Here is a 144,179-nt window from a genome sequence, read left to right on the forward strand (position 1 = left end):
ACCATCAACTTATGCCTTGATTACAACATGCAAGAGATACATTTCCTGGACACTACAGTACTAATCAAGGATGGCCTGATCAGTACCACACTGTACCAAAAACCTACTGATTGTTATACTTACCTACACCCTTCTAGCTTCCATCCTGCACACGTGACTAGATCCATTGTTTACAGTCAAGCTCTTAGATACAATTGTATTTGCTCTGATCCAATTGACAGAGACCAAAAACTACAAGATCTTTACCAAATATTCATAAACCTGAATTACCCACCAGGAGAAGTAAAAAAAAACAAATCGACAGGGCCAGACGCATACCCAGAGACCAGCTACTCCAAGATCGGCCCAAAAAAGCCAAGAACAGAACATCACTGGTCATCACCTACAGCCCCCAACTCAGACCACTGCAACGAATTATTAAAGACCTACAACCTATCCTTAATCAGGATGCCACACTCCAGAAGGCCCTGGGTGACAGGCCTGTTCTCTCCTACAAACGACCCCCCAACCTTATGAGGATCCTCACAAATAGCCACAGTCTATACCCCAGGAATACCAGTCCTGGAACCTTTCCTTGCAACAAAGCCTGCTGCCAGCTTTGTCCACATATCTTCTCTGGAAATACCATCACTGGACCTAACCAGGTTACTCACAGAATCACGGGCACTTTCTTATGCTCCTCTACCAACACCATATATGCCATCATGTGCCAACAATGCCCAGATGAAGTGATTTGCCAAAGATCAGTAGAAATAACAAATAAAACCCTAGAGAACAACAAGAAGTCCTGTGGCACCTTATAGACTAACAGATATTTTGGAGCAGAAGCTTTCGTGGGCAAAGACCCACTTCGTCAGATGCGTGGGATCTCATGCATCTGATGAAGCAGGTCTTTGCCCAGAAAAGCTTACGCTTCAAAATCTTTGTTAGTCTATAAGGTGCCACAGGACTTCTTGTCGTTCTCGAAGACACAGAGTAACACGGCTCCCTCTCTGATACATAAAACCCTATTCACTAGACGTGGCTAGATCCAAGCTCTGCCAGTCCTGCGGGTTCATTGGCAGAGCCCAGCACACATTAACATTGGTGTCCACAGCCAGGAAAAAGACCTGCAGAAGTCCACATCTCTGGATGTGGCTAGTGGCGGATGTAATGAGCAGGGTGGCAGTTGAATCTCTCCTGGGCGGCCGCCCAAACGCTCAGCTTACAGGGGACCCTGGTTCTAGATACAACCTTTGCATCTGCATCTGTGTCACCAAAAATGAGCTGCAGATATTCTTCAGGGATCTCAGGGCACAGGCTCATCCCTACGCAACTTGGATCCCCCCCGGAGGATGGAATGGGGGCACGCTCATGGCTCCTCCCTGGCTCTGGGTGGAGATACTATGAGGGTGAGGATCTGCAGTGAATCCGGGCTGCAGAGACAGCCTTGTGGCCGGTTGCCGCATGGAGGTCACTTGGAATCTTCTGGGAGATAAGACAGACCTCTTAAGAACATAAGAACGGCCATAGTGGGTCAGACCAAAGGTCCATCCAGCCCAGTATCCTGTCTGCTGACAGTGGCCAGTGCCAGGTGACCCAGGGGGGGGGACTGAACACAATGATCAAGCAATTTGTCTCCTGCCATCCATCTCCAGCGTCTGACAATCAGAGGCCAAGGACACCATTCCTACCCTTGGCTAATAGCCTTTTATGGACCTAACCCCCATGAATTTATCCAGCTCTTTCTTAAATTCTGTTACAGTCCTAGCCTTCACAGTCTCCTTGGCAAGGAGTTCCACAGGTTAACTATGCACTGAGTGAAGAAGAATGTTCTTTTATTAGTTTTAAACCTGCTACCCATTAATTTCATTTGGGCTACGTCTACACGTGCAGCCAACATCGAAATAGCTTATTTTGATGTTGCGACATCGAAATAGTCTATTTCGATGAATAACGTCTACACGTCCTCCAGGGCCGGCAACGTCGATGTTCAACTTCGACGTTGCTCAGCCCAACATCGAAATAGGCGCAGCGAGGGAACGTCTACACGTCAAAGTAGCACACATCGAAATAGGGATGCCAGGCACAGCTGCAGACAGGGTCACAGGGCGGACTCAACAGCCAGCCGCTCCCTTAAAGGGCCCCTCCCAGACACAGTTGCACTAAACAACACAAGATACACAGAGCTGACAACTGGTTGCAGACCCTGTGCCTGCAGCATAGATCCCCAGCTGCCGCAGAAGCAGCCAGAAGCCCTGGGCTAAGGGCTGCTGCCCACGGTGACCATAGAGCCCCGCAGGGGCTGGAGAGAGAGCATCTCTCAACCCCCCAGCTGATGGCCGCCATGGAGGACCCGGCAATTTTGACGTTGCGGGATGCGGATCGTCTACACGGTCCCTACTTCGACGTTGAACGTCGAAGTAGGGCGCTATTCCGATCCCCTCATGAGGTTAGCGACTTCGACGTCTCGCCGCCTAACGTCGAAGTTGGTGCCGCTACTTCGAAGTAGCGTGCACGTGTAGACGCAGCTTTGGTGTCCTTGTATTATGGGCACAAGTAAATAACTTCTCCTTATTCATCCTCTCCACACCTGTCATAATTTTATAGACCTCTATCATGTCCCCCCTCAGCCTCCACTTTTCTAAACTGAAAAGTCCCAATCTTTTTAGCCTCTCCTCATACAGGACCTGTTCCAAGCCCCTCATCATTTTAGTTGCCCTTTTCTGAACCTTTTCCAGTGCCAGGAAATCTTTCTTCTGTCCCAGCAAACTCTGCTGGTAGTGGAAATGCACTCAAGTCCCTTAAGAGCCATGTGGAATGAAGGGTTTTCCCTGCCTCCTCCTGCCCTTTCTTTGACTTTAAGCACTTGCTGAGGGTAGCCGCCTGTCCATGTGGGGACCTCAGTCCTCCATAGACAGGGGAGGTCCAGAAGGAAGAGGGAGGGGCCAGCCCTCACTGGGAGACAGTCGGTCTCTTTCCACCCCTGCTCAGTCCTTGAGACTGCCGGGGATGGTGCTGTCGGAGGGGAATTGTGGCTCCCCTGGCTTGGGAGTCGAGATGCAGATTCACTCGTTTGCCACGGAGCTGCTTTGTTACCTGGGACAAGTTTCCTCCGTGCCCTGTGCGTCAGTTTCCTGTCCCTACACTGGGGCAGACAGGAGGTCTGTGCCTCCCAAGGGTGTTATGGGAGACAGTGCACTCCCGTATGTGTGCTGCGGAAGTGGTTGAAGATGGGAGCAGGGAAGGGCGCAGGACCCAAGGGGGGTGGCATCTCCCCTTCTGCACACTACATCCGCATGCCTGCGGCGACGCTAGCCTCTTCCTGAATGCCTTTCCCGCCCCGGCTAACCATCACCAACCCCACGTGAGCTAAAGCCCTAGCCCCCTCCCTGCCCAGCAGGGGAAGCCAAAGACAAACGCTTGCCCAGCATAGAGACCATCCTGGCCACGTGGCGAGCTCCAAGCCTGGGGAGCGTGGAAGGTGAGAAGCATGAGGGGTGACCAGACATGCACTGGTTAAGGGGTATTTCTGCTCCTTTGGCAAGCAGCCCTTGGAGACCCTTGCTTGGCAGAGGCGCTGTGGGTGCAATCTATTGCTATATATTTTCACCAGCAAGGACATCAGCCACATTATTCAGCAACGAGAAGGGTTCACTCTGCCAGCCTTTTATTTTGCTTAATTCAGGGCACAGGGGAGGGGATCTTTGGGCTCCTCTTCCATTCCCTCCATGCATTCATTCAAGGGCAGCTCCGTTCAGCCCCAGCTGGAGCCTGTCAGTATTGCTTTATGCACTGCATGCACAAGGGGTCCTGCAAGCTGTTTGCATTGGACCCACAGGCCTATCATCCTGCCACGGGGCTGAGAATGACATAAGAAAGAAACTAACTACAGACAAAATGAGCGGGGGGGGCCTCCAAAATTATACGATTCAGCATTGGGCTGTCTGAAAAGAGCAACCTGTTTGTGTGGTAGGGTTTTGGGCTCTCCCTAGGGGAATGGCCCGTACAAGTGGGCCAGAGAGCTAGGCATGACGGGGTTCAGCTTTTGCTCCTAACAGAAGCTCCCTCAGCCATGTCACACTGCAGCCAGATTTTCAGAATGGGCCTCCTGCTGCAGATTTTCCAAAGTGTTGAGCATCCACTGATCCCAGATGTCAGTGGGGAGCATATGGCCCAAGCAGCCTTCCCCAGTCTCAGAAGCACCTCCATGGGATTTCTGTGAGGGTGTGGCCCTTTAAGGTAGAGACTCCCCACTGATTTTAAGTAGAAAAGGACTCTCCACCCCAGAGAACTCTTGATACTTAAGAGGCTTGAGCCTCCAGGCTGAAATATTTGCGTTTTATTTTCATTATCTTACAATGCAGGAGAGAACAACTGTGCTCCATCCCTGGACTGGCAACAGAAAGAAGAGGCCTGGCCTGGCCCTCCTGTGCTCCGTTGTAAATCAGAAACAGGTCAGGTGAGGTCGGTGAAATTCCTGCAGGAGTGAGTAAAGGAAATACACTAGGTACTGGTAGCCTGGGGAATGAATTGCCACAGGATATTATGGGCATCTGAATCTTTAAAAAAAGCCTGGATATTTATATGGATAACAAGAACATCCAGAGTTATAAGGGTAAGAATTAAAAATAATAGGCCAGAGGCTTGGTATGGGTACAAACTCTCATGCTCCAAGGCCTGGACCAACCTCTAAATAAGGGTGGTCAGGAAGACCCATCCCTGGGGCATTTATACCAGAACTGCTCAGTAGGGGGAGGCTAGAACCTACCTCTGAAACAGCTGGTGTTATTTACTGCTGGAGACAGCGTGCCAGACCTGACCCACCGTGGCAACTGTTATGTTCCTATGAATTACAGCAGTGCGGAGCTGTCGTTATCCTGAAGAGAATCGGAGTGTTTCGTGACTGAGTGCTGCTGTCCGTGACTCGCCTAGTAGAGCTAACGCACAGCCCCTGCCTGTCCTTCTCACTCCCCTGCAGAAGTCAAGGCCCTTCTGCTGGTGCCGGCTGATGCAGGTTGTAAGCCTCTGAGCGTTCCTGCCGTCCGGGTACAGAACATTCTGGCTGGGGGAGGGGGCGGAGAGGGGAACCTGGCACAGCTGCTTTCTGCTGTTACCTTGAGCTCTCGGGAACTTAAAAAAATATTTTGGATGCAGTCAGCTTGTTTTGTGTCTGAGACACACAGGAGTGTGCCAAGCGGGGAGGGCCCAGGAGCAGGATCAGATGGAAGAATTTGTCAGTAACACCCCACGCAGATGGGTCCATCCCAGGTCCTTCACCTTGCATGTTTGCTAGCAAAGATCACTCTGATTTCTTCCATATCCGTTTGCCGGTTGCTTCCCAGGTGAAAGGTAACCCACAGCACCGGGAGAGTTGCAGGCCCCCATTTATGACCTGATTCTGCACTCCTATTGGGGTAAGCTAGGAGGCGCTCCAGAGACGGGTCACATCGGCACACAGGACAGCAGAATTATGCCATTAGCCTCCAACAGGGAGCTTTATTTTATTGATGATACTGCAGAGGCTGTGATCAGATATGCTGGATGTCTACACAGAGGCAAAGGGGCTTGTCTTAGGTCCTAAAGCAGAGTTTGGAATAGCACCCAGGTTACCTGAGCCCCACTCAAGAGTGCTGTTCACTAACCACGCTTCTCTTGTGTCCAGTCACCGGGGTTCCCTATAATTTTTCCCTTTGACGAGTGGAATAAATTTTATTAAGTACACCAAGGCATGTGCAGATGTACACCAACTATAGAAATACATGTTGCCGGCTGTGGGTGCTCTGCTGGTCAGCTGGGCAGTACCAGAATCGCTCCTGGGCAGCTGCCCAGCCACTTAGCTTACAGGGAACACAGCTAGCCACCACCAAGGGCAGAAAAGCCTGCAGCATCATCCCCGCTTGCTCCCCAGTGAGCCCACGGGAATGAAGGCTGCTCAGCCGTGCTGAGAATCAGGCCTGGAGTTACTGCACCAGAGACTGTGCTGTGAGCATCATGCAATAACCTTTTAGTGTCTGGAGCATTCTCATATCGCCCCGCAGGTGGTCCTTGTCTCCTTCGCTCACAGCTAGCAAGCCAGAACTAGGCACAGGAGTCACTCCATGGTAACCCCCACAGCTTGTTGCTTTCTTATGGCGCAACACTGCTGGTTTTCCCTGCGCTCTGCAGTGCAGGGACAGGGGCTGTGGTCATCCACCCAGGGCCAACAGGACAGGCTGAGGGACCAAGGAAAGGCAGCTGGCAGAGAGAGTCTGCGAGGTCAAGAGCACAGAGCCCAGCCTTGTTCAGAGTTTGTTCCAAGGCTCATTTCTCTTGGGTGGTCACTGGATAACCAGGAGGAGCTCTTCCTGTCGCCCTCCTATTTGTGAGTTTGTTGATGGCTGATCAGCCCAGTTCTGGAGCCGCAGGACTTAGCACAGACGGGGCGGGGTTGGTAGCTGTTGGAGGGGCGCAGGGCAGTTTTTGCTGCTTTTTTCTTCTTCTCCACCTGTCCTCATCCGCACCGCGGTGGGACCTTGCAAAGTTTGCCAACCCCTCACGGACCACCGCTCTCCGCTGGGGACGGTCTTGGGCAAGGTTTTCCCAAGTGTCGACGCCGATGCTGCATTTTGTCATGTGCAGACTAACAGATATTTTGGAGCAGAAGCTTTCGGGGGCAAAGATCTGCTTCCTCAGATGCAACATCTGACAAAGTTCCATCTAACAAAGCAGGTCTTTGCCCACGAACGCTGATGCTCCAAAATATCTGTTAGTCTATAAGGTACCACAGGACTTCTTGTTGTTCTCGAAGATACAGACTAACACGGCTCCCTCTCTGGTACTTTCTCACGTGTGCCTTCAGCATGTCCTTATATCACTGCCACTGGCCCCCAACGCTTCTCTGCCCTTCCTCCAACTCAGAAAACAGAACCTGGGTTGCGAGGCGCTGCTCAAACATCCAAACCACATGGCCAGTCCAACAAAGTTGTTGGTGAATGATAATGGCTTCAATGCTTGTCCTGTTTGACTCTTCCAGGAAGCGAGTGTTTGTGCGTGTATCCTCCCCAGAGATATTAAGGACTCTTCTGAGGCAACATGGATGATGTTGTTCAAGAGCCTTTAAATGATGCTTCTACACTGTCCAGGTTTCACACGCGTACAGTAACGTCGGAACACCCACTGTGCAGTATACTAGGAGCTAGATGTCCCGGTTCTCAAAGACCCCTTGTCTCAGTCAGGCAAACGCAGAGCTCACACAGCTCAGACGATGCTGGATTTCCACACCAATGTCCGCTTTAGCAGAAAGATGACTTGGAAGGTATGGAAACTGCTCCACATTTTCCAGCAGTTCTCCATTGACTTCAGTAGAAAGTACATGACATTGTCCCGCCAGTGGGGTTGTGTAACTGATGCACGTTTGGCTTGGGGTCAGAGCTTGACGCCATGGGCAGCCAAGGAACCAGCGTTTTACCCCCTAAGCTACCAGCTGCCTCATTAACTGCTCACCCTCCCAGGCTGGGGGGTCAGAGGAGGGAAGATCTGTGCTCAGGTGTGATCACGCCACCGAAGACTGAGTGGTAACCCTCTGCCTTGCAGCTGCCCTGTTCTTTTTAAGGGGGTGATTTGTCAGCCGTGTGTGCATCAAATGTGTGCTTGAGACCCCCTGTCCCATGCACATGCGTGTGCATGTACAAAGGCACACAGGGCGTTTTTCATTATCTCAGATCACCCCACTTCCACAGCCCTGCCATCTGAGCGGCGGGGCAATGCCGGAGGAGCATGGAGAATGCTGGAAATCTTTGCCTGGCGGGCTCGTCTCAGGAACTGATATCAGGGATATGCTAAAGGGGGTCGTGAACTATGCACCGAGGACACTGTCACCCAGAGCCTGGTGTTTACACGCCGCTGCCAGTTTACTGAAGATCAGAGCGTAACTAACCCTGAACATAGCTACTCCTGGAGTGGGGCACTTCTAGGCTGGGTGATACATGCTCAGTTGCTGACCTGAAGCTGACCTCGGAGACCCCAGAGTTATCAGGGGGAAACAGCCCTGCGGTGGGGCTGAGGACCACCTAGCCAGCAACCTGAAAGGTGCAATGATTGAATGCAACTTAGCAAAGAAGATACCGACTGGGGACAGGGCCTTATCTGTGGGCCGTACTCTGGTGTCAATCAGCTCTGTAGCCTGGAGCAGAGTTTTGTGGCCCTGTCTGTGGAGTTGTGCTGTTTGAGACACAGTGAGCCCTATCCTGCCCTGGCGTCAGAGACCACAAGTGCCGGTGGCTTTAGGGTGAGTTGGCTTCAGTTCAGCCAGGGCAGAATTTGGTTTACGGATCCCCCAAAGCTTCATTAGCCAAGCCAGCTGCAATTTCAGGGCTTCAGGGCTGCTCCTCAGGAAGCATTAATGCCACCGAGAGCCTCAGAGTCAAAGGTCACCAGGTGAGAGGGCCTGGCAGTGAGAGTACAGGGGCTGGACTCTGCAGAGGAAGCTCTGGCTGCAGGTTGGAGCTCACAGGCTTCTGGATTTCCAGGCCAACAGGGAAAGTCATGAAAGGGAGCCTCGTTTTCTCTGATATCCGTCCCCGCCCCTGCTAATTCGCCCCCACCCCCACCAACTTGCCTTCCCCCCACCCCTACCAATTCACCCTGCTCCTGCTAATTCATCCCCCACCCCCACCAACTTGCCTTCCCCCCCGCCCCTACCAATTCACCCTGCTCCTGATAATTCATCCCCCACCCCCTCCAATTTGCCCCACCAATTCGTCTTTCACCCCCACCCCTCCTAATTCACCCCCACCCCTGCTAATTTCCCCTGCCCATTCAGTGACAAAAAAACCATACAAATCCTGTTTGTGCTGAGAGTCAAGGAAATGCTGAATTTCCTAGTCCCAAAGTATTATATATAGAGCTTGTCAGGGAGTGGCGGGGGGAGGTCACCGGGCCCTGCACCCCCCACCTGCAGCCCGCTGAGGCTCTCATTTCATTGAGGCTAGGCCCATCAATTTGGTTTTTTTTGGCCTCAAAAGAGGAGCCAGTCCTCAGCCGGCTCCCTGCCCCCAGCCAGTCCTGCGGCTGGGGCTGCCGAGGTGCCAGTACTCAGTACTGGCAAGTACCAGCACACCAAAAAGGCCCTGGCTGTTAACCAGGGTGGGTGAGAAGGGTGTCGCCAGTCTCTGTGGGTCAGAGGCTGGAAATGGGTGACAGGGGAGGGATCGCTTGGATTCCCCGTTCATTTCACTCCCTCTGGGGCACCCGACATTGGCCCCTGCCAGCAGACAGGACACAGGGCTGGATGGACCTTTGGTCTGACCCAGTGTGGCCGTTCTCTGCTGCTGAAATGCCCATGATCCCCGTCTGACAACCACACAAAAAAAGAGCCAGTCTGCTCACTCCCACCATACACCAGCCCCAGACCCCGGGGGCCGGGGGAGCTAGGATATTTCGTGGGCTCCTATAGTCTCTGGGCTGGGCTGAAAAATGAGTGGGTCAGTGTGGGAGGGGGCGGGCAGGAAGTGGGCTTGGGGTGTGAGGTCTGGGTGGGAGGGGGGTGCAGTAGCAGGCTGGGGGTGGGCGATCGGGGCGGGGGGGTGCATGAGTGTGCTGGGAGGCAGGGAGGGGTTGCAGGAGGAGGGGGTGGGGATGGGAGTGTGACCAGGAGCGAGGTGGGGAGTCTGGGTGGAGGGGTGGGCGCAGGAGTGTTTGGGGTCTGGAAAGGGGGAGTCGGGGTGGGGGTGAGGAGGGGTCTGAGAGGGAGGGCGCAGGAACATGGTGGGCAATCAGGGTCAGCATCACTGGCAGCACCCCCCCGGGGGCATATGGCTCTGCGCCCTCCCACCGCTGCCCCCAGGCACCGCCCTCCGCTGCTCTGATTGGCCAGAATTCTGGGGCCTCCAGAGCGCTGCAGCTGCTCCTCCCCCTCCCCTTTCCCCAGTGGGTGCAACGCTGGGCAGGTCGCTTGTGCCCTGTGCCATCCCCAGCGCTGTATCCAGCCTCAGTTTGCCATACTCCTGCCCATGAGCCTTGGGGCTCCCCACCCCACTCCCTGCCACTGGCTGGATGCTGGGGAAGGGAGCCCTGAGCCTTGGGGTCTGGATCCTGGCAAACTATAGCACAGGTCCAGGCTGCGGGCCGGGGGGCGGGGGGGGCCCACCCCCTGGACTGCACATACTGTGCCATCGCCAGTCCCAGGATGAGTTGGCCCAGGTGGCTGGTGTTCACATTCACACACGCGGTGCGGGTGTAGCTGCAGGCAAACTAACAGCCTGTTGCTGCACTAGCACATCAGCCACACAGGTACAGCATTTCCCGTGTCGGCACAGCCGGTGTCACACGACATTGCTTCTGTTCTTGTAGGGAGGGTGACCCCCAATGAGCAGTGCTGAAGCCCAGCCCCACACTGTTTTAGCCAATGTCAGTTTTCCAGACTTCAGCCACTTTGGGTCACCAGCAGTGTTTCCTGTAAGCTGAACACTTGGGCGGCCTCCCGGGGGAGATTCCAATGCCCCCAAGCTGATTAGCAGAGCTTCCGCAGCCGCTCACAACTGGCAGTGTGTGTTTCTACTGGTGGTGTACATGCGCACATGCCTTGACAAAATTTATTCCGCCCATGAATGGAAAGAAAAATTGAAGGGAAGATTGGTTTCGAGTGAGGAAACTGGTGTGCTGTGCAGGTGTATACATACTTCTGACATGCAGTTTGCACCAGTGTTTGTGTAAAGTAAATAAAAAAGCTGCACAGGCCAGTGCAGGGAACTGGTCGTGAACACTCGGAAGGTCACTCACGACTCCTGTTTATTGCATTCACCCAGCAATAGAAATGTGCTCACTGATCATAACATCCTCCAGCTGCTCTCTAAGTCTCACTGCAATAGCTCGACTCTTCTTTGTTCCAGCACAAAGGATTCACATTTTTCTCTTCAAGCAAATGCAAACAATGTGGCATGAATATGTTAAGGGCGGCTCTGCAGGATAGTGGTAGGTGTCGTGCATCAGCCATCCACCAGGTGGCTCTGCGCGCGTTGTAGAATGAGACTCGTTGGACCTTGAGAGATCATTAAGCCCAGTCCCCTGCACTCAGGGCAAGACCAAGCACCATCTAGATCATCCCTGACAGATGTTTGTCTAACCCGCTCTTAAGTATCTCCAGTGATGGACAGTCTACGACCTCCCTAGGCAATTTATTCCAGTGCTTAACCACCCTGACAGTTAGGAAGTTTTTCCTCATGTCCAGCCTAAACCTCCCTTGCTGCACTTTAAGGCCATTATTTCTTGTCCTATCCTGGGCGGTTAAGAAGAATAATTTTTCTCCTTCCTAGGAACTATCTTTCTGTACTTCAAAGCTGTTATCATGCTGCTTCTCAGACTTGTTTTCCAGACTAAATAATTCCCATTCTTTCAATCGTCCCTTGTCGGTCAAGATTTCTCGAGGTGTAATTACTTCTGCAGCTCTTCTCTGGCCTGTCTCTAATTTGACCCTATATTTCCTGAAATGTGGCATCCAGAGCTGGCACAGTGCTCCGCTAATCGAGATGAAGATTAGTGACTTCTCGGGTCTTGCTCACAACACTCTTGTCAATGCACCCCACAATGTTTGGGTTTTTTTTCAACGGTTTCCCACTGTTGACTCATATTAGTTCATGCTCTGCTGTGACTGAGGTAGAGAGACACTAAGACCTACATGCTACTGAAATCAGTAAGAGTTAGATGCATAACTACCACGGCCAATGGGGTTGTAAGTGACTTGCCCAAGGTCACAGAGGTAGCCTGTGGCAAAGTCCACATGTCCCAAGTCCTAGGCTCAGGCTCTAACCACTGGATCTCCCTGCCTACCTCCTATAGTGCCTATTGTTGGGCCCTGAGCTCTGAGGCTATCGAATAAAATGAGATGACTCTGAACTTTAGCTTCTGGCTTTTCTTTGGACGGCCTCCCTGCCTCTGTCTGGCCTGTGAGAACTGCGAGAGGGGACTGAGGGCGTGACCCCTTACCAGGGCAAAAATTTATTTTTGTAGTCTATAACCAGTAGCTTCAGGAGCAGCCAATCAAACACAGGCCTGTTTGGGTTGGACGGGTCCTTGGAGCCTGTGTCAGGGAAGGCAAACAGCACCACCTGTGAGGCTAAAAGAGCGGCAGGGAAGATAGTCACAGACGGCAACTGCTCCTTTCTACCCTGGCTGTTCTTATAGACCCATAGACTCCCAGGGCTGGAAGGGACCTCATGAGGTCATCCAAGTCCATCCCTTTTCTCAAAGCAGGACCAACCTCAACGAAATCCTCCCAGCCGGGGCTTTGTCAAGCTGGGACTTAGAGACCTCGAGGGTGGAGAATCCACCACCTCTCTAGGCAACGCATTCCAGTGCTTCACCACCCTCCCGGGGAAGTAGTTTTTCCTAATATCCAACCTAGGCCTCCCCCTTGGTAACTTGGGACCATTGCTCCTTCTTCTGCCGTCCCTCGCTACTGAGAACAGCCTCTTTCTAACCTCTTTAGAGCCCCCTTTAGGAAGTTGAAGGCTGCCATCAAATTGCCCCTCACTCTTCTCTTCTGCAAGCTAAATAAGCACAACTCTCAGCTTCCCCTCATGCCCTCTCCAGCCCCTTAATCACTTTGGTTGCCCTCCGCTGGACCCTCTCCAATGCATCCACCTCCTTTCCATACAGGAGCAGGCGGGGAGTCAGAAGTAGATGCAGCACTCCAGTTATGCCCTCGGGGAATAATAGCTTCTTGAGATCTGCTGGAAATGCTCCTCCAAATGCACCCCAATATGCCATTAGCCATTCTTCGCAGCTGTTCTCCTTGCACAATGTTGACTTTGTACAAATTAAAACAGAGACTCAGCACCGAGACCTCACGGCCAATGTCCCTCCTCGCATGGAGTGAATCACAACGTGGCCGGCTAGCATTTTTTATTGCCGGAATACCTAACAGCCTCCGCCACGGACCCAGAGCTTTTGTGCTAGGTGCTGTACCCACACAGACCAAATGCCTGTCCCTGCTCCAAAGAGCTCATAGCCTAATGAGGTGGATCCGACAAGCTAAGTTGCATTGACTCAAGCAGGGAACTCCCTTTGCCAGGTACCAATGTGCTCCACACAGTGCCTGCAGGGCTGGCTTTGCTTCCCCTGTGGCTACTCAGCCTGGGATTTGTGAGCAGGGAGAGACACCTGGTGGGAACACAGAGAAATAGCAACTTTGGCAAAGCTTGTAGGTAAATGTCTGTCTGCTTTAGCATGCCCCTTGGACATTCAGAACCTCGCTGCGCTGCAGGACTGGAGCAGCTGCTGGAGAGCGACCTTATGCATTTAATGTGGGTAAGTGTAAGGTAATGCACATTGGGAAAAATAACCTCAATTATACATACAATATGATGGGGGCAAATTTAGCTACAACAGATCAGGAAAGGGATCTTGGAATTATAGTGGATAGTTCTCTGAAAACATCCATGCAGTGTGCAGCAGCAGTCAGTAAAGCAAATAGGATGTTAGGAATAATTAAAAAGGGGATAGAAAATAAGACAAAGAATATCTTACTTCCCCTATATAAAACTATGGTACGTCCACATCTTGAGTACTGTGTGCAGATGTGGTCTCCTCACCTCAGAAAAGATATATTGGCATTAGAAAAGGTTCAGAAAAGGGCAACTAAAATGATTAAGGGTTTGGAAGGGGTCCCATATGAGGAGAGGCTAGAGAGACTGGGACTTTTCAGTCTAGAAAAGAGGAGACTGAGGGGCGATATGATAGAGGTATATAAAATCATGAATGGTGTGGAGAAAGTGAATACAGAAAAGTTATTTACTTGTTCCCATAATATAAGAACTAGAGGACACCAAATGAAATTACTGGTTAGCAGGTTCAAAACTAATAAAAGCACGTTTTTCTTCACACAGCGCACAGTCAACCTGTGGAACTCCCTACCAGAGGATGCTGTGAAGGCCAGGACTCTAACAGAGTTTAAAAAAGAGCTCGATAAATGTTTGGAGGTTAGGTCCATAGATGGCTATTAGCAAGGGGTAAGGTATGGTGCCCCTAGCCTTTTGTCGAAGGCAGGAGATGGATGGCAGGAGAAAAATCGCTTGATCATTGTCTTCGGTTCACCTCCTCTGGGGCACCTGGCACTAGCTACTGTCGGCAGACAGGATACTGGGCTAGATGGACCTTTGGTCTGACCCAGTGTGGCCGTTCTTATGGTCTTATGCATCCCCCATAACACATCAGATCTTTGCTTGGGGTTGGTGATGTATGCTGAAGGAAGAAAGAAAGGGAAAAGAGTGGTTTGCAGACACCAGGTGGGACAAATTAAACCAGGAGAGCTGGAACGGTGGCTTTCCCCCAGCCTTGCCAGTTCTGAGGTGGAGGGTAGTGTCTTTATTTGGAATCCCCTCAGCATCTGTGGACATCCTGGTGAGATGAGATCATCTGAGGATGTTCCCGGCTCTCCCCAGCAATGGTGCTTGGGGCTGCTTTAGTTATTCATTCACAGCACCTTTCTGCTTGCCAAGCCACTGGGCCGTGTGGAACCAGTTGTGAAGCAGGGTAAGCATGTTTACACTAGCCTAAGTGAGCCTACAAGGTGCTCTGGTGATCCTTTCTAGCCTGCAACATGATGGCTACGTCTACACTAGCACACTACGTTGAAGTAGCCTGTTTTGAAGCAAGAACATCGAAATAGGCTACTTCGATGCGTATCGTCTACACGTCCTCCAGGGCTGGTGCCATCGACGTTCAACGTCCAAGTAGCAATGGGGAACATCAAAAGGAGCCACCCGGAAAGAAATGTGGCGTGTCCACACACACAAGCGCTCCCAGTTGAAATAAGGGGCCAGCAAAGCCCCAAGCTGCTCCCTTAATGGGCCCCTCCCAGACATACTTGCCCTGAACAGCACAAGATCCACAGAGCTGACAACTGGTTGCAGACCCTGTGCACGCAGCATGGACCCCCAGCTGCAGCAGCATCAGCAGCCAGAAGCCCTGGGCTAAGGGCTGCTGCACGTGGTGACCACAGAGCCCTGCAGGGGCTGGACAGAGTGTCTCTCTACCCCTCAGCTGATGGCCACCATGGAGGACCCTGCTATTTCAAAGTAGCAGGACGCGGATTGTCTACACATGCCCTACTTCGACGTTGAACGTCGAAGTAGGGTGCTATTCCCATCCGAAGATGGGAATAGCGATTTCGATGTCTCACCGCCTAACTTCGATTTCATCATCGAAATAGCACACGGCGTGTGTAGACACGATGCGTGGTATTTCGACGTTGTGCCAGCTACTTCAAAATAGCTGGCTAGTGTAGACGCACCCTATGAGTCTGACAGCGATGGGCAACTGGTGACCTGAAGGTTCACCACTGGCCACATGCAGGGTTGCTGGGTTCTACTGGTTTCTGGCCATGTAGTTTTTTTCCTTGCGATATTCCTAGAGTAACAGGCATGTAAAGAGAGGGGTGTACTGATGGCACACAACATCGTTATGTTATTTCGCCTGCAGGGTGGTGAAGCACTGGCACGTGTTACCTGGAGAGGTGGTAGAATCTCCATCCCTAGAGGTTTTTGAGTCCCAGCTTAAAAAAGCCCTGGCTGGGGTGATTTATTCGAGGTTGGTTCTGCTTTGGGCAGGGTGCTGGACTCAATGACCTCCAGAGGTCTCTTCCAGCCCTAGGATCTTACTGTAACACTAAAGCTGCGTCTACACGTGCCGGCTACTTCGAAGTAGCCGTGCCAACTTCAAAATAGCGCCCACCACGGCTACATGTGGCGAGTGCTATTTCGAAGTTGAAATCGACATAAGGCGGCGAGACGTCGAAGTCACTATCCTCATGAGGAGATGGGAATAGCGCCCTACTTCAACGTTGAACGTCGAAGTAGGGCACGTGTAGCTGATCCGCATCCCGCAACATCGAAATAGCAGGGTCCGCCATGGCGGCCATCAGCTGAGGGGTTGAGAGATGCTCTGTCCACCCCCTGCAGGGCTCTATGGTCACTGTGTGCAGCAGCCCTTAGTCCAGGGCTTCTGGCTGCTGCTGCGGCAGCCGGGGATCCATGCTGCATGCACATGGTCTGCAACCAGTTGTCGGCTCTGTGGATCTTGTGTTGTTTAGTGCAAGTGTGTCTGGGAGGGGCCCTTTAAGGGAGCGGCTTGCTGTTGAATCCGCCCTGTGACCCTGCCTGCAGCTGTTCCTGGCACCCTTATTTTGATGTGGGCTGCTTTGGTGTGCAGACGCTCCCCTGCAGCACCTACTTCGATGTAGTGCTGCCCAACGTCGACGCTGAACATCGACGGCACCAGCCCTGGAGGACGTGTAGACATTATTCATTGAAATAGCTTATTTTGATGTCACTACATCGAAATAAGCTATTTCGATGTCGTATTCACGTGTAGACGTAGCTTAACGGACCCAAGTCACCAGCACCAGGCATTGAACCTGTGATTGTAGGGTTTGAAGCCCAGTGCTCTACCACTTGAGCTAAAAGCCAGCTGGTGCTCAGCTGAGGTTGTAGAGCAGAGACTTCACTCACCCTAGTAGGTGGTATTGTGCCTCTGGGTACTACACTATGGTTCTATGAACATTGCTTGTGAGAGCCACGTGCTTGCTCAGCATCCAATCAAAATGCTGCGAGGGTTCTGTTGGCGTAGGGTTCTGTCGGCGCATCCCATGCATTGTAGGTTCACCCGCGCAGTTAGCAAAACTACCGTAGCCCAAGAGATCATCTTGGTTGCGACAATCTTGTGGCCCGCTGAGATGAAGGAGGGCCACTCCTGCGACCGCTCACTAGCTTAGGTTGTCCCTCGCTGTTCAAAGAACTAGCCGCCTTCCAGTAAGCCGTGCGCAAACAGTGGCAGATTAACCACTGGGCCAACAGAACTCATGACTGAGGCCCTCACCAGCTGGGGGTACCCCTGGAAAAATGGACATCCCTGTGACCCAAGCCACTCCCCACACCTGGCGTTCATCCAGAGGAGCTGGGGAAGTCCCTGGTCCTCGATCCCATTGTCGCAGCATGAGCGCTGGGGGTAAGAGGCTGGGAGGGCAGAGTACATTGTGGCAGAAGAGGTGGTAGAGGGACCCCACTGGCCCTGGCCAAAGGTGACACAAACCCCTAATCTGCCACTGCGTGCAAAGCAGACAGAGCCCCAGTGAGCAGAGAGTCAGCTCAGGGAGGAAGATAAAGAGTTCAGTTTCATAAGAGTGGCTGCGTGAGTCTATTTCAGCAAAAACACGCGGCATTCTGCGGCACCCTAAAAGATGAACACATTTATTGGGGTTATCGGCTTCGTGGGCTGGGTCTCACGTCGTCAGGCATCTGATGAAGTGGGCTCCGGCTCACCAAAGCCTATGTCCAAAGAATAAAGTGTTAATTCTTCGCTTCGTTCTTCCTTTCTCACTATTGTTCAGTGCCCTGCCAGTGATCTTATATTACCCTCATTGCCATGTCATCTCAATACATCACAGTCATGCATGGATTGGTATCATCCCTAGTTCGAAGAAGAGAAGCTGAGGCACGGTGTTGCCAAAGTGACTTGCCCAAGGTCACACGGGAAGCTTGTGTCTGAGCTGGGAGCTGATCCCATGGCTTCTGAGTCCCAGCCTAATGCTCTAGGCACTGGTTGTCCTTCCTGGCCATGTCATGGCTTCCCTGGGTCTGAGACTGGGAGCTCTTTGGGATAAGGAAAAACTATTGTGGGGATCAGATTCACCCCTAGGCGTCAGGTCAATACCAGTCCCCATGCTTGTTGCTATGATCCATGTAAGTGGGAATGGGCCTTTCCCTTTGAAATCAGGCAAAGCTGCTCAAATCAGGCTGAAAATAATCTACAACTTTCTATAGTTTCTCCTGGAAAAAAGTCAAAACGCTGCATTTTTGAAAACTGTCTGTGCGTTCACCGGCTAGGCATGAGCAGAGGGCCTGACCTAGCTGACACGGACACACACAAGCTTTGATTTTTTGGGTTGGCTTTGAAACCAAGAATCCGAGGTTGCACAGTCTTAGTCCCGGGCATCAATCCTTCACACATCCTCACAGCATGCCTGGGTGGGAAACGAGTAAATTAGTCCCACCGCTCTGACAGGTGGGGAAACTAAAGACCAGTGCGCCAGGCAAATATGAAATTACAGTACTATGGGTCTTTGCCCACGAAAGCTTCTGCTCCGAAATATCTGTTGGTCTATAAGGTGCCACAGGACTTCTTGTTGTATCTGAAGATACAGACTAACTCGGCTACCCCTCTGATACCAGCTGGTGTGTAAGCAATCACTTAAATCAGAACCCAATGGCTGAAACTAATTGGGAGCAAGTTGAAACCAAACAAAAGGACGTACTTCTTCAGACGATGCACAGTTAACCTGTGGAACTCTTTGGCAGGAGGCTGTTGTGAAGGATGAGGGCTTTTTTAAAGAAATTAGATCAGTTCCTGGAGGGTAGGGCCATCAATGGCTAATTAGCCAACGTCATCAGGGATGTAACCCCATGTTCCCACTGTCCCTGAGCATCTGACTGTCAGAAGCTGGGAGTGGGCGACAGGTGATGTATCACTTGATGATTCCCTGGTCTCTTCATTACCTCTGCAACACCTGGCATTGGCCACTGTTGGAAGGCTAAATGGACCACTGGGCTGAGCCACTGTGGCTGTTCTTGCACTCTGATGTTCCAAGGTGATTATGGTGCCAAACGAGGGTTTAATAACGAAGGCGGAAGTATGCTCGGGTGACAAAGTTCTTTATTTGTTGGCCAGCGTGAGGTGCAGCATTGACATGCAGCCGTGGCTACCGAAGGCCCTGGCCAGAGCAGTGCAGCCCTGACAGAGACCAGGCCCGCTTACACCTCGAAGCCCTGCCGAACCCCTGACAGGAAGGACCCAGCTGCAGGGGCGGGGAGTACGTCCACCCTCGGCTTCCCATGCCCCACAGGGGATCTAATGGCCTCTGTTGTGGTGCCACTGACTGTGATGTGGAGACAGGCCCCGGGACTGGGACTCCCACACAAGGGGTGAATAAGCTCTGCCAACTTGTGATTTCACTTCCTTTGGGTCTCCACAGACATCACCAGCGCTTGCAGAGTCTCTGCTCCCCACCTCACCCCCACGAAGCCTCTGAAGTGCCTCACTTCCTAGCACAATCCAGAGCGGATCTGCATATGCAGGAGAAGCGGGAAGGAAGCTCCGGTACTAGAGGTCCAAGGGGCACCCAAGCAAAGGGGCTGGGGAAGGTCGGTGGAGGATCTCCCAGCCAGGTCTTCTCCTCCAAGGCTGTCCCACATGGGGGGAGGTGAGGCTCCCGGCTAGGGCACAGGCTCTGGCTCGTACTGCTTCTCTGTGGCCGTGTAAAAGTCCTCGAGGACGGACTGCAGGTACTCGAAGGTGGGCCGCTCCTCCGGCTTGTCCCGCCAGCACCTCAGCATGACGCTATAGAACTCGGCAGGGCAACCGTCCGGGCAGGGCATGCGATAGCCCCGCTCCAGGTTCCGAATGACCTCGGGGTTGGTCATGCCTAGGAAGAAGCACACGCCCTGAGCGGGGGTTCAGAGGCCCACGCGCGCACCGCTGATGCTTGGGGCTCCCCTGCATGCCATGGGCTGGAGGGCCACAGTGTCCGAGCATCTGGGTGGCCTCAGGAACCAGTGGGGGCGGCTAATCCCTGCGCCTGACACCAGACCTCCCCGCTTGTCCCTGGGTCTGCGTCACTTGGGGAGGGAGCCTGGGCGAAGAGGCAGGAGGAGGTGGGGTGGGCCTGGGGGCAGAAGAGTCATTGTCCTGGCCTGCCCCAATGGCCTGGGAAGGAGTCACATAGGGTGGTCACTTGGCTGGTGTTCCTCCACCTGGTCCTTCCTAACCAGTCGCCCCTGCTTGGCCAGGAGTCTGTGAGGGGGGACAGGAGAGGGCTGTTTAAACCTGCAGGACACCACGTCATGCTCCAACCCACGTTCCAGCCTAGAACTCATGGCAGTAGCTCCTAGAAACCCCAGCCAAAACCAGGCCCTCGTTGGGTCAGGCGCAGGAGTTCCCACAGGAGGCCACAGGCTCCTGGGGTGGCTACACTGCTGTGGGGTGTGGCTGTCACTCATCGTGGAGCACCCAAGTGAGCTTCAGACTGGATAGCTCGGGAACTGGAGCAGTGTGAGCACAGCAGGGTCAGCTGAGTTGTGGGCTGCACCCCCCTCCCCCCCCCGGTATACAGCCCAGGCTGCTGCAGCGTCTCTGCTCCCGGACCCAAACTAGTGGGGTTAAATCTCAGAATCCAGCGTCCTCCTCCTGGCCTGACCCTGGCCTCTGCAGGTCCTGCGTGCCAGGTCGATGACCCAGAGGGCGGTCTGCTTACAGAACCAATACAGAACTCCCCTGGGTAGAGGGGCGGTGTCAAAAGAACCCAGGGATCGACTGACTGGCATGAGCCAATCAAATAGTCAAATCCGGTCGGGGAGGGAGTGAAAGGGTCAGAACAGGGGCTCCTGAGGGAGGCGCTGAGCAGAGAAGCCCAGACAGTGTCCCGGGATGCAAGGGGGCAGAGGGAGCTGGTAGAACTGCCCGGATGCAGGGAAGAGCGAGGAAATGGGCCCCGTGGTCCTCAAAAAGCCCACCTTGCTTCCTGCTCTGGGAGCAATGTCCGACAGACAGCCTGAGAGAAGACCACCCTCTGCAGCTGCACAACAAACCCAGCATGGGAGGGCCTCCGAGCCGTCCCAGGCTGCGATCTGCATTCCAGAGCCTGGCCCAGCCCTTGAATGCCCTACAGATAGCCGACCAGGATGACCCAAAGGGGGCTGGTTTTGCCCCACAGAGCGCCACCCACTGGGAACTGGATCACAACCACCAAACACATTCCACATAGGCCACCACACAGCCGACACTCTGCGATGGCTTTGTGGCCCTGATTCATCCAAGCACTCGTGTGCAGGAGTAGTCCCATAAGGACTAAACTACAGGCACCTGCTTAAGTGCTGTCCTGACTTGGGGCCTTGGCAGGAGTCAAGCAAGTAGCCTACTAGAGAGAGAAAAGGCTCCATGACTCACGCTCTCCCGAGCTAGGGTCCCTGTAAGGCTTGGAGGAGCAATTTCAGCAGGAACGCTGCTGCACTCAAGTCAAATGGGAGGGAAGTGGATATTCCCAAAGGCTCATACCTGGGTAAGGGATCCTGCCGTAGGTTATAACTTCTGTCAGAAGGATCCCAAAGGACCAGACGTCAGATTTGATCGTGAAAACCCCATAGTTAATGGCCTCCGGCGCTGTCCATTTAATAGGGAATTTGGCACCTGTTGGGAAGAAATACAGTTTAAAAGGGCATTAATGTGGGGCAGCTTCCTGCAGTCACACCTGACGCAGACTGCTCAAGTATCTTGGTTTCCAAAAGGGTAGTGGGCACTGATAAGTGCCCGCTGAGGCTGACAGAAATACAATGCCAGTGATTGGTAGCGAATGCAACAGGAGATGGACGGCTTGCTGTCATTTTCCTTCATTAGAAGGCACCCTTGCCTGGTAATTTTTCTTTGCTTTCACTGGTTGTACTTGACAAGACAATGCAGGCCCCTTGAAAAGCAGTGCAAATAAATCTAAAAAGGTCATCAAATAAATCATAAATCACATATGGCATGCACACCACAAATACAGGATACGAGCACTGCAGAAAACGAGTAATAGCCTGCAGAAGAAAGGAACAGCTTGTAATTACACCAATAAAGTGAAAACTTAAAAAGATCAAAAGGTGTTGACCATGATTTGCATAACTCACACATTTAACAGCTGCTGGTTTTCAATAAGTTTTACCTCCTACACTATATTTTAGAGATAGAATCCAGGATTTTCAGAACAAAAGCAAATGCTAAAACCACTTGTGCTAAAGGAGAAATGTTATAAACTGACAGCATTTGCAGCTTTTTTACCTTGTATGTGGCCTGGCCATTAGTGGAGGGCATAGTGCATTCAGGCAATGATTAACACCTTTTTAATGATTTCCTTATCATGAGTAATCAGTGGGGCTAGAATCCAAGACCTTTAGAATGAAAATAGCAACCTCTGCCACTTAAGAGAAAGCCTGTACTTAAGGTAAAGGAGTGGCTAGTAATAGTGGGATTTTATCTTTTATGCAGATCACCTACTAGCAAGGGGCACACTGTAGGGGCTCGTCTCTATACTTGGCTCAGTCTAATTCTTGACCTTCCCCCCACCCCTCCACTCTCTGATTTGCTCACCTTGATTATCTTTTTCTGATTTGCCCTCCTTGCTTACTGTTTTTGGTTCTCTGTGCCTTAAATATTGAGTCTGTTCTGGTCTGGCTATGGTCTGAAGAAGTGGGTCTGTCCCACAGAAGCTCACCTAATAAACCATTTTGCTAGTCTTTAAAGTGCTACTTGACTGCTTTTTGTTTTGACAGTGTTAAACCAGTTTGCTATGGAGGGTGCGGAGAAATGCATATACATGTACATTTAAAAATATATATTTGAAAATCTGTCCAACTTTTAATTACCAACAAAAAACAGAGTTCAGGGATCTGTGCTTCCCTAGCATTAGTAAGTCCACAGTTTAGGGGATTTTTTTTATTAAGAACAAAGCAACCCTAACATAAACTAAACACGAGCTGAACCTCTCTAGTCCAGCACCCAGGGAATTTGTCAGACTAGCGGAGGTCAATGTTGTCTAGTAGTATTACCAATGCTTATACTGCTTGCTGGGTTCTCAGAAGATATTTATTTAAGGGTAAATTGCAGTGAAATAACAGCACAGAACACTGAGAGCTAGGACTGTGGGCTGGGAACAAACTTTATGGGATCCTGGGAAACTTGGCCACAGCCCTGATAAGTGGTCATCTGGCTAACTAAAATCACTCCGGATTACAGATGTTGCTGGACGAGAGATGTTCCGCCTGTATTTAATGATTTGGATGAAAACAGCACTTTTTAATTCAAATGCTGCACTGAAATCCTGGAAACCTAAACACAGTGAGCCCAATTTAAAAAAAAAACTAACACAAAACGTTTAAATGGAAACAGAACATTTTTTTTGCAGGGGAGACGTGTGCCTGTGTGTTTCTGCCCAGATCATTTTGAAATGTTCGTGTTTCTCTGTGAATCAGAACCTAGTCCTATTTTGAACTCTCAAAATCCTTTGCCGAATGGAACTGTCACCCTCCAAACAGCTCTTCAAGAGGCATCATGTAGCTTTAAAAATGTCCGTTTGGTTTGCCTTTTACTTTATGAAGCCTTGCAATGAGCTGAATGAATCTCCTATTAAAAAAACAACAGCATTTCAGTCGCTGAAGAATCCTGTAGCAGAACAGACAGGGGGATGACAGTGTTCCCGCTAATATTTTCCACTTGTGGGTGGAATAAATTTTGTTATGTGCACCAAGGCACATGCAGGTGTGCACCACCAATAGAAACACATGTTGCCCACTGGGGGTGGCTGTGGGCACTCTAGTAATCAGTCCATGGCACCTGAATCTCCGCTGGGTGGCTGCCTAGGTGCTCAGCTTACAGGGAACACTGGTCAAACAGTATTACCAGGCTCCACACTCCTGGAAGGATTGGGGCTTCAGGCAGAAGGGTGGGGCTGGGGCTCCCACCAGCTCTACAGCACCACCCGGAGCACAGGGCTAGGGGCTTTGGTGGCCAATTAAGGAGCTGAGGCTCTGGCTGCTGCTGCAGAAGTGGTGGCAGCTGGCAGCCTTGGGCCCTTTTGAATTTCTGGGCTGGGGGCAGTTGCCATCACTGCATGTGTGTACACTGAGCCATGGAGCTGAACGCCCGTCTGGAGCCCACATTCTGTTAGTCCCATGTATCACCCTAACAGAGCCCCAAACTGGGAGCTTCAGAGGGCAAGAAAAATGATTAAGGGGCTGGAGCACAAGACCTATGAGGAGAGGCTGAGGGATTTGGGCTTGTTTAGTTTACAGAAGAGAAGACCGAGGAGGGATTTAATAGCAGCCTTCAACTTCCTGAAGGGGAGCTCTAAAGAGGCTGGAGAGAGGCTGTTCTCAGTGGTGACAGGTGGCAGAACAAGGAGCAATGGTCTTAGGTTACTGAAGGAGAGGAGTAGGTTGGATATTAGGGAACACCACTTCCCCAGGAGGGAGGTGAAGCATTAGAATATGTTGCCTAGACAGGTGGTGGATTCTCCATCCCTCGAGGTTTTTAAGTCTCAGCTTGACAAGGTCCTGGCTGGGATGACTTAATTGGGGTTGATCTTGCCTGAAGCAGGAGGCTGGACTAGATGACCTCCTGAGGTCCCCTCCAGCCCTAGGATTTTACAGTTCTGTGTGAGGGTAAAGGTGCCATCAGTTGACTCAAAATTCAGCTTCTGATGTGCTGAACCAGCTAGAAGTTGCTCCTTGTCTATCTTTTTACAGAGGTCCACAGGAGAACCACGACCAGGGCCACAGCTGTAGCCAGAAATGGCTCCAAACTTTGCAGGGAGTGGTGTGTGTGTGGGCGGCTGCGCATTACAAAATCCAAATTTTGTTACTTGTTCTTGGCTCTTGCACCTGACCACACCAAAATCTGGGATCAGACTGGAAGCCATGCTCAAACTTTCCCTCCACACCCCAAATGTTCAGTTCAAGCTCATTTCTTATTGTTTCACTGCAGATCACGCCCCTGCTGTGCGCAGACATAGATAAAGGGTTCATTTCCCTGCAAACGCTTCCATTGAGGGGCTGGTATTTCCCCGAGTCTCAGTGAGGCGGTTTATTCAGTACCAGGGCCAGAGAGTTCAGCATGAATCCATAGGACTCCAAAGTTAGGCTCACTCAGCTTGGTTGCAGAATTGCAAGGAGGAGAAATGAAAACAGTAAATATTAACAGGACTCCTTCAGCTAAGTTCTCCCCTCCAGCACAGGAGCGAAACCTACCTTCCTGGGCCAGGTACTCATTTTCGATTATCCTGGCCAAGCCAAAATCTGCAATTTTACAGCAGAGTGTCTCTGAGACGAGGATGTTGGCAGCTCTCAGGTCTCGGTGGATGGAGTTCATTCTCTCAATGTACGCCATCCCTTCTGCAACCTAGGACAGCAAAAATGGCCACCGTGTTTACGTTCAAATAACCCTGCTGGTCCCTAGACATTAGAGATGGAACAGATTTTGTTCGTCTCCTCCATTCCAGAAGAGCATGCATCCATTCCATGTATTATGGCAGCACCTACCAGCTCCAATTAAAATTAGGGCCGGATTGTGCTCGGTGCTGTACGCACACATTGTAAGATACAATCCCAACCTCAAAGAGTTTAGACCAGAGAAACAAAGCACGGCAGAAAGGAAGGCTTGTTTTTGCCATCTTACTGATGGGGAAATGAGACACAGATATATCAAGAGCGTCGTCCACAGGAGATCTGTGGTAGAAACAGAGACTAAATTTATATCTGATTCCAAGGCTCATTGACAGGACAATCTTTCATCCCCTACTTCTTAGTGGAAAATACCGCAGATTAAAGAACAAACTCTTCCAGTGTTTCGGTCAGTCAGAGTATTTTAAATGTAAGATGACCAACAGGAAATGACTATTAATACGCCCGCCATTCGCCTCTTCTGCACAGCGTTTTAGGTTTTGCTTGTGCCTGGCACAGAATACGTCTGAGGAAGCGCTGCGATCCTGCGCAGACTGCCATGCAGTTTGGGCAAGCATAAAGCCTGTCACTCGATGGGAGACCTCATGGACATTCTATGCTACAGCATGAAAAGGTAGAGCCTCGTGCAGATAAAAAACTGGTCCCTGTAGCTGAAAATAGGAGCCGCCAATATCTGCATCCCTACCAGTGGGTGCGGATGCCCATGGACAAGCCTGCCAAGGGGAGGAAGACTAAAGGGAGCTCTTGCCCCCAGGCCCAACGTTTCAAAGGGGCCTGGAGATTTGCCCATTGCTGGGGCTCTGGGCCCTTTTGAATTTCCACAGTCAGGGCAGCACTGAAGGCCGAACGCCATAGGCTCCGCCCACTCTGCTCTTGGCCCCGGCTGTTCTGGGGCACAGAGCCGAGCCCCGCTTCTACCTTGCCCCAGGGCCTGTGGCACCTCTTGGCACTGCTGCCCATGGATAGAAAGCAGATATCTGCAAATTTGAAGAACGAGAAGACCTGCGGCACCTTATCGATTAACAGATATTTTGGAGCATAAGCTTTCGTGGGCAAAGACCCACTTCGTTGTCTGTGCCCACGAAAGCTTATGCTCCAAAAAATCTGTTAGTCTATTAGGTGCTGCAGGACTTCTCGTGGTTTATGCAGACACAGATTAACACAGCTACCACCCGGTGCAAATTTGACAGTTTCTGGACACAAAATATGTTTCTGCATCTGTACCTACAAAAATGATCCACAGATACTTGCATCCATATGCGTGGATGTGTATATTCACGGATATAAAGTGGATAGCCATGAGTTTGCATGCTGTGTTAATAGGATGGGAGCGTATTAGCATCCTGAGCCAAACCCTCAGCACACCCTCTTGGAAATACTGTGACCTGAGCTGTCTTGTGTATAATTTGCTTATTATGGCTTTTGCTCCCTTGTCTCTGACAGCTGGTCTCTGTACCTGCCGAGCTCCTCAGAGACAGGGTCCAGTGCTTGGAAAGCACTGAACACATCGTAAGCTCTCCTGTACATAAGAGCAATGGTAAGGTTTAGCATTTGGGGGCTTTGAAGGGGAATTTGAAAAGCAGCAAGTTCCGACGTGACCCAGACTTGGCTCAGGACACTGGATACACAAGCCCTGGCACGAATGGCTAGCACCCATTTGGCTTTTCACACACCCTGCGGTGAGGGCATTACAATTTTCCACCCATTAAGATTCTCATCAGTTTCTTGCTTACATGTGGTTTTACACAGGATACTAAGATGTACTTTCCAAATATGTCTTTCACCCTCTATCAACACCCTTCAAGCTTGAGCACGGCTTGCTTCAGTGGAAAATGGAAGAACTGATGTCACTTCCTGTCCTGATGTTAATGAGATAGCAATAGACGGACGGTTTCTTTTCAGCATGTGTGTGCGTGTGAGTGTGTGTGTCTCAGACTGACCACAAGATGAATTTGGTACACCCAGCACTTGCTAATTTTAACTACAACTGATGCTATTGGCTGCAAGTGCGTTCAAATGGTCAAGTTCCCTTGCAGCATGATGCATTCAAAACACCATGAATAAACACGTTGTGAACCAGAGTGACACCAATGCCACCCAGCTGCAACTCGAGATTAGCTCAAGCCTAGTACCTGGAGTTCAGGCAGCTCAGGGACTGCACCAAGCTTGCAACGGTCCCAGGCATGCCCAGTGAGAAAGGAGGCAAAGAGTCCCAGAGCAGCCCCTGTGGTGGCTGTGCTAGCTGGTACCACCTCATCCCTTTGTTGCCTTCACGCCCAATGTTCTGTGCCCTGTGCTGAAATCCTGGCCTGTGCTAGGCAGGAGGTCAAATTAGATGATCTCAGTGATCCCTTCTGGATTTTAACTCTACCAGCCTGCGCTATGCTGGACACAGTGGATAGAAATACAAGTCCAGCAACTGGAATGTGTATTGTCAGCCCTTGGGACATTCTCCACCCTGTATCTGGGCCATAGGAGACACCAAACTGTAAGGACTTTAATGGAGATTTATTAGGCTATCCTTACGTACCCCCTAATTCCCTCTATTTGGAAATTACACCAAAGGTTCAGTAGCTTGACACACAGAGATAGGGATTCCTCTCCTTAGCAGACAACAAAGGCTGTGAATAGAAACAGAGGTGCCCACTAGGGGGTGGGATTTTCATAGGTGGCTACCTAAGGTAGGACAATGAGCCCCCTGGAAATCAGTGGGATAGACCTGGGTAGGAAGCAGATTTCCCATCCTGCAGATACTTTCCAAGAGTTTGAATTTTTTGCCTTGTCTCACATCAGGGTGAAGAATATCAAGATCTTGAAAAACATTCACAGCCCCCAAACCTGGGATTTCCTTCAGCTCGGGGCAGTGAAAACATTTTGTTTTCAAATTTTTGACTTTTTTTTTTTTAATTTTAACCCTGTTTTTTCAAAAAAAAAACCTACTGACCTTAAATTTCAATGCAAAAAAGTTCTTCACACTTGGAAGCCTGGGATTGTCCATTAGGCCAACAACCAGCTCTCTAGCCTATGTTACGCAGGAGGTCAGACTGGATGACCACAAAGGGCCCCTCTAGCCTTGGGAGGACAAGAGGGGGAATTGCACAGGGCCCAGCACTTCAAAGGGGTCCAGACCTCTTAGCTGCTACTGTGGCAGCAGTGATGGCAGAGCCCCAGCCCCCTTCAAATTGCTGCCGGAGCACCACTCCATGTGCCTCTGAGGGCTGGGAGGAGATGCGCCTCGGTCTGGGGAGTGCTAAGGGCTGGTTGTCTAAGGCCCCTCCCCTTCCACCCAAAGCCACGCCCCTTCCCATGGCGGGAAGCCAGTCCCCGCCCACGCCTGGCTCCAGGGTCTGTCCACCCCACTGAGGCTCTTCCCAGTATCCCAAATTCAAGTGTAAGGTGGGGGACTCCGAAACGAAAATGGTGACTACAGTAGACCCGCCCCAACTTACAGGATTTTGACTTAAGCGTTACTTGCAATAACATGAGTCAACATCGTGAGTGCAGGGAGCCAGGAACCCAGCAGCAGCCTGGCTCCTGGTTCCCCTCCACTTGCAGGAGTCAGGAAACTACCAGCACTGTTGTACTGGTCCATGTCTCAGCTCCCACAAGCAGAGGGGAGCCAGGAGCCAGGTGCAGCCAAGACTAGGGGCCCCTCCCACCTGGACCCGACTTGCACGAAATTCGACTTGTGCGTGGTTGCCCAGGAACACAACCTATGCGTAAGTCAGGGGTTTTCTGTGCTTATCTATATAAGCTGCACATCCGCCTGAAGCGACCCTAAGTGCTGTCGCTGCACAAGCCTGTGAAATGAGGAGTATTCACCACTCTGTGCTTTTGGGCAGCAAGGAAAGGGTTAAGGCAGACCCAGCTGGGCTGAATGCTGCTTTGCTCCAGAGAGGTGTGAGCTCAGAGCGCTGGGCGGTGGGGGGCGTGTGCAGCCAGAGCGATGCTCTACCTGCAGGAAAAGGCGCCCGACTCCCAAGCTAAGTGGCCAGGCCAGGAGGAGATGCTCAGCCTGCATGTGCTGATTTGCAAGCGGTTTGTTTCTTTGCAAGGCATGGGCCGGAACAAGCCACCCTCGTATTCCTTTAGGCTGGGCTTCCAAGAGCCCCAGTGGTCTCTTGTTAAACGGATTCCCTGCACTACAGGGCGGGTTTCAGCTGACTGGGCCTCTTACTACTTGAGATTCCGTCTTCGAATTCCAAGGTGAGATTCTTAAGATGGGAGAAGCTGGCTGGGGAACTCCACAAGTTGCATTCACTGCACACCCCCGGTGTCCCCAGATATTTCGTTTCAGTGGCTGACCTGAAGAAAACCAGTTATTTGCTCAGCTCTGCTCCTGTTCTGACTTTTTCCCTTCTCTCTTCCATACAAACTCATTGGGCCATATTCCCGGGTGGAGCCCTATGCCAAAGCAAGTGGTGTTAACTCAGGGATATGGGCAGGCTGTTAAAAACAACAAGAAGTCATGGTATTTTATAAACTAACAGATATTTTGGAGCATAAGCTTTCGTGGGCAAAGACCCGCTTTGTCAGATGCATGAGTGGAAGATTTCAGAGGAGGATTTAAAGAAGGGGTCTCAGTAAAGGGGAGGGCCAGAGCTGACAAGGTCTATTTAGTCAGGGTGGAAATGGCCCATCATTGGCAGTTAATGTGGAGTAGTGAACATCAAGAGAGGAGAAAAGTCAGTTCATCCGGGGGGATGTGGCCCATTGTCAGATGCTAATGTGGAGTTATGAACATCAAAAGCAGAGAAACTGCTTTTGTAAGGGGCCAACCACTCCCAGTCTCTGTTCAATCCTTGGTTGCTGGAGTCAAATTTGCAAATGAATCGCAGCTCAGAGATTTCTCTGTCCATTTAATTTTTGAATTTTATTTGCTGTAGGACGGCGACTTTTCAATCTGTAACTGAGTGCCCAGGGAGACTGAAGTGCTCTCCTATAGGCTTTTGTAGGTTAGTGTAGTCTGTTGTGTTTCTCTTCGGGAATTCAAAACTACGAGAATTCAAAACTACTTCGGGAATTCAAACCACGGTTTATTTCCTCCAAGCTATAAAAGACAGAAATAACTTCTAACCTTCAAGCCTGCAGCTGCTCCCTTTACCATCTCTCAGGGATGTAAAGTGAAAGCTGCAGACTAGATTTTATCAACAGAGAACAGGAAGAACTGCCATACTATTCACTGGTGGGATAAAAATAGCTAATGGGGTGGCTTCTTAAACAGATTTCTGTATTTTTGCATCTGGGTAACGTGAGAAGCAGACACATCTGCCGTGTCAGAAGCGACCTCCTCTGAAATACCTATAGCCTGATATTTCATTCATTTGAAAAGAGATAGGAACTGCAGCAGCATTCTGTAGCACCTTGGAAATGAGACTTGCTACCTGCGGCACAGCATGCTACTTGACTGCTTTTTGTTTTGATAGCGTATACACTAGCATGGCTTCCTCTCTGTATGGCTAAGTGGCTGCCTCGGATTCTAGGTTCTGATCTCAGTCTTGTCCCTGCCTGGATGCTGAGAGAGGGTTTTTAAAAAGCTCTGCCTCAGCCTAGCTCTTCTGGGGATGAAATCAATGACACAGCTGCTACTGGTTCCACAGGTGCAGTGTGGCCAGCATTGGGTGCTTTGGCAAATCCAAGCTTTTGTGGGTGAACGTGGGCGCTCAGTTTTCTCTGCCTGTAAAGAGTGGATAATATGTATGTACCTCCCAAGAGGCTGGGAAGCTACCTGGGTTAATGTTTGCAAAACCTTTAAGATCCTCAGATGGAGGACACAACGATAAGCAACATTGCCAAATGTGATTGACTAACGTTTGGCATCTCAGTGCCTATAACCCCTCTAGCTATGCTGCTTCATCATCAGGGGGACTCAGCGTCCCTTCAACATCGACGTTGCGCAGCACCACATCGAAATAGGCGCAGCGAGGGAACGTCTACACGCCAAAGTAGCACACATCGAAATAAGGGTGCCAGGCACAGCTGCAGACAGGGTCACAGGGCAGACTCAACAGCCAGCCGCTCCCTTAAAGGGCCCCTCCCAGACACACTTGCACTAAACAGCACAAGATACACAGAGCCGACAACGAGTTGCAGACCCTGTGCATGCAGCATGAATCCCCCGCTGCAGCAGCAGCAGCAGCAGCAGCAGCAGCCAGAAGCCCTGGGCTAAGGGCTGCTGCACACGGTGACCATAGAGCCCCGCACGGGCTGGAGAGACAGCGTCTCTCAACCCCCCAGCTGATGGCTGCCATGGAGGACCCCACAATTTCGACGTTGCGGGATGTGGATCGTCTACACGGTCCCTACTTCGACGTTGAACATCGAAGTAGGGCGCTATTCCGATCCCCTCATGAGGTTAGTGACTTCGACGTCTCGCTGCCTAACGTCGAAGGTAAATTCGAAATAGCGCCCGACGCGTGTAGCCGCGATGGGCGCTATTTCGATGTTAGTGCCGCTACTTCGAAGTCGCGTGCACGTGTAGACACAGCTATAGACTGTGATAAGCCTTCTATTGGATCCACGAACAAAATTTGCTCCTTGACTGCCCTAAGCCCCACCCCTTCTGGCCTTGGCCCCTCCCCTTGCCCTGGGACCTGTTGGTGGCCTTGAGTCCACCACTACAAGGAATATTTTCCAAACTTCTAATCGTTTTCCTTGCTCTTCTCTGACTTTCTTCACTAACAGCGTCCGCACGCATGTCATCTCAGATAACATTGCCCTGTCTTTCGAACATTCATCCCAAACTCGCCGTCCACAGACCTGGGCTGACATGTCAATGAGTTTCGGGAGGGTTAGTTGACATCCATCCTCGGCCTTCAAGAAATCTAGCAAGCACCCTGTGAACGAGAAGAAGCACAGTGTTCCCTGGGTGATGCAGCCTGAGGGGAAGGGACTCATTATGTCCATGTCTTTCCCATGCTGCTTTGCCCCTGGCGGTTTTATCCAACCTGCCCACAGCTTGTGTACTTCTGGGAATGCCACTGCCTCTCTTGGGCACACCAGAGTCAGAGCAGGACCACCCAAAATGTAACCCATGTCCCATCATGTTTTGTACAGGCCTCTTGGCAACGCCCAGGGCATTCTTTAATCAAAGATCACAGACACCAGAGACAGAAAAGACCTTCTAGGTCATCTCCTCTCCTCTCTGCTGATTGTCCGTCGGCGCCGATTCCTGAGGGGCTCCGGGGCTGGGGCACCCACAGAAAAAACAGGGAGCACCCACTGATCACCTGTTGGGTGGTGGGTGGGGAAACCTGGGGGTAGAGCAAAGGTGGGGTGTGTTTCATGGAGGGGGGACGTGGGACAGGAAGAGGGGAGCGAGGCTTTGGCCTCAAGGGATGGGTTTAGGGTTGGTTGGGGCATTTCCTTGGGGCAGAGTGGAGATGAAGCAACCACCGAGGAATTTGAAAGTCAGTGCCTGTGGGATTGCCCCAAATTACCTGCTGCTGATGTCCAGGGCTCTTCTCACATCCTGAACACCAGCCGAGCCTTTGAAACTCAGCCAAAAATGTCTAAAGCACAAAGCCGGGGCAGGCTCCTTACCGTTGGCCATGTACTCCGTCACAATGTAAATTGGCTGCTTGGTGACAACAGCGTGGAGCCGCACCAACTTGTCATGCTGGAGCATCTTCATCAAGTTTGCCTCGGCCAGGAAGGCGTCTGGAGCCATGGAGCCCTCTTTTAGGGTCTTCACAGCCACCTTCACATTGTTCTTGTAATAGCCTGCAGCCAAGGCGAAAGAAGGATGTGGTCGTTAAGGTGCTGGCCGGCGTCTTGAATAACACAGGTTCAAGGCCTTGCCCAGTTACAGCCCTCCTGGGTGAGGAGCAAGTCAAAGATGAAGGGCCTCCACCCATCTGAAGCTGTGTACCTCAGCTGCCCCCTGCCGTAAGAGCCCTTCCCTACCTTATGATTATGAGATGCTCGGCCATGTCCAAGAGTTCAAGGGGCCCTCACGACCACCCAGGTTGATTGCCCGCGTATTGCAAGCTGTGGAACCTCATTATCCACTCCTCTAACAGACCCCTGACCTCCGGCTGAGTTACTGAAGTCCTCAAACTATGGTTTAAAGCCAGGCTGAGCAAAATCAGCCCTGGGGGGGACAGATTCAGCCAGCCAAGCTTTCCTATCCGGCCCGCCCAGGCGATGAGCAGGGCGTGAACGCTCACAAGCAGCAGCAGGTTTCTGCTGCCCCGCCCCCACCTTATTCCATCTGCAGCCCAGAGAGGACAGGAAAGGGTAGTGCTGACATCAGGGTGTTCCCCTGCCCCGCACCCCATCTCTGCAGAGCAGGGATTGGGGAAAGGGAGACACCAGGGAAGCTGCTCCAGTCTGAAGCATAGATTGCCAGTGACTCAGGAATGCAGAGCCGCGGGCAGGGAAGACCTCAGATCAGGAAAGTTTTCCTCTAAAGAGACAGAGGGTGGCTTCTCTTACCCAGCAGCAGCCAACACACAAACGCCGTGTGTCATTGTCACACACACTCAGTCTGTGCCGCACACACCCCGTCACTGTCACGCACACACTGCTGCGCACACTCGATCTGTGGCACAAAGTCTGTCTCGCACACACACAGTTTCTCTTTCCCGCTCGCACGCTCCATTCGTCTCTTTCTGCAACCCTCAGCCCCCTGCTTCTGCCTGAGGCCCTGACCCTTCCAAAGGTCCCAGAGCTGGCCCAGGACCAGGACCAAAATTTGTGGAGTGGCCCCTCTGCGAAAATTATTGCCCACCCCTGGTTTAAAGACTCAAGTTACAGAGAATCTACCATTTATACTGGGTCAAGCCTGCAAGTGCCCTGGTCCCCATGCAGCAGAGAAGGTAACTCCTCCCCCGCAGGGTCTCTGCCTAGGGTAAAATTCGTTCCCAACCTACATACGATAATCAGTTAGATCCTGAGTGTGTGGGCAAAGCCACAAGGTAGACATTTGGGAAGGAATTCTCTGTAGTAACTCAGAGCCTGTCCCATCTCTGGTTTTGGGGTTGTTTTTTGCTTTGGTTTGGTTTTTGATTATTTTTAGACCTCTTGGTCCTGCCATGAGGGCAGGGACTGGACTTGATGACCTCCCAAGGACTCCTTCAGTTCTTTGAGAGGTGATGTGTAAAACTGACAGCAAGAAGCCCTCTGATGTGACCGTCTGGTTTCCCTTTGACTAAGGATGGTCGAGATGGTTCTTGGGCCTGCTCTGAGGGCAGGGGACTGAACTCAATGATCTTTTGTGATCCCTTCCAGTTCTAGGGCTCTGTGGTTCAATGTGAAATAACGAGTCATGCCAATCAACATCCTAAGCACTAGGGTATCTACCATAGGAAACAATCCTGAGAGAGGGTAGGTCTCCACAGCACTGTTATTTTGAAATAACAGCTCTTATTTTGCAAAAACCATCCGAGCGCCTACACCTCATTCTAAGAGGAATAGCTCCTATTTCATAAAAAAATTGGGAAGACGGGTACTTTCGAAATCATGGGTCCTTTCAAAGGAACCTCGTCTACTTGGCTGGTTTTCAGTTCAAAAGCAGCACTTTCAAAGCCGCAGGTGGCCGGCCTTGTGCAAATGAGGTGCTGAATATTCACATCAGTGCCTCATTACCATTTCCGATCCCCGGGATTTACATATCCCTTCTGAAAGGGAGGGGTAGTGTAGACACAGCCATAGGGAATACTGAACTCAATGGGATGACTGAGTGAGAGCCTTCCCAGATGGCAACAGCCTCAGATAGAAGGGAAGAAGTCTTGTCTCCTTGGAGAGCTTCTCTGAATGGAGGTTCTCAGAAGGTGTGGTGGGGTGTGGAGGCAGCTGGGTACGCTCTAGGAACTGGTGATGGATTGGGAAGCAAACTGTCACCTACTGGAGGGTTGTGCTGGAGTGGAGAAGGGGATGGCCCATGTATAAGCATTGTTTTCACCCCGTTGGTAAGAAATGATGGGCCTTCGTGCCTCTGGGGGAGTCGGTACCCACGGAAAGAGTTTGGAGGCTGTAGCAGCGGGTGGTGTCGTCAGAACAGCAGTTAGAGGCCAAGATCCCAGGTGACATGTGTGTGCTCCCTGTTCCATGCTGGGGATGGAGAGGGAAGAGGTCTGGCCCTGGAGGGTCAAGCATGGGGCGGTGTGAGTGACTGAATTCCTGGCGTGAGGAAGAAGTGGGAAGCCGAGGGCAGACAGCCATCAAGTGCCTGACACCACGCAGGGCCCAGCAGGCTGCTCAGTGGCTGAGAAGGGATGGCAGGGGTGTCACCACCACCCCTGGATAACAGGGCTTCTTACCGAATCACAAGTGTCCCAGGTGAAGGAGACAGACCAGGGCCTCCAGCCCACAAGCCTCCTGCTAGCAGTGCGGGCTCATACCTTGTCATCTCAGGATCTTCCTGAATAGTGTGACTTCTACCACATCCCTTGAGGGCTGGTGTAGCCTGCCCACCTAGGGGTGTGGGTCACTGGCCCATGTAAGTGCCACTTACCAAGTGAAAGGACAAGCCTCCTCTCCATCCTTAACTTAGAGCTAGCTGGCTTTTAGCTCAAGCCATAGAGGCTCATGCATTAAGCTCCAGAGGTCCCAGGTTGGAGTCTGCCTGTGAGTGGTTACAACTGCTCCCCTTCCTTAGCAAACTTTCCCTGCTAGGGAACCTCCTCCTCCTATACTGCCTCCATCTCCTTTGCCACTCAACCCATTTCTTAGCTACCTCACTATGCCCAGACCCCTTGTACCTGAACCCATAGCTAAAGGAGCTGGGTCTTTTCACAGGCAGCCAAATCTTCTGCATTGAGATATCCAGAATGGCAGTCCCTGCACACTGCTGGGGGCAAACAGCCACCAAGGGGCAGAAGAGGAGTTAAACCCTGGTTCCTCCCCATGTAGACCAACCACGGGTACGAACACATGTTGCATCCTCTGAAGGAGGCTGCATGGCCCTTGTGTCTTAGGTAGGCAGAGTGTCCTCAAGGCTCACAGTCTCCTGCTACTCACACACCTCAAGCTGGGCGCTAAACCATGACAACTTCCTGCACTATCTAGAATGAACTTTACTGAAGCAGGCTTAACTTTATTGAAATAGGTTTCCTCCCTTTGGAGCCCATCATATTAAAATGCAATGGTTGGCATGTTACTGTAGGGTGGTGATGCAAATGTTAGGAACTCCCAAGAACTGTCTGAGATGGTACAAGTGTCAGAGGGGTAGCTGAGTTAGTCTGTATCTTAAAAAACAACAAGAAGTCTTGTGGCACCTCATGGACTAACAGATATTTTGGAGCATCAACTTTCATGGGCAAAGACCTGCTTCATCAGATGCCCAGGTCTTTGCCCACGAAAGCTTATGCTCCAAAATATCTGTTAGTCCATAAGGTACCACAGGACTTCTTGCTGTTTTTGAGATGGTACAGGGGAAGTAGCATTCCTAGGGGGGGGACATGGGAAGCCTTTTGAAACTACACCTTTAGGAGAAAAACAGCCTGTTAGGAACTTGTTTTCTGTGGGGTCATGGGATGTAGGTTCAGAAGGATTCTCCTGCCAGAATACACGCTGGCGACTTTTGGGGCAGTGGGGAGGGATCTCTGTGAACTTCTCAGCATGCATGTAGGTTCTTTGTGAGTTCTCAGGAATGGTTTTACCTTAAGACTACGATAGGCTTGCACAGGAGGTGCTGCGTGGGAACTTACAAGTGTTGGCCACCCCAGTTATTTGTCTCTGAAAAGCCACCCTGCAGGCCTGCTTCGGCTGCCTGTCTTTTGCGGAAATAACGTGGGGAAGGCAGGGAGCTCTTCTGAGCAGATATTTCCCATTCAGCGGGGAGAGAGATGTGGCTCCCCACCCAGAAAAGGCAACCGCTGAGAGCCCAGAAGCTTGGGAGAGAGTGCCCTTGCTGAAACACTAAGGGAAACCACAGGTGCAGTGGGCTGACCCTGCAACAGGAGCTGAGCTTCAAAGCCCCAGTAAAGTCCTACAGAAGCTCAGTTGAATGGGCTGAGTAATCCCACCCCATAAACTGTGGGCGGGGTCCTTGCAACGGACCTGCACTTGTGACAGCTCTAAGCAAACCAGGTTCCCCTTTCTCTGCAGCCCACGTGGAGCCATGGGAGCCAGCCCTGCAGGGAGCGCTGCACTTACCCATCCACACTTCTCCAAACTGTCCCGCACCAAGTTTCTTCACAAGCTTCAGAGACTCCCGTGGGATTTCCCATTCGTCCCGTGCCCAGGGCCGCTGGGGAACCAGGGAGAAGCAGGGAGCCGTCAGCTTCTGGCACAGACCGTCCCCTTTGTCTGTATGTTGAGAGACCATCTGTCAGCTGGTCGGCCAGGACCAGAACCTCCATCCAGCCTCCAGCCTGAATCACCGGGCTGGAGATATGTGCAGAAGGTCCTTATCCTCCTCAACTTGTGAAGCAGCTGATCCACACAAGCTGTTTCAGCCCCAGCCTTCTGAGTATCCCAGGAGAAATACCCTGGAGGACCCATTCCATGGCAGATCCTCTTGCCCAGCCAAAGCTGGATTTACACATAAGACAAATGAGCTACAGTTTAGGGCCTTGGATTATGAGGGGCCTCTGAAAACAAAATAATGACTAACTTTTAGTTACATCCTGGCTTACGTACCAGGATATATGCAAACATAAAATGCTATTGTTGCTCTTGCCACTGTCCTTTCTGCTAGAGTAAGACCCATTTTTATGGTAATGCTTTTGGGCCTCTTAATCTAGACATAGCTTAGGGCCGCAGCGTGTCTTCATCTGGCCCCGCAGCAGCCCAGCCTGTTCCCCAGATATCACACAGCTCACGTCCCAGCCCCTGCACAGAACTCCTTTGGATCACAGTGGTGGCACTGTCTCCCTCCCCTGAATGCTTCTGTCCAGAATCCAGCCCCTTCCCTCCTGTAGCAGCTCTGCCCACCCGTTGCCATGGCTTCTGCAGCTCCTTGTGGAGCTTGCAGAGCCCTGGAAGGGGCGGTTTGGCTGCGGTGAACATCCGATATGAGACGCTGACTGTGCTTATGGTGTGGGTGCAGTAACCAGCGGGGGCTGCCTGCCCCAGTCTGTTGGCCTGAGTTGCACGGCGGTCCCACCTGGCGCATGCTGCAGCAGGCATTTCCTGTCCACCCTGGATTCACTTCCCCCCCCTGCTTTGCTCCTGCCTCTTACAGTCATTGCCGCACACGCAGGCTCTGCTCCATGGGACGGCTACTGACGGACAACCCACAGGCACCAGGTCATGCAGCCCCCTTATACCAGCCAGGTGTACACATGCACTGCTATGACAGATAGCACCAGTATGAGGTCATGGGCAACTTACGGCTGTAATGCTGGACGAGTTGCTGCAGGGAGGCGAAGGTGATCCTGGGGGAGATGTAATACCCGCCGCCGTCTAAGGACCGGATCCTGTAGTGTTTGATGATTTCGCCCTGAGCAGAGGTGCCGTCTCTCACCGACAGGGAAAAGGCATCTAGAAAACAAGCAGATGAAACCAGACTTACTGGCAGGAGTGGCACCGTCTGAGACAGACCCCGTGGCGTTGCTCTTCCTTGGAGAGATGGGATACAGTCCATCCCACAGATGGGCGAGTCTGCGCTAAGATGCTCAGGGGCAGGACACGCAATGTGGCTGCCTCCCATCCTTCCTCCGTCTTGGTGAAACCCAGGCACCTGGCCTTTCAGCCACACCGCATTGCCTAGGTCGCAAGGTTTACCTGATTGAATCTAGCACAGAATCACAGACTATTAGAACTGGAAGGGACATCAAGATGTCACCAAGTCCAGTCCCCTGCCCCCATGGCAGGGCCAAGCACTGTCGAGACCATCCCTGTTAAATATTTATTCAACCTGCTCTTAAATATATCCAGTGATGGAGATTCACAGCCTCCCTAGACAATTTGTTCCAGTGCTTTACTAAGGTCTGTTAGGAAATGTTTCTTAATGTCCAACCTAAACCTCCCTTGCTGCAGTTTAAGCCTCTGGCTTCTTATCCTACCCTCAGAGTACCAGAGAGGGAGCCGTGCTAGTCTTTATACTACCAAAACAAACAAGCAGTCCAGTAGCAATTTAAAGACTAACAAAATAATTTATTAGGTGATGAGCTTTCATGGGACAGACCCATTTCTTCAGATCATAGTCCTACCAGGAGAGATTCAACATTTAAGGCACAGAGAACCAAAAACAGTAATCAAGGTGGACAAATCAGAAAAATATTATCAAGCTGAGCAAATCAGAGAGCAGAGGGGCAGAAAGTGTGTGGGGGGGGGGGCGGGGGAGTCAAGAATTAGATAAAGCCAAGTATGCATAACGGCCACTATAATGACCTATAAAATTCCCATCCCGGTTCAAACCACGTGTTAATGTGTTGAATTCGAATATAAAAGAGAGTTCAGCAGCTTCTCTTTCCAAACTGTCGTGAAAATTCCTCTTTAGTAAGATGCAGACTTTCAGGTCATTAACAGAATGGTCCATTCCATTAAAGTGCTGGCTGACAGATTTGTGAATCCTGAGTGTTTTCATGTCTGTTTTATGCCCATTAATTCTTTGTCTAAGAGAGTTTGAAGTCTGTCCAATATACAAAGCATCTGGGCATTGTTGGCACATGGGCAACGAACACTACGGAACTCTTCTCCACCCTCCACGACCGATCAGCCTAGACTAAGGAAAATGCTATTTCATGACCATCAGGGCCTTTAGCTTGCACTGCTCAGGGCCCAGCTCTCTTTGCAGTCCCACCAGAAAGATTAGCTTTGTCACTATGGCATTGGAGGGATGCTCAGGAGAATGGGTTTCATGCTCCGTTCTATCACATGCTCCCTTCATGATCTTGGACAAATCACTTGGTCTGTCTCTGTGCCTCAGTTCCCCATCTATAAAATGGCTCTCTTCCCACCATTGTCAATCTGTGTACAATGTGGTGCTTCTTGTGAATATCTACATGACCATCTGAGGGGTGACTGCAGCAGGGGTGGAAATACTCAACGTAGCTTCGATACAGCTAGCTCGAACACTTGTAGCAATGGAAAGGACCCTTAACAAGCCTGCCTGGGAGCTGCGTATGTACACAGGCAACCTGACTAGCCCATGTTGCTGTCATATCTCTGGTGGCAGTGGTGAGTTAACCTTTGGAGCTGAGACGTTCCTGTCCGATAGAGTTGAAACATAATAATGAGTAAGTGACATGAGCCCCTCTGAGATCTCATGGATCAGCAGAGTGTCTTCAGCTTCTCCCAGCCGGCAGCGTGTTTATTTCTATTTGGTGGTGCACACGACAAAATTTATTCTGCACACAGACGTTAAAAATTAGAGGGAATGCTGGTGACTACCACCTCAGTATCTGGCTAAGTCCCTCAGTCCTGACATGCAGCACCACCCCCATCCAGGGTTTCCTACTGGTCTGAAAATGCACCTCTAGTCCAGTCCAATATTGGTCAGCCAGCTGCGGATGCATGTATAGCGTGATAGTTTAAAATGCACATCGGTAAAAAGCACAAGACAGCATAGACATTATTTTCCTTGTCTGAAGTATGTTTCTGAACTAGGAGTAGGACAGATGAATGTGGATTTCTGTGCTATTTTTTTGTGTTTGAAATACCGGATTCCATAAAAGAAAATCTGTCATATAAGACCATAAACAGAAGTTGTGCACATCCGAAATGGCTTTGAACTCCTAGTATTCCAGGCATGGGCATATTATAAAAATGCATAATACCTATCTATTGGCCTTTCTTGCAAATCATATTGTGTCAGTAAAAAAAATGTAGAGGGTCAGGATGAATAGGGCTGGAAAGTGTTAGCAGTCTGTGTAAGTACTCCTGCTTCACTTCCCCTCCTCCCAGCATTGCTGTTCCAGACATGAGCCCCACACCTCTGTGCCTGTCCCTTCAGTCCTGGGCTGCGCTTACCTCTTACTAGTCCAGTCTTGCTTTGTACACATTGAACCTCTCTAATCTGGCACCTGTGGCACCTGACAAGAGAATTTGCCAAACTACAGGAGGTCAATATTGTCTAGCACATCACCAACACTTCCATTGCTTAGGAGACAATTGGGGTAAATTGCAGCTCAATAACAGTACAGAACACTGAGAGCCAGGACTGGTGGCTGGCGACAAACTTTATGGGACTATGGGAAATTCAGCCACACCCATGATAAGTGCTTGTCTGGTTAACTAACCAGATTACAGAGGTAGCTGGACAAGAGAGCTCCAGATTAGAGGCTCAATTTGTAGTGCTGGTCAGAGCCCTGACTCATGACACTCCCCACTGTTCCAGTCCTGACTGTTGGGCCAGCAATACTCTGTCCTGCTACAGCCCAGAGTCTCTTCTAACCCACAGCTGGCAATTATGCCGATTGCTCTTGTCTTTAAGAATAATTCTTCTGGATATATTCACCCACATGCAGGCCCAGTTTCTGGAGAATCAGGATTTGGGAGGTCTTTGAGCTTGTGCTTTCAAAAGTGGCCAGTAATTCTCGGATGTCTCAGTTTTCAGGTTACCTGCCTGAGACACCTTGGGTCTGTCTACAGTTGCATTCCTCTTTTGAAAGAGGCATGCAAATGAGGAAATCGAAAATGCAAATGCGGCTCAGATTTACATATCTGGTGACTCATTTGTATATTCTTCTTTCGAAAGAAGAAAAGCAGTGTAGTTGTGGCTCTTTCGAAAGTAAACCTCATCTTTGAAACAACCCCTCTTCCCTTTTTCATGGGAAGAAGAGTTCTTTTGAAGATGGGGGTTTACTTTCAAAAGAGCAGCGTCTACACTGGTTTTCTTCTTTCGAAAGAAGCTATTTTGAAATAAGAATACGCAAATAAGGTGCCAGATATGCAAATCAACACCCCATTTGCATTTTCAATTTCCCTCATTTGCATACCTCTTTCAAAAGAGGAATGCAAGTGTAGACACAGCCAAAGAGATGTTTGAGAGCTGGTGAAATCCTCTGGCCTGTGCTACCCAGGAGATCAGACTTAGCTGATCTGATGGGCCCTTGTAGCCTTAAAGCGAATGACTCAGTTATGCTCAGCACCTCTGGAACTCAACCTTGATGGGCCTCAAGATGGCCAGTGGGGATGGCCCAGTGGAAATGTTAAAACTAGAAGGCACCTGGTGGAAAGCCAGATCCTGATTAGCAAAGTGGCCTCTTCTCTAACACATGTGTTTGCTTCAGATTCGATTGTTTTTCTCAGGGAACCGGTGCTCCCTCTCATTCTTCACCCCTGGGTGGAATAAATTTTATTATGGGCACTGAGGCACATGCAGATGCGCCCCACCTGCAGAAGCACACGCTGCCAGCTGTGGGCCCTCTGCTAATCAGCTGGGTGGCAACTGAATCGCTCCTGGGCTGTCATCTAAACGCTCAGCTCACAGGGAATGCTGGAAGTGACCCACTGTAAGAAGAGCTCTGCCTGCCAATTAGAATCCAGAAGTCCTACAAGCAAATCCATCAGCTGTCTAATGCTCGCCTTAATATTTACCCTGTCCTTGATGTTAAAGAATGGCTGTAGTGTTCCTGGCTGTGAAGAATGCACTTCAACTGCTATGGGAGTTTAGTCTGTTTGCTGAAGTTTGTCATGTCACTTCTTTCTGGCTACCCAGCTCCAGTTTATTTCAGGAACATGGAAAAAGAGATTCTTAGCAGTGGTTTCCATGGCTGTCCACCTGAAATGTGAGTCTGGCTCATTTCAAAGTCATTACCCAGCGGGGGTTCAGAGCCTGACGTCTGCTGCTAGTGGAAAGGGCAAATGCCAAGGCTGGAAGGCTTCAATTCTCTCATAATATCAGCAAAGGATTCCAACAAAATGAACATGAGTAGCTTCAGTCACTTCCATGCTTATAAAGCTGCATGCATAGCTCCAATAATGAGTGAAGCTAACCAGGTGTCCTACCATAATCAGGATGAACATCCCAGCACACAGATGCAGCCTTGCAGTGAGCCCTGGTGGGTTCTTGATGTTACTGTCATGAAAAGCATGAGCTCAGTGGCTAAACAAACAGGCACATTTTACCCTTCCAAAGAGTAATGATTACATCTGTGTGGGGGCTACTGCTCGTTAGATTAGCCAAGAACATAAGATCCTCTCACTATTATTTGGTTCTACCCACCTGTCACTCTTCCTCATAGGATATGAAGGTGCACTCTTTGGCCATGTTTATACAGCAGGGTTAGACCTGAACAGGCTATTCCTGAAGAGCAGAATTGCTTATTCTGAAGTAGCGCAGGTACATACAAAGGCCACATCCACACTTACTAAAATCTTCAAAAGGGCCATGCTAATGGCCAAATCCTATGAGCTCATAGGAATAAGGGGATTTCGAGGTTGGTGGGGTCTTTTAGAAAAGGACCCTGATGTAGACGAGCCACAGGTGAGCGAACTGCAGCATTTTTGAAGTGCCGTGGCCAGTGGCATGCTAATAAGGCACTGAATATGCATTTCAGCACCTCAATCGTATTCTTCAATTTGGCCATTAGCATGGCCATTTCAAAGTTTTTAGTAAGTGTAGACACAGCGGAAGGCTGTGACTACGCTTGCATTCCTCTTTCGAAAGAGGCATGCAAATGAGGGAAATTAAAAATGCAAACGAGGTGCAGATTTATATATCTGGTACCTTATTTGCATATTCTCCTTTCTAAAGAGTTTCTTTCGAAAGAAGACAAGCAGTGTAGATGCGGCTCTTTCGAAAATAAACCCTGCCTTCGAAGGAACCCATATTCCTATTTTCTTTTGAAAGCGTGCGTCCATGCACAAAAAAGAGGATCAAAAGAGTCATCTGCTTGCTCTTTCCAAAGAGAACGTCCACACAGCCCCCACGCTTTCAAAAGAACAATCCAGGGATTGAAAATGAAGACTGTTCTTTTCAAAAGAAGGGTCCTGTGGAGCATCCACATGTTTTCTTTTGAAAGATGCTTTCAAAAGGGGGGCTCTCTTCCTGAAAATAGGGTAGGAAGAGAGATTTTGAAAGGAGCCCCACAAGCCAAAGGGGAAGAAGGGGCTTTTGAAATCAGGGGGTCCTTTTGTAAGGCCCCCATCTACACAGGTGGTGTGTTTTTTGAAAGCGGCACTTTCAAATTGAGTGCAGCCACCATTATGCTAATGAGGTGCTGCATATTCATGTCAGTGCCTCAATAGCATCTTCCAGACTGGCTCATTTTGGGAGCAGGGACCGTCTTTTTGGCCTGTGGGCGTGTAGGAAGCAGTACTGAACCACCCACAGCCCTGACTCCAGTTCCCTGAGTGCAACCACAAGGCAAACACACGCCATTTCAGCGAGCAAGCAAACGAGGGCAAGTTGACTGGGCAAAGTCAGGCAGATGACCTGGAAACAAGGGACTTGTCTGAGGGGACTGTCAGTTCTGTCCGCTACATGGATGTTTTGCTAGATGGCTCAAATCTATCGTGCAGAATTCTGATCTCAGGGACGCAGCCCCCAGCCCAGCCCAGTACTATCAAAACCAGCATATTAACCGTCTATGGAGGTACGTCTACATAATGCCACGTGGCTGCCCCAAGAGCGCCCTCTCATGGCCAGTGGCGCCTCTGCAGTGCCCCGCTCTGCCCTTTAGGAACTCACGCTGTTCGAAAGGTATTTAAAATAAACCCACTTCTGAGGTCCAATTTACTGCATCCCCTGGGATACTGTGAGGCTTCAAGCCCAGTGCAGTGCCCCTCCCCTGATTAATCCAGACGAATACACAACACAAATTCACACAACCGCCACCTAGCTTCTGACTGGTCTCTCCCAGGCCTCCTGGACTGCAGAGACTTTTTCCCCACTCAGGGCCAGCCCTACACCCAACGTTCTGCAAGAAGAACAACAAGAAGTCCTGCAGCACCTTAGAGACTAACAGATATTTCGGAGCATGAGCTTTCGTGGGCGAAGACCCGCTTCAGCAGATGCCCAGGTCTTTGCCCACGAAAGCTGATGCTCCAAAATATCTGTTAGTCTCCAAGGTGCCGCAGGACTTCTTGTTGTTCTCGAAGATACAGACTAACACAGCTGCCTCTCTGATAGTTGTACAAGAAGCACCTTTGGCAACTCTCCTTCCATTTGCTAAAGGGTTGAATGTCTTATTTTATCCCTGCAATGAACCCCGTTGCCAACGCTGTCCACACATCTCTACAAGCAACACCAGAACAGGGCCTAACCGCATCATCTACCGCATGGGAGGCTCATCCACCTGGATATCCGTGACCGTGATCTATGCCTGCATGTGCCAGCAATGCCCCGCTGCCACGTACATTGGACAAACTGGACAGTCTCTTCACCAAAGGATGAATGGACACAAATCCGACAACAGGAATGGTCACACACGCAAACCTGTAAGTGATCATTTTAACCTCCCTCGACATTCAGTCATGGATTTAAAAGTAGTTAGTATTCTACATACATATTTTACCACGAGAGTACAGAGGGAGACATCTGAATGGCAATTCATTTGCAAGTTTAACACCTTTAACCTTTGTTTGAATAGAGATCTTAACTGGCTTATGAATGACAAGGGCAATTTCCCTACCTTTGATATTCACAGGAAAGAGACACATCCAACTTAATTTGCCTCATTAACTGGTCCTACTAGTGACAGGTAACTTCCTTTTTTCCCCTGCTCAGAAGTGGGTCTGTCCCACGAAAGCTCATCACCTAATACGTTATTTTGTTAGTTTTTAAAGTGCTACTGGGCCTCTTTTTTGTTTTGTGAAGCTACAGACTAACACAGCTACTTCTCTGTGACTTTTCCACTCCAGTGAGTCTCTGGAAAGAGCTGGGAATTTAACCCTGACACCCGAATTCTACCCCAGTGCTTTGCCCATGGAGTTACATCAGAGTAACGGAGATCAGAATTTGGCCCACGGAGTCTGCAAAATTAGCCTGAAAATTCCTGATTCTCTTATGGGATTTTTTTTCCTTTCTACCTGGAATGGTCCTGCCATGAAAAAAAACCCTTAACCCAGGAGTGTCTCCCCACAGCGTGGGTGCGCCCATCCTTAGCACAAGTTATTACTGATGCTTTAAGGAAGACCCAAACCCCAGAAAGACTCCATCACTTCAGTGGAATCAGTAACTGCTGTGTAATAGTCTCAGAGGGGGAGCCATGTTAGTTTGTACCTTCACAAAAAACCAAGCAGTCCTGTAGCACCTTAAGGACTAAGAAATTTATTTCCAGTAAACTCTTTTCATATCCAGCATTCTATTAACCGGAACTCTCAAATAATTGGCATTTTAACCATAAATAAATTTTAGTTACATTTTCCATAAGTACAGTCTAGTGAAAGTAAATACAAATAAATACAAAAATACAGTATAAGTTTACAGTGTACAATAGTACCATTGTCAGGAAATAAAGTACTCTGCATAGATTTTTTTTGTTTGCTTCTTAATATCTAATATAGTTTTTCTTTACTGTTATCCACTGCTAGGTATACTTCTCTATTATCCAGAATATTTGAATATCCAGCAACCTCCTGGTCCTGCAGCTGCCGAATATGAAAGAGTTTACTATGTTAGGTAATGAGCTTTCATGGGTAAGAACCACTTCTTCAATCTGAAGTGGGTCTTACCTACAAATGCTCATTACCTTATAAATAAATTTGTTAGTCTTTAAGGTGCTGCAGGACTGCTTGGTTTTTGCCTGGGTAATAATTTCTTATCTCTTCCTACATATATATATAGTGTCAGTGATCTGAAGAAAAAAATACTAGATACTGTGGGTAAACTCTGCCTTCCCTCCCATACCTCAGAGCTGTTCATTTTCTGCAAGCCTGAGGTTAGTGAGATCACAGCTGTTCCCACAAGTTTCAAAACATTTTTAGAAGGCCTGTTTATTTCCTCCAGATTAAGCAGATTTGCTCCCTGGTATCTGTTTCGTTAGTGACCTATTTATCAGGTCATCTTGACAAATGCCCCACCTTACTGTGCTGTTGAAAGTACCCCTAGCGTCTTCCATGCAACTGAAACGTAAAGGGAAATTGCCTATACTGCCGTACGTTAGAAAACTGATCACAGAGAAGATTAGATGACTGGGACTTTAAGTACCTGCTTCACGACAATGGTGAGGATGAATTCTGAACACGTGATACGCTAGCAAAGTGTGCTGCCTCCTCATTTAGTGGCTGCACCAATCACAGTAAACAACCTACTACTGTTACCAGCAAATGGAGCTGCGGCTTTAGCTCCAAAGATAGCAATATTGAAGGCTGGGAGTACAAATTTTGCTGGCGGTATGCACAATGGAAGGTGGATGTAAATGCTCAACATTAAGAACAATAAACCTTTAAGATTCGAAGAGCAACGTGAATTCAATCACACTACGCAGCATGTGTTAACTCACAGCTTTAACAATACTTTGCAATTTTGTGGATCCCAAGGTGCTGTTATGTTGGTGAATTCATCCTCACAACACACTTTGAGGGACAGCTTTTCACATTTTTCAGATGGGGAAAGATTAAGAGAGATTGAGAGAGATTAGGCACTTTGACCAAGGTGGTTCAGGAAACCTGTGGCAGAGTCAGCAGTCAACCAGAAGTCGAGAATTTAGCAAGTTTAAAAGAAGGATTGATTGCTTCTTTGGGTCAAAACAGCCAGAGGTGGAATGATAGAGTGTGTCAGAATGGAGATAGCAGCTCACACTTTCAGGCATGAGATAACCACTGACTATTACGATTTACAAGAAAACTGGCCTGGAGCAGATTATGCACATGTACCTCTTTCAGGCATCTCACACTTCCCCCCGCAGCCTCTTCTGATCCTGGTCAGAGCCACGATGCTGCAGATGATGGATCTCAGCTTTAATCCAGCCTTGCCATGCCTAGGTTCGTATGTTTGATTTTTGCTGAGTCCACACAGTATATTTTATTCCATCCCTACTATCAGTCTCATCAGGAATAGAAAATAGGGTGCACAGTAGATTCACTCCTTCCCCACAGCACTGACAAAAATGGAGTTTATTCATGATGACTATTTATGTGCCACAGGTCTCAGTCAGGATCAGAACCTCACTGAGCCAGAGACAGTACAGCTATGTGGAAAGAAAGACTCACTGCTGCCAAGTGTTTACAAGGGAGGTCATACATATCATAGTGACTTGGAACAGGTGTGGGTAAAGGGCCTTACTCCCTTTCCAGCCCTGCATTTGAGAGCACAAGGTGGCTAGCTGGGCCTGCATGCAATTCTCCTCGCTGAAAGGGATGCTCACAGCATCTCCAGAGCCCCACAAAGGGCAGTTACCCAGGCAACTGAACTACTTAAAGCAAGGCGTAAGCTTGGAAACCATTCCCGACAAGCAGTTGTCAGCGGTTCACGGACAAGGTTCCAGGAGGACGATTGGCCCGCCTTCGGCGAGTTTGTGAGGACTGCATCAAAGAGGTCTACTAAATGGCTCCTTGTGGCCTTCCTCATTGTGGAATATTGGGGGTATTCACTGACGTCTGTGGCACATTGGTTGTCTCTAAGTTTGAGCCGAAAAGACATGAGATAGTCATTGAACCCCTTGGGTAGCCCTGAAAGCTGACTAGTGATCTGATTTTTGATGGCAAAGCCAATCCTGCAAATGCTTCTCTCTTCAGGTGGCCTCCCTTGCCAAAAGAAGGAGTAGGCACCTCCACCCTCTTTTAATGGGCCCTCGTTGGCCTGGCGGATGTCACTAAGAGCTGCAATGTCTGTGCTGAGTCTCGCCAGTTCTCTGGCAGTTATGGCAGTTCTTTCTGTGCTCAGGTCTGTAAGGGCACAGATATTCCAGGTGCCACAATCCACTGAGTTATAGCTCTTGTTTAGGCTGTGGAGATGAGCGATCCCACCCATTTTGGCCATCCAGTCAGAAGACTATGAGGCTACATTTACCCTGAGGGGCAGATCAACCCACTGGTGGTGGATCTTCTGGGGCTTGATTTAGCCTGCCTGTGGGGACATGCTAAAAGGAACCGTCATTGAAGCCAGCACTCCTGGTGGTCATGAGGAGTAAGGAAAACATAAGATAAGCATAAGATAACAGAGATCTCTGTTAAGACCTTATTTAAATATGTCAGATTTGCAAATGAATTCTAATTTAGATGTCTTCCTCCATAATTTTGTGGTAAAATTCTTTTGAAGAGGAATGGTTCCTTTTAAATCCATTATTGAACGTCTGAGGAGGCTGAAGTGTTCCCCTCTAGGTTTATGTGTATTCCAATTCCTGATGTTGAATTTATGGCCATTCATCTTTGGGTGCAGAGACTGTCCAGTTTGTTCAATGTACATGGCAGAGAGGCACAGCTGGCACATGGTGGCATAGATCACAGTAGTGAATGTGCAGGTGGATGACCGCTGGTGGTGTGGCTGATATGGTTAGGTCCTGTGATGGCGTCACCAGTATAGGGATGTAGACAGAGCTGGCAATGGAGTTTGCTGCAGGGATAGGTTCCCGGGTCAGTATTTCTGCGGTGTGGCTACTAGTGAGCATTTTCTTGAGATGGGGTGGCTGTTGGAGAGGACAGACCCATCACCCGAGGCCTGTGAGAGTGTGGGATTGTGTCCCAGTATAGGTTGCAGGTTGTCAATGATGCAGTGGATGGGTTTAAGCTGGGGGTTATAGGTGATGACAAGTGGTGTTTTGCTATTTCCCCTATTGTTTCCTTAGCCGTGTCTACACGTGCCGGCTACTTCGAAGTAGCGGCACTAACTTCGAAATAGCGCCCGTCATGGCTACACATGTCGGGCGCTATTTCGAAGTTAACATCAACGTTAGGCGGTGAGACGTCAAAGTCGCTAAGCCCATGAGGGGATGGGAATAGCGCCCTACTTCGACGTTCAACGTCGAAGTAGGGACCGTGTAGTCGTTGCGCGTCCCGCAACATCGAAATTGCGGGGTCCGCCATGGCGGCCATCAGCTGAGGGGTTGAGAGACGCTCTCTCTCCAGCCCCTGCAGGGCTCTATGGTCACCGTGGGCAGCAGCCCTTAGCCCAGGGCTTCTGGCTGCTTCTGCGGCAGCTGGGGATCTATGCTGCAGGCACAGGGTCTGCAACCAGTTGTCGGCTCTGTGGATCTTGTGTTGTTTAGTGCAACTGTGTCTGGGAGGGGCCCTTTAAGGGAGCGGCTTGCTGTTGAGTCCGCCCTGTGACCCTGTCTGCAGCTGTGCCTGGCACCCTTATTTTGATGTGTGCTACTGTGGCGTGTAGACGTTCCCTCGCTGCGCCTATTTCAATGTGGTGCTGCGCAACGTCGAAGTTGAACATCGACGTTGCCAGCCCTGGAGGACATGTAGACGTTATTCATCGAAATAGGCTATTTCGATGTCGCTACATCGAAATAAGCTACTTCGAAGTAGGCTTCACGTGTAGACGTAGCCCTTGTCTTCAATGATAAGGATCTATCAACAGGTCCCAAGAGCTCAGTTTAAATCAAGCATGTGTTCTCTGCCATGGGTGTTACATCTCCACATAACATCTCCACACCTCCCTCCCTCTTACTGCGACCCCACTCTTTAAATACCCCTCTGAAACCCTCCCCCCGCAACTCATGCATCTGCTGAAGCGGCTGTTTGCCCACGAAAGCTTCTGCTCCAAAATATCTGTTAGTCTATAAGGTGCCACAAAACTTCTTGTTGTTCTCGAAGCTACAGACTAACACGGCTCCCTCTGCGATACTTATCTCCACATTAGACTCTGACAATGGGCCACATCCCCCTGACTTATCTGACTTTGTTTTTCCTCTTCTGATACATACTCCTGATAATGGACCATTTCCACCTTGACTGAATAGACTTTGTCAGCTCTGGCCCTCCCTTTCACTGGGACCCCACTCTTTAAATACCCCTCTGAAACGCTCCCCCACCACTCATGCATCTGATGAAGCAGGTCTGTGCCCACAAAAGCTTACGCTCCAAAATATCTGTAAGTCTATAAGGTGCCACAGGACTTCTTGTTGTTCCCCATGTCAAACATGTGGCCCAGGGGTTGCATGTGGCCCAATCATTTTTTTTGTGGCCTGCACTCTGTGCTGATAAAGTATAGGGGGAGGGATAGCTCTGTGGTGTGTGCACCGGCCTGCTAAACCCAGGGTTGCGAGCTCAACCCTGGAGGGGGGCTACTGGGGAACCGGGGCAAATAAAAAAGGCAGGGGAGGGGGAAGAGAAGGGGATGGTTCTCGAGCCTGCCAAGAGGTCAGGGGCCTGGATGCGATGACCTCCCCAGGTCCCTTCCAGCTCTATGAGATGTGTGTGTCTAAGGGCGCCCACCCGGTTGCATTGTTCCACCTAGACAAGGAAGATGCCCCCAAAGGAGCCAGAGGCTGTGGCCAGGAGAACTCGCTGCTGCTGCTGCTGAATGCACCAGGCAGCCCCAAGGCAAGACCCTGGCGGGCCGGGCTAGGCAAGTGTGGGGCTTGGCGGAGCTGGCACCAACCACAGCACCACTGCTGCCAGGGTGAGTGGAGCGAGGCCACATCCAAGGGGAGCCATGGCAAGAGGCTGCTCAAGGAGCGAGCTCCTGAGGAGCCCCCAGCCTGCCTGAGGCAAAGCCTGACCCCGAGCCGTCCCACCATGGCCTGGGGCAAAGCCTTCTCCCCACCAGACCCACCTAAGCTGAGCCCCACGTGAGCCTGGTGCAGCTGCTGAGTCCCTCCTGTTTTGGCACCTTGCAGATTCTGCCAGTGCCAGGGCCTGGCTGGCCACTGCCAGCAGTGCTGAGTCAGCAGTGGGGGCAGCTTGTGGGAAACCCCCACATGCCCTGCACAGAGCGAGTCTAGGGTCACACCCACCCACTCTGCCTTTCCCTTCCCTGCCCAGGCTGGCAAGGGGCCAGGGCTTGGCTGCACCTTGGCCTGGGCATGCCCCCCATCCCCTGCAGCTGCATGAAGCCCCCTCTGGATCTCAAAGCACCCCTCTGGCAGGTGCCCGGCTCTGGCCGCCCCAGGGGGTTTCACACGAGCCAGACTCAGCACCTTCTAGTGACATTCCCTAGTGCAGCCCAGCCAAGCCAAGGAAGGGCCAATAGCAGGAGGCTCAAAACCCAACACTTCCTCTGGCTTATTTCACCTCGCCTCACAGAGCACCTAGGAGCCCAGGCCTAGACCAAGTTCCCCTTGGGCTAGCCACTGCACAAAACGCGCTTGACAAGCTGGTCCCCTCAGCAGCTTTCCTAAACATAAGTGAGAACAGCTTTGTCCACATATCTATTCTGGAGATACCATCACTGGACGTAACCAGGTTAGTCACGGAATCACGGGCACATTCTCATGTTCCCCAACTAACATCATATATGCCATCATGTGCCAACAGTGCCCAGATGCTTTCTACATTGGACAGATATCAAACTCCCTTAGACAAAGAGTTAATGGGCACAAAACAGACATAAAAACACTCCAGATCCCCAAACTGGTTAGTCAACATTTTAATGGAGTTTGCCATTCTGTTAATGACTTAAGAGTTTGCGTCTTACTGAAGAAAAATTTTCACACCCCTCTTGAAAGGGGAACCGCCCAACGGTCTTTTATATTCAAATTCATCACATGAACATGTGGTTTGAACTGGGATGGGAATTTTCTGAGTCACTATAGGGGCTCATTTGCATACTTGGCTAAATCTAATTCTTAAACTCCACCCCCCTTCCACTCCTCTACTCTCTGATTTGCTCACCTTGATCATTTTTTTTCTGATTTGTACACCTTGATTACTGCTTTTGGTTCTCTGTGCCTTAAATATTGAGTCTGTTCTGGTATGGCTATGGGCTGAAGAAGTGGGTCTGTCCCACGAAAGCTCACCTAATAAATTAGTTTGTTAGTCTTTAAAGTGCTACTTGACTGCTTTTTTTTGTTTTGATAGTATATAGACTATCGTGGCTCCCTGTCTGTTACTGAGAACAGGAGGTGTATCCTGAGTTAACAAAACGTTACAGCCTTCCCACGCTTGCTCAGATGCATTTACTTATGTCAGCCAATATTTTTTTAAAATCTGTTCCTAAAAATGGGTTCATAAATCCATATTCAGTAACTGGTTGAGGTAAAAAGTCATTAATACAGCTTTAAGGTTGCTGGTGGTATCATGCACCTTCAACAACATTAAGTTGAGCAAAAACTCAAACGTTTGACAAGCAAATATGGAGTTCACATATATGCCTACTGACCACAAAACGGGTGATGTGGTGAGAATATGGCCACTGAAATTCATTGTTGGTAACACCAAAGTACTGCACACCAGATAATGTAATCCCAAGTCTACATACAAAATGATGGAGTCTAAATTAAGTCGGAGAGCTTGGAGTTATGCAAGCATGTCAAACTTGTGGCCCACAGGCCACATGCAGCCTGATTGAATTTTAAAACAATCCCACAATAAAATTAGTATTAAGTATAAAATGCTCAATTAAAATTATTGTATTATATTCAAACAAGACCTGAAAAATATTATAAAATGTATGTAAAACATAAGCTATAACAATAAATAATTATGACTTTCTGAAAAAAGTACATTTTCTTTGTCAGCCCTGAAAGCAATCAGTTTCCATTTGTGCGACCCCCAGTAGGCTTTGAGTTTGACATGCCTTGTTCACATGCAGTTATATCATAGAATCATAGAATGATAGGGCTGGAAGGGACTTCAGGAGGTCATCTAGTCCAGCCCCACACTTCGAGCAGGATCCATCCCCACTAAGTCATCCCAGCCAGGATTTTGTCAAGCTGAGACTTAAAAACCTTGAGGGATGGAGAATCCACCACCTCTCTGGGCAACACATTCCAGTGCTTCACCACCCTCCTGGTGAAGTTGTTTTTCCTAATATCCAACCTACACCTCCCCCTCTGTAACTTCAGGCCCTTGCTCCTTGTTCTGCCGTCTGTCGCCACTGAGACCAGTTTCTCACCCTCCTCTTTAGTGCTTCCCTTCAGGAAGTTGAAGGCTGCTATTAAATCACCCCTCAGTCTTCTGCAAACTAAACAAGCCCAAATCCCTCAGCCTATTCTCATCGGTCTTGTGCTCCAGCCCCTTAATCATTTTTGTTGCCCTTCACTGAACCTGCCGCAGCAAATCCACATCCTTTTTATACTGGGGGGCCCAAAACTGGACACAGTGTTCCAGATGTGGCCTCACCAGTGCCGAATAGGGGGGAACAGCCACTTCTCTAGGTCTGCTTGAAATGCTCCTCCGAACGCACCCCAACATGCCGTTAGCCTTCCTGGCTACAAGGGCACATTGTTTACTCATATCCAGCCTTTCATCCACCATAACCCCTCGGTCCCTTTCCACTGTACTGCTGCTTAGCCAGTCAGTCCCCAGCCTGTAGCAATGTTTGGGATTCTTCCACCCCAGGTGCAGGACTCTACACTTCTCCTTGTTGAATTGCATAAGATATATTTTGGTCCAGTCCTCCAATTTACCCAGGTCACTCTGGATTCTCTCACTACCCTCCAACGTATCTACCTCTCCCCCTAGTTTTTAACATCTGCAAACTTGCTGAGGGTGCAATCCAGTCCCTCATCCAGGTCATTGATAAAGACGTTGAACGACACCAGCCCCAGAACCAAGCCTTGCGGCCCTCCACTTGAAACCGACCACCATCCAGATATTGAGCTATTGACCACTAATACTGAGCCACTGACCACTGAATTGTCATTCCCCGCTCCCGCCCTACACTTCTCTAGGGGTGTGAGATCCAGGTCACCTACAGACAATATTTTAGGTGACTGGAGTTGCTCCAGCAGCACTGTCTCAGGAAGATTCTCAGGGTCAGCTGGGAAGACCAACGCACTAACAATAGCATGGTCTTTGCAGCCAACACCAGTAGTAGTGAAGCACAGGTCAGGAAATGTCCACTCTTCCGGGCCAGCCATTTTGCATGGATGCCTGCTAGTCGCTTCCCAAAACAAATCCTTTTTGCACATTTAAGTCAGGGAAGAAGAGCTCGCGGAGGGCAGCAGAACTGTTTCAAAGATATACAGTTAGTACCCCTTAAAAAGGAAAGAGTTGATTCAACAAACTGGCAGGAGGTGGCACAGAACTGAATGCATTGGTATCCCACCGCATACCAAGCCGATGAGAATAGACATGCTTGTGAGACACAGACATGGCGAAGGAGGAAAGGGAGGGCTCGGCATTCAAGCCGGCAACAATCTTTCCTCCAAAATTATACTTCTCACTTCCAGGGGGAAATATGCAGGTCAGGAATTGGGCTTGTTGGCCCCTTAAAAACTCACCAGTGAACCCCCTTGGCCCACATCATCCTTGCATTGAGGGACAGCCGAAAAAGAAAAGCGTCAAGCTGGAAGGGCGTACCATGTGGGGACCCACCGGGAGTAGTTTGGGGCTGCTTTTGTTCAGTGATTTAGAGGACATGCACACTGTTTGAAGATCATAGAATCATTGAAGCGCAGGGCTGGAAAGGACCTCAAGAGCTCATTGAGTCCAGACCTCTGCCCCAAGCTGGATCAACCCCAACTAAGTCACACCAGCCAGGACTTTGTCAAACCAGGACTTAAAAAGTTCTAGGGATGGAGATTCCACCACCTCTCTAGGCAACGCATTCCAGTGCTTCACCACCCGCCTGGTGAGGTAGTTTTTCCCTAATATCCAACCTATACCTCTCCTCCTGCAACTTCAGACCATTGCTCCTTGTTCTGCCATCTGTCACCACTGAGAACAGTTTCTCACCATCCTCTTTAGAGCTTCCCTTCAGGAAGTGATTCAATCACCCCTCAGTCTTCTCTTCTGTAAACTAAACAAGCCCAAATCCCTCAGCCTCTCCTCATAGGTCTTGTGCTCCAGACTCTTAATCATTTTTGTTGCCCTTCGCTGAACCTGCTCCAGCAAATCCACATCCTTTTTATACCAGGGGCCCAAAACTGGACACAATGTTCCAGATGTGGCCTCACCAGTGCCGAATAGAGGGGAACAACCACTTCTCTAGATCTGCTCAGAGATGATACCTCGTTGCGAGGGGTTACAAGCAGTTTAGAGGATAGGATTGAAATTTAAAATTATCTGCACAAACTAGAGAAATGGTATGAGGTAAACAGGAGGAAATTCAATAAAGACAAAGGCAAAATAGGAAATGGCTGCCTGGGAAGGAATGCTGCAGAAAAGGTTAGCTAAAAAAAGAGCTAAATAAAACTCAATAGTGTGACACTGTTGCAAAAAAAAAGAAAAAGAGTGGCAATTTGGGATGTCTTCTAACAGGACCACTGTAAGCAAGAGACGAAAAGTAATTTTTCCGCTCTGAGCTGATTAGGCCTCCAATGGAGTCTTCTGTCCAGTTCTGGACAATAGACCAGATGTGGACAAATGAGAGGAAGTCCAGAGAAGCGCAACAAAAATGATTCAAGGTTTAGAAAATGAGCTAAGAGGGAAGAGGGGAAGAACTGGGTTTGTTTACTCTGTAAAACAGAAGACTGGGACAGGACATGAAAACAGCTCTAAATGCATAAAAGGTTATTTCAAAGAGGAGGGAGAAAATTTATTCTCCATAAACTCTGATCACAGGACCAGAAGCAATGGGCTTAAATTGCAGCAAGGGAGGTTAAGGTTGAATATAGAAAAAACTTCCTGATGGTCAGTGTGGTTAATAACTTGAATAACTTGCCAAGGAGATTGCGGAATCTCTATCATCACACAATTTTAAGGGCTGGTTAGAAAAATGCCTTTCAGGAAAGCTGGACATTGGAGTGGCCAACCCCATGGCTCTTGAGCCGCATGCGCCCCTTTGAGCAAAGAAATGTGTCTCCTGCTCAGAGCTGCATACTGGGAGGGGTGTCTGCTGCTCTGCCCATGAGCCCCAGCGCTTGGAGGGAGAAACGCATGGCAGTGGCAGTTGTAGTGGCTCTGGTGAGCTGCCAGCACTGGGTTAGAGCAGGGAGGCTGAGGGTGCCTGGCTCAGACGGAGGGAATTTAGCCATCTATCTATCTATCTATCTATCTATCCCCATATGCCCCATCTATCTACCTATCTATCCCCATACGCCCCATCTATCTATCTATCTATCTATCCCCATACGCCCCATCTATCTATCTATCTATCTATCTATCCCCATATGCCCCATCTATCTATCTATCCCCATACGCCCCATCTATCTATCTATCTATCCCCATATGCCCCATCTATCTATCCCCATATGCCCCAGCTATCTATCCCCATATGCCCCATCTATCTATCTATCCCCATCTATCTATCTATCCCCATATGTCCCATCTACCTATCTATCCCCATACGCCCCATCTATCTATCTATCCCCATACGCCCCATCTATCTATCTATCCCCATATGCCCCAGCTATCTATCTATCTATCCCCATATGCCCCAGCTATCTATCTATCTATCCCCATATGCCCCATCTATCCCCATATTCCCCAGCTATCTATCTATCCCCATACGTCCCATCTATCTATCTATCCCCATATGCCCCATCTATCTATCTATCTATAATACATGGCTTTTTGCACTTTATCTACAGCTATTTTTGGCTCTTAGTCCCTTACTGGTTGATGGCCCCTGCTCTAGATTACCCTTAGCCGTCTTATGAGTGCAGGGGGCTGGACTAAATTACCTCTTGAGGTGCCTTACAGACTTACATTTCTGTGTTTCTATAAAAACTGGTGTGAAAACCAAAAGGAAAGAGTGGGCAAGGGAGGACGGAAGTCACTGAGATCAAGGCATGTGGCTACATAGCTAAGCTATTCCTGGCTATGTTATGGGGACCACATCCTGCTAGCCCCAGAATCAACACTAATGTGGCTCTTTGAGGTGAAACTCTTAAGCGCTTACTTTAAATAGAGATTTTCCTGTCCCAGAACTTGCCCCAGATTAGCCTGAAGTTCTGGATGCCACAGATCTATGTACAAAAAAAACCAACTAGCTAGAGCCAGCTTGGTAAGTCTCCACCAGGTGGGGATGGGGAAAGATGTGGCTTTATGTTTAGAAACAAAAAAGGTTGTCTCGTTGTTTCAAACACAGTGGCTCTGACCTACTTGCTGGAGAGAGACACAGAGAATTGTAGACATGGAAGAGAGCTCAAAAGGCCACTTATCACCCCCTGTGCAGAGCCTGGGAGTCCACAGACAAGGTCTAAGATTTCCAGAGGGGTCCACACCTCCAGTGGACAATTCTTAAGGGCCTGAAGAGGAGAAAAAGATTAAAAACCGCCACCTGTGGTCACCCTCCACAGGAGTTTGTTTAACCTGTTCCTAAAAAGTTCCAGAGCTGGGGATTCCACAGCCTCCCTTGGAAGTCTGCTCCAGAGCTGGAGGTTAGAACGTTTTTCCTAATATCTAACCTACGTTCCCCTGGCCGCAAGTGAAACCTATGTCTTGTCCTTTCTTCAGTGAACACAGAGAACAAATGTCCCCAGTCCTCTTCATAGAAACCCTTAATGAATTGGAAAACTGTTGCAAGTCCCCCTTCAGCCTTCTTTTCTCAAGTAACTTGCTCTCCCTGCTTAGCAAAATAGGATCTTCTCTGCCTGAGAATGACCCATCTCTGCAACTAAACCTCCTCTCATGTTGTGAGCTGGAAAGGGAGCCCGTCACCAAAACTATTGTTATGGAACAGTGGGGCCCACTTTATGGCTAGCAGCTGGCGTCAGAAAGAGAAGCCCCCTATTTTGAAGCAGACACAAGAGACACATGAAAGCTGTAGGCAGAGCCAGCCTGCCCACAGGACAGTTCATGGTGGTTGCCCTGGGCCTCGTGGCTTCGGGGGGCCCTACATCAGCTACCCCAACCATCCTATGGACAAGACGGCTCCGCATAGTAAGGTTAGCCTTTGGGGCCCAGGCCAGCCTGGAGGATTACCTGGGTGCGGGGGGGCCTGGAGCCAGCAGTAGGAGCAGGAGACACACCCGTCCGGGCCCCACATTCACTGCAACAGAGGGCTCAGGGAGAGGTGGTGGCAGTGTGGAGATATTTCCCATGGCTTCCGCCGCCAGGGTAAATGAGGAAGCACAAACCCTTCTGCTGCCTTGCACAGGGCCCCCCAGCTCCAGTTTAATAACTCCTGCCTCTGGAAGAGGTGGTAGTTCTCCTGGCGACATAGTGCCGTTTATAGTGGAATTTAGGTCGGTATAACTGATTTCACTCGGAGTGCGGTTATTCAACCCTGGGGGACATAAATTACTCTGCAGTATTCTGTAGAGTAGACAAGGGCTAGGGCACGGGGTTCTTTGCTGAGGAACAGAGTGTGCGGGCAGGGTACGGGGACACCAGCCTGCAACTTCTGAGGCAAGACGACAGGCAGGTTTGTCTCCTTTACTGACACCTGCCCCCAGGACTAACCAGTCATTTGGAGCATGAACTTTCGTGGGCAAAGACCCACTGTGCATCTGACAAAGAGGGTCTTTGCCCATGAAAGCTCACGCTCTAAATGATTGGCTAGTCTATAAGGTGCCGCAGGACTTCTCGGTGTTTTTGCAGATGCAGACTAACACAGCTACCCCATGATACTTCCCCCAGAACCGACTCTTGGCCTGTAGCCAGGGAACAAAATGGGAGCTTGACTTTTCTGCACAGCCACAGAGGGAAGCACTTGGCTCTTTGTGGGTCTTGACACGATTTGCCTTTTTATTTGGACCGGGGTTGAGGCAGACAGAATTGTGGGGCCCCTGGGCAAGATGGGGAGTGGCCCGATTCTGTGCTTCCAGAAAGGGCACGACTAGGGGCAGAAAGGGGTGGGGCCAAGGTGCAAGGGGCGGGGCCTGCAGTGGAAGGGTGGGGCTAAGGCAGACAAGCTCTGCTCTGCCTGGAGTGCACTGCACCTACCCCCTAGTAGCCCTCAGAGCTGCCCAAGACTGTGCTTGGTGATTTGATGGGTCGGAGCTCTGGCCATCACTGCTGCTGCAGAAGTGGCTGTGGCACGCGGGACCCTCAGGCCCTTTTGAATCACTGGGACCTGAGGCAGCTGCCCCCTTTGCTTCCCCCCCCACACACATTGGTGTGCTTGATTTGGACTGGAGGCCTCTGTCTCAAGATTTGCTCACAGGCAGGATGTCAGTATGAATACCCATCTGCACCCCAGACAGCAACCTTGAGACATAACCTTTGAGTGTGCTACATAAAGAAACCAGGTCTTAACAGTTAGGCCGTGTCTACACGAGCCCCAAACTTCAAAATGGCCATGCAAATGGCCATTTCGAAGTTTACTAATGAAGCGCTGAAATGCATATTCAGCGCTTCATTAGCATGCGGGTGGCCACGGTGCTTCAAAATTGACGTGCCTCGCTGCCGCGCGTCTCGTCCAGACAGGGCTCCTTTTCGAAAGGACCCCTCCTACTTCGAAGTCCCCTTGTTCCCATCAGCTCATGGGAATAAGGGGACTTTGAAGTAGGTGGGGTCCTTTTGAAAAGGAGCCATGTCTGGACGAGCCGTGCGGCGGCGAGGCACGTCAATTTCGAACAGGAAATGCAAGAAATCATGTGAGAGAATCTGATCTCATGAAATTAGAGTCGGGTTTTGCAGACTTGTGGTATCTGTCTAGGTTGGGACAGGCCTAGAAGGTTCAGAGACTATAAGCCCATAAGAGAAGCAGCCAATTTTGTGGCGGTTCTAACTTGGAATCTTTGCGGTTTGCCCAGCAATGGCTGTAATCAAATCATACCTTTATTTGTTTCGCTCTCTCTTATAAGGAAAGACCCGACTTTGTTACCAGGAGCCATCAGCAGCCGTTCAGCATCTTTTCTACTGAGAGTTTTATAAAACCACCTGAGGGAGAAAAACCACGAAATCGTTATAAAGAGCTCCAAGAAGAGGCATATCCTTCCTAGTTGGCTTCCACCACTACAATGACCAGGGTCGTATTTCAAGCAGCAAAATGGAGGCTATGGGGGATGGGCTTGCTCTTTAAAATACATCGGGGAGTAAGAAGAACTATTTAAATTCAAGGATAATGGGGCCATACAGGCCAGGAATAAATTCAGGCTGGAATTTGGAAGAAGCTCTCTAACCTCCCTATAGGAGTAAAACAAAGCAGCAGAAATGTAGCACTTTACAGACTAACAAAACAATTTATTCAGTAATGAGCTTTCATGGGACAGACCCACTTCGTCAGGTCAATCTCATTTCCAATACAGACTGACATCTATAAGTACAGAGGACCAAAAAAAAAAAAATTTGGCAATAAAAACTGACAAATCAAGTTCATAGGGCTGAAGTTGGTGGCAGAGAGATGGGGGATGTTAAGTGTCCTGCCTGAGATAATTACGAGCATCAGAGGAAGGGAAGCAGTTCTTGTAACGTGAGAGGTAATTGATGTCTCTGTTCATATCACGTGTTAATGTGTTGAATTTGAATTATTTCAGGCAGGACACTTAACATCCCCCATCCGTCTGCTACCTACTTCAGTCCTATGAACTTGCTTTGTCATTTTTATTGCTGTTTTTTTTAAAGTCCTCTGTACTTATAGACATCACTCTGTATTGGAAATGAGATTGGTCTGACGAAGTGGGTCTGTCCCACGAAAGCTCATCACCGAATAATTCGTTTAGTTAGTCTGTAAAGTGCTACATTTCTGCTGCTTTGTTTTGTTGGAGTGCAGACTAACAGGGCTACCTCTCTGTTTCTCTAGGAGTAGTGGGGGCAAACAACCTCACTAGTTTAGAAGGCACTGCTAGGTTGATGAACATGACTATATGAGGCAGCAGGACCAACAGCTATGGCAGGCCCTGGGGCAAGGTGGGAGAGGGGCCCAGCTCCATGCCCCAGAAGCAGGAGGGCTAATAGCCAAAGGGATGGGACCAAGCCCTCAGCACCACTTGAATCATCTCCCCTTCCTTCAGAGCTGTGTGTGGCAGCACAACCGCGGCACTTCAGAGAGACCTGGAGCGCTGGCTGCTGCTGCTACCAGAGCTCTGGACCCCTTTGAAATGTCAGGGCCCAGGGCAGATACCGCCCCCTATCCTCTCATTGGTGGGCCTGTTGCGAGGTGATTGTAACAGCAGAGGACTGGACTCAGCCCCAGCAGCTCCTTCCCGGCCTAGGTTGGGTGTTCCTATGTCTAGCACTGACGACATTTCAGAATGTTTTGGGATGGGAAGAGTCTTCCACCTTCAACAGACTAGGACCAGACTTCTGTCTGCTTTGAGCCCCACTATCTGCATGAATGGCTAAACTTTGCATGTACAAAGTTGCAGAGATGAGACACCAGCTTGGCTGTGGTGACATCAGGGTGGTATTCCTGATTGCTTGTAATCCATCTTCGTGCAGATTATTAGTGTACAGAGCCTCTACATCCATGGTGGCAAGGACAGTGTTGTCAGGAACTTCTCCGATGTTTTGCCGTTTGGAATGGAGATCCATCAACCGTCTGCATGAGTGTATCTCCCAGGGATAAACCTGAACAGAGTCTGTGGGAAGTTCAGCTGGAGACAGCTTCACTTCTCCAGCTGACTAAGGGCCACAGCGTTGGGCTGTGTAAGAACTGGTCACCTTCTGCCCCAGGAAAGGGTTTTTCAATGGTGAACAAAGCAATTGCTGTATATGCAAAAGCTCTCTCATAGTGGAGACATCCGAACAGTTCATTTTGGTTCTAGAGATATTGCTGATGCAACTTGTATTCCCTGTTTTACAAGTGTACAGCACATCACCTGAATTAGGAATCTCTCTGATACTAGAACTGGGGGACCAGGTGTTCTGATTTTATTGGGACAGTCCCAATATTAGGGGCTTTGTCTTATAAAGCCGCCTATCACCCCTTCTTCCCCACCTCCCTCCTGATTTTTCATGCTTGCTATATAGTCACCCCAAATGGAAATCGCTCTTTTAAAAAACAGCACGCTCTCTGTATTCTCCTTTGGAATTCTTTGGGGCCAAAGCATCTATATAATAAGAGAGTCCTGGAACTAGAAGGGACATTGAGAGGTCATCAAGTCCAGTTCTCTGCACTCGGAACAGAACCATTCCCCTCTTACAGCATTATATTACAGATTGTCTTCCTTTTACGCCGCTACTGATGGCAGATACGGTATGGGATCAGAATCCTCCCAAACTGAAATTGAATACTGCCTCGTACATTCCTACCACTCTAGCAACTCCTTTTGCACTGTCTCTGAGCCCTTTAATAATTCACTGGTATTTAAAAAACACAAACATTTTAGGACTTTTAGGAAAATTGTAGGAATTTAGTCCTCCCATTAGAAAGGTAGGGAAGGGTAGCAGTGTTTGTTTTAGTCTCCTGGCCAAATTCCTACCAGCAAGTCCATTTCTCCTGCTCCTAAAACACTCTGCATTTTGAAGTCCACTTCCTGTCCCAAATGAACGTACAACATTACTGCAGGCTGTGAAATAACTGTCACTTCCAGCACAACTGGAAAGGTTCCTGCAGCTTCCCCCAGCTGGAGTCTTTTACTTCTAGGACAGCTGAGGTTACATGTTAGTAATGGAAACAAAGCAAGCAGTCTGGGAGCGCCTTAAAGACTAACCATTTTATTTATTAGGTAATGCGCTTTCGTGGTCACACCAGTACCTAATACATAAAATGGTTAGTCTTTAAGGTGCTACAGGACTGCTTGCTTTGTTTTGTGAGGATACAGATTAATCCAGCTGCTTCTCTGAGACATTTGCCATAGGTGAAGCAATTTCTGTTGTTTGTCAGCCCTCGGTGCTCCGTCAGCATGGGAGGAGCTATTCTAAACACGAAGCACTAATATTAATACGAACGTTTCACATAAACTCGTGCACCTACTTTTCCACTTCTAAGGTGTCTGCTTTTGCAACGAAGTTACTGGGGATGTAACCTTTCCTTCCAGAGGTGAGAGACTTTGCCAGCCACCAGTCCCCGTCTCTACAAAGCAAAGAGGACAAGAAGAATGAACACCAAAAGGAGCTTCTGTATCCATCCCACCTACAACAGCTCAGGGATTTGGAAGCTTCATGAAGCATGCCAAGTGGAGGAATCCCCTGTCTTCTACATGTAGCCTCACACAGTGTGTGTATAGCACAGCAGGGAGGTGATCAAGCCAGCATGCTGAAAATAGCAGTGCGCCTGCAGTGGCACATGGGCAGCGGCTCAGGCTAGCTGCCCACGTACAACCTGTCAGAGATTGTCGGTACCGGCTGCTGTGGCTGCACAGCTATTCGCAGCAAAGCTAGCAGGATCAGAACTCAGTCTATGCGAGCTGAGAACTTCATCTCCCAGCTGCACTGCGGACAGACCCTCAGACATCCATTTCAGTAGGCTGCTCCCACTTTGCAGGGAGTTTAGAGAGGCAACCCCTAAACGCATCAGTTTATTCAACCCTGAGCAAGGGGCTGGTTTTCACTTCCCACCTTCAGACCCAGACAGAGACCTGGGGACAGTCTTCAGTTCCCCATCTGCTCCTCATTGCTGCTTTCTTTAGCACCTAAGGCAGCTCTCATTTTAGCCAGACCTCGGGCCTTCCAAAACCACAGCAGTACCACAGTATGAACTGAAAGCTGGTCTCATCTGCTGGCTGCTCCATAGCCCACATGTAACCAACTGATTGGTGTCAGCCCAGGGGCAAGAATCTGACTTAGACATATCCACCAGCATCATTAACCTCTTGCAGGACAACCTTACTGGACTATGGTCACTCAAAAGCAGAGGTAGGAAAAGTACCCCAAAAGTGACTTGAGTAAAAGTACAGCTGCTTTGTGGCTGGAAAGGCTGGAAAGGGGTGTACTTAAGTACAAGTTATCAGCGTCCCCCTGGAAAACTACTTGAGTAAAAGAACACACACACACAGAGGTCGCATCTAGATTGTACTCAAGTATCCAGAAATGACAGCAGTCACTTTTGGGGTACTTTTCCCACCTCTGCTCAAAAGTTTTTAAAACACAGTAAATGACGTCTACCCCAAACCGGCTAAGTCCTGGCCTTGCTTCAAGCAAAACCAAACCTGCACCTTTTTCAAGGCAAAGACCAGCCTACAAGTCATTATTTTTACTACTTTAGCATTTACGAGAGTCAACAGACTGTAGGGCCATATTGCTGGGTGCTGCCCCTGCTCGGGTGAAAAACGGTCCCCGTGTGAGAGATCTTTTAAAACTTAATAGGCTGAGAATGTGCTGTTGCAGCCACTGACAGGTAGACTTGAGAACCTGGGACTGCTGCAGCTTAATGCAGGAGCCTCTACATTAGGAGCTGGCTCTCAGCTAGGGCTGCAGGACACTCATTCTTTCTCTCTGTAAGTGGTTTAGGTGCTGCTACATGGGAGAGCAATCAACACCCGGGAAGTGTGTGGGTTTGCATTATTATCCCTATTCTATCGATAGGGGCCCAAGCGACTTCCCAAGATCAGAGAGCTAGTGCGTAGAGCCAAGCACTAAGCCCAGACCTCTAGAGCCCCACACTATTTTGGCAAGGCTTCTCCAGCAAGTGCCGTGGATGGGGAATGATTTACCTTGACAGGATTTCAAGCTTCTCTCCCTTGGTCAGCTCCAAGTCGCGGCTACTCGTGGAGGCGAAATCGTACAGTACGATCACAATGTTTGAATCTGCAGCAAGAAACAGCAACGTCACTATTGAGGGGAGAAAAGAAACGCGTGGTATGTGGAGAGTGGACAGCCCCAACTCCTCCCATCTCCCACTTCCCTGGGTCTTCATGGGACACCACCATCCTCTGAAAACACAGGGCACCCAGGGCCTCCTCTTTAATCCAACACTCTGTCGCCCAGCACATCTAGGCCACGTGTACATTGGGTCACTAGTAGTAGGCATCCTTCAGTCTATGTAGACTATGGATCACGCCCTTTATAGTTTCAATTGAGGGCTTCATTTACAGCGTCTACTGTGACTATGAAGACCCACACGAGAGTGACAGTCCTTGCTGCATCTCTTGCAGATGTGGCGGGTGTCTGGTAAGTCCTTAGTGTGCTTTCTGTGCGCTCTCTTCTCCTCTGCTAGCTGTCTGATCCTCATCTCGCCCTTCTGAAGGCCCTTGTGTAACCCCTGCCTCCATCTGCTGCAGTCGTCTGCTAGTTCGTCCCAGTTGTCCAGCTCAATGTATACCTCTCTGAGGTCTCTCTTGCAGACATCTTTGTAGCACAACTGGGGGCGTCCGGGAGGTCTTTTGCCAGAGGCTAGCTCACCATACAGGATGTCTTTTGGAATCCTTCCATCATTCATCCTGTGGACGTGGCCAAGCCAGCGGAGCCAACGCTGCCTGAGGACGGTGTGCATGGTTGGGATTCCAGTTTGCTCGAGGACGGCGGTGTTGGTCACTCTGTCCTTCCATGATATTCCAAGGATGCGCCTGAGGCAGTGCAACTGGAAGATGTTCAGCGTCTTTTCCTGGCTGGCATACAGGGTCCAAGTCTCGCTGCCATAAAGGAGGGTGCTGAGGATGCAGGCTCTGTAGACTTGCATTTTGGTGTGAGTGTACAGCTTGTTGTTATTCCACGCTCTCTTGCTGAGTCTGGACAGAGTTGTGGCCGCTTTTCTGATCCTCCTATTTAGCTCAGTGTCCAACGACAGGGTGTCAGTGATGGTGGACCCGAGGTAAATGAACTCGTGGATGACCTCTAATGTATACTTGTCAATGCTGATTGATGGGGATTCAGCAACATCCTGACCGAGTACGTTTGTCTTCTTTAGGCTGATGGTAAGCCCAAAGTCTTTGCATGCTTTGGAGAACTGATCCAGCAGTTTTTGAAGCTGGTCTTCTGTGTGAGACACTACAGCAGCATCGTCTGCGAACAGCATGTCTCTGATGAGGACTTCTCGCACCTTAGACTTGGCTTTCAGCCTTGCAAGATTAAAGAGTTTCCCATCAGATCTTGTGTGCAGCAAGATGCCCCCTGTTGAAGATCCAAAGGCATGCTTCAGGAGGAGCGCGAAGAAGATCCTGAACAATGTCAGAGCAAGCACACATCCTTGTTTGACACCGCTCCTGATTCTGAAAGCATCTGATAATGCGCCATCATATTGGATGGTTCCTCTCATGTCTTCGTGGAACGACTGGATCATCTTGAGTAACCATGGAGGACAGCCTGTCTTGTGGAGCAGTTTGAACAGACCATCCCTGCTGACCAAGTCGAAGGCCTTGGTCAGGTCGATGAAGGCTATGTAGAGTGGCTTCCTCTGCTCCCTGCACTTCTCCTGCAGCTGCCTTAGAGAGACGACCATGTCAATGGTAGACCTCTCTGCGCGGAATCCACACTGCAATTCGGGGTACACCCTCTCAGCAATCTTCTGGAGTCTGCCAAGGATGACGCGAGCGAACAGTTTACCAGTGACGCTTAGGAGGGAGATTCCACGGTAGTTGTTGCAGTTGCTTCTGTCTCCTTTGTTCTTATACAACGTTACAATGTTAGCGTCATGCATATCCTGTGGAACCTCACCCTCTTTCCAGCACAGGCACAGCAGCTCATGTAGGGGTTCCAGGAGTATGTCCGCGGCACACTTGATTACCTCTGGTGGTACCGTCCTGGCCAGGGGCCTTTCCTGCTGCAATGCTGTCAATGGCTCTCTTCAGGTCATCCACAGTCGGTTCCTGATCCAGTTCGTCCATTACTGGTAGGAGCTCGACGGCATCGAGGGCTGCGTCAACCACAACGTTCTCGCGTGAGTACAGCTCGGAGTAGTGCTCGACCCAGCGCTCCATCTGTTTGGCTTTGTCAGTGATGACTTCACCAGATTTGGATTTCAGAGGTGCCATCTTGTTCTGGGTGGGTCCTAATGCCTTCCTCATACCCTCGTACATTCCTCTGAGATTACCAAAGTCAGCACAGGTCTGGATGCTGCTGCATAGCTGGAGCCAGTGGTTGTTGGCACAGCGCCTGGCTGTCTGCTGTACTGTTCTTCTGGCTGCTCTAAGTGCTTGCTGGGTACTCTGGCTTGGTGAGCGTTTGTACTCCAGGAGTGCAGCGCGCTTCTTTTCAATGGCTGGAATCATCTCATCGGAGTTAGCTTCGAACCAGTCGTTCGTGTTTCTAGCTCTTCTTCCAAACACCGACAAGGCCGTGTTGTAAACTGTATCCCTCAGATGTTGCCATTTGGATTTCACATCGGCGCCCCCGGGGCCGCTGCGCAGATTTTCCTGGAGGGTCTCTCTGAACTTTTCAGCTTTCTCCGAGTTTGCTGTCTTTCTGGCGTCAATGCAGGGCCTTCCAGCAGGTTTAGAGCGGTGCAGCTTCTTCTTCCTACATAATATCTCGGAGGCCTCGCTTGTATGGGCAGCCATGTGCAGGGCATGAGGAGTGACCGTGCAAAGCAGGCTGTGTCCACATCGGGGTGCGCAGCTACATGCACCAGTGGAAGCCTCTGGCAGGGAGGAGGTGGCAGGGGGAGGTTCCCACAGCTTCCCCCTTCTGGAGTCTTTTCCCATGGCCTGTTCTCTGCCAGAGCCTTTTATCACAACTGAGCCTTCCCCTACGCTGAGAAAAGGCTCCTGCAGAGGGAGGAAAAAGGATGCTACCCTTAAACCTGGCTGTGCAGATGGAGGCGTTGTTCGGGCACACAAAGAGCCATGTAGGGTACATATCATAGAATCACAGAATGCTAGAATGGGAAGGGACCTCAAGAGGTCATTAAGTCCAGTCCCCTGCCCTCACAGCAAGACCAAGTACTATCTAGATCATCCCCCAACATCATCAACCCTAACAGAGATATTTATCTAACCTGTTCTTAAATATCTGTAATGATGGAGACTTTACCACCACCGTAGGCAATTTATCCCAGTGTCTAACCACCCTGACAGTTAGGAAGTTTTTCCTATTGTCTAATCTAAACCTTTCTTGCTGCAATTTAAGCCCATTGATTCTCACCCCTATTTTCAGAGGCTAAGGAGAACAATTTTTCTCCCTCCCCCTGGTAACACTGTTTTAGGTACTTAAACCTGCTAACATGTCTCCTCTCAGCCTTCTCTTATCCATACTAAACAAACCCAGTTCTTTTAATATTCTCTCATAGGCCATATTTTCTAGACCTTTAAACACTGTAGTTGCTCTTCTCTGAACGCTCCAAATCCTTCCTAAAATGTGGGGCCCAGAACTGGACACAGTACTCCAGCTGAGGCCTAAGGTTCTAGCATGTCTTTACTTGCCTAAGCACTATCTATCTCATTGTTCACACTATTATTTATACCTGTACTAGAGAGGCACACAGCGTGGGTACTATCAAAACAAAAAAGCAGTCCGGTAGCACTTTAAAGACTAACAAAATAATTAATTGGCTGGTGAGCTTTCGTGGGACAGACCCACTTCTTCAGACTGTAGCCAGACCAGAACAGACTCAATCTTTAAGGCACAGAGAACCAAAAACAGTAATTAAGGTTGACAAATCAGAAAAAAATTATCAGGTGAGCAAATCAGAGAGCAGAGGGGCAGAAGGCAGGGGAGGGAGTCAAGAATTAGATTAAGCCAAGTATGCATAAGAGCCCCTATAATGACCCAGAAAATTCCCATCCCAGTTCAAACCACGTGTTAATCTACATGTCACTGTGAAGTGTAGATATAGCCCAAGGCAGGGGTGGGCAATGATTTTTGATGCAGGGGTCACTCTAAGAATTTGGTAAGTGGTCAAGGGCTGCACTTTTTCAGGATATTAATGGAGGAGGTGCAGGGTCTGGAGTGGAGGTCAGATGCAGAAAGGAGCTCTGGGTAAGGTAATGTGTTGCAGGGGGTGGGAGGAGTATGGAGGGAGCTTGGGTGAAGGAGGGGATTGTGACCTGGAGCAGGGGCTTGGAGTGCGGGGTCTGGGAGGGGATTGTGACCATGGGTCATGGATTGGGGTGCAGGGTCTGGGAGGGGGTATGGGTGCAAGACAGGGTTCTGACCTGGAGGTTGGGTTTAAGAGGGGTGTAATGGGAGAATGTGCTGGGGGTGGGAGCAGCATGCAACGGCCCCGCCACTTCAAATTCTGTCAGCTTTGTATCCGATCCTTAGACTGTACACGCTTCAGGGCTGAGGCTGTGGGCCTGGTTCTCTGCCCCACTACACTGACTTTACGTCAGCACAGTTGCATCAGTGGAAATGTGATGCAGTAAATCAGGGGCTGCCTCGTCCTCTAAACATTGGCCACACCACTGTCAGAGTATGACTCGCATCATAATCCACCCCAGCGTGGCTCCCTTGTCACTGACATAGTTGGTGACATTGCATTTCCCTGCCCCGTGCCTACTGCACGGCCGTGTCTCTCTGAACAAGTGTGTAACCATTCTGGTGGGCTCTGTGTGGTTACAGCTACTGACGCAGAAAAGCCTTTAGGTCTTTTGACATTCAGAGGTGAGATCAAACCCTCCTAGGAGCTTAAGTAAAACCCATGCAATGTGGGAAGGTTTTTTCCGTGCACAGCCTAATTAAGGCAGCCCAGGTGATAAACATTCGATATATAGTCATAGAAAGGGAGACGTCTTAATTTGTATCTTCAGAAAACAGAAAAACAGTCCTGTAGCCCTTTAAAGTCCAACAAAATAATTTATTAGGTGGTGAGCTTTCGTGGGACAGACCCACTTCTTCAGATCTGGAGAATAACCCAGATATTATAATATTTTAATGTAATACAGCCCAGACACAATAACATTCTCCAGACATTATTATATTATACTACAATATTATAAACCAGATATAATAATATTCTCCAGATCTGAAGAAGTCGGTGTGACCTACAAAAGCTCATCTCCCAATAACATTTTTGTTAGTTTTTCAAGTGCCACAGGACGGCTTTTTTGTTTTGACTCTGTATATAGAATGTCTCAAGGCAGACAGTCAAGCCACAGTCTCTCTTTGACCTTTTCATAGAATGCCACCAGCAAGAAGTCCTGACTACCCCCTTCCACCGAGAGATAATACGGCTCCAAAACAACACAAATTTGCGTGTGCTAGGTGTGGTTGTGGGTTTGGGATTCACTGAAGATGTCAGACAACCACAGGGGGAAACAGTGAGGCTCTGGAAATCAAGGCTTCCTCTTCTAGGGAGGAACTTGAAGACAGCTAGTAGATTCAAGTGTTGCACAGTCTGAGGCTTCCTGATATGAGGTAAGAGCAGCTCCAATGAGAGAGACGGTCTGGAAGCCTAATGCTGTGGGGCATTACAGTAGCACGTTCCAGGAGAGGACCTCAGAGCATGTCACACAGGTTAAGGTGTTCAACTCATATCTCTTTGAGGCAGTTACTAATTGTCCCTGTTTTAAGGGTAATGAGATTGGAAGAAGAGAGATCAAGGCCCCATTGGAGTCAATGGCTGGGGTGAGGGAGGGGTCGATTTATATCAAGGTGATTCAAATCACCAAGTGAAAAGCCTCTATTTAAAACATCCATTTTAATCAACTTTTCCATTTGCAGGTCAATTATTTTGAAAAGAAAGTACATGCTCTTTGGCTGATGTCATCTTAAAACATGTTGGTTTACAACTAGAGCCCTTACTCAAAAGTTATTATACCTTTTTATTACCCAGGAGAGTACCATATATATATATATATATATATATATATACACAACTCTATAGCCTATTATTTTCAAATTCATATTAATTATATATTTTATTAGGTCAGAAAATGGTCAATGACATATTGGTTATTTAATGAATAATTAACTTTTTGCTCATAATGTATGCCAAGCCAAATGAGGACAATATAATTTAATTAGCACACAAACCAGCGTACTATTTATTTCAGTGTTTTAAGAAATGAGGTTTTCAGTGTTGCAGCCATGTCAGTTCCAGGCTATTAGAGCGACAAGGAGGGCAAGGTAATCTCTTTCACAGGACCAGTTTTTGTTAGTGAGAGAGAGAGAGACAAGCTTTTGAGCTTACACAGAGCTCTTCTGTATAAGCTCAAACACTTGCCTCTCATAGTACAGCAGTTCTTTCAGTAAAAGATATTACCTCATCCACTTTGAGTTCTAAGAGATTATGATAAGCTTAGGCTTTAACATAGTTTGTATTAAATTCAGGCTTCCTTTTAAACAGAAAATAAACATTTAAGAGAAAAACTAATTATAATTTAAGTAACAAAATTGATGAAATCCAATTTAAATTAAAATCAGTTTTTGGATATTTTTCCCCCTAGAAATCATGAACCATTATCCACCTGGGTCAATGGCAGTTTCTCCACTGATTACAATGGAGAAGTCCCTCTACAGGTACTTCTACACTGCAAAAAAAGACCACTGGTGCCAGGTCTTGGCTCAGTTGAGTGGGTCCATGGGGTTTGTGAGGCACGTTTCAGAGCCCCAAACATCTGCACAGCTCTTTTAGCTCCTCAGCCAGAGCCCTGACTCAGCACCACAAGTCTCTCTTGGAGGTGTAGGTGCACCCAAAGTGACTTCTCACCCAAAGGTCACATAGGTTCCGTGTAGAGCAAACAGAACCCACATGTCCTGACTCTCAGCCTAAACTTTTGCCACAAGAGTCCCAATGACTATGGGACTTACCTCAGAATGGCTGTTTTGGGCAGCTGGGACTGGATCCTGGAACAGACTTGATGGCCCCCTTGCACAAATAAGCCTGATGCTCCTTTCTTTGTGAGCTCTTCTGGACAGTCTTGAGCACAATGAGGCCCTGACCTTGGAGGGGGCCACTAGGGGCTGTTGTAGTATAAAAACAACAACCAGTTTAATTACAGCCAATTACTACCCGGCTCACACTCACTTGCAGAAGGGCTAACCATCAGCTCGGTCTGCACAGGTTCAGGACAGCCTAATAGTTCAAACTGTTCTCCCACTGCTGTCTTATCATGAACGGGCGGGCGTTACAGACATCCCAGAAGCCATTGCTTCCAAAAGCAGGACTGGGGATTGTGGGGTTGTTCCTCACAGGGTGTTGTGACTGAAATTGTTTACCACAGCACTTGGTAGATGTGGGGCAAAATGGCCACAGTTCAGATGTGAATTGGTATAGTTTGAACTTCTCTCATCCGGCACCTTCAGGACAAGACCGGTGTTGGATGGGAGAATTTGCAGTACCAGGGGAGGTCAATATCGTCTAGCACATTACCAACACTTCCATTGCTGACTGGGCTCTTAGAAGACATTTAGGGGTAAATTACAGCTAAATAACAGCAAAGAACACTGAGAGCCAGGACTGGTGGCTGGAAACAAACTATGGGACCACGAGAAACTTGGCCACAATCATAAGTGGTTGTCCAGCTAAGTGAAATCATGCTGGATTACAGATGCTGCCAGATGAGAAAGTTCTGGATTAGAGAGGTCCAACCTGTAGCGCTAGTGAGCACACACATCAAACCAGCTCTGCTTTTTGGTTCCTGTGCTCCCAGATCAGTAGCACTGGCTCTGTTCTATAGTGCAGGTGACCTTACATCATAGTCCTAAGTGACATGCATCACAAAGTATCAGAAGGGTAGCTGAGTTATGCTGTATCTTCAAAAACAACAAGAAGTCCTGTGGCATCTTACAAACTAACAGATATTTTGGAGCATCAGCTTTCGTGGGCAAAGACCCACATCATGAAGTGGATCTTTGCCCACAAAAACTTATGCTCCAAAATATCTGATGCATCCCAAAGTTTCACAGACTAGGAGGTAAACAAAAAGAACTCACTGTTTATTCTTTCAAAAACCTTGTGATTTGGAAAGCACTTCTCATGATTTTGGGGGGTTTTGCACCAAGATTTTTGAATGCGAGGAGCTAGCAATACTAAGAATTATCATTTTATTAGGCTTTTTTGATGGCAGATCTTCCTAGATTTTGAGCTTCCTTGGTTAATTCACATTAAATGTCTTGTCTTAATGGAATAAGTGAATTGTTCCAAAGCTGTTCATAAAACTGGATTGTAGGAAAATGGAGGCAGCAGAAGACTTTTGAAAATCCTTCCGTCTTCTGGAAAAAATAAGACCCTGAGAATTCTGCTTCTTTGATCCTTCCTCCATGACTGGAATTTTTTGGACTAGAATTAGAATTTTTTAGAATTCCAGGACTAGAATTAAACCCAACCTCAAACAGAACTGTGGGGATGGGGGAGGGGGCAGGAATAAGGTGGAGGTGGAGGGGCGTGGTGGGGGGGGGGAACAGGAATAAGGTGGGGTTGGGGGAGTGCAATGGAAAAAGTCCCAGTAATATAACTTTGAAGTATGTTTCACTCTCACTGAGCACCTTTGCACTTCTGCCTTCTGGCCAGAAACGGAAGTGAAAGCTCCAGTTCTGAGGGAAGCTGCTCTCATCAGATTTCTGGCTACACTGGAAACAGAAGATGATCGACATCTCCACAAAAGCCCATATCTGAGATGTCCGGGCTGATTTTGCAGACCCGAGAGCAGAGCTGGTCAGGAATTTTCTGTCGCCATGGTGTTTTTTCCCCGCTGGAAAATGCAATTTCAGCAAATTCAAAACTTGCCGCAGGAAAAGAACTAAGCGTCACCAAATGAAATCAATGGGCAGCTGGTTTAAAACTAACTAACAGGGGCGATATGATAGAGGTATATAAAATCATGAATGGTGTGGAGAAAGCGAATACAGAAAAGTTATGTACTTGTTCCCATAATATACGAACTAGAGGACACCAAATGCAATTAATGGGTAGCAGGTTCAAAACTAACAAAAGAAAGTTTTTCTTCACACAGTGCACAGTCAACCTGTGGAACTCCTTGCCAGAGGATGCCGTGAAGGCCAGGACTCTAACAAAGTTTAAAAAAGATCTTGACAAATGTTTGGAGGGTAGGTCCATAGATGGCTATTAGCAAGGGGTAAGGTATGGTGCCTAGCCTTTTGTCAAAGGCGGGAGATGGACGGCAGGAGACAAATCGCTTGATCATCGTCTTCGGTTCACCTCCTCTGGGGCACCTGGCATTGGATACTGTCAGCAGACAGGATACTGGGCTAGATGGACCTTTGGTCTGACCCAGTATGGCCATTCTTATGCTCTTAACAAAAGAAACAGAGAGAAAGTCATGCTAGTCTATATACACTATCAAAACAAAAAAGCAGTAAAGTAGCACTTTAAAGACTAACAACTAATAAATCATTGTGTTAGTCTTTAAAGTGCTACTTTACTGCTTTTTTGTTTTGATAGCAAAAGAAAGTTTTTCTTCATCCTGTGCATGGTAGGCCTGTGGAACTCCTTGCCAGAGGATGTTGCAAAGCCCAGGACTGTAAAAGCATTCAAAAAAGAACAAACTAAATTCATGGAGGTTAGGTGCATTAGCCAGGGTGGGTAGAAAGGGTGTCCCTAGCCTCTGCTTGTCAAAGGCTGGAAATGGATGATGGGAAAGGGATCACTCAATGACTACCTGTTCTGTTCATTCCCTCTGTGGCCCTGGCACTGGCCACTGTTGGAAGACAGAATATGTAATAGATGGACCTTTGGTCTGACACAATATGGCTGTTCTTATGTTCTTATGTAAAACATGCCCACTAATCTGATAAAGCAGGTCTTTGCCCACAAAAGCTGATGCTCCAAAATATCTGTTAGTCTGTAAGGTGCCACAGGACGTCTTGTTGTTCTCGAAGCTACAGACTAACATGGCGACCTCTCTGTTACTCCTACTAATGAGGTTGAATGAGAGCTCCCAGGAGGCTCCACAGGAGCACCCATTAAAGTTGAACGATCCAGAAACAAACCATTTCAGCATTTCTGAACAGTAATTTTTCACAGCTTCCCAGCCTGGGAGAAGCTTTGGCATTTTGACTTTGCATCCTGCTTTCAGACAAAAACTGATCGCAAAATATCAGTTTCCCACCAGGATGGAAATTCGGATTTCCAGCCAGCTCAGCTTAAGAGAGGGTAATAAACTTTAGTGTAAGCACTTCAGTGGCTGGCTCCTTGTCTGGGTAGACCCTTGCTTGCATACCTTGAGGTTCTTTTGTTAGTGAGTAGGAAGGATTTTGTGCTTATTTTGTATGTGTTCCTGTGGCTGTTCCTTCATTTTTACATTATTTTTATCGGCTTCAACTTTTGCAGAAATGGGAAATAAAAAGAGAACGATTCCCAGTGGTCGAATAATTGTTACTAATCGATGTATACTGTTGGTAAGTCCAGAGCTTATTGGGCTTAAGAGTGTGAGGGACCACCTGTGTAATCCACTTCTCTGCTTTTGCAGGCAAATTTGTCCTATAACAGATTCTGATATAATAGCCACATAATCTTTGATATTAACCATAATATTTTCCCTTCAATTGACAATCAGTGTTCTCTCTAACTGTTTTTCAACCATGGGAAGAATAAATTTTATTATGTGCACCAAGTCAGGTGCAGATGTGCACCATCAGTAGAAATATATTCTGCCTGCTGTAGGCACCTGAGAGCACTCTGTTAATCAGCCGGCCAGCACCTGAATTTTTCCTCAGCAGCTGCCCACATGCTCTGCTTACGGGGGACACTGCCTGGGACAGGAAATTATTACCCTGGTTGAAATCCTTTGCAAACTAAATTGAGTGTTAGGCACTGTACAGAGATTGTGAGCACTGCAAACCAGGAACTTTTTCTTATTATTTTTGTACAGCACCTTGCGCAATGAGAAGCTCAATCTTGACTGGGGCCACTAGGCACTACCACAGTATGAATATTAAATAATGCTAATAAAACAGTCCTCCTCAGAAAGAGTTTACAATCTACAATAGACAGGACAGGAGAAGGATGGGGTGAAGGAAGAATTACTAGCCCCATTTTTCAGATGAAGAACGGGGCACAGAGACATAAAATGTCTGGCTTGGCATCACCCAGAAAGTCTGCAGTGGAGCCAGAAAATGAAGGCAGCTCTTCTGAGTCTCAGGCTTGGTTCACACACCAAACTTGCGCAAATTTAGTTCTATCAGTTCAACACCTTTGTGCGGACACGTTTAAACGGGTTGAAGAATGCCCAACAGTGATTTAGTTTATTCTTTATGAAATATAAGCACCCAATAGACAGCACGCTTCAGCCAATTTCAGAAAAGCCAGCATCAGTTCAACTAAGCAGAGTTAGTGAAATTAATGCATTTTTTGTGGGTATGTAAGTCACTGATGAATGTTTGTTACATTTTGCATGCCTGGCTCTGCAGGGAGGTAGATCCAGGCCCCGGTCAGGGGCAGGGTCTCTGGTATAAGAGGCAGGGCTGGGGCTAGCCTTCCACAACCAGCCCTTCAGTGATGCCAGGGCCATAGTGGTCAAGCCATCAAGGGCTCCAGTGGGGATTTAAATGGCCTGGGATTCCAGCTGTTGCAGCTGTCAGGGCGGTGGCTGGGAGCCCTGGCTCTTGTTAAGCTACTGGAACAGCTTCCCCTTTCACTTCTCTACCCTCCCCTGCTCATATGCACTGTGCCATCTGCCTAGATGATAGGTCTATTGTAGCAGCCATTAATACAGATTGCTTTTTAGCACAAACTGGGCCAGCTCTTGATCTTAGCTTTGGAAGTCCCTGGTTCAAATCTGCCATGTGCAGGCCTTGCTCAACTTGGCCCATCAGCAGAGATCACGTTTTCCTTTATGGTTACGACTGCAAAGAGAAATGGATGATTCCCAATATTTACTGATTTGCATCAAATCCTTCTAACGACATGTCCACTTTCACATCCCTCAGCCACGCAGCTAAGCCAGCCTAAGTTGCAGATGTCGCTCCGACCTAGCCGTCATAAGCACCGACGGTGCATCTGCATAAATATTATTAAGAAAACACAAATGAATCAATATCAACACAGGTTCATTTGCCCCCGCTCACAGCTCATTGTCTAGCAAGAACCCTGGAGGAGGGGAAGAAACACTAATGTAATTAAATATGAGTCTCACCTTGAGCTGCTGGCTGGTTTAGAGGTAAGGCACTAACATGTTGTCTGAACTGTGGGAGAAACAAAACAAGTCCATTTGTTACTTTGCTGGACTAGTGGTGCACAAGTTGCGTAAGGCCCGATCCTAAACTCACTGAATTCAATAAGAGCTTTTCTATTGCTGTAAATGTGTTTTGGAACAGATTTTCTATGTATTTCGTGAGGTGAGTGTACTTTACAATGGCGCATGTGGTGCTTCCTTGCTTCTGCCCTTAAATACCCACTGGTCTCCTCTCAATTGATTTAGACGATCATAAGTAACCTATTTAAGTCTCATGGGGGGAGGGGCAGGGCAGTGCATCGTGACTGATCTTCTGCTAATCGATTTTGCCGTGTGCGTGAAGACTCAGCAAAATCCATCTCCCTGGGCTCAGCTGTTGACCCTGGCACTCCAGGCTGATGCATGGAGTAAGGAATGCCAGTCTGAGCCCAAAGAGACCTCATCTTCACCAGGGGACAGCGTCAATCCTGATAAGTCAATTCTAGCTACACTACTGGCATGGCTAGAATTGCATATCTGGGATCGACTTTGATCCCTAGCGTAAGTTACTGCTGGCGTGCACGAGGGCTGCCCCATCCATGTCAGAACTCCCTGCGCCATGACGGCTACGCTCGCACAGGACACCGAAAGAAAGTCACAAGCTGCTTACTTACCGGGGGAAGCGGAGGTGGGGGAGGTTTCTTCCTGGAGAATACCTGAGATTTCGGCTTGTTGGCAGCCTCACACTGCTTCTGTGCCGTGGGCTGGCGTTTGCTCCCATACAGTCCCATCCTAGGAGAGAGAACACCAGCGGACACGTGAGGGGTGGCACACAGAGTCAGGGTGGGAGTTGGTGCAAGTAAGGCTCACGTGAGCCGGTCCCAAACCGAGCTCAGGACAAAGAGGTGGAGCTGGGAGCCCAGGGAAGAGTGAAAGAACGTTACTGGCTGCCGCAGGTACTTCTAAGCCCCCCATGACTGTAACAGCTGAGCGCCTCACAACAGGCTTGCTGGCTTGAGCAGCACCTCTCTCCGCATCTTGCAGAGGGAGAGCTGAGCAACTCGTCAGAGGTCACACAGGAAGCGTGCGGCAGAACCAAGGTTGTGGGTGCGCCTCTCTGAGGCTAACACCCTCCTTGTTGTCGAAGGCCCTGAGCTTAACCAGGCACAAGCGCCTGGAAGGGAGCAACAGTTTTGAACAGCGCTAGTTGAAATGTTTGCGTAAATGCCCCACAGGTGGACTTGAACCTGAGACCTCTGGAGCTTAGTGGAAGAGCAGCTACAGTTTGAGCTAAAAGCTAGATCCTGCTCAGCTAAGGCTGGAGAGGAAACCCCTCCTTCCTCTCTGTAAGTGGTTGATGTGCCCCTGTGTTGGGCAGCAACCTGCACCCCTAGGTGCATGAGTTACACGTGTATCCAAACGTCTGTGCCAAAAACTGGCTTTCTGGCCACAACCTACTTCTTTGCTTCAGTCGAAATTTTCTTTTTTTTTTTTTTTTCCCCAATGCAGGAGGAGGGAAGAGAAATCAGCCTTAGGGAACCAAAACCAGGGATGGAAAAAGTACCCAAAAAGTTACTTGAGTAAACTTGCAGCTGCTTTCACTTCTGGACACTTGAGCACAATAAAGAAGTGAAGTGTGTGTGCTTTTACTCAAGTAATTTTCTAGAGGGACACCAGTGACATATACTTAAATATATTCCCCCCAAAAAGCAGCCGTATGTTTACTGAAGTAACTTTTGGGGTACTTTTTTCCACCTCTGCCCCAAACAGTTCCACCAAGAAGTGAATTCTTTCACTTTTCAGACATCCCAACACAATGTCTGTGGCAGGTGTTTAAACACCCTCCACCCCATACAAATACAGACAGGCAGATAGATTTTGAAAGTCAGGTAGATACATAGATACAGACTCATACGTAAATGAAGACAAGCAGATATTGCAGGAAATTAAATAGAAAAAAAAACCATCAAAATTGGCATTTTTCAACTGGTTCTAATTTTTAGGTTAACTTGAAATCATCTCTCACCGTGCTTGCCTGTGTGAGAGAAAAAGGGAGTGTGTCTTTGCAAGCCTGCATAGGCCGGGTACCCCCATGGGGTGGTAAAATACCTTCCAGAGGACAGCTGCTCTCCTTTACAGTGGGCAGGCAAGGGTGGATGACCTTGCTTGATCCCTGACTTGCTGAGGGTCATGAAAGAGGAAGTGTTCTGCTATTTGTATACGTCAATCACAGGCTGGACTCTTACTCTAGATCCAGGGTGACAAGCCAGACAATGAACTGAGACTTTCAGGGCACAGCTATGCTGGAGGGGAAGGGTAGCTCAATGATTTGACCATTGATCTGCTAAACCCAGGGCTGTAAATTCAATCCTTGAGGAGACAATTTAGGGGTCTGGGGCAAATAGATTTTAAAAAGGGAAAAAGTCTGTTAACAGAGGTGCTTGGTCCTGCCAAGAAGGCAGGGGGCTGGACTGAACAACCTCCCAAGGTCCCTTCCAGCCCTATGCAAGGTGTATATCTCCATATATTAAAAAAACAAATTACAGGTTTGTTCTGGTGTTACTGTTCCAAAATAAACTGTTCTGAAATAACACGTCCACACTACAGGCAACCCCCAGATAAGTACATCCCATTCCAAAATAGTGCATCCACACATAATACACCCTGTTTCAGATTAGAGCCACAGAAGCATTGTTTCAAGGGGCTCTAATCCCAAAGACCAAATCTTCACAGCAGCATTTCTTTGGAATAAGTTATTCTGGAATAGCGTATTTCAAAATAGCCCCTACTCCCTGCTATACCACCCCTTTCCCAAAATAACTATTTCAGAATAGGTGCAATTCCTCATCGAATGAGGTTTACAGAATTCAAAATAAGCCATCCACTGTTTTGAAAGTATTTCAAAAGAGCGGTTTTGCTGTGTAGATGCTTGTAGAGTTATTTCAGAATAGTGTCCATTCTTCCGAAATAACTTTACTGAGTAGACACACCCTCCAAGTCTGCTCCAGTAACAGGACAGCTACTGAGCCTCTAACTCAGGACAACTTGCCAAGACGCACACACTCAGCTGGACTACTTGTGGAGTAAAGTACTGCAAGGCAGGGTGGCAGCATCAGCCTTCAAGGGTGTTAGATCTTTAGTTCAGGGAATCCATCATTATTTCCATTGAAGAACATTATACACACTCTTGTGATGCCCAACGTCTTGGATGACAGATGGAGGCCAGACCAGCTAATAGTGTGAGATGCACCTTGAGATAAAGCTCCCTAGCTGGACATTATAATGACTCACGTGCTCTGTGGCTAGGTGGAGAAGGGGGCCTGGAAAAACACACTCCCCTGTGGGTTACCCTAGGCAGGGTAAAACCTCTGCAAATTACACTATGATTTTGCTTTCCCTGTTGGTAACGGCTAATCAGTCCTTCATTGGCAACAACAGGAAGAGGGTGAGCAAAACCAGTAATCTGAGTAACAAGAAGATGAAAGCTTCTCCTTGTGAAACTCAAAACAGAGCTCAGTAAATGGCAAAAATCCAGTGTGAACAGTAATGTTCCCTCTAACTTTTTCCACCCATGGGCAGAATAAATTTTGTTCTGTGCACTGAGGCATATGGGCATGTGCACCACCGGCAAAAACACATGGTGCTGGCTGTGGGCACTCTGCTAATCAGCCAGGCGGCACCTGTCTCTCTCCTGGGCAACCACCCAAGGGCTCAGCGTACAGGGAACATGGGTGAACAGCAAGCCTGCAGCATTTCTACTTACATGACTGGCATTAACTTGCACTTATGGGCTCAGAGGCTAACAGACTTAAGGAGTAAGTTATGTTCACCACGGTTAAGGATATCAGGACCTAATCCATGCAGTCCATTTGCCACCCGGACTAGTAGCACGTTATACAAGAATTACTCAGTATTACCAACCTACAAAATTCAAACACCATGTGCCTGACCCTAAAAAAACCCCGACTCCAAAATCAGGATCAAAACAATAAAAAAGTCTCCTTTGGTTTTGATCCCTCTTTTGACTTTTCATCTCCCTTCATTTCCCCTCCGCAGCATCAGCAGGCTGGTGCTGTTTCTTGCTCTCCTGAAGCCTGGGGAAGCCGGTGATTTGGGCCCTGATCCAGGAGCAAATTACACAGATTTGCCTTACAACTGAGAAGGAGACACACAGCTTTGCCTAACGTGCTGCCTGGCATGTGGTGCTTCCAATCCGCCCCGCCACCCCCAAAGCCCCAATGAACTCTGTGCTCTTCCCCAGCAGTGGTTATGCACTCAGACCCCACGCCGAGCCTGCCCGCAGAGGTACCCTGTTATCAGCACACCCCGGCTTCAGGGGCTCTTCACTCCAGTCTCCCCAGGCAGCGGGAGCCAATGCACCAAACTTTTCCCCATTCTAGGTCTAGTGTGGGAAGGGTGAGGGAGGGGAGCAGAGAGCCGACTGACCCGTTCATCAGAGAAGGAAAGGGAGGAACAGAGCCACCCTGAGCTGCTGGGATCACGCGGCTTCCCCTGCCTCTCTGTCTCATGGGAATGGTGCTGCATATTCCCACTCCCCTAACAATAAGCCCACTAGCCTTCCCCAGGGGGTAGGGGAGGGTTCTGCCCATCTCCTGCTGCAGCCCTGATTGGCTGCTCTCCAGCAAGAGGTGGGGAAGTGGAAGGCAGCCAGTCGGAGGGGTGCGTTCCTGGGGGAGCACTGAAAGGCACAAGACGTCATCTGCTCCTCCCATTTCTTCCAGAGAAAGATAGAATCACAGAATCATAAACACTAGGACAGGAAGGGACCTCAAAAGGCCATCGTGTCCAGCCCCCTGCCCCAATGGCAGGACCAAGTACTGTCTAAACCATGGGTGTCCAACCTTTTGGCTTGCCTGGGCCACACTGAGTGAAGAGGAATTGTCTTGGGCCACATATAAAATATATAATATAGTTAATGTATATAAATCACATAATAATGTTAAAAGTTTATGATCTTGTGGGGCCGCATTACTAGATGTCCAGGGCCGCATGTGGCCCGCGGGCCGCGGGTTGGACACGCCTGGTCTAAACCATCCCTGATAGACATCTATCTAACCTGTTCGTAAATATCTCCAGAGTTGGAGATTCCACAAACTCCCTTGGCAATTTATTCCAGTGTTTGACCACCCTGCCAGTTAGGAACTTTTTCCTCATGTCCAACCTAAACCTCCCTTGCTGCAGTTTAAGCCAGTTGCCTCTCGTTTTATCCTCAGAGGCCAAGAAGAACAAGTTTTCTCCCTCCTCCTTATGACACCCTTTTAGATACCTGAAAACCACCGTCATGTCCCCCGTCAATCTTCTCTTTTCCAAACTAAACAAGCCCAATTCAAGATGCTGGTCTTACTTGCAATGAACTCATGACAGCTGGTGGCACTGAATTCCCATTGATTTCACAGGGTAAGGATGGGCTCACCCACTTGCACAAGAGTGGCGCAGTCTAGCCCGGTAGACACAGTGATCACTTTGCCACGGACATGCAGCCACCTCTAGGGTGGAACTGGATGAGAGCTGAGCGCATGGTGCGGGAGGCTCAGCATACAGCTTTCCAGCAAGAAGGGGAGTTTCCAGGACATCAAATGTACCAGATGGAATTGGCCTGATAGTGAGGTGCTATCAGCTTCCCTGCTTTGGCGAACTGTGCTGCTCTTGCGAAAAGCAATTGGGACTCTGTCACGGCAATCAAATCATCAGGCCCTGACTTTTTGGCTGATCCATAGGGTAACACAAAGTCCTCCTGGGAATCCAGAGGACAAGGTTTCAATACTGAGTCAGAGGAGACAGACTCAGCCAGCCAGCCACACCACTTCCTTCAGCAGCTTGGCTTTTCTTGGTAGTCTCCTCCGAGTCCAGGCTAGGTGATTATTAGAACCAAATGTGACCTGTTCATTTAACCTGCTCCCTTCTTTCCATGTGTGAATTGGGCCTGAACAGATCATGACTTTAATGAATTTGCTCATTATCTGAAGCTGTCCAATTCTTTATGCAGATATAGTTTAGCCTGTGTGTTGAACTATTTGCCCGGCCTGTTCATGTGAGTATTTGATATTGAGAACCTGCCGTACAAGTGTGTTATATGTTAACAGAACAAAAAGCAGTCAAGTAACACTTTAAAGACTAGCAAAATGGTTTATGAGGTGAGCTTTCGTGGGACAGACCCACTTGTTCAGACCATAGCCAGACCAGAACAGACTCAATATTTAAGACACAGAGAACCAAAACCAGTAAGCAAGGAGGACAAATCAGAAAAAGATAATCAAGGTGAGCAAATCAGAGAGTGGAGGGGTGGGGGGGAAGGTCAAGAATTAGACTGAGCCAAGTATGCAGATGAGCCCCTATAGTGACTCAGAAACTTCCCATCACGATTTAAACCATGTGTTAATGTGCCGAATTTGAATATAAAAGCCAGCTCGGCTGTTTCCCTTTCCTGAACGGTGCGATAATTCCTCTTCAGTAACACACATACCTTTAGGTCATTGACAGAATGCCCCATTCCATTAAAATGTTGACTAACTGGTTTGTGGATCTGGAGTGTTTTGATGTCTGTTTTGTGCCTGTTGACCCTTTGTCTAAGGGAGTTAGAAGTCTGTCCAATATACAAAGCATCTGGGCATTGATGGCATATATGATGTTAGTAGAGGAGCATAAGAAAGTGTCCGTGATTCTGTGAGTAACCTGGTTAGGTCCAGTGATGGTATTTCCGGAGAAGATATGTGGACAAAGCTGGCAGCGGGCTTTGTTGCAGGGAAAGGTTCCAAGACTGGTGTTCCTGGGGTATAGATGTGGCTGTTTGCTTTTTGTTTCGATAGCGTATAGACTAGCATGGCTTCCTCTCTGTTACTTTCCATATGTTAACAGGAGTATTATGAGCAAGACTCCAGAAGTCATTCTTCCACCCTACTATGCACTGATTAGGCCTCAGTTGGAGTATTGCGTCCAGTTCTGGGCACCACATCTCAAGAAAGATGAGGAGAAACTAGAGAGGGTCCAGAGAAGAGCAACAAAAGTTATTAATATGCTAGAAAACACGAGCTATGAAGGAAGACTGAAAGAACTGGGTTGTTTAGCTTGGAAAAGAGAAGGCTGAGAGGGAACATGGCAGCAGCCTTAAAGTGCCTATAAGAGTGTTATAAGGAGGGAGAAAAATTGTTCTCCTTGGCCTCTGAGGACAGGACAAGAAGCAATGGGCTTAAGCCACAGCAAGGGAGATTTCGATTGGACATCAGGAAAAACTTCCTAACTGTCAGGGTGGTTAAACACTGGAATAAATTGCCTACGGAGGTTGTAGAATCTCCATCCTTGGAGCTATTTAAGAACAGGTTAGATAAATACAATAAACTCTTTCACATCCGGCAACTGCAGGACCAGGAGGCACAGGCAGGGCTCAGGAGAGGCAAAGCTGTAGGATCCCCAGATGGGGCTGGGGTAACCCCAACAAGTCATGGAGGCCAGGGGAATGCTGGCAAGCTGCTGGGGCCAGGAAGCTGGCAGTGCCGGACCTGGGGTAATGCTAGCAGAGCCCAGGCTGGGAAGCCAGCCAGGGTAATTCCAGCAGCTCCAGGGCCAGGGTAACACTGACAGTGCTGGGGCCAGGAAGCTGGCTGGGGTACGGTGGAATGCTGCTTGGTCCAGGAAGCCTGCTGGGATGGTGGGAACTCCGGCAGCAATGGAGCTGGGGGAAAGTGGCATGTTTGTTTCCGGTTATCCGAGAGTTCTGTTTGAATGAATACCGGATAGAAGAGACTTTGCTGTATCTGAAAAGGATGATACAGACGCTGCTTGTTCCTGCCGAGAGGGCTGGGAACTGGACTCAATGACTTCTCGAGGTCCCTTCCAGTTCTAGTGTTCTATGATTCTAAGTCCCTTTGCTGGGCCAATACGCCAGGAGGTATTGCTTGTGATCCTTGGCTGGATCATAGACAAGTTGTATTTAACTTTATACGGCTTAAAACTATTCACTTTCCTTCCGCACTGTCCGGGTACTTCCAGCCTCATTCCCACTGTGTGCATCTAGCTGCTCTGTCTGCCTCAGCAGGGCCTGAGCACTTCACTGGCTTTCCGTGTTTCTCCTCAGCACACTTTGGTGGAGCATGTGGAGTTTTACAAACAGGAAACTGAGGCGCAAAAAGATTGACTCACCCAACACCCCCCAGAGAGTCTGTGGCAGAGCACACAATTCAGCCAAGGTCTCCCAAGTCCTAACTTAGTGCCCTAACCACAAGGTCTCCCTTCCACTCAGCATGGAGGATATCCAGGCAACAGTCAGAGGAACTGAAGACATCCAGGTGCATTTGCAGAAATGTAAATTTCTCCCCAAACATTTGTGCCCAGAGAAATGGCTGCATTGCATTGCTTGGAGAGGGGGAAATATATGGACCCTAACAAGATAGAGGACAAGGAAAAAGGGCCCTGGAATAAACAGGGATGGCAGCACCTGGTCCATGTGCTAAACAGTGTCTGATGGCGCAGGAAGGTTTTACAGTCAGAGATAGCTCTGGAAAAACTACACAGGAAAGTGACCACTGTGGCCCGGCTGAGATGGCATTGGAATTTGTAGGGTATTGGTGAATAATTTCCCTCCCTCACACACACACACCTCACAGAGCTGGAAGAGACCTTGAGAGGTCGTCAAGTCCAGTCCCCTGCACTCACCTATCACCAGCCCTGACAGAGTCTTTTTTTTTTATAAATCTAACCTCCCCCAGAGCATTGCAAGGCCCCTCAAGGGCTGAGCTCATAACCGTGGGTTTACAAAGCCAACAATCTAATCACTGAGCTATCCTTCCCCCCCGCCCCGGCATTTTGCCCTACTTTTTTCAGAGATGAAGACGACCATGGTGCCAGGCATTTCCAGTATACATTATACCACTTCATACATTCTGGAAACACTCTATACCCTTCACTTGTGGATACACACTCCTACGCACAGATAGCTGCTGTGCAAAATCCTCAGCTAGATAAAACAGCATCTATCAGGCTGCCTGTGTGGTGCACAGCCACCTTGGCTCCAGAAATGGTCAAAATTACTTTCTGGTTTGTTTCAGAGAGGGAGCCGTGTTAGTCTGTGTCTTCGGGAACAGCAAGAAGTCCCGTGGCACCTTACAGCCTAACAGATAGTTTGGAGCATCAGCTTTTGTGGGCAAAGACCCGCTTCAAGTCTTTGCCCATGAAAGCTGATGCTCCAAAATATCTGTTAGTCTATAAGGTGCCACAGGACTTCTTGTCATTTCTGGTTTGTTTGTTTGTTTTTTCGTTTGTTTGTTTGTTTTAATAAAATAAGTATTTTGGTCAACAAATAGATTTGATTTTTTCACAAAAATTATTTTTACCAAAATTGACTTTTTGAACTTTGAAAAAAAAATATTTCCCGGGGGGGGGGTTTTAGATGTTTTGTTTCAACATAGCTGGACCACGCTCACCTCTCAATGTTTTTTTATCTCCTTCCCCTTCGTTTCCCATGGAAAAGGCGGAGAAGGAGATGAAATAAGTTGTACATGGAGGAAACACTAATATTTATTCAGCAGGGCAGTAGAAAAAAAATCCACAAATGTATTTAGTAAATTTAAATTGGTGTTTCATTATTGTTTAACTGACTGATTAAAACTGCGTTTTTTTTAAAAATCAAGTTAATTTGTTTTAAATTAATGGTAACTGTGATTAATGGACAGCCCTGTCATTGTCTTTTTCCCACTTGTAAATGTTAGAAAAATGGTTTTTAAAATGCAAGGGGAGACCCCCTTTCTTAGGCTTCTAAATTTTGCTTCCACTGGAAAAGAACGAAAAAATAATATGTAGGACTGTTGAATGATTGCAATATTGAACTAATTGTGAGATTTAAAAAAGTCACAATTAATCAGATTCTATTGCACTGTTAAACAATAATAGCATGACTATTTATATTTATTTTACATATTTTGGAATGTATTTTCTATATTTTGAAATATACCAATTTCAGTTACAACACAGAATGCAAAGTGAACAATGCTCATTTGATATTTTGTCATTATAAATATTTGTACAGTATTGTAAAAAAGAAGCAAAAAGCATTTTTTACTTACCTTAAACAGGTACTCTAGTGCAATTGCTTTAGCGTGAAAAGGCAACTTACAAATGTAGATTTTTTGTTTTACATTATTGCACTCGAAAACATAACAACGTGCAACATTAGCCCCTACAAGTCCACTCAGTCCTAGTTCTTGATCAGCCAACCACTAAGATAAACATATTTGTTTACCTTTACAGGAAACAGTGCTGCCCATTTCTTGTTTCCATTGCCATCTGAAAATGAGAACAGTCTTTCACATGGCCCTGTTGTAATATAAAGTGAGAACTGTACATTTGTATTCCGTGTTGTAATTGAAATCTGTGTGTTTGAAAATGTGCAATAACCAGCCAAGATATTTATAATACATGTAAATGGGCTTTCTGTTATTGTTTAACAGGACATTAAAACAGTGACTGGACTATTTTTAATCACTTGAACTAACTGCAATTAATTGACAGCCCTACTTATATATATAAAATGTTATTCTGCCACCACTATATCAAAAAATGAATTTTCCTGCTTGTGTTCTCTTTTCTGCTTATTTCCCCCAGCCCTCACCCTGCTCCACATGAGAAAAAAATAAGTGAAAAAATACTAAAACCACAAACATTTGAAAATCAAACTGCATTCGGTGTTTGGAAATGAAAATGAAGCACGAATTACAATCCATAATAAGTAGTTTCATTTTGTTTGGGAGGTTTTTGCAAAAGAAGTAAACTCTGACATCTGAAAGTTTTGAGCCAAAATGTTCCATTTGAAAATGCTCATGCGAAAATAACTTTTCTCTTTTTTTGACTCACTCTATCCACTCAGATCAGTGGGAGATGAGGTCAAGAAGGACTGCATGGGAACGTTGGGTTCATGGCAAACACATATAGCTGTCTGATAGAAATATAAATGCTCTTGCTGGGAGGTTACTATGTAGCACAAATGTATTGTTTTAGAAAATCCCCAAAACAAAGAGAGAGAGAAAGCAGGCTGCTCCCTAGACGAGCGATGCACAACTCACCCGGCCTGACACTAGGCTGTCTCTCTGCTGACTGCTCCTACTCAGTGGGACCCAGACTATGCACTTCCCTTTAGATGCCCCCACACTCCACCCCCTCCACCAGCCGACAGGCCATAAAATTTAAAGTGACAGTTTGTAGTAAAACAGCTTTCAGTACAACCCAACGATTAGACCAGAGGTCTGCAACATTTCCAAGGCGGAGTGCTGAAATTTGACCTTTCGACCTCTATGAATGGTCAAGTGTCGGTGATACTTTTTAAAGTCACTACTAGTCCTACTTAATAAGTCATGAATAGCCCTACTTTATAAGTCCTACACCAGGAACTAACTTCGAAGTTAGGCTTTATTTTGAAGTAGCCAGCAAAGAGTCTACACACATTTTCCCTTACTTCGAAGTCAACTTTTCCCAACTTTGAAGTTAACATTTTCCCAACTTCAAAGTCCTTACTCCATTCCTGGGAAATGGAGTAGTGCCCTACTTCAAAGTTTAAGTTCAAAGCAACCTAGAAGTTATTTTTGTAGTGTAGACACAGCCTAATTGTCCTACTTAACAAATAAATTAAGAGGCAGAGCTTTATCATTTGGGTGGTGGTTGGTGGCATTAGCTGCTCTTTTGTTGATCCAGAGGCAGCCCGTCTTTGAGCAAGCTCCCGGCTGCAGGGGGGAGGAGAGGCGGGACTGAGCCCAGGCGTGGGGTTGCTGACCCCTGGATTAGACTCGTACTGTATGCCAGAAAAAACTGCAAAGGGCTGCAGACACACTGATTGTTCATGCCGAACCCCCAGATATGCCATGTGCTTCACAGAGTACCAAAGGGCAAGTCTATACTGCAATACCACACCCAGGGCAGCTGTCTGAGCCTCGTGTAGGAGTGGGGGGGTCTCAGAGCTTGGGGTTCCAGCCCTCTGCCTAACAGAACCGTAGAAGATGAGGGTTGGGAGAGACCTCCGGAGGTCATGGAGTCTAACCCTCTGTTTAAAACGGAGCCACCCCCGGCTAAATGATCTTATACCTACGCAGCTGTTTTACAGCTCTGCAGCCTTGGGTGCCTCAAGGCTGCGTCAGCTGAGCTGGGTTCAGAGACTGCAGGTTGATCATTGCCATGTAGACGTACCTGGAAGCACACAGGTCCATTGCAAGATTTTAGCCTTTGAATCTCGCCTCATTCCGAGCCTGAATGAAATGAAACATCAGCACTATTCTTGCTTCAAAAAGTATCCTCGGTCCTGTCGCTTTTGAGGCCCATTTGACAGGACATGGAGTCAGAGTGAGGTCAGAAAAGGAGGCAGCTCTTGTGCAACAGTGGTGTATATCTGTGCACAGCAAAGGATCCCGTGTTTACTTTTAGAGACACGAAAGACTATCTGAATTACCCTTCAAATATCTCTTGGAACTGACAGTGCATTTAAGTCTCATGTCTGCTGGGAATCCAGGCACCAGTGTAAAACCCTGTAGGTGCAGAGATAACTGACACCAATACAGCTTACCCTGGGCTAAGCTGCACCAGTGTTCATACCGAACTGTTGTAAAATGACATCTACTCTAGAAGCTTGCACTGATATGGCTAAATATTTGAAACACTTGGAGGAGGGGAAGGTGATCAGGAACAGTCAACATAGATTCACCATGGGCAGGTCATACTTGAGCAACCTGATTGCCTTCTAACTGGCTCTGTGGCTATGGGGAAAGCAACAGAGAGATAGCCATGTTAGTCTGTATTCTGACAAAACAAACCAGCAGGCATGTAGCACTTTAAAGACTGACAAAATGCTGAAGAAGTGGGTCTGTCCCGTGAAAGCTCGTCACCTAGTAAATAATATTGTTAGTCTTTAAAGCGCTACATGACTGCTGGTTTGTTTTATGGAGAAAGCAGTAGATGTAAAATACCTTGACATCAGAAAAGCTTTTGATATGGTCTCCCACAGCACTCTTGCCCGGAAGTGTGGCTTGGATGAATGGACTATAAGATGGATAGAATAATGGTTAGATTATCAAGCTCAATGAGTAGTGATCAATGACTTGATGTCTAGTTGGCCATTGGTGTCAAGTGTAGCTCCCCAGGGGTTGATTCTGGGGCTGATTTTCTTCAATACCTCTGTCAGTGATCTGGATGATGGGTTGGATTGCTCCCTCAGCAGGTTCATGGGTAACACCACACTAGGGGAGAGGTAGATATGCTGGAGGGTAGGGATAGATTCCAGAGTGACCTAGAAAAATTGGAGGAGTCAGCCAAAAGAAACCTGATGTTCAACAAGGGGAAGTGAAGATTCCTACACTTAGGACGGAAAAATCCCTTGCTATAGGCTGGGGCAGGGGTCTGCAACCTGCAGCTCTGGAGACACAGGCCTCTCTTTAAGGATCTCTTTGTGGCTCCTGACAGTACAAATGCATAGTAAAAACACCCCTCCTGATTGTTTTCGATAAACAGTGAATGTCTGAAAGCCCAAAAATGAACAACTCGTATCTAAATAGCAAACCACATGTGATCTCAAAACGTCAGATAAATCCCCTTTTAATACGTGCAGTGTATTGTGGGATATGATATTTGTATCTGTGTTTTGATCGTGTTCCTGATAATGTCTTCATTTTGAAAACAAAATGGAAGCTTGCAGCATTCCTGCTGAGAAGGGCAACACTCATTTTAAGAAAGAAAACTGAAATTAAACATTGGCACCATTAAAGTGGGTTCAGGAGTGAAAGTCAGGGGGACAGTGGCACAAACACACACGTAAAGTGTAAGGAAATCGACTGTGCAAAAAGTCCTGCAGTAAACATGTATCGCATCACACTACGCTGTTCCTAAAACAGGGGTTACAAAAAGTACAGCTTGACATTATTTATTAAGGACAGCCTTGTATTCATATGCATTGCGGCTCTTGAATTATTCAGTTGTTACCAATTTGAAAAAAAAATGGATCGTCTTGCTGTTTTGGTTTCCAACCCCTGGGCTGGACTGACTGGCAGCAGCATCTGTGAAGAAAAGGACCTGAGGATCATAGTAAACGAGAACTTGGATTTCAGCCAACAGTGTGCTTTGTTTCCAAGAAGGCTAATGGCATATCAGGCTTCAGTAGAAGGAGCATTGGCCCCAGCTCAAGGAAGATGATTATTACCTTCTATACAGCACTGGTGAGGCCACATCTGAAGTGCTACATCCAGTTTTGGACCTCCATGCTATAGAAAAGCTGTGGAAAAACTGGAGAGAATCCAGCGGAGGTCAATAAAAATGACTAGGAAGATGGGACAGATGATTTATGAGCAGAAGCTGAGGGAACTGAGCTTAGTCATCAGAAGAGAAGAATGAGGGGGAATTTGATATCAGCCTTCCACTTCCAAAGAGGATAGAGAGAGGCTGTTCTCAGAGGTGACAGATGACAGAACAAGGAGCAACGGTCTTAAGTTGCAGAAGGGAGGTCTAGGCTGAACATTGGGAGAAACTATTTCACCAAGACGGTAGTGAAGCGCTGGAATGGATTGCCTAGGGAGGTGGTGGAATGTCCATCCTTAGCGGTTTTTAAGTCCTGGCTTGACAAAGCCATGGCTGGGATGATTTAGTTGGGGTAGGTCTTGATTAGAGTAGGGGGTTGGACTTCCTGAGGTCTCTCCCAGCCCTGGGATTCTATGATTCCGTGAAATACTCAGGGCTAGATCACATGAATTTTAGATTCCAAGACCAGAAAGGACCAGTCTGATCAGCTTGTCTGGATTCCAATATCACCACATAACTTCCCTAATGTAACTCTTAGAGCAGACTTTCAGAAAAACATCTGTGGGAGGTGGGGGAAGGCGAGCAGGGTAAATAAAGGAAGTCAATGAAACCACACCAATTTATATCAGCTGAAGATCCTCATGATGGACCTGTGTATCCCACACAGGCTTGAGAAGGACAAGATGGAAGCAAAGCACTTTCATAACAAAGCTCACAAACCATTGAGGGGCCAAATGCTTAATTGTGAGTTTCCAAAATGCAAGTGACTTAGGTACCCAACTTTCACTAGCTGTCAATGAGACCTGGGAACCTCAATCTGCAAGACCTTTTTGAATGTCCCATCCTTGTCCTTACTCAGCTTTTATTCTGGTCAAACTCCCATTGATTCAAGAGAATCAGTAATGTAGGGTTTTATCGCATTGCGTTTTTGGATGTCCATCATTCTGATCGGGAGCTGGGTTTGGACCTTAAACCCAGGCAATGACTTCCACATTAAGGAAACCAGCTGCACCTTCTCACAAGGAGCCGTAGGCAAATAATGGACTTTTTAGCTCGACATCAATTTCCAAAAATAAAACCAAAACTAGTTTAGGTTTGAACTGAAAACGTTTTCGATAAAACTAAATGTCATAAAAAAGTTTGGGGTTGAACAAAGCAGTTCATGTTTTGTTCCATTCTGAGCATTTTGAAATGGTTTTGTCCATTTTTTAAACTAAAATTAATGGAATTTTTGAAACAAAATATTGTTTCAAACCGAAACATTGAAGCATTTGAACTTTTTCTGAAACAAAATTGGGGCATTTTTTTCCTGAAGCTATTTGGCAAAACCAACATGAATTTGCAATATATTCTGGAGCCAATAAAGCTTTATCATTGGCCTCAAAAAAGTTTTATACAAAAACAGGTCTATTTACTACAGGTCGGTCTTCGACTGTTCCACCACTCATGTAGAGATGCACTGATGTGCTCAACATCTGGGGCATCTTCCTGTAACCCCCATTGACCTGAATGACTGTTGCTCATGGGACTTTCTCCCTGGACTTTTGCACCTTCTTGTTTATCAGCGTGTGATTTTCGGTAAGGCTGGTGTTTCGGTACAAAAACTTCAAGCGGGAACTTGAAAGGAAGTGGCTAAATCACCTGACTCCTTTAAAATGAGATGGAGAACATACTTTAGCGCGGTGATGTTCACTCGGTGGTCTGTGGACCCATGGGGGGTCTGCAGAATACATCGAAGGGATGCATGAAAGATTGGTTTCAACCTCTAGTCTGAGGACCTGCAGGGGTCTATAGACTATATCTAAGATTTCCAAAGAGAGCTGCACCTCCACTCAAATATTGTAGGGGCTGCAAGTGAAAAAAAAAAAACCCTCACAGCTACAGAGGAGGAAATACCTCGGTACTGGTGCCACGAAAGTGTATTGAAGATTTTGCCATGGACTTCAATGTGAGCAAGGTCAGACTTCAACAGAACCATGAGGGACAGGAAGGATAACTCAATAGGTCTTTTCTATCTCTGATTTCCAGTCACTAGATTCACAAGCCCCCTCCAGCTGCTGTGAGCTTCCAGAGCCGTGTAAAGCGCCTGGGACTGCCTTTCTCTGGGCCCACACACCGCAGACTGCACTGGGGCTAAAAGTGATCAGAACTAAAGAGCCCAGACTCTGTATTTGGTGGCTGCACCAGCTTCGAGTCGCATGGACTGACATCGGGTATGTCTATACTTACTGCAGCTTCAATGCACTGCGATCGATGGCTGGAGTTCGATTTTGCCACATCAGTGAAGACGTGGCAAAATTGATCTCTCTGGGCTCGGCCATCGACCCTGGTACTCTGTGCTGCCACGTGGAGTAAGGGATGTCGGCATAAGCCTGAAGACCCCCAGTCTACACCAGGGTACAAAGTCAATCCTGCTACGTCGATTCTAGCTACCCTAATGGCATGGTTAGAATCGTGTATCTGGGATTGACTTTGATCCCTAGCGTAGACCAGGCCTTAGAGGGGCGATGTAATAGACTTTCACCAGTGGATTGTACAATGGTGGTGAATCTGACCCCGTGAGTCAATTATCTTATGTTGGCCATGCAGGCCCCTTGATGGAGGGAGGGGAGCAAAGGAGCAACTGCCCCTTGGCCTTAGCTCCTGGCTGCTGCAGAAGTGGTGGTGGCTGCAGTCGCGGGTCCTTTAAAACCCAGCTGGGGTGGTGCGTGCATGCTTCAGACGGTCCTGAAGGCTGGAGAGGGGGTCACATTGCAGTCTGGGCAGCGCTGAGGTTGGCCACGCCCTTTCCGCCCAAGGCCCCGCCCCTTCTGGAGGCACAGAGCAGGTCCCCCTGCCCCCCTGCTTTGACCAAGGGCCTGGCGAGGCTGTCGGTCCCGCTGCTGATATAATAACACTTTGGAACCTTGGCCAAGGCTTGCGCTGCCTCGCGCTAGGTCTTGCACAGGCTAAAGACAAAAGAGACCATCTTCACCCCCCCCAGAGCTTACTGTCCCGGCCCCAGCAGGGACGGAACACGTGGATGAGAGACAAAGGGAGGTTGCCTGGCAGGCCAAGGTATTGCTAAAGCAGAGGTCAGCCAAAAAGCAGAGCTCTCCACTCACCGCTCCAGCAAGAAACCAGGGCTATGGCAAATCAGATCCCCTCTTCCTGAAAAGCTTCAGCGTCTCTGGTGACGTTTGCAGAATTGTCAGGCCAGCTCCACCGGTCCTCCGCACAAATGCAACACCATAAGCCAGCTGAGAAACCAGCCAGCGAAACACGGCATCACTAGAGCCATGCAAAGGAGCTGCAGCCTACCAGAGAATCTAACCTATATTTTTATCTTCCATCTCTGAAAAAAGCCCCTTGCTTACGCACATATAAGGTGTGTGGCTCTCGCCCTCTGGCTGGTTTTCGAGGCTCTGAATGATCAGTTACCTAGGTGAAGGCGAGGCAGAGATTCAAGATAACACAACCGGGCTGTACTACAAACAGCCCCATCAGATACACAATCTCATGCAGGCAAAGATGGTGGAGTGCATGCCCCTTTTCCTGTACCAGGATGCAGTGACTGAGTGAAGATGAGGGCCTCATGGAAACTTCCCTGCCTCACTGGTATCGGCACCTGCTTTGCTTTGAAAACGCCGCAATATTGGCCTGCAATGCTCTGGGGTGTAGCCGGGCTGGGGGTTGTACTTTTTGGCCAGGCTTATTAAAATCCACTGGGCATGTACAGGAATCCCCAGACTTTTGGGAACGGGGAAGCTAGTTCTCAACCTGGCTGGGTGGGATGTCGCTGACAAACCCTCCCGTTCGTCAGGGTTAATGGCGGCCCTTCAAGCAAGTCGCTGCACAGACTGGTAGAAGACAAGCTGGAGGGGACACAAATGGATCAGCACAGTCCTGTTGGGGCAGCGTGGGGCTAGCCCAGAGCAGAGTTCTGCCTCCTTCAGTCCTCCGCAAAGGAGCAAGGTGGGCCCCAGCTGGCATATGCTGCTGATGTGATTGTCACGCTAGCCAGCTCGGGATGCTCTGATCCTAGCCAATCTCCCCATTGCTACATACAGCTATTGGGCCTGATCTGCAGTTCAATAGAAGCCTCTTTCTGTCAAGTTGACAGTGTGCCTCAACCGGTGTGCCACGGCACACTGGTGTGCCATGAAGCCCCACTTGGTGTGCCTCAGAGCCGAACGACAGGAGTGCTGGCCACTGCTCTGAGCATGCGCCCCACTGCTTAGTGGGACAATCACATGGTGGCAGCAGCTCTGGTGAGTTGCTGGCGTTGAGTTAGAGAGCATGTGGCGGGGGGCCTGGGGGTGCCTGGCTGTGGGGGAGGGGGAGGGGATTGGGTTCTGTATACTGGGCGTGCCGTGGAATTGTGACGAGTGCTGAATTGTGCCACGAGGTGACAAAGGTCGCTGAGCCCTGGCGTAAGGGCTCTTGAAGGCTGTATCTTCACAGCATACTAAGCCCAGGCTCTGACAGTGCTGGGTTCGAGTTCCCCCTTCCATCCACACACCATCAGTTGCACTTGGGCAGGCCGCTGACATGGGGCTAAAAAAGGGCAGGTGCCCCGGGGCCTGGCCTCTCCCAGGGGCTGACTAGTCCTAAGCCCTTCCCCTTCTGCCCTAGGCCCTGCCTTTTCTGGGGACAGGGAGCCGGCCTCCCCCTGGCTGCCCAAGTCTGTCAGCCTCCCAGGACTGGGGTCAGCAAGCGCTCAGGGCCTGCTGGAGCTCATGACTCTGTGACGGGCAAGGGTCAGAGCCTGAGCCCGAGGCCTGGCGTCACGCAACGTGGCTCCCAGTGCTGAATCAGATGGGCTGAGTAGCACTGTATGGCCCTGTGAGCATGGCTGAGACCCGGGGCCAGCAGTCGCTAGCCCAGCTTGGCGATGCAGTGCAGACCCACGGGCCAGGGCTTAGAAACGCCAAGTCCAGGCTCTGGGTTTACACCGCCCCAGGGCTGGACCGCCTCTCGGGGGCAGAGGGGCTGAGGTGTTTGTGCACAATGCTAAGAGCTGTGGGTTTGTGTCCGGTTCGGCCTCATGCTGTCAGGCTGCCTCTGGTCCCCCAGCTGCAGAATGGGTAACCAGAGCAGATAGGCAAAGGTTACACAATACTCCTGTGTACACTGGAGGCTACACAGCAGCTGTGCGTTACGGTGCCACTGAGGATCCCGGGGCAAGGTGGGAGGGGTCCCAGCTCCGTGCCCTGGAAGGGGTGGAGCCAATGGCAGAAGGGGAGGGGCCTAGGGCACTCGATCCTCGATGCCATTGGATCAGCAGCGCTGGGCCCCCTCTGCTCCCACCAAGCCATGCGCAGCTGTGTCTGTGATGCTGTAGCAATTCCAAGGGGGCCCAGCTGCCTCCACTGCTACATAGCCAGCTGCAGCAGCTGGACCCCTTTGAAAGGCTGGGACTGGGGGCATCTGCCCCTTTGCCCCCCACTGCCACCTTCGGTGGGCCTGGGGCCTTAACTGTCTCAGCCCAGCAAGGCATTAGCTGGGGGGGCGTTGTCTTGACTTTATTGGTATAGCCCAAGAGGTAGACCTGACCCATCTGAGAGTCCCTGTGAGGAGAAGGGTGGTTGAAGGAAGGCTCGACAGCACCTCTTTTCCCAGCTGTGGGGCAGATCAGAGGTGTGAATGCCCTGCACTAGGGCTAGTCACTTTCAGTGTCCATAAGGAGCAGTCAGAGCAGCCCAGAGGCTGCTCTAACTTACACAAGGGACCAACAGCCTCTTGCACGGGACCATAATGCAGGGTGCTTCCAAGCTGCAAAAGTTATCTGAGGCAGGAGGAAAAATAAACATTCTCTCTCTCTCTCTCTCTGTTCCTAAGCCAAGAAGTAGAAGATCTCCCTGTACCACTGGCATGTTGTGTTCTAATCAATTACTAATTTCTAATCACCTCCACGCCCAGGCCCCACCTTGTCCCAGGTCTGGTGGAAAATTGCTGGTTTCACAGAGAACAGAACTCTGCCGAATCCTGCCATCCACGTTGCTGAGCGGGAAGATGCTTTTCACAGCCAAGCTCCCTGGTCCTTGGAGCTTCATTTACTCCAGATTGTGCCTCCAGGGATGTAGGTTTTATATTTTTAGCATCACTCATTACCATCATCAGTGTATTCTGTACAGGTTGAACCTCTCTCACCTGGCACCCTCTGGACCTGACTGGTGCTGGACGCAAGAATTTGCCAAACCACAGGAGGACAATATTGCCCAGCACATTGCCAACACTTCTACTGCTCATTGGGCTCTTAGAAGACATTTAGCGGGTAAATTCCAGCTAAATAACAGCACAAAACACTGGTGGCTGGAAACAAACTTTACGGGACCGCAGGAAACTTAGCCACACCCACGTTCAGTGGGGTCATCCGGCTGACAAAAATCATGCCACATTACAGATATTGCCACACGAGAACGGCTCAAACTGTGCTGGGAATTAATGCCGCGACTTCCAAATAAGGGGCTAGATTGTGCATTTGCCGTGCTCTGCACTGCAGGTGGAGGTAGCGCCCAGCAATGCAAGCGAGTTTACTGATGCCGTATCTGCAGTCCCAAAGGGCTCAGACACAGCAAACAAAGCCATGGCAGGACCCAGAGCCTCAGAGGAGTTCGCTGTAGAATGGAAGGTGCCCACCTGGCAGGAGGAGCGTACAGAAACTGCTCATCGCCTCCTTAGAGTCGGAGTAAAAGTACTGCTCGAAAAGACCCCGAAGTCCAAAGCTGAGAAGACACCTGACCCTGCCTGGTCACCTGAGGCCAGTCCCTCAGCTAGTCTAGCTCTCTATCCATGGAGCTACATCAGTGAAGAGTCTGGGCAGAAATCCCCCATCCTGAGCATTGGGACCCTTTGTCAAACCCTGGGCAACACAATCAGCCCAAACAACAACGCTGACGACACAACCAGAGCCAACCGGCCAACCGTTCCCTGCGAGGAGCTCTACCTGCACCGACTTCCACAAACAAGCCACCGTTCACCCTGCACCCCCAGGGCTATTCAAACAACAAGGCCTGGCACCTGCCCAGAAGGTCTGTGTCTTACACCTGGGGAAGGGCCTTGCTGCAGCCGCTGCCCCACTTCGGTGCACATGGAGCAGAAGGGACGAGACAACGGACGAAGCAGGAGCTCTGAAAACCTTTCCCCCTTGCCAGGTTTTGCTGCCTCCTGGGACAATAAAAATCACCTTATGCCAGTGCTAAAGACCTTGGCAAAATCGTACACCCAGCCTGATGGGGCAGGCTGGGGAGGGTGACTCTGCAGGTTGGAGGGAAGAGATGAATCGATGGGGAGGTAAAAACAACGGTGCGCTACTATCTACCCTTCTGTCCCATCCCTCGATGCTGGGCAGGTTTGCAAAACAGACCATCTTGACTGCTACCCTTGATCAAAACCTCGACGTCCTTACACAGCCCCGAGCGTCCATGAGGTCGTCAGGACTCCTGATTGGGCCTTGCACCTTTTTTGGCGCATCTGGCGCTGACTGTGCCCTATTTTAGACAAGCTCCGTCTTCGTCATGGAAAGCTGAGTAGCTGTGTTTCCGTCGTTGTCGCTTGCCTAACCGCATGGCCTGCTGTGGGCTGCACCTGTAGAACGCGTGCTCGCTTTGGCTCTAGGCAAGGTTTGCGTTAGCGGGCTGCTCCTTTGGAGAAGGGAGTTAACCAGGGGTTGTCATGGAGTGTGGGGGTCCCCTGGCCCTGCACCCCATCCGCAGTTAGACATGACTTTCACTCAGCAGGGAGAAGAGAAGGTTCATCAGGCAGCAGGGACGGAGCATAGAACAGACTTGTCAGCACAGAAACCAGAAGCAGAGAGAACAATCCATCCTGGGGAGAGGGGACCAGAGGTGTCCCCGAGCTGGGGCCCTGGCCCCCTTCTGCCCTGTCCAGCCAGAAGAGACTGCCCCACTTAACTGCCCAGTCTAACCCCAACCAGCCCGGCCCCTCCTCTCTCCTTTGTCCTGTTTCCCGGTGGAGGCGGGGTAGAAAAGTGTCATCTGGCTGCATAGGTTACACAGAGCGTAGAGGGACATCACCTGCCTGTGAGAAGTCATTGCAGCAAAACTCGCATCACCACTATGCACTGATGCTGTGCCTGGGGAAACTGAGGCACCCCCCGGAATTACTACAGGACAGTAGGAAACACAAGCAACCTAACCAGGGGTTAAAATCCTCATGCACCTCACTTCATCACAGGGGTCCTATCTCCAGCTGCAACCAATAGCTCATACTGCAGAGGTAGGTGCCAGAAATACTGTGACTGCAACTTGCTAGGTGTGAAATGCTGTGCATGGAAAGGTGTCTTCTTCCTCTATCCTGGCAGAGGATCCCATTAACAGGTTGATCCTGCACAGTGCTGAAGAGGTGCTATGCTTCCGCACATCCAGCTGCCTTTGAGGAGAGCAAAGTTAACTGCCATGGGATAAGTGGGAAGATCCTCTCTTGGATTGGTAACTGGTTAAAAGATCGGAAACAAAGGGTAGGAATTAATGGTCAGTTTTCAGAATGGAGAGAAGTGAATAGTGGTGTCCCCCAGGGGTCTGTACTGGGACCAGTCCTGTTCAACGTATTTATAAACAATCTGGAAAAAGGGATAAACAGCGAGGTGGCAAAATTTGCAGATGACACAAAACTACTTCAAATAATTAAGTCCCAAGCAGACTGTGAAGAGCTACAAAAGGATCTTAATAAACTGGGTGATTGGGGAAATTTAATGTTGATAAGCACAAAGTAATGCACTTTGGAAAATATAATCCCAACTATACATATAAAATCATGGGGTCTGACTTAGCTGTTACTGCTCAAGAAAGAGATCTTGGCATCATTGTGGCATCATTGTGGCGAGTTCTCTGAAGACATCCACTCAGTGTGAGCAGCAGTCAAAAAAGCTAACGAAATGTTGGGAATCATTAAGAAAGGCATAGATAATAAGACAGAAAATATCATATTACCTTGATATGAATCCATGTTATGTTCCCATCTGGAATACTGTGTACAGATGTGGTCATCCCATCTCAGAAAAGATATATTGTAATTGGAAAAGGTTCAGAAAAGGGCAACAAATCATTAAGGGTGTGGAGCGTCTGCCATAGGAAAAGTGATTAATAAGATTGTGACTTTTTAGCTTGGAAAAGAGACGATTAAAGGGGGATATGATAGAGGGCTATAAAATCATGACTGGTGTGGAGAAAATAAATAATGAATTGTTATTTACTCCTTCTCACAACACAAGAACTAGGGGTCACCCAATGAAGTTAATAGGCAACAGGTTTAGAACAAACAACAGGAAATATTTTTTCACACAACACACAGTTAACCTGTGGAACTCCTTGCCGGAGGATGTTGTGAAGGCCAAGAGTATAGTAAAGTTCAAAAAAGAACTAGATAAATGATTGGGGACAGGTCCATCAATGACTATTATCCAGGATGGGCATGGATGTTGTCCCTAGCCTCTGTTTGTAAGAGGCTAGAAATGGGCGACAGGGAATTGATCACTTGATGACTCCCTGTTCTGTTCATTCCCTCTGGGCCACCTGGCACTGGCCGCTGTTTGTTCCCTTTCAACAGCACTACCCTGGGTCCTGTATTGTGGGGCACTATAAAAGGAAGGTGTCCATTTTCATCAGACACGCCCCGCCCCTGAAAATTCAATGCAAACCATGAAGACATTGATTCTGCGATGAGCTCCAGACAGACAGACGCTTTCCCCTGGGGAAAACCTCCGAAGTCTATGAGGCTGTGCAAGGGTGCAAAGTAAAATTTGCTCTCCGGATGCAGTTGCAAGAGGGGCTGACGTGAATTACTCCACTCACTCTTGCACTATTCTTCCTAACACTCATGGAAGGTACGGCCCTATTTCTGTCACTGACCTCACGCAGGCAGAGGCCTGGGGACGGCGGGGAGCGTCATTAACCACTTAAGCCCTGTGTTTTGCACAGTTTGTCTACACTGAGCTTTCTTTTTGTGTGTGTGGAAATAACCCCTTGTGTGCACACAGCAAAGCTTGTTATTCTGGAATAACGGCATTTCACTCGAAATAGTAACTCCACCAAACCGAACGACTTTCACCCAGCGCCCTCCCTCTTCAGTTTCAAAAGTGGCTCAGTGTAGACTAAGCAGAGGTGATTAATTGGCCTCCAGGGAGGCGTCCCTGTGTGAACGCTCACTTTCAAAATGCCCTTGCAGCGTGAACACTCTTTTCTGAAATAACTTATTCCGAAGCGAGCACAAAAAGCCCTGCAGGGTAGACATAGCCATTGGCTCCATGACCGGGAAGGACCTTTGAGATCATCACGCCTGAGCTCCTATTTTGCACAGGCCACAAGAGAGGAGAATCCACCACGACCCTTACAAGATTGTCCCAGAGGTGAATTCCTATCCCCGGTAACACTTACACCATTCTGTCTGCATGAGCAGGAGGAGACAGCTGAATGAGAAAGCCCTGCAGCTAAGGGTTTGCTGACCTCCCTCCTGGGCTTTCGTTTCAGGGGTTCCACTGAGCTGAAGCAGGGCACGTACTCTGAGGAGAAACCAGCACAAGGTGCTGTCACTGGAACACAAGCAAGATTCACCCCGGGGTGGGAGTGGGGGAAAGAGGTCCTCCTCCACAGAGAGAGCCCACGCCTGAGCTCTCGGCCTCCTCTCTTCTCTCCGCACCGAGTGCCAAGCTTCACTTCTGACTCCTAAGAAAAGGGAAGTTCCTTATTCAGAACTTACTCTGCCCTGCTGAGGTAGGTTGGAATTGCTGTGACCAGGGACATCTGAGAGGCTTGAATAGCCTCGTATGAACCAAGTCAGCTCAGTCAGGCTGGGAAATGAGCAGAAAGCCCACGTGACAGCTCTGTTCCATTTTGAGACAAGGTCTCAGTGCTTGAAATGGGGAAGTTTCTCGGGCTAGCAGAAATCGTTGAAGAGCTCCAGCCACAGCTGGAGGGCGGTGAGCACATGGCAAATTGAAGAATGGGACATAAATGCAGCCCAACCTAATGACAATACAGTTAACATAAGAGCTAGAAGGGTCTTGCTTGACTCTGCCACTGAGGTGCCAGCAGCCTTGGGCAAGTCACTTAATTTCAATGCCCCCTGTCTCACTGCCCTAGCGTGGTCTGTTTAGAGTAGGGAGAGCCACTTCTGATGTTTGTACCAGACACAGCACATGAGGGTCCTGATCTGGGTTGTGGCCCTTGGGGCTCCTGTTATATTAGCAATAATAAAGCTTCCCTCTCTGGGAACACCTGCTCCTGAGAAACCCAACAAGCTAGGCGTGGGGGCTATTGCACACCAGTAGGAGGGAGTTCCGGGGTCCCTGCAGGGAACAACCATCTGCCACTCCCTCAGTTATAACCAGGAGAACTCCAGCCTGGCTGCCTCGCCACATCCCATTGTGGGGGAAAGGTGATGGGGTGGAGCAAAGGGCTCTGCAGTTTAAAAGGGCCAGATCACTGCCTCTAGCCTCTCCCCTTCTGGCTCCCCCTGGCCCATTGCATGGAGCCCAGCCAAGTCTCTCACCGGCCCTGCAAGCATGAAGGATAGCAATGAGGTCTGTGTTTGAAAGAAAAGGGCACAACCTCCTGACCTGCTCTGCGGGGCAGACAGTTCAGCTGCAGCCGCTGGGCAACACAGAAGAAAGGGAGAGGGGTGGGGAGCAGGAAGGCGATTTGCAGAATTTAAGGTCAGAAGAACCAATCTGATTATCTGATCTGCTTTCCTGTGCATCACAGGCTATTGAACTTCCCCTAGTTACTCTGTCCTTCCAATCTCCCGCCCTCCCTCTCTCTCTATTAGCACCTGTCTGTCTGTCCATGAGTCCGTCTGTGAGTCTGCTTGCTCAAGAACGGCTCCTAAATGGTCAGAACTAAGACCTGCAAATTTGGCGTGCAGCTTCCCCACACCCTAACTCAAAGCTAGGTCGGGGTTTAGTTGTGCCAGGCCGATGGGATGTGCCTGGAATGGGATTGTTGTCCATAACCTGGAAAGGGATGGGAGAGGGGTTGACAGGAGGCAGCTATAGTACAGATTGACCCCAGGGGGGCGGCTGCACCAGGAAGACAGCGGCCAGCTGTGGCTTTCCACGTTTCTGGCCAGCAGAACAGTAAATGGTCCCCCTGCCCCAAGACCCTTCCTCCCAGTCACAGAGCTGGTCGGGGCAAAGCCCTGATGGCCGCTGCTGCAGCCCCCTCAGGATCACCCCTGAGACTGGGCAGCACAGCCCTGACTTCCCCCCAGGAGGAAATGAAGGGGCAGGAAATGGCTTCCCCCCATCCCCCTCAACCCCAAGAAGGCACAGGGCCAGGAAATGCTGCCTCGCCCCACCCAGAGGGCAAGCCAAGGCTGGGAAGCCCAGCCTCCCGCTTCCACAGACCACCACCACCTTTGCTGCTGTGGGTGACCCTTATAAGCCCTCTGCCCTGTACCGCCATCCTGATTCCTGCACCTCCCCGTGTCCTAAGCCCCACCACATGCCCAACCCCCTCCCCTGAACCTCCCACCCTGACTGTGAGTCCCCCCAGCCTACTCCTGCACCGCATCTTCTGCTGTGAGCCTCCCAGCTCCTTCCCTGACTGCTCTGACCTTCACTCCCCTGCCCTGGGCTCCCCGCCAACCATCCCTCTTCCCCTAGTCCCCCTAGTTCTGCCCTGACTCTTCCACCCTCCATCCCCTGCCCCGAGCCCCCTGGTCCCCCAACCTCTGTCCCATAAAATCATTTAAATACAGCATGTACATTTTCCTTCTCATTAAAATAAACAACAACTTGCTAAAGTTAAGGACCTGAGCAAGGCCAGGCACATCTGCTGGTAATGAAATGATCATCGGAGCAGCGACTCGGGACTCTCACATCACAAGGCCAGCGATTAGTCAAGTATTTGACACAAAGCAAAACAGCTTCAAGAGCCCCACACCCAGATCCCCCAGAGCAAGGCTTGGAAGGAGGAGGTTTTTACCGGGCAGTGTCAGAAAACGTTGCTCTCATTTTGAACAGACCAACGGGTGAAAAAGAAAATATTTCCCTCGAGAATCAAAATTTGCAGATGAGGCAAATAAAGCAATTGCAGCTTGAGGACTTTGGCTGGAAATCGGTTGACTTTGTAGCAGCTGACCTGCACAGCTGACGATTTGTGTTTTAACGGTTCTAAAGCTGCAATTATGGGAACCTCGGTAAGTGCCAGCAGTGACTAATGGGATGGTCTGGCACTGCGGTCGGCCTTCCCATCGTTTCCTGTGACGGTGAAATTTAAATAGATCAAAGTGGGAAAAATGTTTAATGTTCATATTGGAACCCACCCAAATGAGAAAATCACCTGTTGTTAGGGCACTCCTCCACCCTGCACAGGGGAGGTCACGAGTCATGCACCCCTACAGGTAAGTGATGTAGCCACTGGGCACCTGGATGTAAGAGGGGGTAGTCCTGGCATGATAGACCCCTAAGCTCTTTGACAATCTAGCCCATCCTTTCCCTTGCTCTTACTACCATAAAAGGGCTTCACAGGCATTCGGCAAAACGTTTCGTTTCACGACACGGCCCCGCTTCTTTTGCTGTGAAAGGAAATGTTTGCAGATCTTTCAGATTGGCTGAAAATTCCAGAGTATTTCAGGTTTGTGTCACATCAACCAAAAATCTTTTTGCCGGCACCACCAGTGAACCCAAAACAAAATCCCTGGTTCACCGGGCTGTGTTTGCTGCTCCCTGTTTTAAATGTCCAAAGATAAGCTCTCTGCCCTAGCTTTATACTGGGAGCTCCTGGCCCCTAACTCCCTTTCAGGCTCCCCTTCTTTAGGCTTAGCTGGTGGTCTATGTATCTACCCATAAAACTACACTTTTGGCTAAATTAAAACTAATTGGCCGTGTTTACACTAGCCCCAAACTTCAAAATGGCCATCTGCTCATGGGAATAAGGGGACTTCAAAGTAGGCGGGGTCCTTTCGAAAAGGAGCCCCGTCGGGACGAGCCGCGCGGCGGTGAGCTGCGTCAATTTCGAAGTGCCGCGGTCACCCGCATGCTAATGAGGAGCTGAATATGTATTTCAGCGCTTCATTAGTAAACTTTGAAATGGCCATTTGCATGGCCATTTCGAAGTTTGGGGCTAGTGTAGACACGGCCATTCTGTCCAAATGGACGCAGCTTACCATACCATCCACATTCCGTACTCATCATTATTTACCCATCTGCTCACCTTCGCAATATCATCTGCAGGTCTAGAGAACAACAGTTACAAGGTTGTTCCCCTTGAGTACACCCGCTTGGAGATGGCCTAGTTTGAAGTATGTGTAAAGTATTTATGTACAGCATTGATCCAGAGCGTATGCCTGATGCATCACTGGGCTGTTCCACTTATATGGTAACGTGAATTAATTATGATGCTTTATTATCAACTCATTTCTGGTGGACGTTGCAGAAGAAGGGAGCTACTAGGAGGGAGATGAATGAAGTGAGGGTAGCACCTTGGCCGATTGGAATGGGATTTGGATATAGGGAGGCGTAGACAACTTTGGAAATTGTATATGGACAGGTTGCTCCAATACAGGGTGGGGGTGAGGAGAGGGGATTCTGGGCTGTGTCTACGGAGGACCTGGACTTGCAGAACTCAGAGCTGAATCCAAACTTCCCCAAAGTTTGGGTGCGTTCAGTTCCAAGGTTTAGAACTAGACTCATTTGTAGCTGCCTGGATATAGGTGAGGGCCAAGTGCTCAGCTGGTGTCAATCAACACAGCTCCACTGAAGTGAAGGGAGCGATGCTGCTTTACACCAGCTGAAACACGGTCCAGGAAAATGAGGAGTGAGGCCATTCTGCACACCTGAAAAGACCAATCACAAATTTGTGTTTCCTTTTCAAGTTCCCAATTCACTGCTATTCCCACCCAAGAGTCGGTCGTTTAGATGGAATCTGATCCCACTTCTAAAAATTAATTTGTTCCTGAACTGTTTTAGTGGGGTCAATAAGAACAGTCACACAGAGGGATCCGTGTTAGTCTGTATCTTCACAAAACAAAAAAAAGCAGCAATGTAGCATTTTAAAGACTAAAAAAATGATTTATTGGGTGATGAGCTTTCATGGGACAGACCCACTTTTCCAAATCTGAAGGAGTGGGTCTGTCCCACAAAAGCTGATCCCCTAATAACTTATTTTATTAGTCTTTAAAGTGCTTCCAGATGGGTTTTTTTTTGTTTTGGGGTCAAGAAATATATCACAATCTTGATTATATTAACATTTCCCTCCCAGCTAGGATCAGTGACTTGGGAAGAGTAGAGGAAGGGAATTTCTGAAGGTCTTGGAATGCTTTGCTCTGTCCGGTCCCTGAAATCACCATCTCTTGCTAATTCTCCCCTGAATATGTTTCACCCTTGCCTGTGGCCCTTCGTTCCCCTCTTCCCCTTCTGTTATTCCTTCTCTTAAGGCCAATTTGTTATTTCACTCCCATCAGATTGCAGTTTCCTTTTGTGGTAGTGTAAATTAATCTTATTTACCATGGTCACATCTCTTAGGTCTTTATTCTACTCCCTTTGAGGTCAATGTTAAAACTCTCATTAACGTCAATGGTGCAGGATCAATGGATTTACACTGGTATGAAACTGGAGTAATGCACAGCTCAGCTCAGGCCCAGCATTTGCAAAATCAAATGTGCTTCATTAAAGCTGTCTTGTAAATTCAGGACACTCCGGCTATTAGTATTCGCTGCTATGATTTAAAGTTGCTCAAATAAAAAAAAAATTCACCCAAACTTTTTTTTTTTAATGAAAGCAACATTTTTGTGAACATTTTTCACAAAAATGCTGCTTTCATTAAAAAGAATTATTTTATTTCCACAATATTTTTCTGGTTTTCCATCAAAAACAGTACATTTTTATTGTTTCCCAAAAATGGATTTTTTTCTCTCCAGTGAGAAGTTCCAAGAAGTTTAAAATAGCCACAGAAATGGAAGATAGTATTTGTCAAAAATAGTCATGAATGAGGAGCTTTGGAACAGAGCAGGATAAAAACCACTTGACATTCGAATCAAGAGAAGAAAATGGGGATGAGCAGGCCACACTCTTAGAAAACCATCATCCAGAACAATCTGTCAAGCTCTCACATGGAACCCGCAAGGAAAACGCAATAGAGGAAGACCTTGGACAACGTGGAGAAGATCTCCTGATATTGAAGGACAACAACTGGGGTCAGATAGAAGTTTTGTCTCGAGACAGAGTGAAAAGGAGGAAACTAGCAGATGACCTACGCTCCACTCGGCGTACAGGGGCTTAGGTCAAGTAGGTCTTAAACTGATTTTTTTCTCCAGTGACAATTCCAAAAATTTAAAATATCCACAATAATGGCAAATAGCGTTTGTCAGATATAGAGATCTTTTTTTTCAAAATGTTTCCAAGAAAATAAAACCAATTTCCCTATCAGTTTTATTTGTATTATGAAGTCCCGCTTCAAGTGGGACGACAGCTTCCTGCACTTCTCTTTCAATATTTCTCATTGACTGAGAGTGAGACACAGAAGAGCCAAGAAAGAGCAGAGATGAGACAGAAACCAAAATCTATATATTTCACTCAGGTTTCTCTGTTAGCCTAGTGTAGCTTTATTCTCAGTCCTTCCTGTCCAATACCTGTGGGTTTGATTTCCTCATGAACCTCACTGATCTCGTGACCCTCTTTAATTTTTCCATTTGTTCCCATTTTGAGCAGTGTTATTCCTCCCATCTCAAGGACGCCTTCACATTCTCACATAAATCAGAATGCCTTTACTTGTACTAGAGAACATTACTGGTGGCAGAAACGGAGGTTCATTGCCTGCAGGTTGGAGATACCGATGCATACTGATGGAAGGAATCCCACTGTACCTGAATTTTTCTCTATGAACAATTTTGTTGCCCCCTGTTTTATTCATCGCCACATATTTGGGTCTCAGCAGTTCAAGAGATATTTTCTCGGGATTTTCAGGCTGCCTCTTGTGCACCGAGTGGCCTGTGACCACGTGCTAAACCTGTTAGTGCTGCAATAACATGATAGCGGGAAACATTTGGGACTCTTAACCAGAATAGTGAAACAGGATGAAGAATAGAAATGGATTAATCTACGAACCTTCCTAGTCCTTTAGCAAAGAGATAATTCATTCATAAAACTTCTAATTTGGTCATGCTGGACAAATCAGCTATTCGTTATTCTTTTCCCCCATTGGCTGGCAATTAAATCATTCACTAGCTGATGCTTTTTGTTCTTTGGTCAGCTCTCCTGAGTTTCTGACATTCTGGGATTCCGAAGGGATTCTGATTCAGCGGGCAGGCTGGGAGGTTGAGGGTTGTTTCTAGCACAGCTCCGCTGTGTGCGGAGAAAGAAACATTCAAGATTGGGCTGACGTTCCTGTTTATGTGCATTTTGCGTTATTACACTCTCGTGAAAAACATAACGATGGTGTGGCCCACTCAGCGCCCGACAAGCCTCCTTTGGGGACATTCATTATTCTGCAGCTCAGAGCTGCAGGCCGAGGAAGAAACGCTAGCTACTCCACACCTAATAGTGCTAATCAGAGACCGCAGCCCTTTGTCAAGGGCAGCAGGACTTCCATGTACATCTTGTCAGTTGCTCATTTGATCTCACTTTAACTAGTGCTAATTTTTACTGCTCCTACATCAGGGCGCAGAGAAGGGTCATGGACGAGAAATGGTGGGAGAGGTGAATAAAGGGCTGAAGCCCCACCACTGATGGCAATGGATGAGAGTTTAGAAATCAAATGGGGCAGGATTTAGCTGCAGGACTTTGATCTTGTACATCTACACCAGCAAGTAGGTGTTAATGGCTGCCCAAATTGGTGTCAGTGGGGAATGGGATCCCCCCAGTGACCCTTCTGCAATAAATGTGCCTATCTCGTGTGCCTGGAGAGGTGTAAAAATGGACAGGAGATGTGTGCTTGTGGAACGGCTTTGCATTTCAAGAGAGAGGGAATAAGGGAAAGACAGGGCTAGTTGCAAAGCACTGTGCAGCAATACAAACCCCACACATTCCTTCCTTGCTCGTCACTGTACTCCTTGGGTTGCTTTTAACGCCGGGGTGATTTTTAACAGTGATTCCACACCTAAAGCTGTCCTGGGATACGTGCGGGGCCTTTCTTACACAGGCCTTTATGAAATATAAACCTAGGAATTCGGTGCACCTACCATTAGGAACTTTTGTGTGGGCAGCACGGGGGACCAAAAACTCACGGGTAAAGGCAGCGCTCTACAGAAGGGAAAAAAAAAGAGAGCCCAGACCCCTGGCTGAAATGCACAGCCTGGCCCAGGTTTTCAAAACTCAAGCAGTGATTTTGGGTGCTCACCCTGGAGATGTAATGGGCTTGATTTTCAGAGATGACCAGAAGCCCCCAAATGCAGTAGAACACAGCAGGAGCCAAAGCTAATAATAAAAAGACCACAGATGGCCTAAGCTGAGAATTTTGATTCACATATTTTAGACGCCGGGCTACTCAGATTTTCAGCTTTCTTACCATCATTCAAAACCCGTTTTGCAAACAGAGTGGTGGCAAACAAATAATCATATGTGAAACCCATGAAAAATATTTGATTGCGACTATCCCACACCCTACAGCTGGGGTCTGCAGTTCTCAAAGGTCCATGCAAAACCTTCTGTGAAAGCCATTTCACACACGGACATAACTATTTCAGCTAGTATCTCTGCATTTGCAAATATAGGTCTCGTATTAACCAGGAGGCCTTTACCTTGGTCAGCTGTCCATTTTTCTTGCTGATGTATTGCAATATAGGCCTGTCCAGCATAATGAGTAGCTATGAGAATCCAATGCATACAGTGAGTGTTGAATATGCACTAGGAAACCATGCGGAGAAGGAATAATACCAGTTGAATCTCTCTAGACCAGCACCTTCAGGTCCTGACTGGTGCTGAATGAGAGAATTTGCCAGACCCCGGGAGATCAATATTATCTAGGTACATTGCCAACACTTCTGCTGCTTACTGGGCTCTTAGAAGACATTTAAGGGTAAATTACAGCTCAATAACACTGCAGAACACTGACAGCCAAGACTGGTGGTTGTAAACAAACTTTGAGGCACCCCGGGAAACTTGGCCACTCCCATAATAAGTGGTCATCCGGCTAACTAAAATCATACTGGATGATGGATGTTGCTAGATGAGAAAATGCCAGGCTAGTAAGGTTCAGCCTGTATGTTCCCCCTTACACGGCATCTCTGATCTGAGAAACTCTAAGCCATCATGATTTTTAATTGAGTAAGCCCCATAGGAACCTTGTGAGGTATGGTGAAATAGCCCCATTTTATAGATAGGAAACTTGAGGCACAAAGGGATTAAGCAGCCTGCTCAAGGTCACCCAAAGAGTCAGTGGCAAAGATAGAATGCTTGACATAGAGGGGTGGTGGAGTCTCCATCCCTAGAGGTTTTTTAGCCCTGGCTTGACAAAGTCCCGGCTGGGATGATTTGGTTTGCGGTTGGTCCTGCTGTAGGCAGGGGGCTGCAATCGATGACCTCCTGAGGTCCCTTCCAGCCCTAGGATTCTATGAGTCTATGATTTAAAAGAAGCCAGGAATCCTGACTCCCAGTGCAGATTGGAGAGGGAAAAATTCCCCTTTATTGAGGCACACAGCCCAGCTCCTGGAAGATAGTGTGGTGCCTAACTCCCAGAGCTGCTCTGTATTTTGGACAGGAATGTACTAATTTTAGTGGGAGATAGGAACCCAAATATGAAATGCCAAAGCTCTGGCGTGAAAGGTTGAGCTGCAAACACATCGCTCAGTGTTGCAGCTAAGCAATGCACTCACTGCCCAGAACTCCTCCTGGAAAACAAACATGCCCATAAGGAAACAGGACCGCAAGTTACAGCTCTGTTTGAGAGAATCTGGGGACATGAGGCACCCGCAGCTGAAAGCTAGAAAGGTTTAGACAGAAGGTTCCTGGTGTCCGAGTGATAAAGTCTTTGGGGAATGAAGCTATTACACCCCACCTGGCTCTGTTTGAGATCTCCAGCATCCTTGAAACTCCAGCCGCACATTTAACCCTTTGTCTACCTTACACACGTTAAATAAGGTGCTAAAAAGTTCAGCGTTTAAGAGAGACAGGGAGATGATTTCCCAAGAGGGGAGAAATGTCATTAGCTGCGTCTACACGTGCACGCTACTTCGAAGTAGCGGCACCAACTTCGAAATAGCGCCCGTCGCGTCTACACGCGTCGGGAGCTATTTCGAAGTTAACTTCGACGTTAGGCGGCGAGACGTCGAAGTCACTAACCTCATGAGGGGATCGGAATAGCGCCCTACTTCGACGTTCAACGTCGAAGTAGGGACCATGTAGACGATCCGCGTCCCGCAACGTTGAAATTGCCGGGTCCTCCATGGCAGCCATCAGCTGGGGGGTTGAGAGATGCTCTCTCTCCAGCCCCTGCGGGGCTCTATGGTCACCGTGGGCAGCAGCCCTTAGCCCAGGGCTTCTGGCTGCTGCTGCGGCAGCTGGGGATCTATGCTGCAGGCACAGGGTCTGCAACCAGTTGTCAGCTCTGTGGATCTTGTGTTGTTTAGTGCAACTGTGTCTGGGAGGGGCCCTTTAAGGGAGCGGCTTGCTGTTGAGTCCGCCCTGTGACCCTGTCTGCAGCTGTGCCTGGCACCCTTATTTCGATGTGTGCTACTTTGGCGTGTAGACGTACCCTCGCAGCGCCTATTTCGATGTGGTGCCGTGCAACGTCGAAGTTGAACATCGACGTTGCCAGCCCCGGAGGACGTGTAGATGCTATTCAGTAATAAGCTATTTCGATGTTGGCTTCACGTGTAGACGTAGCCATTGAGTCCCATAATTCACTACAGGGCAGAGAAAATCACTTTAGAAGTGTTCCCTTATTGCGTCTTCTCTGCCCACCATGCCATGATGGAGGCATAGCTTTGGTTCAAACTACACATGGTCCCTGAGGAGGTCAGGAGAACAAGCACCGTTTATCTAGTAAGCACCTGGTCCTGTAAGCACATTAACTTCAGACTTGGGCCCTAATTTCACAAAGGCACCCAGGGAAGAAGGAAATCGTACATTTATTCTTACAGAGATTTGATTTTCTTCAAGAAAAAGGTGACCAAAGAGCAAGAGAGAAGTCGTCTGAGCCGAATGGGACATTTCACTGCAAGTGCATGGTGGCAGATCAATCAGATTGCCTTTCGCTACCAGCTAGTTTCCAACTCCGGCTTAATTAATAAGCAACTTTGCTCAGATCAATGGGAATTAAGTGTCTAACTCCCTTGGGCACTGTGAAGTGTCACTAAGTGCCTATCAGCATCCTTAGGGGACTAAATACCTTTGCAACCATGACAATGACTATTAAGGAGCCAAGTCATTTGAATTAGCTTAGCACTACTGAAATCAATGCTATGCCGGTTTACATTAGCTGAAGCACTAACCCCTAAAGTACAGAGCTGTAGGCATGGAAGGGTTCCCAAGAGGTCATTTACTCCGTACACTATTTCTTTAATAAGGCAGATAGTCCTGGTGCGAAGCAACCAATTCAATTATCATCTTGATAAATAGTGCCCATTCAGTAACAGGGGTTCACAGAAAAGGCAGGCACTCACCTCTGTGTTTCTCTTGACTGGACTACAGCATAGCTTTGTAACTTCTACTCATCGTCCAGCAGGAAAAAGTCCTTTGCCAGGTGTGCGATTCGGAACATAAGCCCTCCTTGATCGGTTTTAATCCTTAACACGCACAACCCTAACTCTTCCTGGCTCTCTCACTTGACTGTTCGTGGTTTCCTGCTGACAGCAGCTAAATGACAAATCTAGCCGGTCTGTTACAGTTATAGTAATTAGGGGGCTGGTAGCACAGCCACACAGCACATTCAGAGCAAATGTTAGAACAGAGGCCAGCTAATTAGCGCTCTTCCTCCCACCCCCACGGCACAGACTCCAAGATGTAGCTGAAGCCCCCGCCAACCCCACTGATGCAATTTGAATGTAACTCTGCTCCAAATAGGTGTGCCCAAGAGACGTAAATCAAGCCCTGGAAATTTTCAGCTGGGTCCTTTCATACGTAACGACCCACTAATAAATGCTTTGCAGCCAGCCCGGGGATGCGGGGGGGGGCTGAGCTGTGTAACGGGTACACTGAACATGAGAGAGGATTTACCTCTGGCCAGATTCCAGCGACAGTAATCACACATCCTGCCTAACTGAAATTCCCCCTATGTAGTCATCTAGATTTAAATTATTGTGCCGCGCTCTTGCTCAGGTTCTGTTTGGGACTGTGGTGCAGCCTTGCTGAAGACCCCATATGGAGCTCACAGATAATATCTGCGAAGACAAAACTGCAGGTCTCCAACACAAATGTGAAGAGTGCGCTCTTGTATGGGTGCCAGACCTGGAGTACTGAAAAGTTTTCAGATCACAAGCTGCAGACATTCATAAACAGATGCCTGAGGTGCCTCCTTCACAGCCGATGGCAAACGGTCACAACTGAGGAGCTTTAGAACAGAGCAGGACAAGAACAACTTGACGGTCAAATCAAGAGAAGAAAGTGGGGATGGCCAGGCCACGCTCTCAGAAAACCATCACCCAGCACAGTCCATCAGGCACTCACATGGAACCTGCAAGGAAGACGCAAAAGAGGAAGTCCTCGGGCAAAGTGGAGAAGATCTCCTGAGATTGAAGGACAACAACTGGGGAACTCCTGGGGTCAGCTAGAAGTTTTGTTTCAAGGTGGAATGAAGTGGAGGAGATTTGTAGATGACCTATGCTCCACCCAGAATACAAGGGTTTAAACCAAGTAAGTCACAGCTGAAGTGCAGTTAAAATAACTCCATGCTCTAGGCCAGAGCTGGCTGCATTTCAGATAAGATAAGGGTTAGACTGACTAACAGGAGAGCAGTTGGGGATGGAAAGTGACGAAGGTGGCAGTTGAGTCTGTCTCTGTCCTGGGCTGTGAGTATCTGCATTTGTCGTGTGAGCTTTCCTACCTTAAGCACAATGAGGCCCTGATGTAGCAGTCAGCTTTGCACAGGCAGAGAGCCCTGAGCCCTCCTGGAGATCTGGGGACATGAACAGTGTCCTGTGCTGAGACAAGAGTGTATCTACACACATCTGAGGGCAGCATCGTGGCCCTTGATTTGTTGTACTTCTGTGGGTGTTGTGGCCATGAAAAGGGCTGGGTGGACACAGCTGTTGTATATTTAGGGGTGGGTTGTTGCGCATTTTTCTGGACGCTTCCACCAGGGTTCCCTCTAATTTTTAACATCTATGAACAGAATAAATTTTATTACACGCACTGAGGCATGGAGGATGTGCGCCACCTGAAGATGCACATGCTGGTGGCTCTGGGCACTCTGTTAATCAGCTGGGCAGCACCTGAATCTCTCCTGGGCAGCTGCCCAAGTGCTCAGCTTACAGGAAACACTGGCTTTAACCCAAAGATCTTCGCCGGGGTTTCAAACCCAAGAGTCCATCTTTATTTTTAAGAGCGGGGCATATAATAGGTTTTTCGGTTCACCGGCAATGCTGGAAAATGGGAGGGTGGTGGTGGGGTGGAAATAATGCGTTACAATCAAGCCAAATGTCTGATTTTGGTTTTGAGTATACTAGACTTTTTAAAATGAAATCAGTATTGAAATCAGGAGTCATCATCAATGGAAAAGTGGAAATGGTTTACTGTTATAACAATTACCATTACAGGGTCAGACCAAAGGTCCGTCTAGCCCAGTATCCTGTCTTCTGACAGAGGCCAATGCCCTGTGCCCCAGAGGGAGTGAACTGAACAGGTAACAATCTCTCTCCTGCCATCCCCTTCCAGCTTCTGACAAGCAGAGGCTAAGGACACCATTCCTACCCACCCTGTCTAATAGTCATTAATGGATCTAACCTCCAAGAATTTATCTAGCTCTGTTTTAAACCCTGATATAGTCCTAGCCTTCACAGCCTCCTCTGGCAAGCAGTTCCACAGCTTGATTGTGTGCTGTGCAAAGAAGAACTTCCTTTTGTTTTAAACCTGCTGCCCATTAATCTCATTTGGTGATCCCTCATTTTTATATTATGGGACCAAGTAAATAATTTTTCCTTGTTCACTTTCTCCACACCATTCATAATTTTATATATCTCTATCATATCCCCCCTTAGTTTCCTGCTTTCTAAAATGAAAAATCCTGATCCCTTTAATCTCTCTTCTTATGAGACCTGTTCCAAACCCCTAAACATTTCAGTTGCCCTTTTCTGAACCTTTTCTAATGGCAATAGATCTTTTTTGAAATGAGGGACCACATCTGTACTCAGTATTCAAGATGTGGGCATGCCATAATTGTATATAAGGGCAATAAGATAGTCTCTGTTTTACCATCTATCTCTTTTCTAATGATTCCTAACATCCTGTTTGCTTTTTTGACTGCCGCTGCACACAGCATGGATGTTTTCAGAGAACTATCCACAACGACTCCAAGATCTCTCTCTTGAGTGGTTATAATTAAAGTAGTTCCCATCATTTTGTAGGAATAGTTGGGATTATTTTTTGCTATGTGCATTACTTTACATTTATCAACATTAAAATAATTTTCCATTTTGTTGCCAAATCAGTCAGTTTTGTGAGATCCTTTTGAAGATCTTCACAGTCTGCTTTAGTGTTCATGGTCTTAACTATCTTGAGCACTTTAGTGTTGTCTGCAAACTTTACCACTTCACATTTTACCCCTTTCTCCAGATCACTTATGAATTAGTTGAATAGGATTGGTCCTAGGACTGACCCTCGGGGAACGTCACTCGTTACCCCTCTCCATTCTGAAAATTTACGACTTATTCCTACACTTTGTTTCCTGTTTTTTAACCAATTATCAATTCATGAAAGCATTTTCCTTCTTACCCATGACAACCTACGCAGAGCCGTTGGTGAGGGACCTTGTCAAATGCTTTCTGGAAATCTAAGTACACTATATCTACTGGATCCCCCTTGTCCACACGTTTGTTGACCCCTTCAAAGAAATCTAATAGATAGTAAGACATGATTTCCCTTTACATAAGCCATGCTGACTTTTGCCCTACAAATTATGTTCTTCTATGTGTCTGACAATTTTATTCTTTACTATGATTTCAACAAGTTTAACCAGTACTGATTTTAGACTTACTGGTTTGTAATTGCCAGGATCACCTTTAGAGCCCTTTTAAAATATTGGCATTGCATTAGCTATCTTCCAGTCATCAGATACAGAAACTGATTTAAAGGGAAGGTTACAAACCACAGTTACTAGTTCCACATTTTCACATTTGAATCATTTCAGAACTCTTGGGTGAATGCCATCTGGTCCCAGTGACTTGTTACTGTTTAGTTTGTCTATTACTTTCAAAACTTCCTCTAATAACACCTCAATCATGCACAATTCCTCAGATTTGTCACCTACAAAGGACAGCTCAGGTTTGGGAATCTACCAGACTTACTCAGCTGTAAAGACTGAAGCAAACAATTAATTTAATTTCTTCACCATGACTTTATCGTCTTTGAGGGCTCCTTTTTATCTTGATCGTCGAGAGGCCCCACTGTCTGTTTAGCAGGCTTCCTGCTTCTGATGTACTTTAAAAACATTCTGTTATTGGTTTTTGATTTTTTTTTTTGCTAGCTGTTCTTCAAACTACTTTTTGGCTTTTCTTATTACATTTTTACACTTAATTTGGCAGTGTTTATGCTCCTTTTTTATTTTTCACACTAGGATTTGACTTCCACTTTTTAAAAGATGCCTTTTTATCTCTCACTGTTTCTTTTACAGGGTTGTTAAGCCATGGTAGCTCCTTTTGTCGGTCTCTTACTATGTTTTTTGAATTTGGGGTATACATTTAAGTTGGGCTTCTAGTATGGTATCTTTCAAAAGTTTCCATGCAGCTTGCAGGGATTTTACTTTAGGCACTGTACCTTTTAATTTCTGTTTAACTGACCTCCTCATTTTTGCATGGCTCTCCTTTCTGAAATTAAATGCTGGAGTGTTGGACTGCTGAGATTCTTTTTCCCACCACAGGAATGTTAAATGTTATTATATTACGGTCATTATTTCCAAGCAGTCCTGTTACAATCTCTTGGACCAGATCCTGCACGCCACTCAGAACTAAAGCAAGAATTGCCTTTTCCCTTGTGGGTTCCTGTACCAGCTGCTTCAAGAAGCAGTAATTTAAGGTGTCAAGAAATTTTATCTCCAATTCTCATCCTGAGGTGACATGCACCCAGTCTCTATGGGGATCACTGAAACCCTCTACTATTACTGAGTTTTTTATTTTGGTAGCCTGTCTAATCTCCCTTAGCATTTCATAGTCATTATCACCGTCCTGGTCAGGTGGTCAGTGATGGTGGACCCTAGGTGAATGAACTCGTGGACAACCTCTAACGTATAGTTGTCAATGCTGATTGATGGGGATTCAGCAACATCCTGACCAAGTACGTTTGTCTTCTTTAGGCTGATGGTAAGCCCAAAGTCCTTGCACGCTTTGGAGAACCGATCCAGCAGTTTTTGAAGCTGGTCTTCTGTGTGAGACACTACAGCAGCATCGTCTGCGAACAGCATGTCTCTGATGAGGACTTCTCGCACCTTAGACTTAGCTTTCAGCCTTGCAAGATTAAAGAGTTTCCCATCGGATCTTGTGTGCAGCAAGATGCCCTCTGTTGAAGATCCAAAGGCATGCTTCAGGAGGAGTGCGAAGAAGATCCCGAACAATGTCGGAGCAAGCACGCATCCTTGTTTGACGCTGCTCCTGATTCTGAAAGCATCTGATAATGCGCCGTCATATTGAATGGTTCCTCTCATGTTTTCGTGGAATGACTGGATCATCGTCAGTAACCGTGGAGGACAGCCTATCTTGTGGAGCAGTTTGAACAGACCATCCCTGCTGACCAAGTCAAAAGCCTTGGTCAAGTCGATGAAGGCTACGTAGAGTGGCTTTCTCTGCTCCCTGCACTTCTCCTGCAGCTGCCTTAGAGAGAAGACCATATCAACGGTAGACCTCTCTGCGCGGAATCCGCACTGCGATTCGGGGTACACCCTCTCAGCAATCTTCTGGAGTCTGCCAAGGATGACGCGAACGAACAGTTTACCAGTGTCGCTTAGGAGGGAGATTCCACGGTAGTTGTTGCAGTCGCTTCTGTCTCCTTTGTTCTTATACAACGTTACAATGTTAGCGTCACGCATATCCTGTGGAACCTCACCCTCTTTCCAGCACAGGCATTGTCCCTGTCGTTGGACACTGAGCTAAATAGGAGGATCGGAAAAGCGGCCACAACTCTGTCCAGACTCAGCAAGAGAGTGTGGAATAACAACAAGCTGTACACTCACACCAAAATGCAAGTCTACAGAGCCTGCATCCTCAGCACCCTCCTTTATGGCAGCGAGACTTGGACCCTGTATGCCAGCCAGGAAAAGAGGCTGAACGTCTTCCACTTGCGCTGCCTCAGGCGCATCCTTGGAATATCATGGAAGGACAGAGTGACCAACACTGCCCTCCTCGAGCAAGCTGGAATCCCAACCATGCACACCCTCCTCAGGCAGCGTCGACTCCGCTGGCTTGGCTACGTCCACAGGATGAATGATGGAAGGATTCCAAAAGACATCCTGTATGGTGAGCTAGCCTCTGGCAAAAGACCCCCCGGAAGCCCCCAGTTGCGTTACAAAGATGTCTGCAAGAGAGACCTCAGAGAGGTAGACGTTGAGCTGGGCAACTGGGAAGATCTAGCAGACGACCGCAGCAGATGGAGGCAGGGGTTACACAAGGGCCTTCAGAGGGGCGAGATGAAGATCAGACAGCTAGCAGAGGAGAAGCGAGCGCACAGAAAGCACAATAAGGACTTGCCAGACACCCACTACATCTGCAAGAGATGCAGCAAGGACTGTCACTCTCGTGTGGGTCTTTATAGTCACAACAGACGCTGTAAATGAAGTCCTCAATTGAAACTTTAAAGGGCGCGATCCATAGTCTATGCAGACTGAAGGATGCCTACTACTATGGTCAGGTGGTCATTAATATATCCCTACTGCTATATTCTTATTTGAGCAGGGAATTTCTATCCATAGGGATTCTGTGGAACATTTTGAGTCATTTTGGATTTTTACTTCATTGGCGCCTACATTTGCTTTCACATAAAGTGCCACTCCCCCACCTGCATGACCTGTTCTGTCCTTCAGATATATTTTCAAAACAAAAAGCAGTCAAGTAGCACTTTAAAGACTAGCAAAACAGTTTATTAGGTGAGCTTTCATGGGACAGACCCACTTCTTCAGACCATAGCCAGACCAGAACAGACTCAATATTTAAGGCACAGAGAACCGAAAACAGTAAGCAAGGAGGACAAATCAGAAAAAGATAATCAAGGTGAGCAAATCACGGAGTGGAGGGGTGGGGGGGAAGGTCAAGAATTTTTTTTTTTTTTATTTGTCCTCCTTGCTTACTGTTTTTGGTTCTCTGTGCCTCAAATATTGAGTCTGGTCTGGTCTGGCTATGGTCTGGAGAAGTGGGTCTGTCCCACGAAAGCTCACCTAATAAACTATTTTGCTAGTCTTTAAAGTGCTACTTGACTGCTTTTTTGTTTTGATAGTGTATAGACTAGCACGGCTTCCTCTCTAGTACTATTCAGATATATTTTGTTTATTTTGTCAGAAATGAATCATTTCAATCTTTCAAAACTATGCATTTGATGTTGGGTTTTTTTGTGAACCTCAACAATGTGCCAGAGTTGACATGAATTTGTGAAACAGTCCCACTGTCCCTAATGTGAATTTCTAACAGGAAAATATTTCAGTTGAAAAATTCCACTCAGCTCTGCAGCTGACCTGTTTTCACTGGGTCCATGTGAGGCCTTTTCCCCCTCTTGCCTGGGGCACGCGCCAAAGTCCAGCAAAACCAGGGCATCCTTCTACTGGCCTGAATGGGTGTTGTATGAGGCTCCCACTGCCATGGGGCCTGGGTGATGGCAAGCTGGCTGGAGCTGCTTTTACCCAGGCAGAGACGATGCTGATGGAGGCTGTCCTGAAGTTGTCAGCTCCCTCCACAGACACATAAGAAAACCTTTTGTCAAAAGGGTTTGCTATTGAGGAGCACGAGCCGGGCCTCCTTCTGCTCCTGCAGTCCTAGGAAAGAGCAATTATAAAGAGGGAATGATAGCTCAGTGTTTTGAGCATTGGCCTATTAAATCCATCGTTGAGAGCTCAATCCCTGAGGGGGCCATTTAGCGGTTGGGGGGAGATGGTGCTTGGTGCTATAAAGAATGCAAGGGACAGACTGGACCTGGTGACCTCTGCAGTTCTCTTTCAGCTCTAGGAGATGTGCATCTCTTGCTATATATATGTAGTACCCAGAGGCACTGAGACCTCATCTGGGGTGAGTGAAGTCCCTGCTCGACAGCCTCAGCTGAGCACTATCTGGCCTTCAGCTCATGTGGTAGAGTACAGGACTGCAGACTTTACAGTTGCAGGTTCTACCCCTAGGGCTGGCAACTTGGGTCTGCTAGTGTTCAGCTGGTGCACTGGTTGGGAAGAACTGCTGGAAGGTCTCAGAAGCTCCAGAAGAGCTTCCTCAGCCCAGGGAAGCATGGAGTACCCAGAGGCACTGAGACCTCATCTGGGGTGGGTGAAGTCTCTGCTCTACTGTCTCAGCTGAGAGCCAGCTGGCCTTTAGAGTGCAGGGCTTTAGGCCCTATGCTTGCAGGTTCTACCCCTGGGGCCAGCAAGCCAGGTCTGTTGGCATTACATATATTTCAGAGGGGGAGCCCTGTTAGTCTGCAGCTAAAGAAAACAAGCAGGCCTGTATAGCAGCAATGCACAGGGGGGAGGGATAGCTCAGTGCTTTGAGTGCTGGCCTGCCAAACTGTGTGGAGGCCATTTAGGGACTGGGGCAAACAGATGTCAGGGATGGTGCTAGTTCCTGCCAAGAGGGCAGGGGAGTGGACTAGATCACGTCCTGTTGGAAGGGAACCCTTGGGAATGCTGATGCCTCCCCTGAGATAGGGACATAACCCCAACGTCCCTCAGGGACTGGAAGGCAAGGCAGGACATTGAGATCAGTCTCTTAGAAGCACTTCTGGATGTCACATGACCTCCCTACTACATTCTCCTTTGGCCCCCTCTAGATTGGACCGTTGCAATATAATTTAATTTACCCCTAAATGTCATGTAAGAGCCAAGCGAGTGGTGGGTGTGTTGGTAACGCTGCTGGACAATATCGGCCTCCTGCGGTTTGGCAAATTCTCCTGTTTGACACAGGTCAGGTCCCAAGCACAAGAGACTTTCAACCTGTACTGCAAAAGCATTGAAAACTCTCTGGGAAGCTTCTTGGCCTCAGTTCAAAGTCTCAGCCCACTGAGGGTATGTCTATACCTAAATCACTACAATGACACAGGTGTGTAGCTGTAGATATCACCTATCATGATGGAAGGGGGGGAGTTACCTATGCCAAAAGGAGGACACCCCCTCCCACTGCTGTGAACTCGGATCATTTCTTGCTGCAGTGCCCCAGAAGAGGAAGCAGCTGCTATTGAGGAAGATGGAAGCTGACGAAAAGAAGTCCGATACATACAGCTCCATGTCCATTACATCTGATGAAAGCGAGGATCCTTACCTGGCTCATGACCGTACCGAATGATTAGCACAAATGATCGGTTTGTTTTGTAAAGCAAGGGAACTTGGCAAAAATGCAAAAGTTAAGGGAAACAGTTCAATTAAACCATAGAGATGCAGGACTGGAAATACTCTCAACAGTGCACCTAGTCTAATCTCTTGTCCTTAGGAACAACTTTAGAGGATGGTTGTCCCTGACAGGTAGTCTCAGAGGAGGAACCGTGTTAGTCTGTAGCTTCACAAAAAGCAAGCAGTCCTGCATAGCACCTTAAAGACTGAAAAAAATGATTTATTAAGTGATAAGCTTTCATGGGTAAGATCCACTTCATCAAATTTGGAGCAGACAGTATTATGTGCTCCAAATCTGACGAAGTGGGTCTTTCCCACATCGGCTCAGATCCCTGACAGGTGTTTGTGTAATTTATTCTTATAATCTCCATTGATGGAAATCCCACAGCCTCCGTCGGTAGTTTCTTCTAGCGCTTAATTATCTTTACAGTTAGCAAGTTTTTCATAACGCCTAATCCCAATCTTTCTCACTGCAATTTAAGCCCATTGCTTCCTGTCCTGTTCTCAGTGACTAAGGGGAATAATTTATCACCTTCCTTTTTATAACATCATTTTGCTTACTTGAAGATTGTTATCAAGTCCCCCGACCCAGCCTTCTTTTCTGCTGTCTAAACAAACCAATTTTCTTCCATCTTTCCTCATGGATCATGCTTTCTAAATCTTCAGTTGTTTTTATCACTTTTATCTGGACTTTCTCCAGTTTGTCTGTATCTTTCCCAAAATACAGTGCCCAGAACAGGACACTATTCCAGCTGAGGCTTTATCAGTGCTGAACAGAGGGTAAGAATTATGTTTTGTGTCTTCTGCTAATACATTTTCAAATGATGTTTGAGGGGTTTTTTTTTTCAGTTTTTTTTTTCTTTTTGGTTAACACATTGTTGATCTGTGATGCACTAAAACCTCTAGTTCCTTTTCTACTGCTACTGTGAAAACAAATGGCCACAAAAAGGATGACTGAAGACACTAGCAGTCTAATGGGCCATGTGCTCACTCCAATACTACCTGCTGGGCAGCCACTTTACCCTCGTGACCGACCGTGCCCCTTTTTGCTGCCTACAGGCAACGAAGGAGACGAACCTCAGAATCATGGGGTTCCTCTCCCTCCAACTCTTGTCCTTCTGGATCCAGCAGCGTGCAGGGAAGGATCGTGCAAATGCCGACTTTTTCTCCAGCAGAGAAGGAACACAGCTGGGGAGGGACAGACCCCTATGGGGATCTCGAGGCGGGGGGATGTGTAAGGGACCAAGAGGAAGGCTGGGCAAGGCAGGGGTTAAATAGTCTCTTTGCCCGATTAGCCCCACCCCGGCTCACCTGCAGCCAGTATCAGGGTTGGAGGCAGTATAAGAGGAGAAGCCAGCCCAGCTGGGGGCTGTCCAGCCCCGAGGCAGGAGCTGGCTCTGGTGCATGCAATGCCTGAGTCAGAGCTGCCACCAGGTCGGCCACTGGAGGAAGGAGCCTCCAAACACTTCCCCAGGCAGAGAGGGGAAGGGGAGAACCCCAGAAAACCAACCCCCTGCAGAGGGGAAGCTGGAGTATCAGGGTGACACCCCAAACTAAGACTACAGGCTTTAGGGGTGGCTGCAGACCTATGCCCCAGACCTCTAAGCTCTGCAAAAGGCCTAGCCTTTAGGCCAAGCGGCCATCGGGGGAACCACTTACATGCCCATATGGGGAAGCTTTTCGAAGAGGGGAGCTCCTAGGAGGCAGAATGGAAGGAGCCCTAACCTGTATATACCTCATGAGAGGCGCTATTCAGTAGTGACTCAACTAAATGGTGTATAGTAGTAGTCCTGGGTGGCCACCTAGCAGAGGTTCAGGTGTCGCTCAGCTGATTAGCAGAGCACCCACATCTGGCAGTGTGTGTTCCTACTGGTGGTGTGCATCTGCATGTGCCTTGGTGCACCGGACAAAATTTATTCCACCTGTGGATGGCAAAAAATTAGCGGGAACACTGGTGTACAGGAGACAGTTGGGTCCCAGGAATAAACCGCAAGTTAAGGCCTTCTAAGATTGCATCGGGGGATAGGATTTCAGCACAGCTGCCCCCAGCTCAGAGACTGCAACCTCAGATGCTGAGGCTGCAAAAGTTGTGACAGCAGTGAGCCTTTTCCCCCTCCCCCATGTGAACAGAATGGGTGCGTCTGCCTCAGCCAGCACCCACCAGAGAAACTGAAGGCACTCCTCCTGCTTTGTCTGAACGGGGCCCTACTCTCGCAGATAAAAGGAAACGCTACAGACATGCCTCAGAGACGTCTGGGAGGGAATACGTTTCCTTTGGGTCAGGAGTTTTTTAAGTGAACATTGAACGTTACAGTCGTTAAAACTGTGGAGTAATTCTAAAACTTACCCGCAACTGCACCATCTACTGGTCTAGGTTACCCCCAACAATATGACCCTGCTATTAAAGCGTGTTCCAGTTAAAATGGTAGGCTATTGGCCAGAATGCAGAAGAGGAACACAACCGGGTTTTATTTAAAATAATATCTTTAAAAGGGGGAACTGCTCTCAGCATCTGCTCCAGTCTTAACCCAGGAGCTTGCAGGAATCAGGCAGGCTAGAAGCTTTGGGTTGCTGACTGATATGTAGAATTAATTTCTCTCTTCCAACTGTCTCCTTCCCCAGGCCATGTTTGGTGCATGCCCCTGGCCAATCAGACCTTTCACGGTATGCGTCAGGCTTCCCAGTTCTTCCCTCTTTCAGTGATCCGCTGTCTCAGCGGCGCTTCTCCCTGGAGAGGAAACATGCGTCGTAGCTCAATGGCAAAGACTCACCCCCATCTCTGGAGGTCTTGGCTACATGGATTTATATGTGCCCCCACATCTGCCTCCTCTGAGGTTTCTAAAATGCCCTCTACCCTCACCTCCTCATAACTGTCTATCTCCCCCCCGTCTTCCCCTCCCTGTCTGCTCCCACAACTCCTCCGACTCCAGCTCTGTATCCTCCTTATCATCTCCTTTCCCTCATTGTCATCTAGGTTCCCCCACATTTGCACCCTCCTCTTCCTGCTTGGGATCTAGATCCTTCTTGCTGTTCTCAGAGGGGCCAGAGAGGGTGGCCTCGGGCCCTAGAGTTCCAGTGTGTAGCCCACCCCATCCTGGATGAAGCTCTGTAGCACAGAGGAGGTGTCTCCCCTTCCTGCTCGTGCTGAGCCGTAGGTGCCGCTCCAGCTGCCAGGGCCCCTTCTCCTGGCTGGCCTGTTTCCATGCAGAGGCCGCAGCCGTGGTCCTGGATGCCTTCTGATAGAGCCGCTTTGCTTTCTTCCAGGGGAACTGCCAGTGCCGGTGGCCAGGGGATGATGAGGTCAGGACTGCCGCAGAGCAGGGCCCTCTCCCTGGGCCTCTGTCCAGGCCCTGCAGCTCCTAACCCCGGCTAGCCCCTGGCTTGCCCAGCTCCTGGTCGCACAGGTGGCCATGGTGGCTCCTCTTGAGCCTGTACTTTTCACTCCTCATCCCTCCCTGCCCCAGCCCTCTGTGTGCAGGGCTCCCAGCCACCTGCACAAACTCCAGCACCATCAGCCACAGCTTCTGCAGCCTGCCCAGCCCCCAGCTCCCACTGCGGCCTCCCCAGACCCCCGTGGCCTTCATCGTGCTCCCCTCAGCCGGGGCCAAGGTGATGCTGCGTACCACCTGGACGCCGCCATCTTGGGTCAGTGGTGTGCAGACATCTGGACGGGGAGACACCCTGATCCTGTCACTAGGTACACCGCAATTTGTGATAGTCTTTCTCTGGGGGGGCCTGTCACTGAGCATCACCCTTTTCAGGCCTCCTCCAGATGGCCAATGAAGCTAAGGTGGAGGGCTTGGGGGTTAATGAGATGGGTTAAAACCCCACTGAGAAGAACAGGGCCAGGCAGAGGAGAAGAAGTAAGGAAAAGCCCAGCAGATGCCTGTGAGCCTGAACGGCCTGGATCTCCAGAACACACACACTTCAGTACAACTCGGTGACTTCAATCCCTTGTGTTCGGGAGCGTCTCCTGCCGGCAGCATTACTGCCTCTTGGGCAGGTGGACTAACGAAACCAACGGGAGAGCTCTCCCTTATCGGCACAGGGAGGCTCTATCAAAGTGCCGCAGTGACCGAATCGGGGTTTATAGCGTAGACCTGCTCTCAGGGCCATTGGGTCTTATGCAGCGTTAGGAAACCGGTGCCCTCAGCTCCATCCTGCTAAGGCCCTGAGCACCTCTTGTAAGTGGAAGGGTGTGTTCAGCACCCAGGCAGGATTGTGCCTTTATTTGCTAGCACAGTCTTCTAGTCGGGGGGCTTTTACTAACTCTCTAGCCTGCTAAATGACCTCATTACCAAATCATATCTCCAATACTCAACACCGTTCATTCATTATTTACATTTTAAAGGAATAGAGGCTGACATCAAGGCCGGTAGAAGGAGCCCAGGAAGTGCTATAAATGGCAGCTAGGTGGGGGATATGTACCTGATTGTAGAACCGTAGGGCTGTCAGGGACCTCGAGAGCTCATCTCCTCAAGTCCCCTGCACCCAAGGCAAGACTACATCATCCCTAGGGCCTAGGCCATGGCTGACAGGGGCTCGTCTAGCCTGTTCCAGAACACCTCCAGTGATGGTGGTCCCACAGCCTCCCTGGACAAGTTGCTCCATTATTAACCCTCTGACAGTCTAGTATACAGGACATCCATACCTTGGTACAGCAGCCCAGCTCACAGGTGTGCGGGATAGCTCTGTGGTCTGCCAAGCCCAGGGCTGTAAGTTTGATTCCCCCAGGGAGCATTTAAGAGTCTGGGGCAAATAGAAGAAGGAGGAAGGATATTGTGCTTGGTCCTGTCAAGTAAGCAAGGGAGTGGATGGGGTAACCTCTCAAGGTCCCTTCCAGTTCTATGAGATTTGTCTTTCTCTGTATTATTCATATATTTTTAAACCTCCCACAGTGATGGGGCTATACTGGCAGAAGCGTGAGTGCCAGAATCTCAGACGACATGTGTGGGGAGGGAATGAGGCCCCACTCCTCTCTATGGGCCTGCCCCAGCTTCTCCTCCGCTCCTCCCCAAGCCCACCCCCTCCCTTGCAAGGCCTGAAAGCCAGGCAATAGCAACGAGGTGTCCAGGGAACCAGGGGAAATTCAGTCCTAGGCAAAGGGCCTGCACAAGGCCTGGTGCCATTTGAACGGAAGTGAAAGTAAATGGCATTCAGGTGCTGTCATATTGCAGCCCATTCCTAACCCCCTGTGCTGACCCCCTCCATGTGTGCCCCCCCCAGTGGTGCTGGGGGCAAGCGGGGGTTGAGGGAGGCTCATGATAAGATAGTACCTATGGGAAACTTGAGTGTGGAGTGAAGTGTGGGGGTTGCGGGGGTATGAGGAAGGACTGAGGTCAGGAGGTTGGGGGGACCAGGGCTGTGAGAAGGGGCTCATGGCAGAAGGATGGAGTGGGGGGGTGCGAGAGGTGGGGTGGAGGTGTGAGGAGGGGCTCAAGGCAGAGGGTTAGGGTGTCAGGGTGCAGGAGCCAGGGGTGGGGGTGTGAGGATGGCACCTATGGCCAGGGGTCTGCAATCTGCAGCTCCAGAGCCTCATGAAGCTCTTTAAGGACTTCTTTGTGGCTCCTGACGCTATAACTGCCAAGTAAAAATAAACCAAAAAACCTGCTGATTATTTTCGATAAACGGCAAACGTCTAAAAGCCCAACGATGAACAACTCATATCTAAATATCAGATGATATATGATCTTGAAACGGTGGCTAACTCCCCCTTTAATATGTGCAGTGCATTGTGGGATTATGATACGGTACCTGTGTTTTGATCGTGTTGCTAATAAAATCTTGATTTTGGAAAGGAAAAGGAAGCTGGTGACCTTCCTGCTACGCAGGCAACGCGCATTTTAAGAAAGAAAACTGGCATTAAATGGGAAGTAAAACTGGCATCATTCAAACAGGTTTGGGAGTGAAAGTCAGGAAGACGGCGGTACAGACACACAGGCATAAAGTGTGAGGAAATAGAATACATAAAAAGTTTGTGAATGTCCTGCAATGAACACGCATCTCGCGACAAATCATTGCGTGTGCTGCTCTTAAAAGAGGGGTTACAAAAAGTAAGGTCTGTGTTATTTATTAAGGACTGTCTCATAGTCATCTGAATCGCGGCTCTTGGATGATTGAGCTTTTACCGAATTCGAAAAAAATGGCTCTTCTTGCTAATTTGGTTGCCGACCTCTGCCTGTGCCCATCCCTCGTTTAGAGCGCTCCCACGGACTGGCCTTCCTTTAGCTCCCAGTACGCTGCTCTGAGACACAGCCTGTCGGGCAAAGGCTCCACAATAGCACTGACTGACGGATAATAAGCCCCTAAATTGCACCAGCATTAGTTCTTTTTTGTGCTAAAGTGATTTAGTTACTGACGTAGGGCCTGGTCCCAAGCCCATTGAATTCAGCGCCAGGCTGGCTGGTGACCTTGAATGGGCTTCGAAACAGGCTCTCACTCATGCTGTGTGTTGCTGGCAACTGTGAATGAGCTGAGTTGAAATCGGTTACACAAATACGAATAGAATATGAGCAGGGGGTCAGCTCCAGCCTCGCTATTGTGCTAATGCACTTCAGCAGCCTTTGTTTGGCTGAGCATTGATTGGCTGCGCAAGCAAATATCAAGTCACTTCTTTGCTGGCCAGAACAGAATCTCTTGGTTACGTTTAAACTCAGCGCTGTGTCATTCAGAGAGGCGGGGGGCTCGGTGCTCTTCCTATGGAAATCCAGGTCTTCTGCCGGGGCCCATCTGTGTGGAGTTCAGAGCAGGACTGGAGACTAAGCATGCCTGTTGTCATGATTACTTTATGATGTTGCCTTGAGGAGGAACACCCCCATGGAAGAGTAGGGAGGGTTGTATTTTACACCTGCTTGGAGGCTCCAAAGCACTTTACAAACAGTATGAATTTATCCTTGCGGTGCCCCTGCAAAGCAAAGTATTATTGGCCTCCCAGTAATGGGGAAACTGAGGCAAGCAGCCTGGGAGGGGTCAAAAATCATAAGAACATAAGAATGGCCACACTGGGTCAGTTAATCAAGCCCAGCGTCCTGTCTGTTGACAGTGGCCAATGTCACAAGCCCAGAGGGAGTAAACAGAAGAGGAAATCATCAAGTGATTCCTTCCCTGTCACTTCTGACAGCGGCCAGGGACACCATTCCTGCCTATTTTGGCTAATAGCCATTGATGGACCTAACCTCCATGAATGTATCTAGTTCTTTTTGAACCCTGTCCTGGTTTTCACAACCTCCTGTGGCAGGGAGTTCTGCAGGTTGACTGTGCGCTGTGTGAAGAAACACTTCCTTTTGTTTGTGTTAAACCTGCTCCCCATTAATTTCATTTGGTGACCCCCAGTTCTTATGTTGCCAGAACAAGTAAATCACTTTTGCATTTTTACTTTCTCCACCCCGGTCATGATATTCTACACTTCTGTCCTATCCCCCCATAGTTGTCTGTTTTCCGAGCTGAAAAATCCCAGTCTTATCATTGCTCCTCACATGGCAGCTGTTTCACACCCCTAATAATTTTTGGTGCCATTTTCAGAATTTTTTCCAATGCCGACATCTTATTTTGAGCTGAGGTGACCCCATCTTCATGCAGTATTTGAGATGTGGATGTACCATGGATTTCTATAAAGGCACTAAGATAGTCTTGGTCTGATTCTCTATCTCTTTCTTAATGATCCCTAATGTTCTGGCTATGTCTACACTAGCCACCTGCTTTAGAAAGGGGAATGCTAATGAGACACTTTTGGGATATGCTAATGAGGTGCTGCAATGAATATGCAGTGGCTCATTAGCATAATGGCAGTTGTGACACTGCAAAGGTGCCACTTTCCATCATGAGCGGCTCATCTACACAGGGTCCTTTTCAAAAGGACCCCGCACACTTGGAAATCCCCTTATTCCGATTTAGTTATAGGAACAAGGGGATTTCCAAGCATGTGGGATACTTTGAAAAAGGACCCTGTGTAGATAAGCCAAGCGTGATCAAAAGTGGCACTTTCGAAGTGACGCAGCCACCATTATGCTAATGAGGCACTGCATATTCATTGCAGGTCCTCATTAGCATATCTTCAAGTGTCTCATTAGCATCCCCCTTTCGAAGGGGGGTGCTAGTGTAGACATAGCCTCTGTTAGCTTTTTTGGCTGCTGCTGTATGTGGGTGTTTTCAGAGACGTAGTCACAACAGCTCCAACATCTCTCTCTTTAGTGATAACAGCTAATTTAGTATCCACCATTTCAGGCAACCTTGTGCCTGTATCCTGGTTGATTTGTCAGTTTTTATTGCAATTTTTTTTTTGGTCCTCTGCTTATAAATGTCAGTCTGTACTGGAAATGAAATTGATCTGAGGAAGTGGGTCTGTCCCACGAAAGCTCAGCACCAAATAAATCATTTTGTTCGTCTTTAAAGTGTTACGTTTCTGCTGCTTTGTTTTGTTGGAGTACAGACCCACACAGCCACCTCTCTGTTAATATATGGGAGGAGTCATTCATACCTCTTTGCCAGTGTTTTCCAAAGTGTGGTACATGTACCAATGGTGGCACATGAAAGGATTTCAAGTGATACATGGCAGAAACTAAACTACTAAAAATCAGGAGAGAAGTGCTGGGAGAAGGGGTAAGCCAACAAGGCCGAAGTCCTGAAAGGGATATGCTACTGTTTGAAGTTTGGGAAATACTGATCTATGCCCTTTACCCAGGTGTAACCCAAACACCCTCTGGGTGTGATGCACTGTCCCATCTAACGGCACTGAGACCACTTACAGAGAGACTAGTATGTCTTCTGCACAGCCTTAGCTAATAGTCAGCTGGCTTTTAACTCACAAGGTAGAGGCTCGGTGAGCATTACACAGGTTCGACTGCCTCCCCTAGCAATATAACCCTAATCTCTCGGTGCCGATCCACAGGCTGTGATCACTAACATAAAATAGCCTTGAGCCACAGCTTCTCAGCTCACATCTACTTTGCTATAGAGAAGTATAGCATAGGGTTAATGATAGGGCAAGGGTTTTAGCACAAGTTAAGTTATTGCCTGTGGACTTAGCTCCTGGGTTTGTCAGCACAGCCCAGCCCCTCCCCACTTGTTTAGGTCCGCTCCTACATGTTTGGGAAGCCAAACGTCTGGAAGAAATTGGTGGAAGTCCAGATGAACGAATACAACAGCGTTTGCTAAATTGAATTAACCACCATCCAATTCACTGGGGTGAAGAGAACTCTAGGGTAAACAAAGCCATGTGCCATAGAAAGAACAGCCCTCGCTTTGCATGACTCCATCTCCACACCTCCTCCTCGTTTCACCCGGCGTATCCCCAGGCTGTCGACAAGGTGATGGGCAAAGGGGTCACTGCCCCAGGGCCTGGTGATTCCAAGGGGCCTGCGGTTCCCCACTGCTGCTGTGGCCAGAGCCCTGGGCCCTTTAAATCACTGCTGGAGTGATGTGGCTTAGGTGGCACAGAAGGGCTGGCTGGGGGAGGTTAACCCCCAGCCCTTCCATCCTCTAGAGGCCTGCCCCTTCTCTGAGCACAAAGTTGGGCCTGCTCTCACCTTCCCCAGGGCCTGGAATGCCTCTCTGCAACCCTGCCTACATATCTGCGTGCCCAGTACAAGTCTCACTATATGGTGGGGATGTCTACACTACAGAGTTATTCCAAAATAAGCTGTTCCGGAATAATGCACACTACAGGGAAGCCCTGAAATAAATAACACTTATTCCGAAATAGTGTGTCCACACAAAATAGAGCTTCCAGGGACTTTAATCTGAAATACTACATCCACACAGCAGCTTTATTTCGGAATAAACCATTCCGGAATTGCTTATTTTGAAATAGCCCCTTTTCTCCTGTCTACACAGCCCCTATCTGGAATAGGAACTATTCCTTGTAGAATGAGGTTTACCAAATTCTAAACAAGCCGGCCACTACTTTTACATTATTTCAAAATCGTGGTTGTGTTGTGTAGATGCTTGCAAAGTTATTTTGGAATAACGGCCATTATTCCAAAATAACTTTGCTGTGTAGACACACCCTGGGAAAGGGATGCCTTCCTGTCCACTTTGTGCCTTGTTGAATGTTGTCCCATATGGCGTACTAGTTTGTCTTGAGTTCAAGTCCCTGCTTGGCTAGGAAATCCTTCCTGGCTTTTGCCTCAGTTTCCCCAACTGTAAAAAGAAGCTAATGGTCTTGGCTTCCTTTGTAAAGTGCATGTAGAGGTATCACCACAAGGCTTAGGTCTGTATCATTATGATGTACCCCAAGCGCTCACCATTTCTTTCCAACACCGTCTTAAAACGTATTTTCCCATGAAGCCCTCTAGCCGGCCTGCTCACGAACACTAGGGGTGGGCATCACATCTCTTTGTATTTTATGTTTTTGTATCATGCTAGGGACACTTACACTGCTCTTTGTACAGCAACAGCCAATCATAATCATGGCCATGTTATGAAAGAGCACAATGAGATCAGAAGAGATGGGCTGCAATCCCAGCCCCATAGAAGTCAATAGGAATTTTGCCTTTGGAGCTAGGATTTTACCATTCCTTGCTATGTGACATCAGGTCAATCGTTTCATCCCTTTGTTCCTCAGTTTCCCCATCTGTCAAGTGGAGGTGTTTACTACCTCAAAGCACTGTTGGGATTCTAATTTCAGTGGTAAATAGTCTCAGAGGGGTTGTCATGTTAGTCTGTAGCTTCACATAGCAAAGCAAGCAGTCCTGTAAAGCCTTAAAGACCAACCATTTTACTGATTAGGTCATGAGCTTTCATGGGTCATGAGCTTTCGTGGGTTACCCACCAAAGCACATGACATAATCAATGGCTCATCTTTAAGGTGCTACAGGACTGCATGCTTAATTTCATTTGAATTTGGACCAGCACCTGATGAAGTGAGTCTGTGCTCACGAAAGCTCATGCTCAAAACTTTTTTGTTAGTCTGTAAGATGCTACAGGACCCTTCATTGCTGTTTCACTTGAATAGTAACAGAGAGGGAGCCGTGCTAGTCTATATACTATCAAAACAAAAAAGCAGTCAAGTAGCACTTTAAAGACTAACAAAATAATTTATTAGGTGAGCTTTCGTGGGACGGACCTACTTCTTCAGCCCATAGCCAGACCAGAACAGACTCAATATTTAAGGCACAGAGAACCAAAAACAGTAATTAAAGCTGACAAATCAGAAAAAAATTATCAAGGTGAGCAAATCAGAGAGCAGAGGGGCCGGGGGTAGTCAAACATCAAAACATTCCAGATCCACAAACCAGTTAGTCTACATTTTAATGGAGTGGGCCATTCTGTGAATGACTTTTAAAACTTATTTTTTTTATTATTTATTAAATTTTAATAAGTTTGCGTCTTATTGAAGAAGAATTTTCAGTCTGCTTTAGAAAGAGAAGCTGCTGAACTCTCTTTCATATTCAAATTCAACACAGTAACACGTGGTTTGAACCGGAATGCAAATTTTCTGGAACATTATAGGGGCTCTTTGGCATACTTGGCTTAATCTAATTCTTGACTCCCCTCCCCGCCACCCTCTGCTCTCTGATTTGCTCACCTTGATGATTTTTTTTCTGATTTGTCAACTTTGATTACTGTTTTTGGTTCTCTGTGCCTTAAATATTGAGTCTGTTCTGGTCTGGCTATGGTCTGAAGAAGTGGGTCTGTCCCATGAAAGCTCATCACCTAATAAATTATTTTGTTAGTCTTTAAAGTGCTACTTGACTGCTTTTTTGTTTTGATGTCAGTTGTGTTTGCAAAGTGCTTGAAGACCCTCAGGCAAGAAGTTACCCCCCAGAACTGCAAAGCTGCTAATGAAAAACAGAGGTGTGTGTCTCCATTACCATCGCACCTGAAGCATTTACCCTCACACCTTGCTGCTGAGGCAGAGAAGTGCTATCCTCTCTATTTTACAGGAAGCAAACAAAGTGATATGTTGGCTGGGGAGCCTGCAGCCAAGCAGTGAAAGTATGTCTGAGGAATCCCAGGCTAGCACACAAAGCACTGGAACATCCTTCCTACCCCTTGCAAAATATCCTCCTGGTGAAGAACAATGATAAAGTCCCGCTTTCCTGCCTAAGAAATGTTACCTGGTCATTTAAAACTGAGATTTTCAAAGGTGCCTGGAGCCATGGATTTTAATTCCCAGTGCAGCTCTGAAAATCTCCCACTTCAGAGTGTATGATTAGCCAGGCACCCATTAGTGACTATTGTTGTCATTTATAATCATTGTAGGACAAGCCTCTGAGGATAGGACAAGAAGCAATGGGCTTAAATTGCAGCAAGGGAGGTTTAGGTTGCACATGAGGAAAAATTTCTGGTGCTGCCAGATTTGCCCATTGCTCTGGGGTGTGCTCATTTATTTGGGGTTACAGGGTGGGGAGAGGTTGGCTAATTCTATCAGTGTGCAGCTTGTGATGCTGGTGTTCCTAAGGAACTTTACTTTTCCTTTCTGCTAATTCCCTCCCACTGGAGCTATTCTGCCCAATCCAGTGACCACAGGATTCAGTTCCTCCCACCCTGGGCTCAGGTAAACACACACACACACGCACGCACACTGCCAGAGCTCGTCTGAGAGGACTGGTTAATCACAACTTACAAGCTGGCCCCTCATATGGCCCTGTACTCAGTGGGCTGGGTTGCAGCGCAGTGACAACCTGTGGCCCTTATTTGCCCTTGGACTCAGTAACTGGATTAAACATCACTCTTAGCTGCCACCCTGATATGCCACCCCGGTTCAGCAACCCCCTTCCCAATCCCCACTTTCACAGCACAATCATTCCATTAGTAACCCACTCGATGGGCAAACCCCACGGGAGTTCTGGGCACCACAGGGATCTTTTAGCTTAGGTACAAGAAGCGCTGCTGCAGAGTGAATGGCGAAGCCAAAACGACGTCCCTAGGGAAGAGTGAGCCAGAGAAGAAGAAAAAGAGAGAGAAGCCACCAGTGTAACAATGAAAGATATTTATTTCTGGGTAGTAAATATATATTGAATGGTTACAATAGTAAATAAACTGATTACAAATGTTAGGGCTAGCCAACCATAGAAAATGGCAACAAAAATGATTAGGGGTATGGAACACCTGCCATAGGAGATTAATAAGACTGGGACTTTTTAGCTTGGAAGAAAGAGGATTAAGAGGTATATGATAGAAGTCTATAAAATCATGTCTGGTGTGCAGAAAATAAATAGGGAATTGTTATTTACTTCTTCTCACAACACAAGAACTAGGGGTCCCCCAATGAAATTAATCAGCAGCAGGTTTCAAACAAACAATAGGAAATATTTTTTCACACAAAGCACAGTTAACCTGTGGAACTCCTTGCCGGAGGATGTTGTGAAGGCCAAGACTATAGTAAAGTTTAAAAAAAACTAGATAAATTCATGGGGGATAGGGCCATTAGTGGCTATTAGCCAGCATGGGCGTGGAGGGTGTCCCTGGCCTCCGTTTTCAAGAGGCTGGAAATGGGTGACAGGGAATTGATCACTTGATGATTCCCTGTTTGGTTCATTCCCTCTGGGGCACCTGGCACTGGCCGCTGTCGGAAGACAGGACACTGGGCTAGACAGACCTTTGGTCTGACCCAGTGTGGCTGTTCTTATGTTCTTAACCAATTACATAAGGCAAGGTCAGGAGAGAGAAAAAGAGAGAGGAGAGGGAGAGAGAGGTCTCACTGCTCTGTGTAGCTTGTACTGATTGGGGGGCCCAGATGGTGAGGGTAGCTGGGGATCTAGAAGGCAGGAGACAAGCAGAGCCCCCAGCACAATCAGGCAGGAGATGATGAGGTCTCAATGGAACAGCTGAAAAGTTTACATCCAGACATCAAAAGTGGGTCTGTCCCACGAAAGCTCACCTAATAAACCATTTTGCTAGTCTTTAAAGTGCTACTTGACTGCTTTTTGTTTAGACATCAAAACAGTTTCTTCAGCAAGAGCGGGTGTTTTTGTAGAGACAGGGCAATGGTTCAGGGAGAACACTGGGTTTGATTACAGGTAAACAGAGGTGAGACAATAGACAGAGATCATGCCTGGCTATGGGTGATGTTCCTTGAATGAGCTCACACTGCAACTAGGCAGTTTCAGTATTTTGGATATCAATAGGATCCATTCCTAGAATTGGTCTGATAATGACTAATTTGGGTGTGAGCAGGCCTGGGTTCATTAGCATCTGGAGCAGAGGTTTCCCATCAGGCAGTGCTTCTCTGCTTTTGGTATCCCATAGTTTGATGGGTTCCTACTTTGGAAGAGTTGTTCTCCATTCATTATGTTAATGGAGATGTCTTTCTGTTCCATCTTCAATGCAGAGGAGGCTGGGGATGTTTCTAATATAATAGATGCCATCATGTGCCAGCAATGTCCCACTGCAATTTACATTGGCCAAACTGGACAGTCTCTCTGTAAAAGAATAAATGGACACAAATCAGACATCAGGAATGGTAATGTACCAATGGGAAGCCTGTGGGAGAGCACTTCAATCTCCCTGGACATTCAGTGGCAGATTTAAGGGTGACAACCTGAAACAAAAAAATTTCAAAAATCAAATGGAGAGAGAAATCTCTGAGCTGCAATTTATTTGCAAATTTGACTCCATGAACCATGGATTAAACAGAGACTGGGAGTGGCTCACAGCTTACAAAGGCAGTTTCTCTGATCTTGGTGTTAATATCTCCCCATTAGACTCTGACAAAGACTCACACACCCCTGTCTGATCTGACTGGTTTTTAACTCTTTTGATAAGTACTGTTGATACTGGGCCATTTCCACCTTGCTGAATAGACCTTGTCAGCTCTGGCCCTCCCTCTTACTGGGACCCCACTCTTTAAATACCCCTCTGAAACCACCCTCCCCCATTTATGCATCAGATGAAGTGGGTCTTTGCCCACAAAAGCTTATGCTCCAAAATATATGTTAGTCTATAAGGTGCCACAAGACTTCTTGCTGTTCTCAAAGCTACAGACTAACACGGCTCCCTCTCTGATATCTTTAAATCCAATCACCCTTGTTGGTAGGATTTGGGTGCATCCACTCCTGCCAGTTTCAGTGTTTTGTCTTTGATTCAAGCAGAGGCCTCGGGGAAGGGGATTTGTTTTCCATGAAGAATAGTGACCTTGATAACAATTTCTCTGATTTGTCAGCCTTGATAACAATTTTTGGACCTCTCTTGCTTTATATATTGAGTCTGTTCTGGCAAGGCTATGATCTGAAGAAGTGGGTCTGTCCCATGAAAACTCATCACCTAATAAATTATTTTGTTAGTCTTTAAAGTGCTACAGGACTGCTTTTTTATTTTGCGTGAGTGTCACTCCCTGGCTCCCCAGAAACACAGAGCTGGTAGGTAACACAGGGTAGTTAAGTACTGGATTAAATTACCTAGGGGAGTTGTAGAATCTCCATAGTTGGAGAAGTTAAAGAACAGGTTGGATAAATATCAAACAGGGATGATCTAGATCAGAGATTCCCAACCTATGGGTCAGGACCCAAACATGGGTCACCGTTAGATTTTCTAAGGGTCACCAGCTGGGTGGTTCTGAGCCACATGTGGCTCTTTAAGGAGCCATTTGCAGCTCCCACTGCTGCTGCTGCTGCCGCTGACTCCTCTGGCTCCCAATCCCTGCCCTACTGCAGATGGAACTCAATTGGTTTAACGGCCAGCAGGATGGATCTGACCATTAAACCAATTAAACTGAGTCCTACTATTTCAGCATGTCAGGGGGCTGTATGTGGGGGAAGGCAGTAAGAAGGCTGCCGGGAGCCAAGCAGAGGATGTGGCAGTGGTGGCTGCCTGACAAGGGAGCAGCAGGGGGCAGCAGCGGCACTTGTGGGAGGTATGTGGGGGGGCAATTTGGGGCTGCATGGGGGCAGAGCGGATCAAGATTTAGAAAAAAAATTCCCTGAGAGAGAAACCCCTCCCCTCCCTCCTGCACCCTGTTTTGACTTGCCTGGGGTCACAAAGTCTTACTGAATTGTCAAAATGGGTCGCTGTCTCGAAAAGGTTGGGAACCACTGATCTAGACGGTGTTTGGTCCTGCCATGAGGGCAGGGGATTGGACTTGGTGATCTCTCAATGTCCCTTGCAGTTCTAGTGCTCTGTGATTGCAGGAGTGTGTAAAAGCCCCAGTCACAAAGCCAGGTCCCATTGTGCCAGGTGCTGCACAAACACAGAACAAGCAGGCATTCGGTAAATCATACAGATACTTTTGACAATATCATGCTTAGGCTGTGATGTTCAAAGGAAACTTCCCACTCCCTTCAGTCTCATTAAAAATCCCAGTCACAGCCCATCAAGTGTAAAGAACTGGATGGTGCATTAGGTGCTACATTCTTTTCTTGATTGGGATCAGCACTGCTCAGGTGTGTGACATAGGCCCTGCTCTGCTCACAGCTGGAGATGAGAAAATGATTTCTTCAGTGATGAGCTTTCGTGGGACAGACCCACTTCATCAGATCAATTTCATTTCCAATACAGACTGACATTTATAAGTATGGGGGGCCAAAAAAATAAAAATTGCAGTTAAAAACTGACAAATCAAATAGGCTTGAAGGAAAGGTGTAAGGGATGAGGGGATGTTAATTGTCCTGCCTGAGATAATTATGAGCCTCGAAGGAAGGGAAGCAGTCCTTGTGATGTGTGAGGGAGCTGATGTCTGTGTTCATACCACGTGTTAATGTGTCAAATTTGAATATGTACTCTAATTCACAAATCTTTCACTCTAATCTGTTGTTAAAGTCTCTGTGTTCCAGGACACAAATCCTCAGGTCTTTAACAGAGGCCCACTCCATCGAAGTGTTCACTGACTGGCTTATGTGTATTGAGTTTCTTGATGTCCACTCTGTGTCCATTTATTCTTTGGCGAAGGTTTTGCCCAGTCTGTCCAATATACATAGTGGCAGGGCATTGTTGGTACATAATAGCATATATAATATTGCTGGAAGTGCAGGAGAATGCGCCTTTGATCTTGTAACTAACATGGTTAGGTCCAGTGATGGTGTCCCCACGAAAGCTCATCACTGAATCAATCATTTTGTTAGTCTTTAAAGTGCTACATTCCTGCTGCTTTGTTTTGCTGGAGCACAGGCTAACACGGCCACCTCTCTGTCCCTGTTCAGCTGGGGGCAGGGGGTCTCTTTTTTGCCCCAGGGCTCGTGCTATGGAGCAGGAGGAGCAGGGTGCTTCCCTGCTGTGTGTGTGTGACATGTGACCGGCCCCAGTGAGCAGCTGAGAGAGGCAGGCAAAGAGATGTAGAGCTGGACACATCGCCCCCCTGACATACACAAAGGGGAAGGTCATGCATTTCTCTCACAAAAGCTTAAGAGCAGCATGGGAAAGGGGAAAGGAAGGATTAACCCTTTGCAGCACTAGCAATTTCCAAAATGCAAGCCAAACCCATGCTGAATCCTAGAATCCCAGGGCTGGAAGGAATCTCAGAAGGTCACCGAGTCCAGCCCCCTGCCTAAAGCAGGACCAACCCCAACTAAATCATCCCAGCCAGGGATGGAGATTCCATCAGTTCTCTAGGTAACGCATTCCAGTGCTTCACCACCTTTCTGGGGACATAGTTTTTCCTAATATCCAACCTACACCTCTCCTCCTGTAGCTTCAGACCATTGCTCCTTGGTCTGCCATCCGTCACTACTGAGAACAGCCTCTCTCCCTTCTCCTTAGATCCCCGCTTCCAGAAGTTGAGGCTGTCGTCAAAACCCCCCTCACTCTTCCCTTCTGGAGGCTAAATAAGCCCAAATCCCTCAGTCTATCTTCATAAGCCATGTGCTCCAGACCCCTAATAATTTTTGTCACCCTCTTCTGGACTCTGTCTGATGCATCCACATCCTTTTTGTCATGGGAGAGAGTGCAGGGCAGAATTGGACACAGTACTCCAGATATCAGAGAGGTAGCCGTGTTAGTCTGTAGCTTCGAGAACAAAAAGAAGGATGAGGAGGAAAGATGAGGAGGAAAGGCAGGCTGGGTGAACGAGAAGGGAAGTCTGAGTAGCTGGCAACGTGTTGGAGTGGATGGCACATACCTAGTGATGGAGGCTGGCTCACCTGGAAATGTCACAAACCAGATGTAATAAAGCAGATGCCAGAGAAGTGATAAAAACAACAGCACTCTGGGGGACTTAGAATGTGGTGTTGGCTCCTGTACACACACACCCTAGCTACGTCTACACGTGAAGCCTACATCGAATAGCTTATTTCGATGTAGTGACATCGAAATAGGCTATTTCGATGAATAACGTCTACACGTCCTCCAGGGCTGGCAACGTCGACGTTCAACATCGACGTTGCGCAGCACCACATCGAAATAGGTGCTGCGAGGGAACGTCTACACGCCAAAGTAGCACACATCGAAATAAGGGTGCCAGGCACAGCTGCAGACAGGGTCACAGGGCGGACTCAACAGCAAGCCGCTCCCTTAAAGGGCCCCTCCCAGACACACTTGAACTAAACAACACAAGATCCACAGAGCCGACAACTGGTTGCAGACCCTGTGCATGCAGCATGGATCCCCAGCTGCAGCAGCAGCAGCCAGAAGCCCTGGGCTAAGGGCTGCTGCACACGGTGACCATAGAGCCCCGCAGGGGCTGGAGAGAGCGTCTCTCAACCCCTCAGCTGATGCCCGCCATGGCAGACCCCGCTATTTTGATGTTGCGGGACGTGGATCGTCTACACGTGCCCTACTTCAATGTTCAACTTTGAAGTAGGGCGCTATTCCCATCCCCTCATGGGGTTAGCGGCTTCAACGTCTCGCCGCCTAACGGCGATGTTAACATCGAAATAGCGCCCAACACGTGTAGCCGTGACGGGCGCTATTTCGAAGTTAGTGCCGCTACTTCGAAGTAGCGTGCACGTGTAGACGCGGCTCCTGTCAGAAAAAATTGCAGAGCCTCTCCAGGATAGTCTGATGTGGGACAATTAACAGCTGTGGTTTGAAGACACTGGTGAGGCATAAGCTTTCATGGGCAAAGACCCACGTCATCTGCTGAAGCGGGTCTTTGCCCACGAAAGCTTATGCTCCGAAATATCTGTTAGTCTATAAGGTGCCGCAAGACTTCTTGTTCTCAAATATTCCAGATGTGGCCTCACCAGTGTCTCCAAACCACAGCTGTCAATTGTCCCACATCGGACTATCCTGGGGAGACTCTGCAATTTTTTCTGACAGGGTGTGTGTGTACAGGAGCCAACACCACATTCGAAGTCCCCTGGAGTGCTGTTGTTTTTATCACTTCTCCAGCATCTGCTTTATTACATCTGGTTTGTGACTTCCCCGGGCGAGCCAGCCTCCATCACTAGGTACGTGCCATCCACTCCAACACACTGCCAGCTACTCAGACTTCCCTTCTCGTTCACCCAGCCTGCCTTTCCTTCTCATCCTACCAGCTGAACGTGAGGGTGTTTAGGACCCAGCCCAGGGGCTGCTCCCTCAGGTCTTTCATCAGGGCTATTACTTGGTGGGAGGTAGGATCCAGGGCTCAGTGGTGTGAATGAGGTGGAGACCGAAAATCTGGACTGAAAAGCTCCAACTGGAATTGCTCGTCTGTATCCAGGCAACAGGCCTGACGCAGCTACCAGAAAAAAAAAAACACCACCATCCCTTACAACACACACACACACATAGACACAACACAGAGACACTTCAGCAGCAAGACAGAGACAAGAGCCAGACAGGAACCTGACAGCACCATGAGCTGCGCCTGGCCACCCCCGAGTTACAAACCCAAGGCAGACGGAGCGACAGAGCAGGGAAATACGTTTCTGGCACAGGAATTGTGACTCAGCCCTGGGTAAGTTTGATTCTTTTATGGACTTCCTAAGGTGGGTTGAAATAAACCGTACTTTCCCCCAGACAATGGAGTGCAGCACGGGATAAAAGATGCACTCGTCAGGGGAATTGGCTGGCTGGCCTAACAATGGCTGTGGTAAGGTATTGGTATCTGGGTGGGAATAGAGATTGGATGGAGGTAGGGTGGGAATCCCACTGGAGGGAGCTGTCCCTGTGAACCCCAGCCCAGCTCAGGACAGGGCAGCTCGTGCGCTCCAGAGGGCACCGGATACCTCTCCTTCACAGCGCACACTTTCGACGGCTTACCAAAATCCATCCAGGAGCTACGCCCCGTGCTGCGCCGTTGCTTTGAATGGGTTTGTAGCACAGCATAAATCAGAGCAGAATTCCCACTAAGTGGCTGCTCTACCTTCACCCCCAAAGGCCCACCAAGGACATTGTTAGACCCCCCCAGCTTGGCTTTATGGGAACAGATTCCCTTCTCCCTTCCTTGCAAACGGGCGCCAATGCGGCCAAAGTCAATAGAAAATCCCTAGACAGACCCTGGTGGAACTGGGAACACAATCCAGCCTGTGTACGGAAAACCATCTGCTGCCTCAAGCCCTGCTAAAGGGAGCCCAGCAGGGACAGTGAATGTCGGGGTGCTGTGGGTAAGCATGCTGGGCTGTGGGATGGCGCTGTCAGGGTTAACCCTTGTCATTCAGTCTTTGAGTCACTAGCTGCTTAGATGGAGCAAATGAGCTCTGCCAGAACTCTACTGATGTACATCAACTGAGGATATGGCCCATGGAAGTTATTCTAACACAGGCAGGATCCAGAACCCCTGCAAAGGGGTGACACTGGCTTTAGACTTCTGTCTTCATAGCTCAGCAGAACACCGACAGCCCATGTGCTGTATAACTGAGACCCACGTAAACGACTATGGGAATCTCTCCCTGCTGCTCAGTAACGATTTCAGAGCAGGGAGCTCTCCTGATATGAAGATTTCCCTGCCCTCGTGAAATATACCAGAACATATTTACAACACTAGTGTACGGTAGCTACAACATTATTAGCAGGAATACAACCAAACTACTCTTTCCAGGAACTAAAACCTGGTCCTTCTGGCAATGCGTTATCTTTGCTTTGTTTGCTCGTGTGTTTGCTGATTGACAAAGTTCAGTGGAACTAGAGTTGTCCGGAGAAATTCGCAAGATTCTTCAGTGAGGTGCCAGTGAATTGTTCCTTTCAGTGCCGTAGTGTAAAAAAAGTGTTGTTGTGTTGATGGTATTCAAGGAGTTAGTGTGTCTCATCCCTCTGCAAAAGCAGGACTGTCTGCTAATGATCACTTACATGTTATCTCTTGTCCTGTGATCACTAGAAACCCCTTGCAAGTATGGTTTTGCTCATCATGAACTCTGCCACCAGAATTTTTAAAATGCAGCAGAGAAACTGAGTCCAGGAAAGAGAAGCCTAGACAAACACTTCTTATCAGTGGTTCCCGACCTGGAGTCTGCAGACATCTGTGAGGGTATTGCAGGGGGTCCAAGAGAAAGATAAAAGATAAATAAAAATGATCCTAGAAAATAAGTTTAAATCCATTGCAAAGTTCCAATCAATTATTATTTTTAAATTAAATCTCTTCCAATAATATTATGAATTGCTATCCGAAAATCTACGTTTGGTTTCCTTTTTCATTTAAAAACGTGCATAGTGGCTAGAATCGGCTTTGAAGGGGGTCTGCGAATGGTTTCGGCGGACTTGGGGGTTCGCGCTCGTGAAAAGGTAGGGAACCACTGGTCTAGATGGTGCCTGGCCCTGCCAAAGGAACTGGACTCAATGACCCCTCGAGGTTCCTTCCAGTTCTAGTGTTCTATGATTCTGTGATAAGAACTGTGTCAGCTCGTAGAGCTGGAATCTTTTGGGAGCAACAAGCTGTCAATGAATCTTTAAAGATTTCTCAATAGATTGATCGTGCCAGTGAAAGCCTGGTAAAGAAATGAACCTGCCGGAGTGTTTGTGTGATTCGCAGTTGGATTGCACAGTGAGGCTAA

At 48.4% G+C, this 144,179-nt stretch overlaps 1 protein-coding gene across 2 annotated transcripts; it reads right to left on the bottom strand.

Annotated features, from left to right (window-relative positions):
* Positions 1 to 18,650: 18,650 nt before the first annotated feature.
* BLK (BLK proto-oncogene, Src family tyrosine kinase) lies at positions 18,651 to 78,315 on the bottom strand. Of its 2 annotated transcripts, XM_074989045.1 has the most exons (13): positions 78,199 to 78,315; positions 77,507 to 77,555; positions 73,033 to 73,035; positions 65,252 to 65,345; positions 63,574 to 63,672; positions 60,493 to 60,596; positions 38,277 to 38,426; positions 37,098 to 37,250; positions 32,541 to 32,720; positions 31,758 to 31,834; positions 24,786 to 24,936; positions 21,064 to 21,195; positions 18,651 to 19,435 (listed from the first exon to the last, which is right to left on the bottom strand). In XM_074989045.1, the coding sequence occupies exons 1-13, from the start codon at positions 78,313 to 78,315 to the stop codon at positions 19,227 to 19,229; spliced, it is 1,518 nt and encodes a 505-aa protein (XP_074845146.1). In that variant the 3' UTR covers positions 18,651 to 19,226. The 2 variants fall into 2 exon arrangements, with proteins under 2 accessions (XP_074845146.1, XP_074845145.1); XM_074989044.1 differs by lacking the exon at positions 73,033 to 73,035.
* Between the last annotated feature and the right edge of the window lie 65,864 nt (positions 78,316 to 144,179).

This window comes from Carettochelys insculpta, chromosome 3 (genome assembly GCF_033958435.1).
Source record: "Carettochelys insculpta isolate YL-2023 chromosome 3, ASM3395843v1, whole genome shotgun sequence".
NCBI lineage: Eukaryota > Metazoa > Chordata > Testudines > Carettochelyidae > Carettochelys > Carettochelys insculpta.

Excerpts from the sequence above, each read along its gene's own strand:
- BLK (XM_074989045.1), bottom strand. The coding sequence starts at position 78,315 with ATGGGACTGTATGGGAGCAAACGCCAGCCCACGGCACAGAAGCAGTGT. Across the intron at positions 32,721-37,097 it reads GTTTGGAGAAGTGTGGATGG|GCTATTACAAGAACAATGTG; the intron begins GTAAGTGCAGCG and ends CCTTGGCTGCAG. Across the intron at positions 31,835-32,540 it reads GACGGAGTACATGGCCAACG|GGTGCTTGCTAGATTTCTTG; the intron begins GTAAGGAGCCTG and ends TCTCGTTCACAG.